The sequence below is a fragment of the Lissotriton vulgaris genome, chromosome 11 (assembly GCF_964263255.1).
Source record: "Lissotriton vulgaris chromosome 11, aLisVul1.2, whole genome shotgun sequence".
Classification (NCBI taxonomy): domain Eukaryota; kingdom Metazoa; phylum Chordata; class Amphibia; order Caudata; family Salamandridae; genus Lissotriton; species Lissotriton vulgaris.
The window spans coordinates 396,338,998-396,483,176 of NC_141699.1; the positions used below are offsets into that span (position 1 = coordinate 396,338,998).

General features: G+C 46.7%; 2 protein-coding genes across 2 annotated transcripts; both read right to left on the bottom strand.

Moving 5' to 3' along the window:
• Positions 1-3,035: 3,035 nt before the first annotated feature.
• On the bottom strand, positions 3,036-117,108 carry LOC147679856 (peptidyl-prolyl cis-trans isomerase F, mitochondrial-like). The gene is made up of 5 exons (XM_086944760.1): positions 117,009-117,108; positions 38,315-38,345; positions 21,273-21,361; positions 5,770-5,942; positions 3,036-3,474 (listed from the first exon to the last, which is right to left on the bottom strand). The coding sequence occupies exons 1-5, from the start codon at positions 117,075-117,077 to the stop codon at positions 3,339-3,341; spliced, it is 498 nt and encodes a 165-aa protein (XP_086800886.1). The 5' UTR covers positions 117,078-117,108; the 3' UTR covers positions 3,036-3,338.
• A 6,229-nt stretch (positions 117,109-123,337) lies between these two features.
• On the bottom strand, positions 123,338-127,832 carry LOC147679857 (peptidyl-prolyl cis-trans isomerase-like). The gene is made up of 5 exons (XM_086943417.1): positions 127,467-127,832; positions 125,961-125,991; positions 125,614-125,702; positions 125,172-125,344; positions 123,338-123,670 (listed from the first exon to the last, which is right to left on the bottom strand). Exons 1-5 carry the CDS (start codon positions 127,623-127,625, stop codon positions 123,538-123,540), a joined length of 585 nt encoding a protein of 194 aa, XP_086799543.1. The 5' UTR covers positions 127,626-127,832; the 3' UTR covers positions 123,338-123,537.
• Positions 127,833-144,179: the final 16,347 nt, after the last annotated feature.

A 144,179-nucleotide genomic window follows, 5' to 3' on the forward strand; every position in this document is an offset into this window, starting at 1 on the left:
CAGGGACTGACTAGTGAACTCCAAAGGTGCCCCCTGCTGCCTCATTTAGCATCAGCAAGGACGCCGAATTTCTCTCCACCTAGGGCGTTATCTTGATAAAGGCCGGCCCTGCTCACAGTATAAGGTGCAGAGTGGGGTATTTCCTGAGCATAGCCTGGGCGCCTAGATGTCCTCATACTCCTCGTTCACATCTCCTGCAGTATAATGTGCAGGGGGGAGGGGGGGGGGGGCGCTTGATGGTGCAGAGCGAGGTGTTTCCGAGCACAGTCCGAAAATGCTTCGAAATCCTCCCCCAAACACCCCTTTTTAGCATTTCCTGCAGAATAAGGGGCAGAAAGAGCACATATTTATTATTGTACAGTATAATGGCAGGCCACGCCATACCATACCATAGATCATAAGTACTCTCCAACAAGGGCTACAAACTAAGGTCTGTGGTGCGCCCTAGGGCCGCGTTGATGCTAGCTCGGTGGCAATGAGGCTGTTTGTTGTGCAGTAACTGAGTTGCAATCTCTCTACCGCACCTTGGTGCAAGCCTTTTCTGCCCGCCATCACTATCTTGGGAAAGTCAAGTGAAGTAACTTAATTATTGAATTGGAATTAAATAGAATTGTACAATGTGAAACCATAAAACCCGGGATTAATCATGGCTTCCCCACTTGACTAAATTGCGTGATCCGAGGCAATTGTCTAATTTCACTTTGTCTCCTTTTTCTTCCTTTTGACATATATGAGCTCTTTGAAATACATGTGGTCAAGATACACACTGAGTAAACATTTCTCTTCTGTATGATTTATTAAACTATGATGTTGTCCATCTATAATAACAACCCGCCACCTGGAGGGTTCCTTGTGGTAGCTGACCTGCCTCTTAGTTCAGTATTGGCATTGCTGCCCGGTTGGGAGGAGTCATGACTGTTTCTATGTTCATTTTGAAAACTGTCACTTTTACAAAATCTGAAAGCAGTGATATAATCTGATGTACTAAGGCGGAACACGTGTTCATGAGGTACACGTTTTTTCATTTTTTAATAGGCTTTGTTTTTTACACGTTTTTTGAGAGGTGTCTTACAAATGAATATGATCCTAAAGTTAAATGGTGCAGGACACCTTATTTGCTTCTTTTCTTTCAGTTAGTGTAAATAAACGCTTGCCCGTTTAATGAATATCTTTATGAATGTTAGTGTTCCCAGCAGCCCAGTGCGGCCATTCAGCTGGGGGGCGCATGTGAAGGTCAGGAGGGCAGCATGCGCCCCCCGGGCCGTACTTTGAGTATCACTGCCATAGATTGACATGCCACACCATACCATACCATTACAGGCCATACAACACCTTGCCATACCATACCATACAATATCAGGCCATATTGTACCATATCTGGCAATACTATACAATGACAGACTATACAATGAAAGGTCCTATCCATGCAATACGATACTATACAATGACAAGTCATATCATACCATACTATACAGTGATAGACTATATCATACTATACCATTCACTGAACCATATGGAATAGGCCATACCATACAACACCATAGCACACTCTACCATACCATATAACAAAACAAATTGACAAAACCAATAGATCCAGCGTAGGCGAGACCTATTGCCTTTGACAATGCTTTTTATATCTAAGGTTCTCCGTCCCTTACTTGGTCTTTCACTTTTTTATTTCTTCCCTTCCCCTCTCTCTGTCCCACTGCTTCCGGCACCTCCCCCGATCTCAGAGGGTGGGATTGGAGTTACTTCCTTAGCTTGGATCCAGAGTCGACCTTCAATTTCAACTGAGGATGTACCTCATGTCTGGGATTTCATCATTGCTTGGTTTGAGTTGTTGGCGGACGTAGCTGTAAGATGTTTAACCCAGTAAAAAACAAGTCAAATAATAAATTAGAGTATTACTGTTGAGGTAGAGATGGACCTGGAAATCAGTTGGGTAACTGTTGAGCCACCTGGATCACCCATCGCGCGACATTAATGGAAGCCAGAACCCCAAGGATTGTGACAAGAAGTGCCAGCAGGGCTGTGGGGCTGAATGTGTCTGACCAAAGAGTTGCCAGTAAGATTCCCTATAGATTTAGCTGTTAGAGATCCGTGACTTAGAAATGTCAATCTTAATGTAAACACTTTGGAGTTATGTGGGCCTCAGCTATATGGGATAAGGTAATTGGAAAAATCTTTAGCTCTTCATGCAGAATTGTTAAGAAAAGCATTTTGAAAACCCTTAAAATGCTGTAAGTGTATGATGCTGGTAATATATCTGACCCTAACAGATTCTGCCTTTCTCCATGAGTAGAGATCTTCTCTACAAGTATGTTTTAAAGTGATAGAACTTAGTGGCCAAATTCAGTTTGAGTTGGGACAGTTAGAGAACCCAAATCAGCCACAGACTAATAATCTTTCCCAGAATCCTCTGAATTCTGGCATGCAGAGGGTCTCATTCTTGTGGCATAAACAACTATGTGCACATAGTTCAGTGCTTAAACAGAATGTGTTACACCTATAGCTGAATGATGGAAGGGGAGTGCATAGTAGTCCTTTGACTGACTATGAGAACCATTTTCATATACAGAATTCAGGTTGTACCCCTGTCAACCATCTGTTACAGTATTTAGTACAGGGGCTTAGCTTCCATTTGTGCAGCAGCTGCAGTGCACCGGGGCCCAGAGGCCCGAAGTCCCACTGAACGCTGATTGCTGTATTTTATATTTCAAACAGCAGCCATGAGGGCCCATTTCTTTCTTTGCATTAGGAACCATGACGGGCTAAGCTATTGGTTTAGTAAAGGGTCACAGAACATCTCCAGCTTACCCTACTACTTGGAGGGTATCGCTGCTTTAAAACAACTCTCCGAAATCTAGTTTTACCCCTCCTTCTGGACATCATTTCTGGAACACCAACATTCCCCTGACAAGAACATCTCTTTTTAGACCAGGCATGTCTCTTCCTCAGGGTATTAGTTTTAGAAGCCATTTTATAAATGTCTTTAAATTGGGGAAGCACTAAAATGAAGTCAAAACACAGCTTGGTTCAGTGAAAGCTTTATTCAATGGTATCTCTTCTTTAAAATTGTCTAAGAGGAGCTTTGGGAGCGGATTATACTGAGAGGAAAGTAGTGGGAGGGCAACGGCATGTGACGTAGAGAGGAATACAGGAAGGAAGAGAGATTTCAGAGAAGAGATTGGGGGGTTAAAGTTCGAGTGGAGGGTGTAGATACACAGCAGCAAGTTGGGTGGACGAAGAGGATGAGCTTGTCTTGGAGAGCTCTGCACGCATCGAGGACCCCGCCAGCAGCACATGGAATGGTCGCGTTGGCTAAGACGAAGGCGAGGTCAGTCCAGGAGGCCTGAGTCCGCGATGATGATCTTCTTGCTGGTTTTACCACTGTTGGAGCCGTAAGACTCCATCTTCCTCACCACGTCCATCCCTTCCACCACGTGGCCGAAGACCACGTGCTTCCCATTCAACCTGGTTTAGAGAAGAGAAGATAGATGAACCACATGGTCTAGGGTGGCAGGGTCCAAATAAATCAGTGCCCCACATTCATGAAAAAGGCACCATAAAGAGCAACCAACAGGTAGACGGCCCCTACCAATTACTCAAAACTACCATGTGTGAAGGAAATAGGATTCTGCAACCTCACCAAAGAAAGGTTTTTCTCACAGAAAAAAAATATTTGAGGTATACAACATATTCTTCTGAAAGAGCAGGCTTTCCCCCTTGTATCCTAACCACAGACCTTCTCTCAATGCCCTCATTCAGCAGAACTCACTCGTAGCCTTAATGAGCACGCCAAGGGACCACAGAAGTAGGCTGCCCCTGCGCAAATACTACAACAATCTCTCTTCAGTACTTTTTGCAACTTTACAGGGGCATCCCTCTGCCCTCCCTTTGGTTATGTCACCCCTAATAGGAGGCCTTCTATGAGATGCTCATCTGGGTGTTCCAGGACGAATCTCTCCTTACCTCATCCTAAAGGGCACTCTCAGAGTGGTGGTAACAGTCTGCCACCTAACATATAAGCAAAAGCGCTCCCATGAATGCAATAGTAGGTTGAACCAACTTTTTCCCACAATAATCCATATTTGTAATCCAGATTTGTAAAGCGCAAACGTATCACGCCTTAAGGTTTCAAGGTGCTAGGGGCCAGCGGGGAGATTAAGTGAGCTATTGCCAAAAGTCACATGATGCTGAGCTGAGCTGCCGCCTGCGCCGGGGATCAAACCCCGTGCTCCGGAGTCACATCTCTTCCTATACTGCAATGGTACTGCTCTAGTACTAAGTAAGGGGCCTCAAACATGTGAGGGCCCTTCTTTGATTACCCCATGCTACTGTTAAGTCGGTGCCCACACAATGTAAAGCGAGTGCCCCCCTCCTTAGCATGAGGGCATAGCCTACCTCGATCCATCCTCCAATGAGCTCAGAAAAACAGAAACTTGCTCTGCTGAAGGTGCTGTAGACCCCCGGATCTCAATGTACTCGATTTGCGATTACTGGTGTAGATTATACTGGCTGAAAGTACTACATTAAAAACATACATCCAGTACCACAGTCCAATATGAACCTTACTCACCTCCCAAGAGACTTCATTGCCTTCAACAGACCCTATGCGGACCTGACAATCACAGACCTTCACATGTTCCTCAACAGACTCCTTGAAACTCTCACACAGCCCCTCACAGACTCTTACACAGAGCTAAATAAAATGTCACAGATCATTAAAATAAATGCAGTAGCCATCAAAAAACTTTTCGTAGCCCCCAACAACATGCTAATTGCTCCCAATAGGCCCTCACTCACATAGTCTACCCTCAATATACCTTCACATAGTCCCAACAAACCTTCATAAATGCCCAACAGACTTCTGCTTAAGCCCAGCAAAGCTTCAAATACAACCAACAAAAATTCACATAGCCCCAACAGAATTGCCCACAGCCCCAACATATCCTCAGTAGCTCCGTACTGACCACGTTGTAGCGCCTAAAGCAGCCTCGCGTACCCTCACATGGCTCCCGACATACCTCCACGAGGCAACTACAGAACCCTTGATTTTCCCCTGCAGAAGCCCACATAGCCCCTAACAAACTCTCAGAGAGCGCTTCTACTCTCCTATAAACAACCCAGTAGACCTCCACAATAACCTCTAACAGGCCTCCCAGAGCAACCAAAAGACCCTGAGATAGCCCCAACAGACCTCACCTACCCATCAATAGACCCAAACATACTTTCTGTAAGACCTTCACATACACCCAACACATATATAAAAAACAAGCATAACCTAGCCCTGCTCACTCTCACATAGAAGCAAAAACACTCACCCAGACTCATCAGACCATCCTAAAGCTTTAAACAAATACACACATCACTCATAAACGACTCTACAAGTATTGTCAACTGATTCACCATTAATCCTCAAACTACATTCATATACCCACAAAAGGCCCATCATCATAGCTTGCAATAAAACCTCAGTCTCCAACAGACCCTCACACATACTTCCAACAAATCCTCACATATGCACCAGCAGACCCTGACAAAGCCTCTAGCAGACCACAATAAAGCTCCACGAAAACCTTTATAAGGTGTCCAATAGACATTCAAATAGCTCTCATCTGACTCTACGATCCCTCAAAACATCATGACGTACCAGACCACTCCAGGCTGCTGCAGGTGCTGGAACTCTCTCGTCTGCCCGGCAGGACACTCCAACTAAGATTTTACTGAACTGCCGCCCTGCCCAACAACGTGAATTATCACACTCACCAGTCAGTTTTGTGGGTGCAGATGAAGAACTGGGAGCCGTTGGAGTTGGGGCCGCCGTTGGCCATCGACAATACGCCAGGAGCATTGTGCTTCAGAGTGAAGTTCTCATCTGCAAACCTATTTCCGTAAATGGATCTGCCTCCTGTTCCATTGTGGTTCGTGAAATCGCCACCCTGTAGGGAAGGAATGACAGGCTGTGAGAAGATGACCTTGTATATGCTCTCCACTAATTAAAGTGGACACCTTGCACCAGTCCAAACAACCCTTATGGTGATTTAAGAGGTCAAAGATAAACTTAGAAAGCTATCCAAGTGGTAGATGTGAAGAGCAGCCTTCAGGCTTCGTCTTGAAGGACTGTTAAGCAGCTTGTTTTACCAGAATGTAACCTTATAGTATTGGTTAAATGAAAGGAGAACCACACAGCAGTTATAAAAATATGTATTTATTGATATAACACTTTCTAGTATGACACAGTATCTCTTACACAGAGATAATCACATAGCACACAATATGTAAGCTCAGAAATTACAGTAAATAGCACTAATACACAGTGGTTCCAAGGGGGGAACAAACCATATACTAAGAAAGTAGTATGAGAACCAGGACACGAGTCAAGACAGTGTTGAGAGGACGTAGAATTGCTGGGACCCCAAGGAACCACACAAGGTGAGTAGATAGGGACCCCACAGAGGACAGGTGCAGTATGGTAACACAACCTCGTGCTCCGTACTATTCTATGGGAAAGTTGCAGTTGAAGTTGTAGAGTTTAAGGACCCTTCCCAGTGGACTTTGAAGAAACCCAGTGGAAGATAGGAAGTTGGAGAGCCACCTCACCCGTGGATACTGAGGTACCCAAGTTACCTATCCCAGGGAAGCCGGGTGAATAGGTCTGAAGTGGCATCGGAAACTACTGCCAAACCCTGCGGAGGACTTCAAAGAAGAGCCGCTGCTGGACGATAGAAAAGTGTCCATTGGAATCCAAAGGTGAATTCTTGTTATAGAGTACCCAAAAGCAGAGGGTTTAGAGTCTGGGTCACTCATGGGTAACCAGGGGCTCGGTAGACAAATGCCCACCGATGTCAGGTGCTTCAGGTGTGTTGAAGGAGTTCTTGACTCTGCAGCCACGGGGACCAGGAGACGTTGAGGACAACCAGGAGCCAGATACGAGCTGTCCCATGAAGGATGTTGAATGCTGAGGGGTCAGTGTCCAGCGGGAGCACCAACAAGCCTTGGTAACGGCACCCCATTCAGAAGGTCAAGGATGGTTACGGTTCAAACCACCACGGTCCAGGAGACTCACCACAGCAAGGGGAGTCAGGGCCCGCCTGGAGCAACCAGGGGAGGCCAAGAAAAGCAAAATTGACCCTCAAGAGGACTCACAGGCCTGAGGGACAGGAATTGCGAGAGGACCTCGAGCGATTTCACCAAACAACAGCCCACGGAGCACTCGGTGTGAGGAGGCCAGAGTTCTTGGTAGGAAATGGTGACAGAGGTTGGGACTACTCGGAGCTCAGTGCACTTGTTCGGGAAACGCCAGCAAGCATATGTACTTGCAACTGTACGTGCACAGGGGGTTGGGTATTGCAGCCACCACAAGGGATTCTGAACCTCAAACTTGCTGAGAGGACAGCTCGGACCTCAAGAGACATAGAAACCCACCTCTTGTGTTACTGATGCCTTCGGAGTCCGTAGGAGCTCAGGGTCAGCAGAACAGACAGGAGTTGTTGTGCATGCAAATGCAGGGGACTGGCTCCTTCACTCCAAGGGACATATCGTTGGTTGTCCTTGATGCGCCACAGGTCCTGCACAAAGCCTGTATGGTGCACAGACGATGCTTCAGACTGAGAGGTAGACGAAGTCGGGTCCAAACGAAGTCCAGCGTGTCTAGATAGTCGATGTTCAGTGGTTTCTGGCTCAGAATGTTTCCCACGTCGAATCTAGGTTCCCATAGCTAGATAAGCCCTTTTGTACCCATGGGAGAAGGTTGGACAGATTCAGGGGACCTTCCCAGGGGAGGGTCTGGACAAGGGGGAGGTGACTCCCCTGTCCTTTATCCAGTTTTGTGCCAGAGCAGGAGTCAATGGCTCCCAGGACTGGTTTGAACTGCACTATGCACAGGGTCAGTAAATGTGCCCCTGATGCAGACTTTCAGTCACTTGCAAGCCCACCAACCCTGACCAAATACACTAAATCCTGTCTGGGAGGTGGTCACACCTCTCTGTGACAGGATGCCTATTGTTCTGCCTTCTCCTGCTCGAGCTTGGCTCATCAGCAGGAGGGCAGAAATGTGTCTCTTGTCTGCAGCAACCATTTTGTGCTGTACAGGACTAGAAGGCTGGTACCGGGAACACCGGGGACCCCACGAAGCTTACTTCTGAGGGGTGTAATCAGAGCTCCCACAATGGTTACCAGTGTGGGGTATGATTTCAACATGTTTGACACCAAACACAATAGGGTTTGTGTCAGCCATTTTAGAGTTGGTCATCACGCAGTCACTTAATGCCTCTCTATATGTCGTAAATGGCTGCCTCACTGACAACCCGGGATAATGGACTCCGTAGGCTGCAGGGGTGTCCTGCACATGCAGTGGCACACTCTCACTCAGAACCAAGCACCCTGCCTTCAGGATTGTTAAGGAATGCTATAGGGGGGACTTATAGATTTTAAGTGCAGTGACCATTAGATATAGTAAACCTATATCTCAAGTAAGTGGTGCATGCACCAACTTACACTGGCTGCAATGACTGACCTGTAGTTCCATTTTGCATTGCCTCTCATGGTTGGCATAATACATGCTTCAGCCCATGGGGTGCCTCTTGGGCACCTATGCCCTGGATACATGTGTACCATATACTAGGGACTGACAAGGGAATCCCAGTATCTGGAGTGTACCTAAGTATATAACATAACAGGTTAGGGAGAAAGGAGATATACTGTGGTCCTGATTAGCAGTATCCCAGTCAGACTAGTCAAAAACAGTATTATATTTAGCAAAAAGTGGGGGTAACCATAACAAGCAGATCCTACTTTCCTACATAGGTCAACTCACATTTCACCATGTATTACCCTAATGGGAACTGTTAGAAATGGGATCCCTGGCTGGCCAGGGCTTGCGCCAAAGTCAGTCAGAGACCACCACTCCTAAGTCAGGGCACGGGAGTTACACGCCAAGATAACCCCTGCTCACCCTCTAGGTAACGTGGCGCGAGCAGCAAGGCTAAACTTTGAGGCGATGTGAGTTAAGTATTTGCGCACGCACCCCAGCAACAACACCCAGGGCCCACCACAAAGGAAACTCCACACAAGGTTATATATAAAAATAGCCTTTGTATTATACCAAAACACATTAGATAAAAACACACACTTTACAATGTTCCAACAGGCACGGGCAGAATTTACAGGGGATATGTACAAGACAGGGCCACCAGGACCACTGTCAGGAATCAGCACTTTTAGAACTTAGCACTAGATAGAATTAGCACTTAGAACATAGAATATAAATCACTGTAGCATAAAATAGAACATAAAGCACACAACCAGTAATCACTGGTAACAGGTAAGTACCACCTACGCAATCCTAACCACCTTAGGAACAGGTCACGCAGGGAACCGGGACCTCACTAGCACCACCTGTACTAGCAAGAACAACCACCTAAGTATCACAATACCTGTAGGGGTATAAGCACATTACACATGATGCGTCACAACACATTCAGAGGTGTAGGGAAGGAAAACACATGATGCAGAACCTACATTCAGCGGTGTAAAAACAAGGCACATGACGCATAAAAACACATTCAGAGGTGCAGCAAAAGAACAATTGCGCCAAACTCGCATAAGTCACCACCTGTGACTGTCCATAGGCCACCTGGCCTCGCAAGGGCTGAAATGCCCTTAGTCCCAATGTCAGGCAGGCTAAACGTGGCAGTTGCCCACAAAGTGCTGGGCAACTGGTGCAAACAATGGGGCCACACGTTGGAGCCTCGCAGGCTCTGGCCACAAGGAAATGCCCCCTAGAGCCTCTCTGGGCTCTTAAAACAAATGTGGCGCTGATGAGCCCCTCTCAGGGCTCAAGAACAAAAAAATGCCCTCAAGAGCCTCTCTGGGCTCTTAAACAACCAAAGGTGCGGCGTGAGCCTCTCGGGGCTCTGAACACTGATTGCCCCCACGAGCCTCTCTGGCTCGTCAAACAAGAAATGCCGCTGAAAGCTGGAGTCCCCCCTCCTGGGGAACTCGTGGCACCACAATGCCGCCTGGAGCCTCCGTGGCTAGATAAAGAAAGGAATGCCCCTCTAGAGCCCTTGTGGCTCTACCACTACCAGGCCCTAGGTGCTGATGCTGGTCACTGTTCAGCGGGAAGGGAGAAGGGGGCCCAGGTCACGGGGCGGCACCAAAAGCGTGCCCAACACACCCCCCAACCGCCTCACTCAGAGCCCCACTCACCGCTCTCTGGCGGGTGCTCCCCGGGTCTCCAGGCTCCTTCCCAATCCTCGGCAGCTGCGGGGCTCTCCCCACACCACGGGCGCCCTGCTGCTGGACAGAAGGCTTCTCTCTCTCCTGGGCGAGTGCACCGGGGCACAGAATAGGCTCCTGCCTGCCCTGGTGCTCGTGCAGCCGCGACTTCTTCTGTGGGAGGCGGGGTAGGCTCCCGCCCTCCTACTTCCGGTTTCCGGTTGTCCCGCCCGGCCTGCCTGACTTCCTGGTCGCGGGCGGGCGGCGATGTTCGGTTTGTCCCGGGCTGCGGCGGTGATGCGGGGGGACACACGAGGGGTAGGCTCCCTCCAGAATTTAAATGTAAAGCGAGGTGACACTCGCTACAAAGGGAAATCCGCGACAATTTGGGGCAAATGCCGGGTGGGCACCGGCTCTGAGCACCAAGTGCTCCCAAGGCAAATACAGCGCTCTCAAGCGCTAGGGAGGCGAATCCCGCGGCCAATGCCGGGTGGGCACCGGCCTCCTGCAACAAAGCGCTCCCAAGCGCTATAAAGGCAATAAAGCGCTCCCAGGCGCTAGGGGTAAAAGTAAAGCGCTCCCAGGCACTAGGGGTAAAAGTAAAGCGCTCCCAAGCGCTGGGGGCAAAGACAAAGCTCCAGCCAGGTCTGGAGGTGGGCAGGGGGGCAAGGCTGGGCCCAGAGCCAGCTCACTGGGTCTCCAGGTAGGGAGACAATCCAAGTGGCAGTCCTCCTGGCCCCAGCAACAGCAGCAGCCCACTCAGGCAGGATCCTGGCAGAGAACAACTTGTAAGGGGACACAGCCCCTTCTTATACTACTAAATCCTTTGTCTGTAGGTGCAGGGTGGGGGAGAAACCAGTCGCAGCTGGTTTTGGAACACCCTTGATGGCTCAACCACCCTTTTCATTCACTGGCAGGGCTAGGGTCATCAGTCGCACCACAGGGGGCAGAGCCAGCATTGTGTGGGGAAAGCCCAGCACCATTCAGGAACCAGGTGCAGCCCCTCCCTCACATCAGCATGCTAATCTCACACTCACCACCGGGCAGACCCATCATGACTCATGGAGCCTGGCATCCCAGCCAGCTCCAGCCAATCACACGCCAGACACATTTTACACTAATATGCCAACTCCTAGAGGTGGCACTTCCGCACCAGACACAATCATGCCACATACATCATTGCGAAGCATTCAATCACACAAGTTCGCACATACCAAACTCGAGCATGCAAACCTCACGCATCAGGAACTACCAGGGACACAGACATTCCCCATGCATTCCTATGGGAGGGCAGGCCAACCTTACTCCATGCACTCAGAGTGCGCACACACTTTCCACTGGGACACAGTGAAAGTGCGCAGAAACCAAAAATCACTACCACCAACTCACATTCACAAAGCAAAAAGTTTAGGGGTGAACCTGCCAGAAGGGCCAAGTCCAACAGGAACCACCTGTGAAACCTGGCACACTGTACCTTACAGAAGCCATCTAAAAAACACACACAGCTGCACTAGACCCTTCAGGACCACCTTGAAAGCCTGACCTAAAATGACCTTGAAACACCTGAAACCTACCCCCAAAGTACCGTACAGGAAATGGAACCATGACCCATCTCTGAAATCTAACCAACAATACCCGATTTGAAAAGGAAACCTGGCCCAGCCAAAAACTCAACTTCCTGATACCCTAGAGGAAGCAAAAACGTATCCTAGCTCTAAAAAACAACCTTGGCCCAGAATAACACATATATAGGCTATCCAGTTTTAGGTTAAGACCTATAATAACTGATAAAATCATCTTGTTTTAAGTTTAAACCCATAATAACTGATGAAACCCCACCAAAAGGAAAATAGCCCTCACCAGTGTAAACATATAAACACTGAATAAAAACACCTTCATATCCACAAACTAAATGCCATTCAAAGAAAGGAAAAGGTGGCTGAAAGAGTCATTTATATTTCTTCTTGAAGGGGCCAATACAATGTAACTTTGCTATATAAGGCAGCAGCAACAAAGACTGGGCTAACATTATTCTGCTTGAGTTCTGTTGTTTAGGGATGTCACTACAATATTGTTTCTTCCTTTTGCTTTTTTCAGTTTTGTGGTCTTTGGTCTGACGATGCAGGGTTTAGTTCTGATTTAATTATTTAATAAACTGTAGAGAATCCAGAAATATCATAATCATATTTGATATTTTGGCTACACTTGATTCATTTACTGATAGGTAAAATGACTGGTTTCATAAGAATATTATCAATATGTACCATCACATTTACCCACAGACAAAGAATAGGTGAAACCCTTTGATACAGCAGCCCCCTTTTCTAGCAATTCAGCATTGATTGTAGGTGAATTGCCAAACACCCCAGGCTTTAAACTTACAATGCAAGGTGTGGTGACCGGTATATGTGAAAAGAGTGCTGTCACTAAGCATCTGGGTTGGTGATGAAAACATGACACCCGGCGTTTGGAAAACATTGAACGCCGTGGCACTTGGAATCCTGCTAAAAAAAGTTCTTAACAAGTTTAACAAAGATTGGAGTGATATTGTTTGTATTTGCATTAATTAAGCTACATATATGAAAAAGTTGTGTGAGCTGTCAAAATCGATACTTGAGCTGAAGCGCTTCCCTGTAAGAGATCCTTTCCAATTGCTAAATGGTATGCTGAAAGTATCTTTACAATTGTCAGAGTTCATTTCGAGTGCTATTGACTTTTAGTCCATTCTGGTGCACTGTTTCATTATGCGTGGGAACTAAAACACAAATATTTTTCATTTTGTGCTTTGTGTGGCATCAAAGAAAGAGTCATCCCAACTGTGTCATTCAGCTGGTGGTTCTGAATAGAGGCAGTGAATGCTATATTATTCATGTGGCTACCGTTTACATCATTTTTGCTTAGTGATAAGGCCAAAGGCAAGAAATGTGAGGATCTTTGGTCACATATTAATAGTGATGTGAAAAAGTACACTCTATTGCATTCTTAGATTTTACAGGAAAACATGACTGCTATAGTTGACATAATAAAAAAACTAGGGCCTGAAAACATCCTTGTCTACCAGGTGTTCAGCGTACTTGGTATAGATGTGAAACATCTCCTTGAGAGTAGGCTGGGCGACACCTTTAATGACTTTGGCACTGCAACATGTTTCATGTTAGAATTCTTGCCACTTAGTAAACAAACAAATGATGAGGAGCAATTCTTGAAAATTTATTTTATAGTGCATAAGAAATGACTTGCAATGATGCATCCCTTCACCAACCATGGATTTGAAGTCAATGAAGACTCATTAAGGTACTCTGCACAAGTTCAAGAACCCTTCCATGAAGGGGAATTTTTTCCAGACTTTGAAAAGTACTGCTTCATGTTTGACCACTTCAATAACTGAGGGCATATGCGCCCCGTTCAACGCATATGTTGCAGAACCTGTCCCAGAGAATCAAAATCTTCAGATGCACCAGTATTTGCATGGAAAGCTACGTTAGTGGCCAGAGTTAGAAAATTGTGTACTGGCTGTTTTGCAATTGCCCGTCTCAAGTGCCATGGTTGAGAGGGCCTTTTCACAGATAAACGTTTACAGGGGAAAGAAAGAACGAGCATACATGAAAAAAGACTCACTAAAGGAGTATTGTATGGTGTACTACAATAAGTTTGATTTGTAAAAATGTATTTGGACCTCATATACCCTGTACGCACACTGTCTATACACATGCACTATCAGTGCAGAAAGCAAGCAATAATAAAAGCAAAACATTCCATAAACACCAGAAAAACACTGTTTCTGTTGTATTTAATGGTGTGAAAATATGTAACCACTGATTACCACTTTTTGAAGTTATTGAAAACCCTGAAAAAATCCCACCAGAATTTACCAAAATAGGAACTGAAAACAGGAAAGTCCACAGATACACAAGACCCGACCAAAATATGCCAGAATAACCTGTCACAAACCCTTCAATGCCTCAGAGAAACTATCTGCAAGACCTTCTCTAAAAGTATACCGAAATAAAAAACCTCTAAAATCTGCCCCTCTGTACCGTACCCTCATATTCTAGAAACCTCACCCTCAAATACTGTAGAAACCATCCCGGAAACCTGCAGCAGGTACTTCCTGAAAATGCTTGCGTTGATAGTTTAAAACTTTTAGGTGCTAGCCACAAGTCGCAACTCCCCCTCACTGGTTACAGCTATGGAATGGTCTCGTGTCCCTTTCCCTTTATTCTTTGTATATATTTGATTCTGGTACCTGCCAGCTCTTGGTAGAAGTTCTAAACAGAACCAGAACTTTGACATTACTCATCTGCTGGGTGCTGGGATGGTACTGTGCCATTGAAGATTAAACTCCTGTTTGCTTACTCCTGGACTCATATATCTTATTTTAGAATCTTACACTGGCGACAAGTAACTTCAAGGTACTGGCTACTTATTTTGGCACAAGAGCGGTACCACTACAATTGGGATACTTTCGTGTGGAAATGTTCCTGGATTGGTTGGATATTGTGGAGAACTTACAACATTACAACTATACGAGGATTTGAAAAGGACTTCCACTATTCAAGACAAGGATTTATGTGAGATATTTTTTACTACTTTGTAATAATTAATTTGTTTCCTTAGCACAATATTCAAAAGCCCAACGACAGCTCACGCGGCTTTGTTTATGCGACACCTTATCTCATCATCTCCAAACTCCTGACGTTGCGCAGTCATGTCTAAGGTATGTTTTTCTTCTGAGATTGCATGCTAACACGAGAAGTCCTTTCCACGCATGCACCATCACGCTGATTGACATGGCAACCCTCCGCCATATTCATTGGGAATTCCAATTGCATAATCACGCTGACACATGCTGGTTGCGTGGCAAGGCACCGCCATTTTTGTTTGAGTTTTTGTTTGCAGGAACACACTGATACACGCTTGTTACGAGACAACCTTCAAGCGTTGTTTCGGAACTGAATATACACGTCTCTTCACGCCGATATGCACGCCTGATGAAAAAAAACGAGTTTGTGCACGGCTCGTGACATAATTATCTATGTACTTTTATGCCGACGTGCACAGCAGCCCAACTGCCTTCACGTGAGTTAAATTGTCATGTATCTTCACATCGTTTGTTTACACCACTTGCTATTATTACACTGTTGTGCACTACTGGGAAACTTAAGTGCACCGTTTTTTACACGCAGATGTGCACGGCTGGAAATCAAACTGTATTTGTGTAATTATTTGCTTCTAAGGTGCATTTTACTCTAATTTTTTGACCATCACTTAGGACAGATATTACTTTATATTTTCACTCACTCAGTTTCAATAATTTCCAGTGCGAATATGCAGTCAGAACCTCCTGCAAAATGTTTACAAGCGTAGGGTGATCCTCCCATTCCTTGGTCTAGATGGAAGGAAGAATTTGTAACATATATGAAAGCAATTGATGGGGACAGGATGGGAAATGAAAGGGAAAAAAATAGTTTACTACACTGTTTGGGTTCAGAGGGTCAAGCAGTTTTTAGGACTTTACCAACTGTCCAACAGGATTTAAGTAGTTTTGAAGACGCCCTAGCCCGAATGGAGAATAGATTTACACCTACAGCAAGTATTTTATACTCGTGCACAAAGGGAAAATAAATCCTTTGATGATTTTTGACTGGCCTTAGAGCGCTTGCTATTGCATGCAATTTTGGGTTTATCTGTGATGAGATGATCAGGGAACACATTATTGTGAATGTCAAGAGTAAAAAAAACACAAGAACAACTTTGGGTGTTGGGTAATCCCAATTTGCATAATACTATTGCTAATGCCAAAGCTTTCGAACAATCTAAAAGACGGATGAAGACTGTTGAAGAGGTGGGATCTAAAAGTGAGAAGAGTTTAGACAATGTGTGTGTGGTGAATACTCCTCACAAGTTACCTCAACCAGGGAATAAAACTGGCAAAAATATAATTTGCTATAGGTGTGGTAGTTTCAGCCATGTAGCATCAGTTCCACATTGTCCAGCTATAGGTAAGGAATGCGTTAAGTGAGGCAGGATTGGTCATTTTGCTCGAGTATGCAAGGAGGACAAGAAGAAAGTCCTTAGTGGAGGAAGGGCGTTTCCCATGAAATCTAATGAAGTGTGTGAGATGTGTGTGTGACCAAGACTGTTTATCCACTCAAGAAACTGGTATTGTTGTATCTGTTGATGGGGAAGGTGAAGTTAAGAAATCTACTGGATGTATTGTTACGTTCCTGGAGAAAGATTTGGAACTCATGGCTGACTCGGGGTCACCATGTTCAATTATCACACAAAATTATTTCAATGAGAAATTCAAAGGAATTTTAGCCAAGAGTGATTTGTGCACCTCTGATGTTATAGCACAAAGTTTTGATGGTTCCATAATAGATTTAATGGTTTTGTAGCTTCCGATGTTTCCTTCAAAGGGAAAACTGCATTTATCAAATTGTATGTGGCTAAGAAGGGTGTTAATGTCCTGGGTTGGAGAGACCAATGGAAATTGGGAATAATACTCAATCCTTGCAGTGAAGAACCTGTTTTGGTAGTAGAAGACAACACAAGTGGAAAATAAATTGAGGGTGAATTTACTGAGGTTTTTTTCTGAAAAGGTGGGAAAACTAAAAGGTTTTACGCATTTAATCAAGTTTATACAAGGAGAATTTCCAGTTAAACAAAGCTCAGGAATGTTCCTATTAATGTGAGAGATGAGTTGAGTGGTGTTCTTGAGGAGATGTTGAAAGGAGGTATTATAGAGGAAGTGGAATCGTCAGAGTGGGTTTCTCCGATTGTTTTAGCACGCAAAGCTGACAAATCTCTGAGGTTATGCATTGATCTTAGAGCCTTAAATGCTAATATTTTGGTGGACTGTCACCCCTTACCAAGTATTAATGAGGTGGTGAGCATGCTTGGAGGTGCCACCAAATTTTCTACACTTGATCTTCCTTCTGCATATCATCAAATCGAACTGGCAGAAGAATTGCGTCACATGACTGCTTTCATCACTCCTCAGGGTTTGTATCAAGTTACAAGGATGCCTTTTGGACTCGCATCGGCGGCATCTGTCTTCCAAAGGTCTATGAGGCAAATTTTCAAAGTGATGGAAGCTTTCGTGAAGTGTTTTCAGGATGACATTCTTATATTTTCTTCTGATAAAGCAGTACATTCTAGTCATCTGAAGAGTGTGATGTTTTGAGAGAACATGGTTAGACATGTAAGTAGAATAAATGCAACTTGTACCAAGATTCAGTGGGATAACTGTAACACACATTGTCGAAAGAAGGAGTTGTACCTAAAAAATCTCTTGTTGAAGCAATTCTTAAAGCCCCTGCTCTAGATTCAAGAGATACACTTCTATCTCTTTCAGGTCTCTGCAAGTACTACAGTAAGTTTATAAAGAATTTTGCTTCCAAGATGGAACCCTTGAGAGAATTAATAAGAAAGAACATGGAGTTTGTGTGGGGAGAAAGACAGCAACAAGCCTTTGAAAGCATCAAGGCTGAGATGGTGACAGCTCCCACTTTAAAACCATACTGTATCAATAAGAATTGCATAATTACAGATGATGCAAGTTTATATGGTTTGGGGGGAGTGTCACAACGTGCTGGTAAAGAAGAGTGGACGTAGCATTCGGTTCTCGTACACTTAATGAAACTGAGAGGCGCTATGCAGTTATTGAGAGAGAGTTACCAGCTTGTGTTTGGGCGGACAGACCACAAGCGCTTGTAACCATTTTGTCCTCTGGGGGTGGTCAGAAAGCTACGGAACGCATAGCAAAGTTAATGTCTCGCTTCCAAGAGTACAATTTTCTAGTGGAATACGTGCCAGGAAAAATGAATGTGACAGCAGATTGTCTTTCCAGGTTGCCTTGTAACATAGGTGAGGAGAGGGGCGATGAGGAGATTGTTGCCAGTATTGAGGAAGTGGTGTCAGGGAGGTCTGGTACTATTACGGAACAGAGGTGGAGAGATGCCATAGAGTGTGATAATTTGCTTCTTAAAGTTACGGAGTATGTGAGAGAAGGATGGCCTCCTAAGGGAGAAATCTCTGTAGATTTGTTTCCATTTTAGGAAGTCTCAGGTACACTGGAAATGAAGGGAGATCTTGTTTTCAGGCAAAGTAAATGCATACCACCTGTATCTCTTCAAGATCATATTTTGGCTTTGGCTCACGAGGGTCATCTGGGAATGTCCTCCATAAAGAGATTGGTTAGAACTGTTATCTGGTGGCCAGGGTTGGACAGATTTGTGGAGAGAGTAGTAAGGGAATGCTCTGATGGTGCCAGCAGTGAAAAGATGCTGAAAATTAATCCTGCTTCTTTAGTTCCTGTGGAATGGCCTTTGTTTCCGTGCCAAAAAGTGGGTTTTGACATTTCGGGACCATTACATTTTTTGCCTTGTGATTGCAGATTTGCTTTAGTAATGATCGATTATCATTCAAAGTGCGCTAGCGCAGGTGAGGTTCGCAGAAGGTTCTGTGTCGCTCTACAGAAGTACACTTGAAAGTTGTTGTGAACTTATTTACATGCGGTGCTTGGAGGTGGAGAGATCACCCACTCCCCAGTTGGATGACCAAAATCACCCAGTTTATATAAAATATTGGTTTCCCCAGCACACGTTAATGTCAACATATATTACATAAATAACACATATCAACAATTCTTGTATTTCTTTGTATTTGTTAGGTTTATTCTCATATGTTCTTGTTTAGTTATTTTTTTAGCCTCTTTTTAGCCAACACGTGTTTCGCCGCCCATGGCTGGTGGCCGTGACTTCTTCAGGGCTTAAAGATACAAGCATATGTATTTGCTACTAGAACAGGATCGGTTTCTTTCTAACACTTTGAAGTATAGGTGACATATGTGTCTACATCAATCTTACTTTTCATTCAGGTGACTTTTTGTATGTGGCAACCTATGCACATTGGTTATATCATACAGTAGTGGATATACAGCAAAGAAAGTTATATCCCCGGAAAGAATTTGAATCCAAATTATTGCGAACATTCTTGTTATTTGGCAGATTTTATCTTCGATTATTTTATCTATGTCATATTTATCGAACAGCCGGCTTAGTTTAGACATTTGTATTAACATCTTTGAATTCATTTCTATTCGCTTCATACATTAGTTTTCATTTATCTTTTTATTTTTTGTATTTTACATTTGTCTTGGAAATGTGCTCCTTTGATGAGATCAAGTGTGTGCCTATGTGTTTTGTCTAAGTAATATCAATCAAGCATTTCGTACAACCTAGTATTTGTTGACTTGTGACCCACCCTAAAATCATATAGTATACCTGTTTCGTTGGTATGTTTTTTTGGTAATTCTGAGTGTGGTGGAAACAAATATTTTAATTCGCTCACAACAAATCAATACACTAGGTGATGACATTTCCACGCATTGTTTGTGCGCTGTACACTTTTATCAATAAAACTGCATGTCTGTGCAAATGTAATGGTCATTTCAATTGAATATGTGTTGTCTGTTATTGGAGTGCGCTACCAAACCATACATAGTCAAATTTACCCCACTCCACTCTACTCTGCACCCTTCCATGCCACTACACTCTACTATGTACCACTTCACCCTATGCCACTCCATGCCATTCCACACTGCATTCTACATCACTCAACTCTACTCCATTGCACGCTACGTCACTTTACTGCACACCACTCTAGCCACTGCACTGTACACCAGTGCACTCTACTCCACTCTGCTATACACCATTGCACTCTATGACACTCTAGTCTGTGACACTGCGTACTCTGCCACTAAACTCTACGCCACTCAACTCTACGCCACTGCACTCTGTCACTCTACTCCACTATGTGCTGCTCCACTCTATGCCACTAAAATCTACTCAGTACCACTCTACATCACTGCACTCTACGCCAAAGGACTCTACACAACTTTACTCAAAGCCAATGTGCTCAATGCTAATCTACTCTGCACCACTACACTTTATGCCACTTCACTCTAGTCCACTCTACGGCACTTCCAAACACTCCATTCCACTTTCACGCTCTACTCCATTAAACGCTACTCCACTCTATGACAACCTACTCCACTCTATGCCACTCCATGCTACCACCCTCTACTCTACTCTAAGCCCCTCTACAACACAACTCCACTCTACTATGCTCTACAGAACTCCCTCTCTTCCACGCCATACTACTATGCTCCACTATACTCTACAACACACTACTCCACTCCACTGCTTCACTTTACGCCACTCCACTCTGATAGTCTATTCCACTCCACTCTACCCCACTCAACTCTACAATGCTCTACTTCACTCTTAGCCATTCCACTGTCCTACACTACTCCATTTTATGCGACTCCACTCTACAACAAACTACTGTGCTCTACATCACTCTACTCTACAACACTCTACTCCACTGTATGTGACACCCTCTATAACACTCCACTCTGCTCTACACCATTACTGTCTTTGCCACCCCACTCTTCAACACCCTCCTCCACTCTGACACTCTACATCACTCTGACACTCCATGCCCCTCAACTCTATACCCTTCCACTCTATGGCACTCTACTCCCTCCACGACACTCCACAACACTCTACACCACTCCATGACACTACACTTCACTCCACGCTACCCAAGTCTACTCAACACCACTCTATGCCACTCCAAGCCACTTTACGACCCTCCACTTCACTCCACTCCAGTCTCCTTTATCCCACTAACTTTTATTCATACTAAACACCAGCCACACTGGTGTACAACATGGCTAAAACATATTCGCAAAGTCAATAGGTCTTGCATAGGCGAGACCTATTGGCATTGCCAATGCTTGTTTAGGAAAGGCAAGTCATGGTGCACTAGTTACTTCAAACCTCCTTCCCTACCTTTATAATGAATCGTCTTTTGATGCATATGTTTCTTGTAAATTTGCACTTAAAGAATATACATGCCCCTATATTCTTAGGAAATCATTGCTGATCCCCAAAGGCCCGGATCCAAACCCAAATATTACTGTGTAATACCTTCAAAAGAACAATGGGGGCCTAAGCGGGACTACAAAGCAGTACCATGCTCACCTGGCACATGAAACTCGGGATAATCCGATGAAAGATGGAACCCTTGTACCCAAAACCAAAGTCTCCAGTGCACAGCTTCAGGAAGTTCTCTATTGGAATAAAAAAGAAATCATCAATATTGACTACTCAGGAAGTCGATGGAACCTTCCATTTCATCTGCTGACCTAGGGAAGAAAGGTCAGCAAAGGTTTCCACAGTATTGATTAGGTCATATAAGTACCAGGTTTTGGTGCATACAACTCAAGTTGGGAAATTCCCAACTTCTTAAAAACTCCTTTCATCTCGATAAGACAAATGTTTGGGCACCTAAAATATGTAACACTAGCATATGTATGTATGTGGTATCTCTATAGCTCAAACCTAGGCAAAAGGCAGTAAATTGCTGTACAGAGACAAAGATGAGCATAAGGTCATCCATTGATAAGATAGGTAGATGGTCTGTGAACTGTTAATGCCTTGCATTGGATTGTTCTTTAAATAGGTGTGTCTTCAACTCTTTCGTAAACTGGGACAGATGTAGGCCAGTCCTGATGTAGAAGGGACATACATATGTAAGACATTTCACATGTGGAAATTCAGTGGTAACACTATGCTCACTGCTGCAAAATGCTTCCATGTCAACCCTGACACATCAAGCCAGGCTTAACATTTCAGCCAGAAGCACATTGCATGCTCAGATTTTTGTGCCCATACTTGCAATGCTTAAAGCTAAACTGCAAATCCCAGAATACCTCTCACTGCTGGCAACAAAGCTGAAGATGACTCAGGTCACAGGGGGTTCTATGGCACGTGTGTGTGTTCACTTTGATGCATTTTTCCAAGGACACATGTGAGATGCAGAGTCACTAAAGGGAAAAAATGGGGGCAAATGTATCATGGTTTTGCGTCGCCCTTTGCCAGTAATATTTATGAAGCCACGAAAGGCCATCTTGCATGGCCCAGTATGGCTTGATAAATCTAGAGTAAGGCAATGCAGTTAATTTATTCTGCCCCAGGGAGACGTTCCATGGGTGGAGTATAGGTGTTCCCACGCATACATCCATGGATTTTGGTGTATTACCAGATTTACCACAACTGGTAGACCTAGGAATGCGTCAAAGTGTTATGCCTCCGCAATTGAGGCGTAACGAGGAGAAATATTTTGTATTCCTCCTCGTTTTTCCCTCTCTCTATGTGTGCTGCATTCTACAGCAAAAATAGAAAGAGGAAAATGCCTCTATGGATTGTTTTTGTGCAGGAAGGTGCCTCTTCCTTCACAAAAACAATCATGGCTGCAATGCAGGGACACTTGCACCACAGCACACTGAGGGGCCTGCGTTGACACTAGATAGCACATTGTGCGCCAGCGCAAGAAAGAAATGTAAAAAACAGGCCATTCCTGCCCTTTCACGCAGCACAGCGCAGCAAGGTGGCTTGCTGTGCTGCGTGAAATAATGATAAATCTGCCCTGTGGTGTTTATGTCATGTGGTGAGGTGTGGAGCAGTGGCCAGGGCAGCTACCTTCGAAGCAGAGGGATCGCGGTTCGATCCCTGGCTCTGGCAGCAGCTCAACTCAGCACCATGTGACTCTGGGCAATAGCTCACTTAATTTCCACGACGGCCCCCAGCGCCTTGAGACCCGTAAGGATGAGTAGTTTGCGCTTTACAAAATACAAAAATATGGATGAAACAGTGGAGTAGCGGGAGGGGCATGGATGTGCACTGCTTGGACTGCCTCCCCACTTTAATTGTGCCTTTCATGCATGTGCAATGCTGCACGCTGAAGATGTTTTCTCTCACAAGCATGGGTTTAATGCATGCTTTGCCTCCTCCAACCCCCCACTACACAGACATAAAAGCACACATACATGCATGGCATGCCGGTTAGGACCATGAAAAGAAACAATGTGCAAAATCAAACCGAAAAACATTTTTTTATGGGAGTGCAAAACGAGAGGTCAGCTGTATTCTGAATCACTGACTACAGCTGTATTCTTCTTAATGAAAACACAGTCGTTTTCCTATTCTAATAAATACCATGTGTAACAAGCTGTCTCGTGATCATCCGGAGTTGGAAGGCCCCAGGAAAATCCTGTTCCGAGAACAGCTGTCCTGCATGTAAGCTTTTTAAGGCATTAGAGCTGGGTGTCAGCGTTCGGGTCAGAAGGACTAGATCTATGCCAGATACTTTCGAAACTCAGTTGAACTATTTTGCCTAATCAGAGCATATCCAGGAACTCCGGCATGGATTCAGTACTATGCTGGATGACCCGGTGCAGAACTCTGTACTGGGAAAACAGGAGCCGGATAGGGTTGAAAAGCCCCAGATGATCGGTAAGCAATGGGAGGTGCAGCAGGCCCGATTTCAGGATTTGGGATCTGAGAGGACCATGAAGAAGCATGGGTGGGCCATAGAGATGAATGGGCTGTTCAGAGACTCCTAGGTGTCTGAAAACTGGATCTAGGTATGCTGGATGGTCTGGAACGGGTGTGAGCTCCACAGCCTCTGCCTAGATGTTTAAACCTTTGGGCTTGATCTTTTCTGCTTTCTCCACCTCACCCTTCTTTCTCTGTGTCTCACCTTCCTCTCTCCCGACTTCATCCTCCTTGCTGGCCCACTCACTTTACCCTCGATTTTCTTCCATCTCACTCTGTACATCATCTTACTCTCTCTCTCCACCTTATCCACCTGTTCTCGTGCAGTCTCTTTCTCCACTTCACCCTCATATTTCTCTCACCTCATCCTCCTCTCTTCCTCCTTATCCTACTTTAGCTCTCTCCTGACTTCGCCATGCGCTCACTGTGCGCCAACTTACTCTTGCGCCACTGCATCCTTCTCTCTCCACTTCACGCCTCTCGTTTCCTCCCCCCTTCTCTCTCTTCCTCCCCCTCTTCTCTGTCCCTCACCATTGCTCACCCTCCGGTCTCTCCAACTCACCCTCCATCCCACCGTCCTCCTTTTATGCTCACTATCCTCACTTCTGCCTCAGCCTCCTCCCTACTACCTTTCCATTCCTCTGCTTCACCTTCCCTTCTCTCCACCTCGCCCTTCTCTCTATCAGTAAGAGCTCAAGGGGTAAGAACAGCACTATAATGAGGGCCACTGGAATTATGCAACACGGAAGTACCAAATTATGCTGCAGGGTTGAATACATTTTGCAGCATAATGCGAGGTAGTATTACTTTATTATTTAGTCATTTTCACACATGAACACTATCTGGAAAAAGGTTTTACTTCATTAGTACCAGTTTAAAATCCAAGTACCGCAATAAGCAGCTGAAAAGTGACGAGTAAACCTTTGCAAAGGGCCTTCACTGTGCTGCAACATGTGACCACGCATTTAGTAATTTGTGATCCGTTTAAGATGGCTTTTTGTTAAAGTCTGCAAATTATGAAGCAGATTATGGATTATGTGGCAAATGTGCGAAATCCATAATTATATGTAAAACTGTGCGGCTGCAGAATCGCATTACTATAGTGACCCTCAGCATAATCCATTTCTATCTGTTCATGTGACAAAATGAAAGAATTTGTTGGGAAAGAATAAATGCAAGGCCACCGGTGCCCCAATGTCGGGTGAATGTTATTTAACTTCCTTCTATTCATAATAGAGAGCCCTCAGGAAATTGAGAGTAGGCTGCACAGAGGCAGCACGTGTTGCCAGGGCTGCCATGGAATTGTTGCCAGTGCTTTTCTTTGTATAATTGGCACTTGCACTACTCCGTTTCTTTCTCTATCTGTATTGCATTAGTGAAATTTGACATATTTTCATTTATGAACAGTCAAAACATTGCCATTTTCAGTGTTTTTACATCATATAGTGCCTAAGCAGGGTCACTGCAATTATGCAATTCTTTGGCTGCAGTGTTCCGTATAATTATGGATTTGCAACATTTGTCACATACACCAAAATCTGCTGCATACTTTTCATATTTTAATTAAAAAATTATGTGTTTCTCAAACGGATCAAAAGTTCCTGAAACTGTAGTGACACGTTCGGCTGCGCAGCAGAAGGTCTTTTGCAAAGGTGGGCTAACCACTTTTCAGTTCCTATTTCTGTGTTAAACTGGTAGTAACGAGGTGTAACCTTTGCCAAGACAGTGTTAAAGTATAACAAATTTAAAATAAGAAATAATACTTTCACAAAATGTGCCTCATCATACAGTGTAATTTGCCTTTTCTGAACACATACTTTAGTAAATTCTGCAGCATAATTTGATTTTCCCCGGCCGCATAATTCTAGAGGCCGCAGCATAATTGAGGAATAGCGTAATAGCGGAAATAAAATCAAATAAATTACTACTAAGATATATATCCTGCTTGTGTGCACATTTTCACTTCCATTTCTTAAAATGGAAAAATCCTTCACAGTTTGTGCCATAAAACTGGTTTAATCTCTTTATTTCTGTGTCATAGGAGCATGTGGTCTCAATATAGCGTGGATGTCTCACATACTCTTTCTATTTACACTTGCACAGTAATAGCAATCACCACCTATGACCTCACCCCTCTCCCCAGACACTTATGGTAACCCAAGACATTGGGACTATACATGAAAGCTGCACAATTTGATTTTCATAGCGAAGCCGCAGCCCTGTGTTATTTTTTTCATAAAGTAATAAAGGAAATTGTTGTTTTCTTCTTATAAATGGGTCTTGGCTGGGCCACAGGGCTATTTTGGGAGGGCCTGGCCCACCCTCTAGAACCGGGCCTGAGGTACAGGAGAATTTAAAGGTCCAGGGGGAAACAATGTGGGTGAGGTATAGCGCATGTGCAATTTACATTAGAACAGACATCTTTTGGCTCTAACAGACACCACTGGTCCCATCGGAGGGCACCCACTGAGTTGCAAGAGAAGCAACTCCAAATACGACAAAAAAACGACCCCTACATTATAAAACAAGCACGCACGATTTGCGGGGCCCACGAACCAAGATGCGTTTATCTGCATTGCGTCACTCCTTCAGGTTACACAGGTTGAAAGCTCTGAGAGTGCAGGTTGTGTCTTATGTTTAATGCTTGCCCAGGTCCTACACTCCCAGTCTTCCAGAGAAAAACCAGGGACAGCATCAAACAGGTTTCACCTCCACAACGCCATTGTATACGGAAACGATCTCCCCCCCCCCCCCCCCCCCCCCCCCCATAGAGACGCAGGGGTAGGATTTCTAACCCCCTGGTAAAAGTACTGAGTCAATGCACCAATATAAATTAGAAATCCAATTGGACTGCAACCCATAAATTACCCGCTGAACAATAGTGCGCAAGAAGTGTTTCTTGTAATGATCAATTACACAAGATTGGTTCACTAGCAACAAATACATTCAACTCACATTACACAAATGACTTTAGGATTTACACACCGTGCAATGCCAGTAATGGGAATATTTAGTATTTTTACCTAAACTTCCAAAGTGAAGTCCAAGTACTGCAAGTGACGAATGGCCAGGTGAAGATTGCAGTACCACAGACAGGCAAAGTTCGACAATGTGGTATCCTTTGTGCAGACCTCAGAGTCAGTTGCATGGCAGCGACAGTGGGCACCACTGTCTTGTGCCACAGTCAATCTGGCCTTGCAAAGGGAGACATTGCAATGGGACACACACTCTAGGTATGGAACATAGGCCCCACAACACATAACACCATTCTGGTGGAGGAGATGTGAAAGCCTAGATTTTAATGAGTGACAGCAGTTTTTTCTCCCAGAGATGCAGATGAAAAGATCTGGACAGGACAACCAGATTCAGTGACCTGTCTTGCATTGCCTGGTGAGGTGGGCGTAGCCTCCTTGACTATAGTGGGGTACTCTTTTGCATGTAAGCTCGGTACAAATGTCAATTGACTTATCTGGTGGGAACCAAAAGCAAAACAAATCATAAAGCTATTCAAACAAAGATGTGAGCCACTGGAGAGTGAAAGTATCAGGAAATTCAAGAATCCATGGCAATCTGTGCAAGAAGGAGCAGGTGAATTTAAAAGCAGAGACATTTGTCTTCATTGCCCACTCTTCCCAGATCAGACTGACCAGGGTTTTCCCCAAGGCAGGAGACCCTAGGTTGTTATCTGGGGTAAAGTAGAAAGTCCAACAGAATTCTCATGTGACAGCTCAGCCTTATCCTCCACTGAGAAGTCCAATTTGTGCAAGGAAATTGACTATTTTAAAAGCATGGGATTTTCGCTCTTCATCACCCTGAGCAATCTGAGGGGTTTGTGATCTCTCTGGACTTTGAAGGTGGTAATAAACTACAAGTATGGACAAAAGCACTTCAGCCTTAATGACAGTAAGGTATTTTTCTCAATCGCTGCCTAGTTCAGCTGTTTGGCAGGTGACATTGATGCTCTCCTCCTTTCTCTGTGAGTTGATGCTGGATAGCACCGACATCTTTACATGAGATATTTATAAAGGACTACATTTAGACTTCTGAACAGAGCCTTTCCAACACTAAGAAGTCACCTTCTTTGGCTGCTTCTTAAAGGTCAGGATAGTCAAAGGCAGGATAGTCATGGGGCAGCGCTTGTCTTTTAGTAGTCTATGAAGTGGCTGCAATGCTCAGTGAGATTAAGTTGAACATTGAAATCCCATCTATGTATTTGGCACAGATGCTGTAAAGTCTAGCCAGATCCCTGCTCAGCCGACTTTGCAAGCTGGTAGGGACATCCTATAGCCCAAAGGACATTATGCTGAACTGGTTAATGCCCACTGGATGAGGCACACTGTCTTCTTCCTGGCACCAAATAATGTGTCAGCGCCCTCAGTCAGATCAATTGCACTGAGTATCTTTGTAGCACCCGCTTACAACAGTAGCTTGTCAACTGAGGGAACTCAACCTTGTTCTTCATCACAACAATGTCCCTTGGTGCTCCATGTTGAAATATAGTTCCTTCGACCCTTGCTTTTGAACTAGCATCAAAAGGTTTGCTGATAGACCCTCTGAAGGCTCAAACAGATCCAGCACAGGGGGCACCTCTGCCTTGAAACACTCTGGGGTCTTATACCACATTCTGTATGTCTTGTTTTTGACAAAAAGACGGTTTCCATGATCACATTTTCTATGGAGTGACTGTAAGCAGCTGGCACACTGCCTCAGGGCTGTTTGCCAATGTTCTCATGGCATAGATCAGAAACTCAGATTGGAAACAAGGTTAACTTCTTCTACTATGGAATTCTTCCTAGGTTATCATAACAGTCTAGGAGGGACTCAACGTCCTATTCGTCTTATTCTGGAGCGACAGAGTACTGCACTTGTAGATCTTTGGACAGCTTTAGCATGTTCAAGTGGAACACCCCCCTGGGGTTACCAAGCAGCACCAATATGAACTAAACATTTACCCCACAAATCTTCCTCCACGTGACTAAGCATTAAACTCAGTGATCTTCCTCATTGTGAACTGGGAGCACTGTGAGCATTAACCCTTTCGATCATCCTCAAAGTGAACTAAATCATTAAACTCATTTATCTTCCTCAATATGAAGCATTAAACTCATTGATCTTCCTCAATATGAAGCATTAAACTCATTGATCTTCTTCAATGTGAGTTAATCATTAAACTTATTGATCTGTCGGAACAGGTGGTACAGACATTGCGCTCTGTAACAGCGGTGCGAATAGAAGTCTCTATAAAACAATGCTTGCTGGGTGTACTCCCAACACCAAAGAGAGAGACGCAAATCTGTCTTCAATATACCATGGTGGGACTGGTTCTGGCTAAACGACGTATTGCAATAAACTGGATTCTTCCCGCGCCCCCATCGCTGGATAGATGGTGCAATGATATGAGTGAATGGGGTGTGGCGGAAGAATGTCACCTCGTGGCTGTGAGAACAGATGAGAATGCTGAAATGGACCAGAATGGAGACATGTGCTAACAGAGATATCAATGACAACTGCCCAGAGCAATGACGGAGTTACACTCACACAATCGTCCACTCACCGAGCGCTGGTCCCTGGCATAGAGAATACAAATAGCCAACCTGCATCAATACCAAACTAGTTAAGCCATTATGTCTGCTAGCCCAGATAACGAATGCTACTGCTGCTGGTCGCCGCAGGGGAGAAAGGAGGGGTGGATGGCGGGTATAATTCTTTGGTTAAGTATTACTGTTATACAAAAACTTTAAAGTACATTGTAATATATCGAAATTCACTGGATTAGTATAGCTGATGTTTAATTGACAATGGGAAGAGCCCTTGTTTGAGAATAATGGATCCGATACGACATGTATATGACAAATGTATAAGCTATGATGTGATGCAATGTTACCAATAAAAAACAAGTTACAAAAAATAGTATTGATCTTCATCAATATCAACTGAGTATTAAACTAATTATTATTCCTCAATGTGAACTGATCATTACCCTCATAGATTTCCCTCAATATTAACTAAGCATTAACTCATTGACTTTCCTCAAAGTGCACTAAGCATTAAACTCATTGATCTTCCCCAATATGAATGTAGCATTAGCCTTATTGAGTTTTCTCAATATGAACTGTTAGAACTGGCTATTTCTGGTAGGCTAAGGCTGACGCCAAAGCCAGGCAGAAACCACCATTCTAGTCAGGGCAAGGAAGTCACACGCCAAGATAACCTCTGCTCACCCTCTTGGTAGCTTGGCACAAGCAGTAAGGCTAAACTCGGAGGCAATGTGTAAAGCATTTGCGCCAGCGCACAACAGCAACAACATACTAGGCACACCACGAAGAGACTCCACACAAGGTTATTATAAAAATAACTTTTGTATTGTAAAACACATCAGATAAAAATCACACATGTACATTGTGCCAACTGGCACGGGCAATATTCACAGGGATTATGTACACAAGACAGGGCCACATGGGCGCCTGTCAGAATCAGATATAGAACTTCTAGATAAAGTGTAGAATATAAAATCACTTCTAGAATAAAGAATAAATGTAACATAAAATAATAATCAAAGATAACCACCAGTAACCACTGGTAACAGGAACCAGGACCTTACTAGGACCACCTGTACTAAAGAAAGAAGAACCACCTAAGTATCACACAGCATTTAGGGGTCTAAGAAAGAATACATTACTCATGATGCAATAAACCTACATTCAGAGGAGTAGAAAAGACAACCACCTAAGTATAAACACATTTAGGGGTATCAACCAGAACACCTTACCCATGATGCATGAACACATTCAGAGGAGTAATAAAGAGAAACACATGATGCCATAAACATTCAGAGGTGTTAAGAATAGAGCACAGGATGCAATAAAATACATTCAGGGGTGCAGCGCAAGAAGACACATGATGACTAAACATTCAGAGGTGCAGCGCAGGAAAAGAAAGACACATAATGCTTAAACACATTCAGAGGTGTCAAGAGTAAAACAATAGCGCAAGAATCACATGATGTCTAAAAAAATTCAGAGGTGCAGGAATAACACATGATGCAAGAGATCACATTCAGAGGTGCAATAACCACATACTTGCACAACAACTCACATAAGCCACTACCTGGGGCAGTCCCTAGGCCAATGGCCTTGTTGGGGCTCAGACGCCCTGAGTCTCAATGTCAGGGTGCGCTGCCATGCAGCGCCAGTCCAAAAGTACAAAAAGCCTAAACGTGGCAGGTGCCACAAAGTGCTGGGCACCTGGGCATCGCAATAAAATAAACTGCGACAGGGTCCTCACTGACCCTTGGGCGCAAACTGCGCCGCGCTGGAGCCACACAGGTTCTGGGACACATATAGGCCCCTGGAGCCCTCTGGCTCTTCAACGAAATACCCCCTCTGAGCCTAGCAGGCTCTTAGAACATCTGTGGGGTCATTGGAGCCCCCTCTGGGGCTCGACGTCATGAAAATGGCCCCCGAGCCTCTCTGGGCTCTTAAATCACATAGGGCACCTCGAGCCTCTCTGGGCCCGTAAAACAAATCTGCCCCCTTAGAGCCTCCATGGCTCTGAACACAACGATCGGGGCAAGGAGCCTCTCGGGGCTCTACACGCGTTGGGGCGACCCACTGCCAACCGGGGCCGCCCTTGAAGCCCTCGTGGCTTCATATGCACAAGGAGCGCGAGCTCGCGCTACTGCGGGGGAGGGGCGGACACCGACAATGTGTCCCGGCACCCCTCCCTCTCATCTGCTCACTCACCGGCCGTCTCCACGCAACGGGGAGCCTCGCGGTGGGGGCAGGCACCGACAATGTGCCTCGCGCCCCCTCCGCTTCCATCCTCAGGCCGCTCCTCTCGTGGCAGGGCTCCCTCCGCTCACGGGAGCCCTGTCAGCCGGCCGCCATCACTCTTCTCCTCTCTCCTTCCCCGGGCTCGCGGTCGCCATTCCTCGGCACCCGGGCTGCGGGGGCGGGACTTCCGGCCGGCCGCGCTGGGATTGGCCGGCCGGCCAGGTACTTCCGGGTCGCCGTGGGCAGCGCGGCGGCCCGATTCAGGCAGGCAGGCGGGCAGGCATTAAAGATATCGGCGTGGGCAGCCGAAATAAAAGTACAGATAAGCGAGGTGGGCACTCGCAATGCAAATAAAGCGCTCCCAGCGCTAAATGACGACCCACAGCGCTATAATCCAAATAAAGCGCTCTACAGCGCTAGAAATCAGGCAGAGCGCTCCCAGGCGCTCAGGGGGAAGCACAGCGCTTCCTGCAGGCAAATGCAGCTCCTCCGTGCTGCAACACGGTCCCAGAGATTCCAAGGGGGCAAGCAAAGTCCCCCCAACAACCCAGCAAGGCAGAGGGGTCCCCCAGGAGTCCAGGAATGTCCATCAGAGGTCCAGGAGCTGGGCAGGGCCCAGGGATTCCCCTGAGCCCCAGCAGCAGCATGCCCCTGGCAGATTCAAGTCAGAAACAAGAACATTTTGGAAGGGGACACAGCCCCTTCTTATACATAGAAAAGCCTTTGAAGTCTTTTGAAGTCCTTTGAAGCAGGCAGTGTGAGAACCAGCTAGACTGGTTTAGAGGGAAGTCCTGTCAGTATCAGGGACAGAGGTGTCAGTCGCCTAGCGGGAGGTGGAGCCAGCTTTGTAGTTAGGCAGGCACAGCCCTTCACTATCAGGTGCCATCTCCTCCCACTTCCCTGGCAGCAGATGCTGCCTTTCATCCATGGGCTGACTTCAGACAACCTCCTGGGCTCTCTAGCCCCTGTCATCCTCAAACCAGACAGTCAATCCACAAGCAGGCCCAGGCACTCTGGGCCAGGCTCACCAGCCAATCACACGCTAGCACCAACTTACACAAATATGCCCACTTCTAAAAGTAGTACTTCTAGACTAGACACAGTCATGCCGCATACATCATTTTGCAGCATTCACTCTCACGAGCTCATCCATACCAAACTCGCCCCTGCACTCCCCACACATCAGGAACTACCATGGGCATACATATTCCCCATTCATTCCTATGGGAGGGCAGGTCACTCACCACACATTCACAGAGAGCTCAAGCACTTTACACTGTACCACAGTGAAAAAGTGTGCAGAGGCCTAAAATCACCAACACCAGGTTCCATAAACAGGCTAGGAAAAAGCAAAAAGTCTAGGGGTGAACCTGCCCAACGGGTCGGGTCCAACACAACCCCCTTCCAGCCAAAACGCAGGGTAGACCAATCACTCCACTGATGGGCTTCCTTGCTTTGGGCGACAAAAACACGGACACGGACCCGCACAGCAGGGACACCTTCCGGTTTTACGCCACTCTGAACCCACCTGGTTACCTCCAAACAATACCTCTCTGACACAACTAGGATACCCCACTGGTACTCACTAGTCATCCACAGCCAAGACCAGGCCATAGGCCATCCAAATCACAGGTCCTAACTAATCCACAGAGTGGGGGGTAGTAACCCCTGGCACACAATAGCCAGTCTCCACTCTCTCTCTCAGTGTAGCTACAACTACCACTGATCCAACAACCTAGGGACCATACCCTCAGGCTGACCAGAGGTCACGGGCAAGAATGCCCCACCCTACCTCTATTTCTGGGTTTCCGCACCCTCACAGAAAAGCACTTCACCAGAACACAATTCTCCTACCAGATCAGGACCTCACTCCATCACTGGTCTACCACCTGGAAACTATTCTACTTCTGAGGTACAAAGCACACAGCACAGTCCCTCTTCAAGCAGGTGGGGGGACACAGCACACAGCAAAGTCCCCTTTCCTCTACCTTAGTGAAAACAACAAACTGCAGGTGAGCCCCAGAACACACAGCAAGGGCAGCCCCCTTAGTCTCTTCAGCTGATCCACTTTGGTAGAGATCCCTCTTGACCTAGAAGTTTCCTAATCTCCCAACCTAAGATCTAAACCCTCAGGTTACACCGGGGTCAGAAGTAAGGACACCGTCCCTCTGCACCCCCTTCCAGTATCAGTATGTCTCAGGCTAGACAAAGCACACACCAGCGGCATATCAGCGACACACTCTCCTCCAGTACTCCCTATCACAGGGTGATTCTCAGTATGTCCCAGGCTAGACAGAGCACACGCCAGCGGCGTATCAGTGACACACTTTCCTCCAGTACTCCTCCCAGGTCAGGCCACAACCCCAACCCGGCTTTCCCCCCTCCTCGGGGAACGACCTCCAGAGGCCCCACAAATGGTCAAGCACTCTAGACGGTCAAATGCTCAGCGAGCCAGGACTTCTGCACCCTCCACTAGGAGTGGTGCTGCCCAACACTAGGACCGCCGGAGTTCTGGTTACAGACACTCCCCGTCCTCTAGACACAGGAAGATCCTCCTCAAATGACCTATGTACAGCTTAGGCCCCTGACCTGGCGCTCCCTTAGGGAACCCTCCAGGCCCTGAGATAGGGTTTCAGGCCAACGTGGGACACACCGTCCCACACTCACTCCACCTCCACTGAGACAGGGCGTGAGCCCCTACACCCCTACCATACTACTGGGACCTAGCTGGGTTACACAGTAACCTCTTCCCCTTCACAGGATCATCAGATACACAAGCCACTCCTTTTAGAATCACCTCCTTATGCCTCTGCAAGACATCTAGCACACCGCCAGACATCCACCTTCTTATCCAGTGCCTCTGCAGGACCTCCTGCACACCACCAGAGGTACAACTCTCATTCAAGCTTTTTAACAAAAAGAAAACTCACACCAACTCCTCCAGTTCAGCACATTACTCATTCGCACACTCCCCCACCTCGGACTGGTAAGGCAGTTTCTACCACCCCTGATCACTCAACCTGACCACACGTGACACAGGTACCAAACTCTGGGAGCGGGGAATGGGAATTAACGCACTGGACACATTAAAGCTGCCACCACTGGATCCTACCACACTGGGGAATCCAGACACACACACTACACTCAGGGAACAACCACCCTCCTGAGCTAGTCATTTCTCCTCACACTCCCTCTCTTCCATCTACCCACACAGGGACAGGATTTGGATTGGACACGGGACCCAGCAAGGAATTCCTAATCTATGGGAACCTCCCCCTCTAATGGCGTCCCGCCCTGTCACTTTCTCTCATCTGCCACTAAACATAAAGCGCAGAAACACATTTGAAAATGACACTCTTGAGGGAAAAAAAAATCAAAAACAATAATCCCAAACATGTGACTATCTGAAAAAAAACAATTGCAGAGTTTTGTAATGTAGCCAGTTGTCGCTATGGCACTGCGCAAACACAAGTCCAAATCCGCACCGCTGACCACCAATGTTAGAACTGGCTATTTCTGGTAGGCTAAGGCTGACGCCAAAGCCAGGCAGAAACCACCATTCTAGTCAGGGCAAGGAAGTCACACGCCAAGATAACCTCTGCTCACCCCCTTGGTAGCTTGGCACAAGCAGTAAGGCTAAACTCGGAGGCAATGTGTAAAGCATTTGCGCCAGCGCACAACAGCAACAACATACTAGGCACACCACGAAGAGACTCCACACAAGGTTATTATAAAAATAACTTTTGTATTGTAAAACACATCAGATAAAAATCACACATGTACATTGTGCCAACTGGCACGGGCAATATTCACAGGGATTATGTACACAAGACAGGGCCACATGGGCGCCTGTCAGAATCATATATAGAACTTCTAGATAAAGTATAGAATATAAAATCACTTCTAGAATAAAGAATAAATGTAACATAAAATAATAATCAAAGATAACCACCAGTAACCACTGGTAACAGGAACCAGGACCTTACTAGGACCACCTGTACTAAAGAAAGAAGAACCACCTAAGTATCACACAGCATTTAGGGGTCTAAGAAAGAATACATTCCTCATGATGCAATAAACCTACATTCAGAGGAGTAGAAAAGACAACCACCTAAATAGCTGAACTGGGCTGAAAATCTCCCCACTCTGTGGCACCTCCTGATATTCTGGCATTATGGCAACATGCTTCAAACGCCCATTGATGTGGTGGTGGTAGGAGGTGGGAAATGTGCAAATGACTGTGCATTCATTCCATACGATTTTCAGGTCGATGGATGTGAAGTTTGTTAAATGGTCAGAAATCACCTTTGTGACAATAGAAAAATCTAACTGTAGAAAAATCACCAATAGGACCTCTGGCTGTCGAAGTTGCAGGCGGGTAAAAGGAATCACTTGTATACTCACCCTCTCAGCAGCATTTCAGCCTCTGGCCAGGGCACCATGAGTTCTGATCTGATCTCCTGACTTACCACTAACACCCTCATTGAGTTATTGAAGGTAACCATTAGTATCAATGAATGGTATTTATTTTCTGCCAAGAACTTACCATCTCCAAAAACAGAGTAATCATCTAGAAGCTGCTGCTAAACACAGGGGTTATATCAGCATCCGTAATAACATCAGATGGAGCGACTCTACTGGAAACAGTTAACATGTTCTCAGCAAAGTTCTTACTTTATTGCAGACATAATTTTATGCATAAATTTGTTGCCCAGAAATTCTGCAAGAAAATCAGATTCAAAGTCTTCTCTGTAGGGCGATACAGTGGAAAACTTGTCACTAGAATCAAAGACTCTCTGTCTTCCTCTTGAAAGGCGTGAAGCCAAGAGAACACACCTTAGCCTCCAGCATGTCTTGTTACGAGACAGAAGAGTGGTTCGCAATGGGAGAAATGGTGAAAAGCCTCAGAAGCCCTTTAAATTCTGCTAAAACTGCAGAATTCCACAATGTGAGGGTAGCCTTTGTGGAGACCAATGGGCGTGGAAAGGATAACTCCCTTGCCTTCAAAGGACCCTCTGACACTTTTCCTAAACACTCCTCTGTCCAACACACTTCACTGTTGTCTGGAACGTCTGAGAAGAGTCCAGGAATTCACAGCGGCTGTCTAGGCTCTCCTCAATCCTGCACCTAATGCATCACTTGCACTTTGCAGCACATATATAACAAAGGCAACAACAAACAAACACTGGCAAATGCAATCGATCTGCCTCAGGTGTCGCAGGCAGGACTGATTGTCTTTAACAGTGCCTTTCCCCATTTTGCTTTCACCCATAACATAACTTACATAATGGGGCAATAGTCCAACGACTTCAACAGCTGGTCCTTTATTGTAATATAAGTGAAGGCAATTAGCGTCATCACACGTGTAAATCCACTGGAAACAAAATGTACTTTATTGCTAGGGATGGTAGGCCAATATTATATTTTTGGGGGTTTTTTTCTGTCCACTCTATACCCAAATTATTTTTTTGTCCTTTTCTCTTTATACTATGCCTTTATGTTATAGTAATTAATAGCCTTTAGTACCATTTCATAGTACCAACTAAAATCATGTTTCCATGCAGTATCTATAAAACCTTAAAAGGATTTCTGTTCTGGGTACACGTTTGTGGCAGGAAACACCCATCCAGCTATATTAAAATATAGTTTGTATTGCAAGCATATGGATGCCATTTTTAGGTGGCAACGTGTTTTATTGTTTTTATTTTATAGGCACATGCCTATAATTTAAAAAAAATTATAATAATAAAATGCTAACCAACGCACCAACTTGCCAGACATGCTGGCTTTTGCCAATGCTTGTGTCAACAGAGAGGTGATGATAGCTTGAGCCCAAGGTAGCTTTAATGATAGAAGTGATACATGGTGCAAACAAAAAAAAAGCCCTGGGAAAGACGCCACAAGCCAGCCAGTGCTACTTGAAGACGTTATGTTATGTTGATTCAAGAGCGCACATATCACCCATAAGGGTATCCAGGCGCTTGAGCAGGTGTGTAGGCGTGTGGCCCCTGCAGACTATATTTGAACAGCCAGGTCTTCGGCTTCTTGCAGACCTCCATAAGAAAGGGGAGGCTCTGATGTGTTGTTGGGGGTCATTCCATGGTTTGGGTGGGATGTAAGAGAGCGAGCTGCCTCCTGCGCTGGTTTGGTGGATGCAGGTGTGTGTGCGAGTGACAGCGAGGCTGAGTGTAGGTGTCTAGCAGTATGGGGAAGTGTATGCGGCTGTTCAAGTATGCTGGTCCAGTCAGGAAGACAAAAGGCTTCTTGTCCAGGAACAGAATGGAAAACATTTAATCGTAGGGGGGGGGGGAGGGGGGGGCAATTAGAAGCTAAAAGGTGAAAGAAGCAGAGCATGTCTTAGTTGAAATACGAATCAAGATGGCGTTGGCTACTCTCACAACAAAATGTAGCAAGCTTATTGCAAGAATATTCGCAGACTTTGAAGGATTGCTTCATCGCAGTGCGATGCATTAATCCTACGAAATGAACTAGAACTTTCTCTAGATGAGTAGAATGACGAGAAACAATTACTCGTTCGAGTTTATCAAGAACAATACAGAGAAGGGGAGTTAAAAACGAACATGGCCACGCTCTTTCTTTTTTTATTAATATGATGTTTTTCATATGTTAGTCTGAGCCGCGCCCTGGCCTCACCCAAAGTTTAGTCACGCAGCATTCCTTTAGCAAACGTAATTCACACCAGGCTCAATAGATTAGAAGGAAAGAGCTCAAGTTGTCCCAGTCAGCTGTGTGGATTTTAACCGCTCGCGTTTCTTTCTTTGAATATTAGCTGCTTGCAGTTTTGCCACAAGTTTCAGAATGCAAATCAAAAACCAGGAGTTGAATGATGTGCTCAGTCTGACACGGAACAGCATGAGACCCCTGAGAAGGAGCTAAACACCCACACACACCCACCTGCGGTCTTCGGCACCACGTCAAACCTCAGCTGTGTGGAGAGAGAAGAGAGCTGTGTTAAAAGGCGCTGGAAAACAACCATACGTTGAAGACATTCAAATGACTGACAGCTAGTTGCTCCAGGGCTCTGAGCTAGTCATGGCGTTTTAACCAAAAGTAGCCAAGAGTACTTTGCAATCTGGGCCTTGCAGTTCCATGTTATTAACGGGAACGGTAACAGTGCAAGGCCTTTATTATCAGAGACCCAAATGTGGTCGAGTCAAGTCAGATCACCCCTTCCCAGGTGTTACTAATATGGATTTAGTGGTATCTTCAGGGTGAGCGGGGTAAGATAATGAGCACTCTTTTCAGCAGAGGGGCAAACAGTTCAGACATGAAAACAAGTCGTCAAAGGTTTCAAACTTGTATGGTCTGGAAGAGAACCACAAATACTGTTTCTCTCCTATTCGTAAACCCAGGTAACTATTCCAGATTGCCTTATTAACAGTTATCGACACAAAGAACTCTTTCAATGTACCGGAATTCAGCAGCACCCCTTTAATGCAAGGACTGTCACCCACCACCAGGGCACAAGTCCTATAAAAAGAAGTGGGGGGACTGACCAAGTAAGACAATATGCAAATTACCTCATTACTTCACAACGTAGCGCTATAAAAGAAATAAAATAGTGCTACTTACATTGTTTGCGCAAATACTGGGACAGACTAACCCATCTGACAGTCTTACAGTGTCTGCATTTATATACAGGGACAGAACAAAGACAAAAGCATGCCTCTCTTAAGTACCTGTGAAGAGAAGGCAAGCTGTGTGCCTTTGTTTCCCTCTGTGGCATTTAGATTTAAATGGTAGGTTTCAGGCGGCCCCCAGTCAGCATATACAAACAAAAGGAGGCCGGATGGCCCCTTAACTTCAGGCCAGCTGGAGGTTGAAAAAGGCCTCCTCGCTGCCTGCACATTGCTGCGGGGAATGGAAAGCAGGCAACGTGCAGGTGCTGCTGAACGTGTCCCGGCATTTGAAAATTACACTGGGACAAATTCAGCATATTTCTGTGGGTCTCAGCTTCTTGGCAGGGGGGACGCTGTCCACCCTGTTAAAGGAATGGAGGGACGCTGTGTACCTGCGTGTACCCCGGACTCGAGCCCTGCCCACCCCTAGCTCCCCCAATGCACCTTAGTCATAAGCTGTTAGCGCGCCACAACTCTGCCTTGTAGACGTCACTGCGATCCTGATCTAACCACCCCCTCCTGCTCCAGTACTGTGGCCTGGGTCCCCTGTCATTGCAACTTAGTCCGACTGTTCGTCTTGCTATTCCAGTACTGGGTCACACACAGATTTTTCAATAACTCTCAGTCTTTGAGCTCTCTTCTTATTCCAGTTGCTGTCCACAAGCACAAAAGAGGAAAAGCATGCACAGTTCAGGGCTGTATATCCTGCCCTAAACCATACGCTACATTAAAACATAGACATACAGGTACTATGTTGAGACTGGCAGCTAAACTTCACTTCCACCTCCACAGTGCTACATAAGACTTCTAGAGTCCTGACCATCAGCAGAGCAGAGTAATAAACCAATCATATTGTACCAGACGAGAAGAAAATTACTTAGGTCAGTCATATTTTTGCATGCTTCGAGCCTGCAAAGAAATCTTTGAAAATTACTTCTAATCCTCTTTCTCTGGTGTTCTTGGTCGAGGGTTCGGGTGAGGGGTGGGACAGCTGCATGGGTGATTCCAGACACATAATCACTGAGCCCGGTTTCAGTATACAATAGGAAATCCAGCTCCAAGTTAGAAATCAGGTCATGGATGTTTCAGCAGTATTTGTTGATTGATCGTGTGCTGTTGAGAAGACAGTCCAGCTGGGGAGAAGAAAGAGGTGGAGGTGCTAAGGGATGTGGAATAGTTGGGGTTGAGGAGTATGAGGAAGGCGAGAAAGAGAAATATCAGTTGAGGTAGAGGTAGAAGTCTCACTGCTTGGCTCCAGGAAGAGGAGACGGACCTTGATCGGATTATGAGTATTGTACTTAATATAACTACATATTTCTACAGAAGTAGTTACCATCCTACTCTCGCCTCTGGCCTAATATTGTCCACTTCTGTGAGCTGCTTCAACTAATTCACCGGTGGACTCTTCAGAGCATATGCTATGACTGGTTGTATAATGCCCACTACTATGGGTCAGTCGAGGCCTTTCATTATGGGCCCCAGTGCTCTGCCTCCATCCCTTTTCCAAAGCACGGTGTCTGTCAGGTTGACCAAAGGCCAGCCTGATTAACACTCATCTGTCAGAGTCAGGCAGTCAGGGGCATTAAAAGTGCCTGGCAGTCTGAGCCAAGGTTGCTGAGGGCAGTGACCTCATCAGCCCGACAAAGCGCAGTGCATTCCACCCCCTCATGACGAGGGATAGCTTCACCAACTGAGTCATTCCTGGATGTGTCAGGTTTAAGTCCTGACGTGACCAAGGCTGACGATCTATCAATGAAGCTTTACAAACACAACCTTTTCCCAACTTGACACAGGGAGGGGTGGGATCAGTGAGTCTCACTGTTCCAACCCCACTGTGTGACGAGTTAGGTTAGGTCCTCTTCTCACTGGCTGACCTACAACAAGGTTACCCAATGAGAGGAGGCGGTGAAATCTCCAGTTATTTACTTTTCCTCTATGAAACATACAGTTCTTTCCTGAACCTTCATTTTTTTTATTTTTTATTTGCATATCTATATAGCGCGAACTCGACCCGAGCGCTTTACATGAGCACCGGTTACTTACACATTCAGGCACGGGGAGATTAAGTGATTTGCCCAGAATCACAGGATGGGGACGCGTCCCCGGGCCTCGAACCCTGGTTTCTAGCACCAAAGTCGGCAATCTAGCCGATGGACCACAATTTATCCACTTCCTCTCCACTTCATTCTTCGCCCTCCCATCACCTGCTGGTCCTGCATTCCCTGCCATGAACCGGTAAGTGCTTTTGATTGTATGGGTGTGAGTGGGTGTGCTTGTGATGGGTGGATGTATTTATGTGTGCTTGTGAATGGACAACTGTGAGCATGCTTGTGGATGGGTGGGTGGGTGTGAGTATGTTTGTGTGCTTGTGGGTGGATGGGTGGAAGTGAGCGTGTGCACCTGTGTGTCTGCCCCACTATTCCTTCGAATTACAAGCCAAAATGCTGCTGCTTTGGTCTAGTGTCTTCTGCTCCTAGGTGGACTCCTCAAACCTACTATATGCCTGGATTGTTAGGTTATTGGCCCTGGTTGAACGCCTCGAGCATTCACTATGACTGGTTGCAAGTATCTTTCAGTTGGTTACATAATAATCATTTCACCATTGGTTGCATAATAATACCTCTTACTAAGTGTTATTCCCTTACCGTTCTTGATTGGATCTTTCCAAGCATATCCTAGAGCAGACTGTGTAATATGTGCATAGTGCATTAGAGCATATTATGGCTGGTTATAGACTGCCCATTCCTTGTGTTGCTCTTTGCTGCTCCATGGGGGCTGCTCAAACCATGTTACTTGGATGATTGCATAATTCGCATTTGTACATCTTACTTCTCTGCCATTTCTGTGTAAGCTTCAAATCATAAAATATAGTGACTGGATATTGCTTCTCCCTAAAGTGGCACGCTTAACCCCCAGGCACTTCCTGTGCCCCCTGGTCAATGTGGTAAAATCTGTAGGATACAAACCACTCTAGTGATTTTAAGTAGCCTCATGCTTTTCGACTGCACCCATGCTTATGAGGAGCTACAAGCTCACTGTGACACAGTTTGAGCAGTCTCTGCCATACATGTACAGCATCATAACACCTCACACAAAGGCAACATTGGATTCACACACGTTCTATCCATCCCTGCTTTAGCTCGTATTTATCACTCCTTTTAACTTCAATCCATGCCAAGGCGCAGCAGCAAAACACAAGAGGACAACTGTGTTCATCTCACACATCAAACCCCTACCCATACCGGCCACATACCATTCAATACCCACCACTCCGAAGGAGCAGTGCGCTTTGTCGCATCATCACAAGGCTGGAGCACTATATAAAAGTAACTACAATACAATAGCTCGTACAGGCCGGCACACCTCTCTCTGTCAATGCACCTCAGTTCTGCAGCCTTCACTATACCAATTTTGCTCGCACTCAGTCACACACCAATACAACACGCAACACACAGACACACCCTTCCCCAGTGCATTTAAATCCTGACCAGCAAACAACACTCCCTATTCCAACAATGCTGGGACTCACTCAGCTCTGTCTAAGCACCTCTTTCTTGGCCTGGCGCACAACCCGTGGTACTGTGATACTGATAGGGCACTACCAAGCCCACACAAACCCCTGCCAAATGTACCTAAGTTCTGACGTACAGCAGCGGTATTTTTCGGTAGCACCTACGTCACCCTGGCTGTTGGCAGGTGTCCTTATTCTAATATGGCGCGGAAGGCCTGGGTGCTAACCCGACGTTCCCACAATAGCAGCTTATTCCCTCGCCTAGACATGAAAGCGCTGGCCGCAGGTTTAAGGGAGAGAGGGCAGCTGGCTGCGGAACAATGTTGCGCGTGCGGCACGTGGGACCGCAAGCCCCTCCCCCTTTAAAACCGTCAAGCTCGCGCCACGTTGCCCGGGCGTCATTCCTGAGAGGCTCCGTCTGTAGGTCACCGTCGGCACGCGGCCCGGGGGGCTTTGACGAGGTTGGTATGCGCCCGCACATAGATGAGCGCGAATCTGAGGATTAGGACATTAAAAGGGCGGCCTGGCAGCCGACGCACGTGGATGAATTGTTGTTTCAACTGTATGAGGAAATCGCTGAAATGGGGGCTGACGTCGGCTATAGTTATCCGGGTGGTAATCCGCCAGAGCGTCGGGAAAGACGGTGGGGTCTTTTCCAGGCGCTACGCCGCGCATGTGCAGGCCCAGGAGCGGCAGGCTCTAAAGGGATCTGTCAAGGGCTTGCACACGCCGCCTGTTAGCAGCCTTTGGGATCTGTTAATCCGTGTCATATCTGGGGGCCTGCGCCAAGAATCACAGCCGAATTCTGAGCGTCAGCCCAGGTTGTTGTGACAAGCAGGGGCCAGTGCGCGAGTCTGTCTCTGGGTCCAGACAGCGGGAGCCACAGAAAGGCCAACCTAATAAGAAAACTGGCACGTAGTAAATATGGCAGCTAATAATAGCATATATGGCACCTAAGAGAAAACTGTAGGTATCACTGGGCCGTGCACATACTGGAACCAGACCATCGTGCTCAACTGAGTAGCCTTACACACACTGGAAACATGGAGGACCCGTTTTCCAGATCCATCGCACACATACTGAGAACCATGGGGTTTTATTCTCACAGACCGGCAGCACATATATCTAACACAAGAAAGTTTCATCCTCACGAATTGCCAGCATACATACTTGATAAAGAGCACACATACTAGCAACCGGGCAGTCTCATTTTCGTAGACCAGCCCCAAATGTGCTGGAAGCCACCGATTCTCATACTGACTGACCAGCAGCCCACATAAAGAGGACTAGAGGATCTCAGTCCCACAGACTGATCACACTAACTCAGACCCAGAGGTTTCCTTCTCAAAGATCACCCCTCACACATACTGGCAACCATAGGCCCCATACTCTGAGCCAACACTCACATGTACTGGGAAAGGAAGGGTGACATTCTCACATACCACCTAAGCATAAGGTGGGAACACAAGTGCAGGGTCGTAGCTTCAGGGGGCTGCTTGGGGTGTTTCACCCCCCCCCCCCCCATATAAATATATTTTCGGATAAACAGTTGGGTGCAAGTGCTTTCAGTCGGGTATAGTGGGGTGTGTATCAGATTTCACCAGAGATTTGTACATACACACTGGCAAAAACACACACACTCCGCCACCCCCCTCATTTTGAGATTCTTCAAAAATCATTGTTATTTTGACAAAATCTTGTGTTTTTTCTTAGTAACACTGCAAATCTGCATCCCCTCTCCCTTTCAACTGCCCCTTAAGCCCCTTGCATGCAGCTTAACCTACATTTTCAGAGTGAATGTTGGAAAATCTGAAGCCCGTCCCCATCTCACTGACCAAGCTACACCCCTGCACGAGTGTAACGTTCTCACAGGAAAGTCACATGCTTACTTAGAGCCCAGGGGTTTCATTCTCACAGATCACCACTCACACACACTGGCAGCCAGAGGTCTCATTCTCATAGAGCAGCCACACACATATTAGAACACTGTACACCTAAGTTAAGCACTTTATTTTCCTGTGCATGTCTCAGAAACATACACTTCCTTCTCACCTAGATGCAGATTTTTCAGGTTCAACTTGCCTTTGTAATCTAATACAATCACAACACCCACCCATACCCCAGAGCGGGATATAAAACACAGAAGCAAACCTGCAAGGTGTGTGTGAATGTCCCTCTTGGATGCAAGGTCACCTATAGAGGTACAGAGCCCTATGCTTGTGGGGCACTGTTAGAGTCTAGCTAACGAGGGACTATGTCATGCCACCTTCTTGAGCAGACGCTGATAAAGAGGTCTTCACACTGATATGGATATGCCCACTCACCTCAGCCAGGACCATGCCTCCCCCACCCCTGACCTCGCAGTATCAGCTAAAATCATTCAAAGAACAAATGCACAGGGTTTGGGACAATTTGAGACTGCACTTATCGCTAAAGTAAGGTTATGTGTTACATTTGCTCCTTTGGTGCATAGGACCTGCGGCTCAATACCTTTAAACCTCCTAGGGTTAAAAAAAACCTACAAATATCAAAACAACAATTCAGTCCAGCACTCTGTATTACAGTTTTTCACGTTATATCACATGGTTATACAAAAACATTGATTCAGCAGGTATTATTCCAATTTTTCTTTATTAGTGAATTCTTCACAACAAGATAAAACCGTAGCCAACGCGGTTAGTCCTCTCGGACTTCTTCAGGGCAAGGAAAGTATGTTGGCCTTCTATTGTAGATACTGTCTAACATATAGTCCGTTCTTCTCTAACCAATGCTGAAAGAACCTTGGCAAGGTAGAATCTCTTCCTAGGTAAGTTGCTATCTTTCTATCAACCCTTCTTCTGTTTGGTTGATATTGTTAGCCAAGGTCTGGCATAAGGTGATGAGTGTTATCCCATTCTAACTTTTCATGGTGGTGGCGTGAAACTCGCATTGTATTCGCAGAACGTCTCACCTGTGCTGCTGTGTAAAAAAAAAAGCCTTTTACACCCTTGACCAAAGAATGTGCAGATACCTTGATCATTCCCCTTACTTAGGCTATCCTGTTTTAGGCTTAAACTTATAACTGATAAATCCCACCGAAAAGGAAATTGCCCTCACCAGTGTAAACATATGAACACTGAAAAAGCGCCTGCACAACCGCAAACTAAATGCCATTCAAAAAAAGGAAAAGGGGCTAATACAATGTAACTTTGTTATACAAGGTTGAAGCTAGAAAGACTAGGCTAACATTATTCTGCTTGAGTTTTGTTGTTTACGGATGTCACTAAAATAGTTTTTCTTCCTTTTGCTTTTTTCAGTTTTGTGGTCTTTATTCTAAAGATGCAGGGTTTAGAAACATGTTTTAGGTCTTGTTTAATTATTTTATAAACTGTAGAGAATCAGGAAATATCAAAATCATATTTGATATTTTCACTACGTTTGATTCTTTCTCCGATAGGTAAAATGGCTAGTTTCAGAAGGATGTTTTCCAATATGTACCATCACATTTACCCACAGAGAATGGGTAAAACACCTTGATACATCAGCCGCCTTTACTAGTGAGTCAGTATTGATAGGTGAACTGCCAAACACTCCAGGCTTTAAACATTCACTGCAAGGGGTAGTGACAGGTATATGTAAAAAGAGTGCTTTCACCAAGCATCTGGGATAGTGATGAAAACATGATACCAAACTCTTAGAAAACATGGAATGCAGTGTCACTTGGAATGCTGTTGCAAAAAGTTCTTACCATTTTCAACAAAGATTGGAGTGATATTGTTTGTATTTGCAGTGATTCAGCTATGTATATGAAAAAGGTGTGTGAGGACCTGTCAAAATCAATACTTGAGCTGAAGTGCTTCCATGTAAAAGATTCTTTCTACTTGCTAGATCGTATGCTGAAAGCATCTTTACAATCTTCAGAGTTAATGAAGAATGCTATTGACTTTTTAGTCTATTCTGGTGCACTGTTTTGTTATGCGCTAGAACTAAAACACATATATTTCTCATTTTGTGCTTTCTGTGCCATCAAATTGTGTAATTTCGTTGATGGTTCTAAGTCGTAGAGGCCGTGAATGCTATCCTATCCATGTGGCAACCGTTTACAGAATTTGTGCTGAGTGATGATGCCAAAAGGCAAATAATGTGAGGATCTTCGATCACATATTGATAGTGATGTGAAAAACAGTACACTCTACTACATTCCTACATTTTTACAGGAAAACATGGCTGCTGTAGTGAACATAAAGAAATTGGAGTCTGGAAGCACCCTTGTCTACCAAGTGTTAAAGCATAATTGATGTAGATGTGAAACATCTCTGTAGGAAAGTAGGATCTGCTTTAATGGTTACCCCCACTTTTTGCTGGTGTCAATATGTTTTTCTGACTAGCCTGACTGGAATCCTGCTAATCACGACCCCAGTCTCTGTGCTTCTTCCCTAAATTGGATCATTGTGAGTATTTAGGTACACCTCAGATTGGCTACTTGGGTATCCTTGTAAGTGCCTAGTATATGGTACTAAGGTACCCAGGGCATAGGAACACCAGGGGTCCCCCATGAGCTGAAGCATATAATATTCCACCAAAATTGTGACTACAGGCCTGCCATTGCAGCCTGTGAAAGCTGGTGCTAGTACCACTTACGACTGATATAAGTTTTCTTATATCGGAGGTCACTGCATGTAAAACCTATAAGTCACCCCTAAGGCAGGCCTTTCAATCCCGAAGGCAGGGTACTTGGTTACAAGTGTGAGGTTGCCCCTGCATGAGCAGGACACCCCTACAATCCACAGAGTCCATTCTGCTGAGTTGTAAGTGCATCAGCCATTACAATACATAGTGGCCATGCGTCATTACGCGCTGGCTAACTCTAAACTGGCTGTAACGAAGCCTGGGGTGTTTGGTATCAACCATGTTGGAATCATACCCCAACACCGTGAAGGGTGTTGGGGTATGATTTCATGCACCATGGGGCTTCTCTGGAAGCTCTCAGTGCTCCTGGTAAGTCTTCCAGATCCAGACCGCAAACTATGGTTGCTGCCGACCAGAGACACAATTCAGCCCTCCTGCTGCTGAGCCACGCTGGAGCAGGGGAAGGCAGGACAATAGATTTCCTGTCACAGGGAGGTGTGATAACCTCCCAGACAGGACTTAGTGTATTGGGCAGGGTGGGGGCGCTTTCCAGCACCACTAGACTGCTTTTAAGGGCACATTTGGTGCCCTTCTTGCATACTCCAGTTGGAACCAGTTCAGGGAGCCGTTGGCTCCAGCTCTGGCATGAAACTAGACAAAGGACATGGGAGTACCCTCCCTATTGTCCAGCCCCTCCTGTGAGAGGGACCCCTGAATCGTCCCAACCCTTTCTTTAGGGTGCCTAAGGGCTTACCTGAGGGTGGTTCCTCAGATTCGTCGTGGGACAAGATTCAGATCCGAAACCTCTTTATCTTCAACTGACTCAGCACTTTAGACTTCGCTGGACTTCACTTTAGGAACCAAGACTGCAACTGGGAAGACTCCTGCTGCTCCTGGTCTTGTTGTCCTGCCAGACTTCTGCGTCATCTGTGCCTGTGTACCATACAAGTTCTTCTACAGTCTAGTGGACATCCAAGACACATGAAGGAATCTCCCTTGACGAGCAGGAGTCACTTCCCTGAATCTGCAGGCAACAAACAAAGCTGACTGGACTGCTGTCCCTGAGCTCCTACAGAATCCGAAAGGTTCAGCAATACAGGTGATGGTTCTGCAACTCCCTTGAGGCCTGCACTGTTGAGGTTCCGTGAGAATCGTAATGACGTTTTGGGCTTGATCGGATATGGATGAGTTTGGTATCTACGAACCGCAAATGACGAGTTTAGTAGGTGTACGTGTTTTCGCTACACTACTTAGAAGGGTTCGTCTTATTTACGGGTTTCTTCATCTGAACCCTCGGGTTCCATTTTAGATACGGCATCCATTTTGTTTCTTGCCCTCACGTAGCCGGCGAACCGACAATGTCCGCCTGATGACCCTGGGATGCCTAAGCTTTTGCGGAAGATGTAAAATCCTTTGAGTGTGTCTTTATGACTAGGGGAATGACGCGGCAGAAGCAGATGGCTCCGCTCGAGGCTTATCTTGCCGTGCCGGTCTATTGTTTCAGCCTTGCATGCGCTAGGCTCGAATCCTTTGATCCTGTGATCACGCTTCCGATATTGCCCCCACACTCTTTCAATCTGTTGTCTGTTTTTGTTTTCCTTGCACCTGTTCCTGTCCCTTCTCTTAGCTCGTTTACAACTAGAATGGAATGTGCCTAATGGTGGGATAGAGTGCTTTTACAGTTGGGAACCGGCAATGTTACTGTAATTATGTTCCGGGCTTCTGAAAACATGAATGCGACCCTTTTGAAGTTTACTGTGGGAACTGAGTTGTAACCTTTTGTTTGTATGTTGTGCAATGACGAAAATGTGTATAAAAGGAGCGATCCACTTTTGCAATTCGAAGCAGACTCTCTGAACATACACTCTGTTGTACTTCTAGCGATTTCTGTGTCCCTGCAGTAAATAAACGCTGATCTTTGACGCCGAAGGAAGTGTCCCGTGTCTCTGTAATTTGTACGCCGGAACAGGTATCCCCACGAAGGTTTCAGGTGTTATGCCCTGGCACCGCTGGGCCTTAATTTAGCCCAGTCCTTGAGTTGGCGCCCAACGTGGGGCGACATCATGCGGTACCGGTCCAAAGCCTGACGATCGTGAGGAACTTCGTGTGAAATCTCAGAGGGAAGGTGCACCCCGCTTCATCGATCCTGTTGTCGAAATAAGTGGTCCGAAGATTTTTCCCACGAAGATTCCCGCTTCCAGACGGCTGCGACGGACTGATGCCCTGACTGTCGACCTGTTTTGGCGCCTGGCGTAGTCCTTTGTACGGCAAGACGATAGACGGGCCTTCCTGGTGACGCCATTGTTCTTTCAGTTAAGTATTTGTGGGTCGCTCCCAGTCCTTAGGTTAATTCTTTGGTTCCTCTTTTGGGACATTTGCTTCGTACTTTGAAACTTGGTTGTTGTTGTTGAAACTTGGTTGGTTGCATGGTTCCATTGCATTTGTGGTTCTTAGTTGTTGGTTCTCTCTTTTGGGGTTTTCTTTGACAATTGCAATTGCCAAAAACCGAGGGTCTCGTATTTTTTTTGCGAGGATATCGTAATTCGATAACCCTTGAAGTTTGAAGCTCAGTTAGCGTGCACGATGCCTGGCCGTAGTATTTTGTTTGGTTTCTTTAAGTGTTGCAGCACGGATTCCCGGTTGGAGGACTCGTGTCCAATACCTCCAGTTGGAACTCCGATTTATGAGCTCTATAGTCTACATGGAGTGGGCCCCATTGTATATAATGAATTCTGGATCCGTTATACAAGAAAGGATGGTGTCCTTAGTTGGCCACCCCATGGTAGCTTTGAAACTGAGATTTTAGATAATCTCGAAGCCAAATTGTTTAAAAAGAAAGCTAGGCTAGCAATGTTTGATTCCTTTCGGTTATGGCGCAAAGAGGCCAGACAGAAAGAAATCAAGCAGATTAAGAAAAATAAGAAAGAAGGTATTATTTCGATGATGCAAGGTGCAGAACAGCATCAGCGAGACAAGGCAGAGAAGGAAAAGGAAGTTTCTATTAGACAGCATAGCATGGCGGTGGATAAATGTTATCCGGTTTTACCGTCGAGTTCTGAAAAGAAGGAAGAAGCATCGAAAGAGGATCCTTTGTTATCTTATTTACTAAAGTCACCACCTCCTTATGTACAGGGTACTATAGCCCCTATAGTTCCTCCTGTTCTTCCGCCTGCTGTTCTGGCGGCTGCTGGTCAGCCCGTAGTTGGTCCTGTTCTTCCGAATCCCCTTGTTCCTCAAGTGGGCCCTGCTCCTTTACCACCTCTTCTTCCTACTGCTCCTACGTTTACTCCTAATCTTGTTGCTCCTGTTCTTCTTTCTTCTTCTCCTTCTGTTCATAACCGTATACCTCATTCTGTTGCTACTCTCTATTCTCCACTTCTCGGATCGTTATTTGAATCCGATGTCTCTGAAACTCCCCAGAGACGAAGTCAAATCCCTGGTGGAAGGGAGAGTGCGACGCTAGTAACTATGGCGCATAGGTGGATTAGACACCCTGCTAAATACACTTCACGCATAGTTTTCTATACATTCTCTCAGTTTAATGAGCCCACACAGAGATTCGTGTTCGAAGAGATGTGCAAATCATTACGAGAAGAGTGGGATAATGATGAGTTAGATATCGTACCGCCCGATTTGACTGAGCTTCAGAGTCAGTTTTCGAACGGTATGATCGTAGGTGGAGATGTACGGCGTGCATTGAGCGTTTGTTAGCTTTTAGGTCCAAAGTGCCTTCTCGAGTGTCGTTTGATGACGACTCCGATGACCCGAATGCGAAATCTGGTCAGTATCCTATGCGAGAGGTTCCCCCAGTGTGGATGCCAGGTGATGCTGCTGCTAATCCTGCAATTTTGCCACACTTCCAGAGAGTTTGGATACACCTCCCATGGAAGCGATCAGAAGTCTTGCAGGTGAAGCAATCTTTGCCTGATCCACAAAAGAATCCAGCAGGTTATTACAAGGAGTTATCCCAACTCGTGGATGCTTCTATTATGAACCTTGCTGATATTGACATGTTATTTGGTAATGTCGTACCGCAACCAGTTTGGGCGAAAATTCGTCAAGAGAATCATGCAGCCGAGTTAGGTGGTGATTGGGCTGCACTTGTAGCGGCTGATGGACGGCAAGTTGGTGGGGCTAAGCCTGAACAGTTAATTACGGATCTGCCCCAAAGAATTATTACGCTCATGAAAACACTTATACCAGCGATGAGGGTAAACTGGGATAAATTGTCTGCTTGCAAACAAAAGAAAGACGAGAGTGTCTCCGATTTCTTTACTAGGTTTGAGGAGGCATTTATCGATCATAGTGGTCAGGATATGAGCACTGAGGGAGGTCAGTGATTGTTTGTTGATAAGTTTGTGTTAAATCTGTTGCCTGAGTTATGCAACAAATTGAAAAATTCTGAAAGTGCTTGGGCTGTCTCAACAACGGCTCAAATATTAGCAACGGCTCAATATTATGAGAATAGAGAAAAAGAGGAGAATGATCGTGCAGATAAGAAAACGAAGGAGCTAAAAACTAAGGTATTGTTGCAGCAAGCGTATCCTCCACGCTCGAATCAGAATGACTCGCAACAGCAGCATGTGCAGTATCGACCGCAAGTGCAGTCTTCTAGGATGCAGTCGCGCTCTGACTCCTCTGCATCCAGATCTATGCTTGGGTATAATCAGTGTGCATATTGTAGGGGTGAGGGCCATTTGAAGTTTAATTGCCCTGTTTTACGTGACCGAACGAATGGTGTTTCGGTTCGAGGAGGTCGTGGTGGTCATCAGCAAGCATCTCGAGGTAGAGGTCGTGACACCTCTCACATTCAAAATGAGTGTTCTGCTCCTTCATCGGATGCGAACAATTGTTTTGATCAGCGAAATACATCATCTGGTAGATCTGCGCAGTATCATGTGGATGACTATTATGTTGAGCATGAGATTGGTGCGGACAACAATTACTAGGACAGCCATAGACAAAGAGAGGGAGTAGTATCAGTTCCGGTTGATCAGAGAGGGCCTTACGTCGCAGTTGCCACATCGGGCGTAGGTGAGCCTTTTCTGTTGGACACTGGTGCAGCAAAAAGTTCCATCATGCATTCGAAACTCCCTGGCGCACCTTTGTCTGGCTTAACGAACGTTTCTGTTGGATTCTCTGGCGCCCCGGTTAGCAATCCAGTTTCTAGCCCTTTGTCCCTTACGATCGGGCCACGTGAGCTAGAGGCTCCTTTGATTTTAACTACTGGTTGTGGTGAGAATCTCTTGGGTCTGGATTTGTTAAAGCGGTTATATGCGACTTTGTATTGCTCTCCTACGGGAGTGGAGCTTACATTAGGTCAGAGAGTGATCTCTCCTATGTACTTGTCAACTGATAAGTTCCCGCCGGAATTGAGTTCCCTTCCTGAGTCTTTATGGGCAACAGGTCCCAATGATGTGGGCCTATTAGACATACCACCTTATGTAGTTCAATTGAAATCACATGTGAGATTACCACGTATCCCCCAGTATCGTATCTCTCTTGATGGCGAGCGAGCGCTATTAGCGATCATTTATGATTTGATCGAAAAGGATGTTATTGAAGAAACTCGGGGAAATGTGTGTAATAGTCCTGTGTTACCTATTTTGAAACAAACTGACCCATCCAAGCCTCCTGTGTACCGTTTTGTAATTGATTTGAGAGAAGTGAATAAAATTGTGATTCCACAGTTTCAAGTGGTGCCTGACATTACAGCTTTGCTGACCCTGATTCCAGCCTCTGCCTCCTGGTTTTCGGTGATCGACCTAAAGAATGCTTTCTTTAGCATTCCGATTGCTGAAGAAAGCAGAGATCTATTCGGCTTCTCATTAGGTGGTCACAGTTTTCGGTTTAAATGCGCACCACAGGGCTACTGTGAGAGTCCATCGATCTACAGTCAGGCCCTCAAGAGTCAACTTGATTCATTTGTGTTACCTGTTGGTGCGGCCTTGATTCAATACGTTGATGATCTGTTAGTGGCTGCCGACACTGAGCAAATTTGCAGAACTGCTACAGTATTGTTGTTGAAGCACTTATGTGACTTACATCACAAGGTGTCACCTTCTAAGCTACAGTATTGTTGTCAAGAAGTAACCTATTTAGGTCACTTATTGTCGAAGGAGGGAAGAAGGTTGACCCCAGAAAGAATTGCAGCGATTGCTCGAATGACTGTGCCAACAACTCAGAGAGATGTACGTGCCTTTCTAGGTATCACATCATACTGCAGACAATGGATTCCAAATTTTTCATTGTTAGCGAAGCCATTGTTAGCTCTTACGTGCAAGGATGTTCCGACTCCTTTGCCATGGACTGAAGATTGTCAGAAAAGTTTTTCTGAATTGCGTGATGCGTTGTGTTCGGCTCCTGTGTTAGGTACTCCTGATTACAGTAAGCCGTTTACACTATACGTTCGCGAGAGAGAAGGTTGTGCGTTAAGTGTTTTGACGCAACAATTTGGCGGTAAACAGCGTCCATGTGCATATTTTTCTTCGACCTTAGACCCAATAGCTAGAGCGTTGCCGAGTTGTCTAAGAGCGACAGCGGCAGCTGCGGTGTCCATTCGACAGTCCGCAGGTCTGGTCATGAATATTATGCTTACAGTGATGGTTCCGCATGCAGTTGATACTCTCTTGAATCGAACAAAGACTCAACATCTGACGAGCGCAAGGTTGTCCGGTTATGAGTTGACACTTTTGGCCAGTCATATACAGATAAAACGTTGTAATGTGTTGAACCCAGCGACATTGTTGCCGATCAATATGGAATTAGGTGATGTAGCACCACATGATTGTTACTTAAGAACTGAAGAAGAGACGAAGGGTCGTATTGACCTGAAAAACACTCCATTGGTAGATCCCGATGGTACTTTGTACGTTGATGGTTCATGCTTCAAGTTGCCGAATGGTGATGTGACGACTGCGTATGCTGTAGTGACGTTGAGTACGGTTGTGGAAACTGCGAGATTGAGTCAGAATTCGGCGCAAGCGGCAGAGTTGATTGCTTTAACGAGAGCGTGTGTTTTGTCTAAAGGAAAGCGAGTGAATGTGTTTACCGATAGTCAGTATGCATTTGGCGTAGCGCATAGTTTTGGTCGATTGTGGAGAGAAAGAGGATTCATGACGTCGCATGGTACGAAGATCCAACACGGACAGCTCGTGAACGATCTTTTGGATGCACTTACATTGCCTAAGCAAGTGGCAATCATTAAATGCAGCGCGCATCGAAAGGTTACAGATGATGTTGGTTGTGGTAACGCGTTTGCAGACGAGATTGCTAAGGAAACGGCCAAGAATTTGACGAATCGAATGTATGTTACGAGTTCAGTGAGATGGCCGACGGAGACTGGTATGTGTGAGGACACAGTTGAGAGTGTGAAAGCGATTCAGGATGAGGCCACCGAAACTGAAAAGGCTAAGTGGAAAGAAAGCACAGGGAAGTTAGACACGAATGGATGTTGGGTTGATTTGTCAGAATATCAGAGATGGATGTTACCGGATGCGTATGTGCTTGCTGTTGTTACTATGGCCCACGGCATGTCACATATTAGCGCGAAAGGTATATGTAAATTGTTGTCCCCTGTATGGAAGAATGATGGAATTGCTAAGTGTGCTGAGAGAGTGGTCAAGAACTGTATGTTTGATGCATAATCCTGGCAAGGGCACTCCCACTCCACCTGGTCATTTTGCTCCTCCTACATGCCCCTTTGAAGTTATCCAGTTGGACTTCATCCATATGGAGAGATGCAATAATTTAAAATTTGTATTGGTTGTGGTTTGCGCATTCTCCAGATGGATTGAGGCCTACCCTCTTAAGGATAATACTGCCCTGTCCACAGCAAAAGTTCTACTCAAGGAATATTTCCCGAGGTATGGAATGCCACGGATCGTATGGTCGGATAATGGTAGTGAGTTTGTGGGAAGTGTGATGAAGAGTGTGTGTGCGGGTGTGGGTATTCGCCAAAAATTTCATAGCGCTAACCATCCTCAGTCGGCGGGTTTGGTGGAAGGGTACAATGGTACTCTGAAACTGAAACTTGCCAAAATCCAAGCAACGACTGGTTTGGCATGGCCTGATGCATTGCCTCTAGCTCTCTTATCGACCAGGGCGACTGTGCACTCTCGAGTAGGGCTTAGCCCATATGAGATTGTGTTCGGCCGTCCTGCGAACATTTGGGGAGTTCCGAGGCCTAGAGAGTTTAGTAGACTGGAATATCCAATGTTGATTGACTATCTTTACAATCTGACTGCTAAATTGAGTTTGATTCATCAACAGGTTTTTGAAGCTCTACCGGCACGAACAGAAGGACCAGGACATCGGCTCCAACCTGGCGAATGGGTCCTTGTCCGAAATTTTGGGAGAAAACGGAATCTTGAGCCAAGGTTCGTGGGACCCTACCAAGTTCTGTTGGCAACGAGGACTGCAGTTCGGCTGGACGGCAGAAAGCACTGGGTGCATGCCACCCATACAAAGAGAGTCCCGCTCCCATTGCCAGCAGATAATTGGTTACGGAAAGGATTTGCCCCGACTGAGACAGATGTCATTTCAAACTATGTGCCATTTAGTGATGCTCAACCTGTAGAGAACGATCTAGCTCAGTCAGATACACCTGTTGAATCATCTGGAACTGTACCTTTGTCTTCAGCATTGGAGAATTCAAGTACTGAACTGTCACCTGAACAATCAAACACTGGTTTGCCATCTGAACCGTTGTTTGAAGAGCAAACTCGACCTGGAAAATGTCGATATTTTCTTCGATCGCGTGATATGGACAAATAAAATTCCCCTTTGTTTTTTTGAACGTACATTACCGCCTCACTGTTGCTATGAATATTGTGGACATTTGCATTTTTTCCTGATTTTGAGTTCTTCAATTTTGTTTTACATATCACGTGTGTTCCTCTTTTGTGCAGCTAGGAGACTTATATTAAAATTGAATGCTTAATTGACTAAACCTACCATCTGGGTTGACCGTAGGGCCGTGCGGGTACCTACTTCTGTTTAGCAGGTTTCTGACACTAGGTCGGTTACTTTTGTCGGTTTCTGGGAACTCCTGGGAATTGACAATCGCTACTCAGAACCAGGTGCGTCAAGAACGTTACGGGCGGTCTTTAGAGGATGGAGTTCTCTAAGCTGTCAGAAATAGAGAGGATGTCGGCGCAAAGATCTAAATTGCATAAGATTTTACGAACAAAATGTTTTTTGTTTCAGATTTTCATGTTGTTCCTGACTGTGTCTATGTTATTGGTGGGTGGAGTGTATTTTGGGATTCAGTCGCTATTGCCTTCCACTTCACCTACCTCCCCCTCTCACGATCTGAATTCTGTTCTCGTTCCCACTATTTCTCCACATTCCTTTCATCTTCTGCCCCAACATGAACAGGTTAGACGTGCGGAATTCATGAACAATTCCTTTGTCCAACTTCTGCATCAGCATCAGTTGGTGATGAACACTACCAACTGTTGGGTGTGTGGGTTAATGCCACATACCATGGATAAGGGTATTCCGTATTTGGTTCTTCCCTATAGCTCCCAGGGATCAGCTCGAGCATTCCAAACCATGTTCCGTAGTGCACTAGATTCCTACCCTCGTCGAGAGCCACGCTCTACAGACCTTGGTCCTGGCCCGTACCACAAATCGTTAGCGATAGCGATTGCCGATCTGGATAGAGATATTTTTGATACATCGCTTATTCCAGAGGAAGAGGTCCGAGCCTACAAGGATCTGAGTGAGGCCGAATATAGTATGTCAGTGGGTGATAGACAGCTTAAAATCTCGTCTCCGATCTGGATCGTACCCCACCTAGGTCATTTTTCTCTGCAAGGTCTTGGTCGAAATCCGAGAGCTCAGCTTGGGAAGAGTGCTTGTACTGGGACATACGTTTTACCGATGCTCTCTTCCCCTGTATTTTTGACTGCCAAGGGTACTTATTTTGTCTGTTATGATCGCGCTTATACGTGGTTGCCCCGTGATTTCTCGGGCACATGTTATATCGCGAATCTTTTGCCACCGACTTTTACAGTCGCCTCAGATTATCACAAGACTAGAGTTGTGAGAGGCGTTATTAGCAAAGAGGACACTGCCGGTCAAGAAGCAGGAGACTTTTTTAAGGGTTTCCTACCGTTTTGGGGACCTATGGTTAATAGTAGGAACCTGAGACAGTTGACTCGTGTGGTAGAATCAACTGCTAATATAACTGCAAGTGCTCTTGGTAACCTGACAGCAGAGCTTCAAGCGGATAGACTTATGACGTTACAGAACCGTATGGTTCTAGATGTTGTTCTCGCAGACAGAGGTGGTGTGTGCAAGGTGATCCATTCGAGCTGCTGTATTTTCATACCTGATAATGCTCCAACTGTTTATCAAGCCATCTCGAAGTTGCATAAAATCTCCAAGTCCATACACGTGGACGAAGGTGATTGGACGCTTCTAGGATGGTTTTGGGGTCTGATGTCGACTTGGGGTTGGAAGATTCTGATGATTGTAGGGGTTGTTGTGACATTTCTGTTCACGTGTTGTCTTTGTGTGCAGTGTGGTCCAGCCTTATGTGGCCTTTGTGCTACAACGTGTATAAGAAGGCCATCTGTTACCAGAGAGACATTGATGGATAGAATAATGTTCCAGCAACATCTAAACGATCTGATGAATATCGATATTGATTCTGATATCGACTAGTGCTTGCCTACATGAGGGCAAAAGGAGCGTCTGAGGTTCCGTGAGAATCGTAATGACGTTTTGGGCTTGATCGGATATGGATGAGTTTGGTATCTACGAACCGCAAATGACGAGTTTAGTAGGTGTACGTGTTTTCGCTACACTACTTAGAAGGGTTCGTCTTATTTACGGGTTTCTTCATCTGAACCCTCGGGTTCCATTTTAGATACGGCATCCATTTTGTTTCTTGCCCTCACGTAGCCGGCGAACGGACAATGTCCGCCTGATGACCCTGGGATGCCTAAGCTTTTGCGGAAGATGTAAAATCCTTTGAGTGTGTCTTTATGACTAGGGGAATGACGCGGCAGAAGCAGATGGCTCCGCTCGAGGCTTATCTTGCCGTGCCGGTCTGTTGTTTCAGCCTTGCATGCGCTAGGCTCGAATCCTTTGATCCTGTGATCACGCTTCCGATATTGCCCCCACACTCTTTCAATCGGTTGTCTGTTTTTGTTTTCCTTGCACCTGTTCCTTCTCTTAGCTCGTTTACAACTAGAATGGAATGTGCCTAATGGTGGGATAGCGTGCTTTTACAGTTGGGAACCGGCAATGTTACTGTAATTATGTTCCGGGCTTCTGAAAACATGAATGCGACCCTTTTGAAGTTTGCTGTGGAAACTGAGTTGTAACCTTTTGTTCGTATGTTGTGCAATGACGAAAATGTGTATAAAAGGAGCGATCCACTTTTGCAATTCGAAGCAGACTCTCTGAACATACACTCTGTTGTACTTCTAGCGATTTCTGTGTCCCTGCAGTAAATAAACGCTGATCTTTGACGCCGAAGGAAGTGTCCCGTGTCTCTGTAATTTGTACGCCGGAACAGGTATCCCCACGAAGGTTTCAGGTGTTATGCCCCGGCACCGCTGGGCCTTAATTTAGCCCAGTCCTTCACTGTCCTCACAGCAAGTTTGAAGCCAGTATCCCTCGTCGGAACTGCTGGAGCAGTACCATTGTGCACCACGTCAACTTGCCGATGCCAAGACTTGTTGACTCTCTTCACCAGAGATCTTCGAGCTACAAGAAGCTCCAGCCTCAAGCATCCCCTGCTACCAAGATCTTTGCCCTTACCGCATCCTCTGCACCGTGGGCATTCATCATTGATGAGCTGCTGGAGGTCCTCTTACGACTCCTGTGCCTTTGCCCCGTGGGTCCTCTTGAGGGTCTTCTTTGGCTCCAGTGGGCTCCCCTGCTTGCTTTGGGCCTGCTCTGGCTTACCTGCTTGTGGTGAGTCACTTCGACCGTGCTAGTCTTGACACTGCATCTTTTTTTCTACTACGTTTGTTGCCGTTGCCAAGGCTTGGAGCTCCCGACAGACACCGACCCCCTGGCTCTTGACATCTGATGTGGGACAACTTGTGAACGGCTCCTCGTCTTCCACAGCATTGCCTGGTCCACGCAGCTGCAGCGCCAAGGTCACCATCAACTCTCCTGCATCTCCGACATCGGTGGGCATTCATCTTCTGTGCTTCCTGGTCACTCCTGAGTGGCATAGACTCTGTCCCCTTTGCTTGCAGATACCTCTCATCTTGAATCCACCTTAGGGTTTCAACGGAGTCTTTCACCTTCTTCGCCAGCGGCATCTTTATTGTTGTCTACAGTGGTTTTCGAAGTCACTTCGCACCTATGCACCTGATTTCCCTGTTGTAGGTGTCCTGGTCCTGGGGTATCCACGGGTAGGGTGACTCTCCAACCTTCCAGCTTCCACTGGGTTTCGTCAGGGTCCTCTGGGAAGATTCCTCCTTCTTAAAAACTGCAACTGCGACCTTCCCATTGACTTGTATTAAGCACAAGGCTGTGTTCTCACTCTGGACACATCCTCCGTTCGGTTCCTGGGTACTTACCTTGGGTGCTTCCTTGGGTCACCGGCTCTTCTACTTCTTCTGGGTCCAGTCTCGACTTATGTCCTGATTCGCATTCCACTTTCTTAGTATACGGTTTGGTCTCCACCTGGAGGCCACTGTGTATTTGTGCAACTTACGTGGTCTATTACCAAAGTATTGTGAGTATATCTTTGGGTAGGAAATATTGCAATGTGTTAGTGAGTGTTTATAATAAACACATATTTTTATAACTACACTGTGTGGTCCTTTTTCACTTAACCTACACTATATGATTAGTACTGTTAAAAACAAGTTGCTTTACACTCCTCCTGGACTAAGCCTGAAGGTTGCTCTCCATAGCTACTACTTCGAAAGCCTTCTAAGGTTGTCTAAGACCAGTAAAATCACCATAAGAGTTTTCTGGATTAGTGCAGGGTGCTACACTTACTTAAATGAGCACCATATACTAAGCAAGCCTCCTGCAATCTCCTTGAGAGTAGGCTGGGTGACACTTTTAGTGACTTTGGCACTGCAACATGTTCCCTGTTAAAGTGCTTGCCACTTGGTAAGAAAAGAAATGTTGAGTAATTCAGGAAATGCTATTTTACAATGTATGAAAAAGGGCTTTCAATGATGCATATAAATGTCACTTCGCCAACCATGGCATTTGAAGTCAATGAAGCCGCACTGTGGTACTCTGCACAAGTTCTAGAGCCTGTCTGTAAAGGGGAATTTTCTACAGACTTTTAAAAGTGCTGCTTCATTTTTGACCGCTTTAATAACTCTGAGAGCTCATGCTCCCAGTTCAACACGTTTGTTACAGAACCTGTCCCAGCGAAATACAATCTTCAGGTGCACCAGTATTGGCATGGACAGCTACGTCAGTGGCCAGAGTTAGCAAATTGTGTATTGGCTATTTTGGCATTGCCCGCCTCAAGGGCCGATATTGAGAGGGCCTTTTCATAGATAACATTTTACATTGTAAGGAGAGCGAGAGTGCATGACCAAAGACTCACTAAAAAAGTATTGTATGGTGTACTACAATAAGTTTGATTTGTAAAAATTTATTTGGACCTCATACAGTGTACGTACACTGTCTATATACCATTCCATATCAGTGCAGAAAGCAACCAATAATAAAAGCAAAATGTTCCATAAACATTGGAAAAACACAGTTTCTGTTTTTTTTAATGGTGCAAAAATGTGTAACCACTGATAACCACTGTTTGTTTAGGCAACCCCGGCTGTCCACGAAACTTCACAATCCTGTCAGGATTCAGACCACATTCTTCACTTCTGTCACTCACGGTCTCCACTCTCACCAAAGGACTGAGGTGGCTCTGCTTGCAGTCTTGGATGACATTGTTGCAATGGCCACCAAGGCCTCATTATCATTACCTACAGGCCTACTGAGTCAGTTCAGGCTGATGTCTTAGTTGACTAAAATCATTACTCTCCAGTAGGAAACAAAGCATAGGAGTTGGTCACTTCTCTCTGATATTGTCAGCAATTCGCATGAGGTCTGGCAGTGACCCCCTCCAGTCCAAAGCCTGACCCTTATGAGGCAATAGGTAGACAATAGTGTGCTTAAACTAAAGGCTTCTCAATGGGGCCCACGCCCCTAAACACACTTTGCAGACACTAAACATCATTCTAAGTTTAGAAAAAAGACCATCGGTTATTTGAATATGGAATTAAGTTTACATTCCCCGTCCAGCTGAATGGCCGAGAGTGGATTCTTCCTGCTCAAACAAATCACTTCATCCACCCCACAAATTTGCACCAAATCAGAGTTTTCTCCCTGGTCTACAAAGAGCCTGGTACTACCAGTGCTCTCGTGATTTGCCTACATATATGCAAATGTATTGCATCCAAAAGTCCAAATGCCACAGGATGTGGACTTCAAAAAGAAGCTCTCTCTTCTAATTTTAAAAGCCTCAGACATCCTGGTCATGGCAGGGTAAGGTTAAAATATATTTTGTCTGGGCTTTAATTGCCTGACCAGCCTGGCACTCCTCGATTGATGCAAAATAGTCCCTCCCATCCCTCAACGCTGCTACTCTCTTTCCACTACCACCTCTTTGTAAGTAAAGATGACCATTCTTTAACAGAGCCCGCCACTAACTGTGAAATCAGCTCCTACGCAAATCCTTACTACGCTAGCCCTCCCTCCCCAACATTTTGAAAAGTTTCATTTCGTGCTGTGGGAATAGTCAGCTTTTTACCAATCCATACACCATCGTTGGTGTGCTTGCAGGCAATTTGCTTTGTGGTGTGACTGTTAAAATTTGCTTTACTAAATGAAATAAGTCAACTGAAATATTCATATAAAGTGTGAATAGCTCCCTGAGTTTGCAGATCTTACTTTTTGCCAAGTCGGGCATGAATACATGACGTGCAGGGCCATTACGTGTGAGTAGTTTAGCAAAACTGGACACATTTTGCTATCTGACGTCAGCTGCGAGCAGCTCGCACTGCCTAAAGATTTTAAAACATCTATTGTGAAGTGCGAACAACTCACCAATCTTGCAGTGCTCATGCCTTCCATGTTTGGTTGTGAGTACCTCACCCAGTCCACAGAGGCTCAATCCGTCCCATGTCAGGTGTGAGTACTTCTCCCAGTCTATGGAGCTCACACCATCCAATGTAAAGTGTAAGTACCTACCGAGCTAACACCATCTAATGTCAGGCGTAAGTACCTCACCCAGTCCACAGAGCTCACTCCATCCCATCCATGTCAGGTGGGAGTACCTCACCCAGTACACAGAGCTCACACTGTCCCATGTCAGGTGTGAGTACCTCATACATGCCAACATTTTAGAAGAGTGAAGTGGGAGATTTAAAAATAATAGGGAGAATGTATTTCTCCCATTGACTTGTGTTGAGGCCAGAATTAGGTATTTCGGCATGTATGGGACTTTCAAGTGTGGTGTTGCAGGATTTGATATGAGAAATGCAAATATAAGTTTTTCCTCACCTATCAGGAAGGAACACGAAGAAAACGCTAAGGCAGGCAGAGAGATTGTGACAAATGTGCACTCTAGGAGCAGGTTGCTGGCAGTACATACTCAGTCGCACAAAACCAATCCTTGTCAGCTGTAGACTGCCAAGGACTCAGGTTTTGCTATGCAGGAATCGGGCTGCTGGAGACTAACCTTGAAATAGGTCGTCTTCTGCCTGAATCAGGAGGGTTGGCATGCAGAGGTGGCTGCTACTTAACAGCGGGGTGGCGGGGGTGGCTAACAAAAACAAAACATTTACCTGCAGGCTTGCCGCAGCCTCTTGGTCCTCTTCGGTCATCGACTAAGTCCTAGAAGCAGGAAGCACACAGGCTCCCCATGCCAATCATGGCGCTGCTTTCACCAGCATGACAGCAGCATTGCGGTTGGTCTCAGCACTGTGGTTCGGAATTCAGACAGGTTGTGGGAGCCTGTGCATGTTCTACACCCAGGCTGTGTAATACTGACAAATGGAGAACATACTAAGTGCCCATGACTGTTTGGCCAGCCCAAGATGGCCAGCAAAACCGTCATCCGAATTAGAGAGTGCCCACCACTCCTCCTGCTCTGGCCAGCCAAGGCCCACCCGCACCTAAGCCAGTACGAAAAAAAATATAATAACATTGCGTTATAATTGTATTTTTCCTTTTCGAACTGCTCACAGAGTAGTGGGGCAACGCTCATCCACCTTAGCGGAGGAGCCGCCGTGGTTCACATGCATGGTATCTCACCCAGTCCACAGAGCTCGCAGTCCCATGTCAGGTACGAGTACCTCATCCAGTCCACAGAGCTACCTCCGTCTCATGTCAGGTGGGAGTACCTCACGCAGTCGCCAGAGATCACACAGTCCCATGTATAGTTTGAGTACCTGATGCAGTCCACAGAGCTCACTCCGCCCAATGTCAGGTGTGGGTACCTCATCCAGTCCCCAGAGCTCACACGGTCCCATGTAAAGTGGGAATACTTCACCGAGTCCACAGAGCTCACTCCGTCTCATGTCAGGTGTGAGTACCTCCTAAAGTCCACAGAACTTCACGGTCCCATGTAAAGTGTGAGTACCTGACGCAGTCCACAGAGCTCACTCTGTTCCATGTCAGGTGTGAGTACCTCAGGCAGTCCGTAGACCTCACACGATCCCATGTAAAGTGGGAGTAACTCACCCAGTCCCCAGAGCTCACACGGTCCCATGTAAAGTGGGAGTGCCTCACCCAGTTCACACAACTCAGACAGTCCCATGTAAAGTGTGCCTACCTCACCCAGTCCACAGAGCTCACGCGGTCCCCTGTAAAGTGGGAGTACCTCAACTAGCCCACAGAGCTCACTCTGTCCCATGTCAGGGGAGGGTTCCTCAGGCAATCCACAGAACTCACATGATCCCATGTGAAGTGGGAGTACCTCACCCAGTCCAGAGCTCGCACGGTCCCATGCCAGGTTTGAGTACCTCAGGCAGTCCACAGAGCTCACTCCATCTCATGTCAAGTGTGAGTACCTCATCCAGTTCACAGAGCTCGCACGGTCCCATGCCAGGTTTGAGTACCTCAGGCAGTCCACAGAGCTCACTCCATTTCATGTCAAGTGTGAGTACCTCATCCAGTTCACAGAGCTCACACGGTCCCATGCCAGGTGTGAAGAAGTGTGGCTCAATGATTAGAGCGGCAGACCCTGATGCAGAAGTCTAGCCCGGGACCAGGTTCAATTCCCCGGCTCGGCAGGTCTTGGGCTCAAAAAATTCCACGGACCTGATCATTCTCACTTCGGTGCCTATTCCAATCATGGAGTCCCACTCTGCAACTCTGGGCAATAGCTTGCTTAATCTCCACAACGGCCCCCACAACGCTAAGGATGCCTGGCCTCCACCTTGGGGGTGCCCAGGAGTCGACGCCTCACAGGGAAAGCCAGGATGGGTTCCACAGCGGTATTCGTACAAGCGCCTTGAGACCCTTGCGGGTGAGTAGTGCGCTATACAAGTATCAATTTACAATACCTCACACAGTCCACAGAGCTCACTTCATCTCATGTCAGGTGTGAGTATCTCACCCAGTTCAGAGCTCGCACCATCCATTGTCAGGTGAGAGCACCTCACGCAGTCCAGGGAGCTCACACTGTCCCATGTCAGGTGTTAGTGGCCTACCTAACCACAGATCTTACATTGAACCACTTCAGCTGTGTCTTACACAGTCCAGAGGTCTAAAGTTATCCCAAGTTAGGTAAGCTTAAGTCACTCAAACAGCTCTCACATTTCAAGTTGTCCAATATCAACTGTGGATAAAAAGTAGATATAAAAAAACAGCAAATATAGGACTAGTCAAATCTAATATGTGGCACTTGAGATTAGAACTGGGCAAGCTACTAAAACCTGACATCAGATGCGTAGCTTCAGGGGGGATGTTACACCTCTCCCAATAAATGTATTTTCTGATAAATATTTGGGTACAGGTGCTTTCAGTTGGGTATGGTGAGGTGTCTGTCGGATTTCACCTGGGATTTCTGCATACATACACACACACTCTCATCTCTGTTGTGAAAGCCCTAAAAATTATTTTGCAAAATATTGTTTCTCTCATGTAGTACTCCCTATTAATTCATATTCCTCTCCCTGCTACTTAAATTTCTCTCATGCGCCCTTCTTGTCATATAATGTATTTTAACATTGTATGCCAGCGTGATGGTCGGGTAATCCGATGCTCGCACACCCCAACCTTACTGACTATGTAACGCCCCTGCCTGCCATCTGACTGGTTTACACCTCTGTACGGAGCTGATTTTGACACATGCTGCGCCTGACCAGGGATTGCTTGATAGTCAGTGCTGCGCCAGCTGTTCCCGCCTAACATGCGACAGATGGAGCTCTTTGGAGTATGACGAGATGCTCGCGCCTGACGAGTGAAAGCTTGAGCTCTCGTGAATGGATAAGCTCATCACGTTTGACCACGGACAGTTTGCGATCCGTGTGGAAGTCTGCAGTATGCGCAGTACTCTTTTTCCCATTCCCGAGCCCCTGTGCTTTGTTTGCAAAGGTTTGGTCTGGCCCAGAAACAACGAGGTGTCTGATATCGGCAAGATGTCTGCATTTGTTTGGAAGGAAGAGGTGGAAACCGGCCAACGCCCTAGAATGAACGCTACACCAGCGTCCTGAAGGGAAAGGCAACATAAAGAGCTCTCGTACACAAGTGTGCAGAACATAAAATAGTGCACTGAAGCGCGGGGGCACATGTTGTCCAGTGAAATGGCGGTTTCAATGCGCCCTTCCACATACCTTTAACACCATCTCTGCTGATGATATCCTTCTCCTGTGCTGGGCCATAATAAAAACGGGTGTGGTCATGACGAGCTCAGCGCGTCATAGGCACACAAGAGGTATACCTCATGACGAGCTCAGCTCGTCATGAGCATCAAAGGGGTTAAGAGTCAAAAGTCTGAAGTGGGAGTGCAATTGTTTAATCTTGAGGCTGTATATGCTGTTGAAACTAAACGCTGTATTATTTACACATGCCTTTTATTGTGTCTTTTTCTCTAATAAAAGCAATAAGGAGTGTTCTAATTTTTTTTTTTTGTTATTCAGTCGCTTTGGCTGTTGTTAGGGCGCATGAGCCCTAAATCCACATACTCTGCTGCTACTGTATTTTGAGGAGTTTGCTGGCTTTCCTGCACTTCTGTATATTTGCTCTGTTTTCTGTATGAATGTTTATGCTATATTTAAATACCCAAAATATTACTGGGCGGCCGCACAGAAGCCTCTGTAGGGCGTATTCAGATATCTTTGAGTGCGATGTGGTGGCTTAATTTAAAAAATAACAAACTGCACGTTAATACGACGAGCAGTGCTGTCGAATAGCGGGACAGATTGGGGGTCAATATATGCACTTACTAGTGGGGACAGCAGAACTGATTCCTACGGCTTGAATGGTGAAAAGCTGAAATCCTGCTTGTGTACCCCGTCACCCCTACCTCCATTCCATCTATCTTGGCCAGAGGAAGTGGGCACGCTCCAAACCCAGTGGATCATGTTTACAACCCAAGATTGCTCTCTTACAAGGATCTGTCACAGACCAGTTATAAATGTGTTCTCCAACACAGGGTTGGACTGACTGGCCAATCTTGCATTTCTCTTGTAGATTGAAGGGCTGCTTTCAGAGTGGGATGGGATACCAATACCATGATCCAACCACAACTGGTGGCCCCATTCCTGTTGCCACAGGTTGCCGCATTGTGGAGCTGGTTGGAATATTTTTTGTCAGGACTGATTTTGGCTTTCGGCTCGGCCCTGCTTAAAAGCAGCATTCCATCATCATTAAGCGCTCAAAACACTGACCCACTTTTTGCTGTGGTGCGGTCCTAACCTGGCTTAATTTAACAGCCTCTACTTTGCTCCAAACAAACAGGTCTCTGATCTCTTAGGGCCAGATTTACCACTTACTCAAACAGCACAGTGTAGCAGACGCAAATGCTGCACTGTTTGAGGAGAGCAGGAGAGTGCCAAATTTACTGAAATATGGCACTCTCTTTCCCTAGATCCGGTGCTTGAAATCAGCAGCTGTTTCCCCACAGTCACCTTTGTGCCATAGTGCAAGGGTGTCTGTGAGTCTAGCCTAGGCTTCCAGTACAAAATACTATGCATAGACTGACTTTAACCCTTTTCCCTCTTTGTAGGTGTGCTATACAGTACAGTACACATACAATTGCAGCACTCGTACAAAGTCATAAAAGGAAGGAGAAATGAAAGCATTTCTGCTCTTTGCACCTACTTCAAAAGGGCGCAGTTTTCTGATGCTAAATCCTGTCTATTCTATTTAGTAAATTGGGTTTAGCATCAGGAACCTTGGGTGGTGGCATGAGAACACTATGCTCCACCCATGGTATGCCCCCTTGGCACTAAGTAAGGCAAAAGCGCTAAACAAATTTAGCGCTGAAAATCAAATCGGAAATAAAGGTTTTGCGCTGAATTGCGTAATTTTTGTTACACAAACGCGGCATAAAACCTTAGTAAATCTCCCCCCAAGAGTTAAGAACTATGCAGTTCACATGTTTTTGGCTCGAAACAAAATGTTCATATCACACCAGCACTGAAATACCTCTGCTTGCTGCAAGTAAAGGAAAGATCCAACTTTTAAACTTTCTTAGTGCCTGATTTAAGTCTTGGCTGATAAGAACTCCATCACAAATGTGACAGATATCCCATTCACCTTATTACATGGTACTCACAAACATTTGCCCAGGGGCCACAAAGTCCGGTCTGTGGTGTGATAGAGGGCCTCACTGATTCCAGCAGGGTGGCGGTAGTGGGTCTGGGTGGGGCAGGGATTGCGTAAGGAGGTCTAAAAAACTGTTAAATAAATGGGTAAGCATTTATTTGCAGGTTAACACATGCTTTCCTGTTTATTTACCATGTCTTTCTGAATATTAGTGCTCGACAACTAGACAGCAGCTGATGCTGCTGTTCACCTGGGGGGCCGCAAGAGGCCCCCGGGATGTACTTTGAGTATCACTCCCTTATTATAAGTGCCATAGTATATATTGCACTTTTATAAGGCGGGCGACATATCCATCGCTTTTGTTTTTTTTTTTTGGGTCGTAAGACTTTTATTATCATTTGCCAATTATACACAGCATTATGCCTACAACCCTGAGGCCGGCTGCCATACACATCGATAATTCGAAACAATAAATACACAACTATTCAGCCGACAACCTTCAGTCCGGCAGCAGTTAGTGACATTCCGGCAGAAAATATGACAATAATTAAAAATCAGAGTCCGTCTTACTTTTATGTTTTATAACCATAACTCAACTTGTGACTCAACAGGTTTGGGGTGCAACGTACATTTTAGCAATCATTTATCTAGTCTCTCACATCGGTAGGTCAGCCCAAGCGCTCGCCGTATCCCTCCCAATCGCTGGGGCTCCCTAAAGTAAGTGGCTGATCAACCTGTCAACCCCCGATTCACCTCATTGCCAGTATTGTTATGCATTGACTGGGCTATTCAGTCTACGTCTTCCTCGTCCTCTGAACTGTCAATGTCTTCCTCTAGTAGAGGTTTGCACAGGTCTCCCCGGTAGCTATTCCAGGGCAGCCAGATCTTGTTCCACTTGCGAGGGTTAGCTCTCATTTTATACACTGCTCGCTCAGTCACCAGAAGCATATCCATGTTCCTGCACCACTGCGCCAAAGTCGGTGCATCTGCCGCCCCCCATCTCTGCGCTATATCTCGTTTAGCGACCATGATACCCACAATGGCCCACTGCTGTCCCTGGCGTGTCAGGTCCTTCGGTCCCCATACATTCAGCAGGCACACACGCGGGTCAGGTGTAAGGGACACCTCTAGAGTCTGGGAAATTGTGCTTAATACTTGCCGCCAGTAGTCAGCAATGGTCGGGCACTCCCAGAGTGTATGCAACAATGTACCCTCCTCCCCACAGCCCCTAAGACAATACGGGTGTTCAGCCCTGTGCAATTTGTGTAAGGTGGTCCTCGTGAAGTAAACCCGGTGTAGCATCTTAAACTGCACCAGCCGGAATCGTGCCGAGATGCCCGCTTCCTTCGGGGATGCCATTGCGGCATTCCAGTCCGTCTCATCCATATCGCCTAACTCACCCTCCCACTTCTCTCTCAGCTTATGTAAGGGATCTGGCAGGTTATTCAGTAGTTTTCGGTATGTGAGGGAAGTGGCGCTAATCTGCATGTAGTCAGTGAGCAGGCGATCCTCCAGCGGAGAGGACTCCAGGACCTCTGTACCTGCCTCAATTGCCGTCATCAGTGCATGCCGTATTTGGATATAACGGTAGGTTTCGTTAGGTCCTAGGTTGTACTGTTGTTGTAGGTGTGAGAAAGGGACCATCCCGTCTTTTGTCCACATGTCTCCTACCGTGGAGATTCCTATGTTGTCCCACAGAGTGAATCCCTTGCTGTGTCTCAAGTGACCCAATGCCTTAGTGTCCCACAGAGGTGTACGTTTTGTTATGACACCCCCCACCTGAGCCTCGCCTGTGCTTTGTGCCACAGTGCCACTGTGTGTTTAGTCGGGCCCTTTAGTCTCGCTGCAAGTCCCTTGTGATACAGTGGGGCCAGCAGACTGTGCGTACCCAACTGCGCTCTGTCCGCGAGATAGGCCGGGTCGTCTTGTGGGGCGTGTAGCCATTGGTTAAGAACTTTAAGGTGCGCTGCCCAGTAGTACAACTGTACATTTGGCAGGGCTATCCCACCGTCGTACCAGCCTCGATTGAGCTTCAGATGTGCTATACGAGCTGGGCGGTCTCCCCTTAGCAAGCCAGTTACCACAGCTGTCACTTTTTGGAAGTAAGATGGTGGCACCAGAGTCTGTGTATTTTCCAATACATAAAGAAAACGTGGCAGCGCCATCATTTTAAAAAGCGCTGCCCGCCCCAGCAGTGTCAGAGGAAGGGCTTCCAGTGTCTCACGTCAGTCTTCAATCGAGTGAGCGGTGGTAGCAGATTCAGCTCATAAAAGGTTGTGTCGTCGCGGGTGATGTGAATCCCTAGGTATTTGAAGGAGGTGTTTGCCACCGCCAACGGGCAGTCGCTGGGAAGATTCGGAGCAGGACCCCTCAGTTCGTAGATAACCGATTTCGTCCAGTTAATCGTATATCCGGAGGTCTGTCCGTGAGTATCACATAGTGCCAGGAGCACCGGAATACCCCTCTCTGGGTCCGATAAATAGATTAGCATGTCATCAGCATAAAGGGAGATTCTGTCCTCCCAATTGTCTCCCCAGCGTATTCCTCTCAATAATGGGGAAGTTCTAATAACAGTGGCCAGTGGTTCCAGGACTAAGACGAATAGTAGAGGTGAGAGCGGGCATCCCTGCCTCGTCCCCCTAGCCAATGGTATCTCACGGGAGATGTGGCCGTTCGCCGCCACGTGCGCCACCGGACTTGCGTATAGGAGCTGTATCCAGGAAATAAATTTGCGGCCGAAGACCATGTAGGCCAGCACCGCAAAGAGATACTGCCATTCCACTATGTCGAACGCCATCCTGGCATCCAACGACAGGATGGCGGCCGGTTCCGTCAACAATGGGGCTCGCGCCACCACTCCGTGTACTCTTCGGAGGTTTAACGCCATGCTCCTGTGCGGGATAAAGCCTGATTGATCCGGGTGGATCAGGTGTGCGAGGTGAGGCATCAGTCTGGTAACCAGTAATTTCGCTAGAATTTTGGCCTCGGCATTGAGGAGAGATATCGGGCGATATGACGCACACTCAGTGGGCGGCTTGCCCCGTTTCGGGATCGCCACAATGGTCGCCATACGTTGATCGAGAGGCAGGATCTCCCGCTCAAGGCTTTCCATGTACATGGCTAGTAAGGGTTTGCTTAGCGTTTCTGACATTTCCTTGTACCATTCAATAGGAATCCCGTTATGGCCCAGCGCTTTGCCGGAATGGATTGCGTTGATGGCCAACTGTATCTCCTCCGGCGTTAATTCAGCTTCTAGCTCATTTACTGCTTCTTGTGATAGGGTCGGAGTTGGTACATCGTGGAGAGCCGCCATCGCCGCCCCGCTGTTATTTCGACTTCCGGGGCGTATACCTTCTGAAAGTGGTCGGCCAAGGCTTCAATAATCAACGATGGGCGGTGTGTAACATCCCGTCGGGATCCCGTAGCTGCAGTATGTTTCTACTACCTCCCTTCTTTTTGTCCAACCAGGCCAGGAGTTTACTCGCCTTATCCCCAATGTTGTAGACTATACGCGAGGTCGCCGCAATGTTTTCAACTGTTCGTCGCCTAAGGTGGTCGTCATGGAGCTGCTGGCAGAGTTGAAGCGAGTGCAGTGTGTCCGCCGTCGGGTCCGCCATGTGGGCTGTATTCGCTGTGTTAACTTCTAATTCTAGTTCTAGTAGTTCCCTTTTCTGTGTGCTCTTGTGCCCCGCTATGGTCGTGATGGCCTGCCCTCTCAGAACCGTTTTATAGGCTTCCCATAAGATCGTGGGGGACTTTACTGAGGCCGCGTTTTCTGCAAAATAATACCGGGTCACCTTTTTCAGTTCCTTACGTATGAACGGTATCTTAAGATATCCCGGAAAAATCTGGTATATTCTTTTGCGGGCCCTCTCTGGGCATGACAAAGTCAGTGTTAGCGGAGAGTGGTCTGATATGCCCCTAGGTCTAATCTGTATGTCATCTATGGTGAGGAGGCCGTTGCCCAGGGTGAGAAAATAGTCGATACGGGACAGACTATTATAAGCAGTGGAGTAGTAGGTGTACTGCTGGTCCTCAGGGTGCATATGCCGCCAGATGTCCACCAGCCCTTGCGCTTCCAGGAATTCACTGAATCGGGAGGGACCAGGGGTCTGCGTCCGGACCGGGAATCTATCCTGCGTGTTGTGTGCTACTGCATTGAAGTCTCCACCTATAATAAGGTCGCCCTCCGGGAGTTCCAGGAGGAATTTCCCTAGGTCAGGAAGGGCGATTGCGTGAAGTGCTGGTGGAATGTAGACGGACACTATAGTTAGTGGTTTGCCTTCCCATTGTCCATGCGCCGCCGCGAAGCGGCCTTGGTCCTCCGTTTTAGTGGTCTGTAGTATAAACGGAGATGACTTTCGCATCAGTATGCCCGTCCCGCGTGATCCTGAGATGAAGTCTGAATGCACTATCATGTAATATCCCCGTCTGTCTAGCGCCTGACTAGCCGTACCCACTAAGTGTGTCTCCGGAGGAAGAACTAAAGCAGGACTCAATCTTCTAATACCCTGCAGAACCAGCCCCCGCTTAATCTTGTCCCCCAGCTCCAGTAACTGCAGTGGTGCCACCGGCCCTGTGCGAAGTCCCCCATCTAGGGTATCAGCCTGCGTGTTGTGTGCCATTTCTTTCTTGGAGTGGAAGACATGTTTGCGTTACGGACTGGAACCTTCGTGTCTGTCGTGTGCTTACCAATGTGCCATTGCCATTGTGCCATACCAAACCACTACGAGTCAAACAATTAGAAAAACTGAAAACAACCCCTCCCTGAACTCCCCCCCCCCCTCCCTGCCCCCCTGATATACGGACATGGAACCGCCCGCCCCCCCCAACTTAGCAGAGTGCTTAACCCATCCCCCACACAGAATACTTGCACGTTGGGGTGAAGGACTCTCCGGAGTCAGCGGCCTCTTACCCTCCTCGGATGCCCTCAGCCCAGTGTCCAGCGCCAGTTCGTTAGGCAGATAACATAGTTGTTTTAATGTCTTGCATTCACCGGGTGCCTACAGCTCCGTTTCAACATCGTCGTCCACATTTTCTCTCACTGGTGAGCATTCCTCCATCACATGCACTGAAGCTTGAGAGTTCAGATGATTGTCTGTTTCCTGATCCCTGTGTGTCCTATTCGAACGGCGAGGCTGAGTGGCCGGTCTCCATCCTTCCAGCCAGTCCTGGGCTATCTCAGGAGTGTCAAAGAACCAGGTCCTGTTGTCAGCCACTATTCGTAATCTGGCCGGGAACAGCATCGAGTACGGAATCTCCCTTGCCCTCAGTTCCTTCTTCACATCTAAGAACGTCCTTCTGCGGCGAGCGACCTCTGCCGTATAGTCAGGAAAAAAGGCCAGTGTGGAGTTTTGGACCTTAACAGGGGGCGGCACCTGAGCCGCCTGCAGAATTGCGTCTCTGTCCCGAAAATTGAACAGTCGGGCCAGGATAGGTCGTGGGGCTGTGCCCGGTTTCGGCCGGCCCCCCGGGACCCAGTGTGCTCTCTCAACCGAAAAGAAGGTGGAAAGGCCCTTAGGCTGGAGCCCCGTTTTGATCAGCTCTTCTACGTAAAGGTCCGTTGCTCTAGTGCAGGGGTCTCCATCCATGCCACATTTTTTGGATATCCCCATTGAGATACATGTAGTAATTTTAAAAATCTGGCATGGATCCGGCCCTCCAGGACCGGTTTGGAGACCCCTCTCTAGTGCCTTCAGACTCCGGAACCCCAAGGATCCTGATGTTGTTTCTCCTGGAGCGCCCTTTCTGATCATCCAGGCTCTCCCGCAGCGTCTTGTTCTCCGCCGACATCCGCTCCATTGCCGTCTGCAGCTCCGACACGTCCTCCACCAGCGACTTTGTAACCACCTCCATGGAGCTTACTATCTCGGACATTTTGTGGAAGTCCGCTCTAATCAGAGTGATTTCAGTAGAAATCGAGCCCACTGTTGCTTGCACTTGTCTCAAAGCCCGCATGACGTCATCCAGTGTCGCCTTTTTCCCACCTGCTTGTCCGTGGATTTACCGGCGGGTGTTCTCCCTTCCGTTGGGGAAGATGTGCCTTTGTCACAGGCATATTTATTAACGCAGGTCTGCGTAGTGCCACCTTTTGAGCCCTTGCCCGCCATGCTGGCCGCCTCAGTGTCTTATTCTTCTCGTCTTCGTGTTTGGCCCACTGTGCAGCAATGTGGAAGAGGGTATGGGAAGAACCACAATCAATCTTTTGCGTTATCAGGGATGTAGCCTACCACTCCACTATGCCACTTGCAATCAAATCGTACACACTGCGCACTCAGCTGTCGTCAGGCAGGCGATGTAGTGTCTCACTCAGGGCCCTGTGGTGCTTCTATGCCTTATCTCCGGGGAGTCCCTCTGGTGCGGTCTCCGGCGCAAGGGCAATCTGCAACTGGCAGTCTATACCCCCAGATCCGTATGCTCTGCCACCTTACTCGCTGACGTCCCTCTCCGTACCACTCTTAATAGAGGCTTCTCGGTGCGCCTTGTACCTCTGCTGGCCCCAAAGGAGTGAGGCCGGTGTATGTTACTGTCCACTGGATCTGCTGCTGCGCAGGCGCCCGCACAGCACCTCCTTGTTTACCAGGCCAGTACCACTCATTCAAGCCGGTCGCTGCAGGCAGTCCCCTGTCGATTTACGTAGGGGACAGACTGGAACCCAGCATGCAGGTAGCTTTCCAGTTTGTACCAGTCCCAGGGGTAACTCATGGAGGCATAGCCGCTTGCACTTCTGGTATGGCTATGTGTGTCCCTGAGGCGGCCGTTACTCCTCCGCGCCTTCTCCGGGGCTGTGCGTCGGGCCGACGCGCTGCAACGCCAGCGGATCCCGATGGGCGTTAGGTCTCTGGAGCGCCTCGGTACCACCCCTTGTTCGCCGGCACCGTTCTCCGCCGCTCACCAGCGCTGCCAAGTATCCACGATGCCCGGATGGGCCAGAGCAGTTCAATACACATAGCAACCCGCCGTCGCCCCTCTTGGCACTCGTTGGTCACGGTGCCGGAGAATTTACGGGACATTTATGGGACGCGGTCTCGCGGCCAGAGCCGGCTCCGGGGTACTTTTTAAGCCGGTGGCATCCTTCTCGGCCACATCGCCCACTGTCCGCTCTTATCTCGCCACCATCCACTACTATTGCGAGGTGCTGCTCGTCCTCTGAGTCGGCCGCGTTGCACTAAGATGGCGGCTTGTTCTTCCCCGTAGCTGCACCCCCCGTGCACTGCAGCCCGGCTGTTCTTTATTGCGGCGGCACCTTCGCTTCCCCTTTACAATAGGCTCCGCTCCTCCAAACTGCTCCGGTCTACTTTCTCAGCCGTCCTTAGGGTCGCCGCAGTCTCACTCAGTAATTGCCGAGCGCTTCCGGTGAGTCTCGCCCAGGTCAATGCCACTTCCGGTCGGGCTCTTCGGAGAGGGCAGACCCCGGATCTCTGTCGCTACGCAGGCCACAGGGGCGTTCAGCAATAATTTCCCCACCCGGTGTCAGATTTTCTCCGGGATTGCTGCCGTCGTTTCTGCCCGGTCCTGGGCGTCGGGCCCCTCCGCTAGAGATCTTGGGTTGCTCGGATTAATGAACGGATTTGTGGAGAGGCCGCTCTAAGTACAGAGCTCGTCCTCTATGCTGCCGCCATGATCGGCTGCTAGCCACGCCCCCCATCCATTGCTTTTGTGATGGAGTAATCAGTTTGCCAAACTCTAAATCAGGCTCCTAGACTCTAGCAACAGGTACCTCCTAACTACATCCCAGAAGGAACTTACCTGTTATGAATGGAAGTGAAAGGTGCCAGTCCCTACTGTATGCCGTTGTCTGTCATTTTGTGGGTTACCCAGCTAATGACTTTTGAGGGGATTGGGTGTATGTGGAGTAGGTTGCTTAGTAGCTGCTTATCTCCTTTAATATTGTTATTGTTTGTTGAATGCTTAAATCTTGTGTTTTTAAGCGATAGTTTTGGCTATTATGGATTTGTCTGCTTCTTTCTGACATTGCTATTGTTTGACAGATAATGTACTGTTCCAACATTCCGTATCTAGCATCAGTGTGAGCAGACACGTTTCACCAAAACGCCATCTTCATGGCTCTAACGTGTACAAGTGCTATAAAAACAAAGGCTTAACTTGGAATACAATACCTGTCTGGCGACCAATGACTGCAACTTTAGAACACAATGGGTAAGCAATATCCGATACCAATTCATTCATGTATCTTCAAAACATACTTTATATAGATATATAAATAAATATGTAAATGTTTTATGTGGGAACGTGATGTTTTTGCCCCCTATTTATTAAGGGACTATGAAATAGAGATATAATCCCTATTGGGAATACAAGCTATGACACCATGAACTGGAGAATTAATATTTACGAACGCACTGCAACGAGGAAATGATGTTCATGCTGTATGTTCAATCCTTTTTTTTGAAGATGCATAAATGAATTGGCCTCAGATATATAATATGCATTTATTTATTTACAGGGGGTTTCAGCCAGCCTTCTTCCACCTTTGTTCTGTTTTTCACATTTATCTTCTGCCCATTACAGCATATAGTATGGAACAATAGGTCAGCCCTCTTCAGCCACTGACCAACTTTTATATTGTGGACGACATTCTGTTCTTTCATAAGGAGCATATAAAGTAGTCCCCCTAATGCCATAGAGGCTACTATGGCAATGTGTGCTTTTTGAGACAGATCATATTTTTGCTTTCAGGCATTTTTTTTTACATTGACAACAGCCTGGCAGTTCCCAGAGCAATAACGTTTTACAAAAGCAATGAAGAAATAAAACAAGCAATTATGGCCAAAAGAGGGCAGCTAGATCTCAATGCCCATGGAGAATCTTCCTGACAGGTTTGAGTGGCATTTGTTAACATTTTCCTATAACTGTTAAGGTCCCTTTCTATGGCATGCTCAGCCTGTGAAGGAGAGGGTTTTCAATGTGACCCATACGTCTATTAGTAGACACTGCAGGGTGTGGAAGATGTGTTCCCTTGGATACATGTGTAAGGGGAATCTGGCTGTCATGTTTTTTCACCTGCTATATTCCTAAGCTGTGCTGATTTGGATGCATTCAGAGTTAATGCATGAGTGAGTGATGTGTTCCAGGAAACACTGTCCACTGGGCTACTGAGTTCTATGTGGAACTAGAACAAGTGGGGGAAAGTTCTCAGGGTGCTGAAAATGAGGGGTTCTTAGCAGAAACTCAGTGTCTGGATTGTAGGTCTATCCAGATATGGGTTGACTGTTGTTACCCATATTAGTTTAGAGCACTATCAAGGTCTACGGCGTTCAGGGAGATTTAAAAATTACTCGATGGGAACTGTTTGGACCTGGTCCATTGAGGGGTCTAGAGATGTGTGTGTTGTAGTGGGTTGGTGATTGGTGTGTTGGTTGCTGAATGGGGCTCTAGAGAATGCAAACAGGCGGGCAGGAGTTGGTGTAAGGAGAGTGCATGTTGGAGCGAGAATCTGAGCAAAGGCTGAGATGAGAGGGAGGAAGTGGGGAGGTGATTTTGACAAGATGCTGATTTCAGTAAGGGGATGGGGCTTGATGGTGGGGAATGGAAACGGAAGAATGTCAAGCACTTGGGTACAGTGATGGAGAGGGGAGACTTATAAGAGTTGGAGGTGAACTCAATCAAGAGAGAAAATGTTGAAGAAAAGAAAGGGACTGAGGGAAGAAAAAAGTATGAGAAAAATTATGGGGAGGAGGCAGAGGAGAAAATCAGCAGCGCTGGGGTGAGCGTGAAGGCACAGTGTAAGAAATTGGAGTATTATTTGGGGTGGGAGATTGACTACTTTAAGGAATAAGCACAACCATTGTCAGAATGAACCCTCAAAGATACTGAATTAATCTGAGTCAACCCCCTAGTAAATAAGGAACAGAGCAGACAGGTGTAACTTAGGATAATGTTTAAAGTATTTATATAGTACCAAACAGTAATAAAGCTGAAATGCAGCATAATAAAAATCCAAACATGAATTAGAATAATAGAATCAAATTTAATGAACAGCATGACAAAAATCTTATTAGTGGAATAAGAGATATGGATTTTTAACATTTTTGTGGCAATAGTGCCAAAAAGCATAAAGGGACATGGATAGTCAATGGCCAGAATAGACTAGGACCTAGGAGCAATTTGACTTTGACTTCAAAGGGGAGAACAGGTAGTATACACCAACTAAGTTCATCCTGGTCAAACATTTTACCTTTTGTCCCATCAAAATGAGTATACTTCTAATGCCCTGCAAGATCTCAGAGAGGGCACTTAGAGACTCACAGGGTGTCAGGCAGAGGCCAAACAGGAGGGCCACTTCTGAATATAGTTTCCACTGCTCGGCTGGCAGTTGCAGGCCTCTTGTAACTTGTTGTATCTCTGTAGGTTTAACAGGAGTCAGCCATATGATCCTTGGAGTCTACTTTGTCAGGCTACAAGAGGGAGTGCAGGTCAAGTCCGTTAGGGCTATTCTCATGTGTCAGACAGTAGGTTCAGTCCTCTCCTGAGCTTCCACAGGTCCAGGAGTGTTCTGAAGTGTATGACTGGAGGTGCCACATTTATGCTTGGCACAAGCTCATGTGTGGGAGTGACTTATGGGCACCCCCTAACCAATGGGGAAAACGTTGCTGGGGCCTATCCTACCTACTTTGGGAATTTTCAAGTTGGCAGAAGTTTTCAGCCACAATAAATTTGGGCTCTGAGGGCTGGCGGGTGTACTATGGTAATTTTAAAGCACTTCCACGTCTAATACTAAAATCCAGTTTCAGGCAGTCCCTGTCCCTATAATAACTCCAGAGACAGAAGTCTGGTAGAACAAAAAGAAGGTGTTTCAGCAACCAGACAGTGATACACAATTTTTTTTAGCATCCTGTCTTCACCCGTTGCAGTGCATCCCCAGTTTTGTATGTACAATACAAGTAGACTGGTCAACAAGAATTTGACATGCAAGCATGATTTCACACAATAATGTTAAAATGAGGTCCACTGTGATTGGAGCCTGCCTATCTGGGAGATGAAAGGAAGGTCCCCGTCCAAGTGTTAGCTAACATCTGCCTGTGACAGGAGAGGTATGTTTGTAGTAAGCCCCAGTGATATATGCAAAACCTAGCATTCCCGTTAGGCTGGATTTGATATTCAAGCAGGATTTGACACATGTCAAAAGATGTTCAGAGCCCCATACTACATATTCTGTCAGCTTCAAAAGTGCCATCTCTGCCCTTTCAGGTCAGCCATTCTTTGCTTCTGGGAAGGCATTTCACACCCATTCAAACTTATTTGAATGCTAATTACTGGCCGGCAGAAGTGGGAGACCAAATGCAAATGTGCCTCCAGAGGTTTTAAGCAGGAAAAAGGTAACATTCTAAAAGTTGTTTTTCTTAATATTTATCAACATTCCGATTTAATCATTGAACTGGATTTTACTAACTGTTAAAACTGTTGTTTAATTATTTTTCAAGCTGTTTCCTAACCCAAATTAGCATTTTAAAAGGTTATATCCTATGGGACAGCAAACCTAGCTCTACTGAAAAAAGCTTTAGGGGCCTTTTCATTGCAAGGACATATTTAACATTAAATTCCCGCATTTGCTACTTTGAAATACCAGGCACCCTCCTGTCTTATTGGTAATAAGGCCTACACAGTGATGAATATTTCAAAGACAGGTTTTTTTTTTAAAGGGGTTATTTTGAAAGGAGGTCACATTTGCAGTTTAAAACTGCAACCGCCAGCTACAAATGGTCGAACTGTAATCATGTTTGTGCTGTTACTGTGGTGGATGGCTTAATGGGTGCTGCAGTCCACTATCTGTAAGTCACATACATGTGACTTACAGATAATTTAAATAAGCTCATCCAATGTATACCAATTTAATTACGTTTAAAAGGGGAACACTGGAACTTTACTACTGGTTAGCAGGGTAAAGTGCACAGAGTTCTACAGCTATCAAAAACAGTCACAACAAGACTCTGAGGGTACACCACGCAAATTATGGGCAACTCCTATACTAAGGGAAATGCAGTAATGAAAGAGAGGGCGGGGTGATGGAGGAATCCACATAAAAAAGGAAGGCTGAGGAGTAAGCAGTGGCTGAAAAAAGTAGGCCAAGAATTCGGGGATGATGTCTCTGTACTTTGCTTTTTTGAGCAACTTTATCATTTTATTCTGGATAGTAGGTTGAACTTGTAAGATGCTGTATAGACCCCACCACCTAGCGGTAGAAGTATAAAGAGTTCCAATGGTGCAATAGCAGAAGCCAAATGTTAATTATACTTTATAGGATATCCATTTTATAGTTAGATTTGCAAAATAATCGTTTTCAATTTGCAAACAAAATTTTGAACAGGCTACACATGTTTCACTCTGCCAAACAATATACCCCAGAGATTCATCAAGGCAGGATAAAAATGAACTGAATTCTTCATAAACAGATCCCTTGTCTTGAAACCCTGTAAAGTACATGATTATAACGAGGCTCTCAGAATTTACATTCCACAGTGTTACAACTGTTACTTGAAATTTCTGAGATTACATTATGCCATGTCATGTTTATTTATTTAAGAAGTTTTATATAGCGCTAGCCTGACCGGAGGGTATCGGAGCGCTTCACATCAGTTACAGAGCAGAGCAAGAGAGAGCAGAACATAGTACAATAAAGCGAGACATTCCTGATAAGAGTAATAGTAATGACAATGATGAAGAGTTCCATTTCAGGGTCTTGTTAATACTGCATCCGAGAGAGGTGTAGTGTCAATTTCAGCCCTCCGACTGCTCCTATCTGTTTGCTAGGGATCGATCGAGGAAAAGGATTTTGAGCTGACTTTTGAATTTAGCAAAGGAGGGAATAGTTCTGATGTGGGAGTAGAGTTCCAGATTTTGGGCGCATTTCCGGCGAAGGACCTGGCCGCGGTTTTTTGTTTTCGTGATTTTAGCGGGATGAGAAGTAGGGTGTTAGAGCTTCTGAGGTTCCTGTTCTGACCTGCTTTTTTGAGTTTGGCTGCCAGATATTCGGGTTTGCCTGCGTGAAGGGTTTTGTGGGTGAGGCAGGCTGTTCGGAAGTTCACCTGCATTTCTATTGGTAGCCACTTGAGTTCTTTGAGTGCAGGAGAGATGTGATCAAATTTCTTCATTTCAGTGACCATTCTGGCAGCCTCGTTAAGAGTTGTTTTCAGAGGAGCAAGATGTGTTTTAGCTATTCCCGAGAGGACTGCGTTTCCATAGTCCAGTCTTGACAGCACCAATGCTTGGGTGGCTTGTTTGAGATCTTTGGGTGGAATGAAAGGTTTTATTTTGTTTAGTAACTTCAGGTTGAGGAAGGCGATCTTAGCCGAGATCTTAATGTGTTTCGTCATGTCCAGTTTTGAGTCTAGCCTGATGCCTAATGTTAGAAATGGGGGTCTCTAGTTGGCTGTGTCTGGCCACAGTCCAAGTAAGGACCCTTCTTCCTAAATCAGGGTAAGGGGGCTACACCCTTTGATAACCCCCGCTCAACCCTGTGTTAACGTAGCTCGAGCAGCTAGGCTTATCTCAGAGGCAGTGTGTAAAGCATTTATGATCATACACAGTAGCACAGTGATGAACACTGCAAAGGGACACCACACAAGTAGTTATAAAAAATAAGTATCTTTAGATATAGACTTTACACAAGACCAATAACGGTAAAAAGCCACAATACTGAACAAGCATTTACAATGCAATAGGTCTCCAGCATTAAAGTTTGAGTTACTGGCATTGTAAATGACAATGCTTTGCATGAATTTCTTTTTTTATTTGCAATTCGTATATAAACATTGTTTGTGAATGGTTTGCTGTGAGGTTAGAGGTGGTTGGCAATGAAACACAACGCCTGTCACTACTTCCTGGATTGGGAGGAGGGAGTACAGAAGCCCATTTGGTAGTGAGATGGAGTGTCATAAAGCTAGGGAGAATATTTTCTCTTTCCAAAGGCCATGACAATTGATTGTGCCAATGTTTGTTTTTAACAAGCCTGTGTGACTACAAAAGTTATCCAAACGTATGCAAATGCGCCAACCCCACTACACTGAGGCATGTTTCCTGTGCATTACACGCAAAAAAAAGCCCGACCGATTCCTCGCCCTGCTTATTTCTTATTCATTTTATTTTGTCCATTCTTATATAGTGCAAACTCAATCCGAAGGTATTTATTGGAGCACTTTACGAGAGCACCAGATGAATTGCACAAGGACACATTCCTTTTTTGGTATGCACGGGGAGATTAAGTGGTTTGCCCAGAATCACAGGATGTTGAGCGGACGCCAGCCTCGAACCTTGTTTCCCAACTCCAAAGTCGGCAGTTCCGGCCGTTATGCCACATTGTTGAGAGAGAGCGAGAGTGAGCCCTGCTGAAAGGGACAAGGCGCTGCATGTACAAAGTGTCATTATGTAGATTGTAGGCACACACTTCTCAGGGACCGGGTGAGCTACGCCACAGTGCCACCCTGCGCTCTTCCACCCCCTGCACGGGCATCACCGATGCCACCTCACAGCCGGCCTCGGGGCCCCCACCGCTGCCCTTTGATGTTCCCCACTGAGCTGGAAATGTAAAGCATCTGCAGCGCACTTTGATGGTGTGTAATTATAGCACCAATGTGTAACCTGCGGGTCAGAGGTCAGCGCGCTCGCACGCTGGCCTGCTTTGTGCTAGAGAGAGCGCGGATTGTAAACGGGAAGAAAAGCCCTGCAGGGCCGGGCTGTAAAACAAGCAACAGAGGATGTGTGACTCGTAAACCTCACTGCGTGCTCCAAGGGTGAGGGCGGGCATCGTCCAGGCATGAAGCTGCAGTCAAAGTTAAACCCCACGCTGTAGCTGTGCGTATAGCCCACTGTCCCTTTTCCAACTACCCATGGCACAGTTTGGTATGATGTAGCCATATTATCACAGCAGGGTAGTGTGTCTAACAAAAACAATGTTTGTGTGGCGGAAAATGCCCCCGGAATCCCGCCGCGGCCGCACCAGAAGTCAGGCAAAGTTGCCTGTGACGGGGGCAGGGCCGCGTCCGGACCAGAAGAGGAGGCAGGCGGAGTAAATGCGTCTCGCGGCCCGGGGCTCCTGTGAGCGGTGGAGAGCACTGGGGCCGCCAGCAGGAGGTTGCGCAAGTGTTGCGGGGCTCCCTTGACCAAGAGGGAGCCCCGGGAAAGGAGCTGGCAAGAGCCGCAGCGTCAACTCTGCGGAGGGGGCATGAGGCGCCTGCCCCTGCCGCGTGCTGAGAGCGGAGTCCCCCGAGATTGGCCCAGTAAGTTCAAAAGGGGTGGGGGGGTGTCTCGGTGCACTCGTGTTTGTGTGCTCGTGTGTGTATGTATGTGTGCGACGGCGGGAGGGGGGCTCGGTGCACTTGTGTCTGTGTGCGCGCGTGTGTGTATGTGTGGGGGGGTGTGCTCGTGTGTGTGCGTATGCGTTAGCAGGGGGAGGTGTGGCTGTGTGCCTCTGCTTCCCAGGAGAGGAGACAGGAGCTGGCCACAGCTTGCGCGTTCGCGTGCGCGTGGCCCGCTCCATTCCCCAGCGAGCGGCCAGCTCCTGTCCCCTCTCCTGGGAAGCAGAGTCGCTCACAATAGGTCTCTGGCGAGACCGCGCTTTCGCGCGGTTAACTCCGGAGACCTAAAAAGGGGGTACTCTTGAAAAGCTGGGAAAAAAAGAGTTCAAAGTGTTCAAATAGGGGTTCAGTTCAAAGCAGGGGTCTCTGCTACCCTTTTACTTACAAAGTACCCGGATTTCATAGCAAAACAAGCTAAATATCGCAAACGAGTTGTAGCGATGATTTTCTCCACGCTAGGCCGGTGATGCATTCAATCCTTGCCGCAAGGGAGGATGATGTGCCGGTCTGCGGGTGCGTGCGGGAGAAGGCGGCAGACTTCTTCACTCTAGGTCAGCGATGCGTAGAATCCATGCCACAAGGGAGGATGATGCGCTGATCCTGTTGCGTGTGCGATCTTGAAGCGATGAAAGAAAATGGCGCCCGTGAGGGAGCGATGATCCGGGTGCGATGCGGGGAAAATGACGGACGCACGGCGCCTGCTCTGCGATGGCGTGATGCGATGATCCGAGGTTAGCGAGCCTTCGAAAAGCCTGCAAACGTGCGATGCGATGATCTCTGGGGTTAGCGAGCACTTTGTGGCCCTCAAGTGTGCGATGCGATGATCTTTGGTTTGCGAGTCCTCGGTGGCAGCAGTGCGGTGATTTTTCTTATGCTCTTCAGCTGCGGCGGCTCGCAAACGGGCGTTAGCGATGATTTCAGCACTCTGTTCTCTGTAGTAGAACTAGAGGCCCTGGAACTCACAGGGGCCTCACCTGCAGATAGAAAGGAGGCTGGTGGGGGAGTCAGATGTGCCTGTGACTCAAGCAGGTGGCTAGCTCTCTTCTAGCCCATGGGTGATTGCTTAGCAAAATAAAAGTCTCTCAAAAGTCCTTGTCCCTCTTCTTCCAAGTTCAAGGGGAACTACTGCAGGCCAGGCAAGAAATAGCGCACAAGGACAGTCCTCTCTTGCAAATTCCTTCAGTAACACGGACAGAGGTTCTTCTTGACATCCAGGAGCAATACAAATTGTAGGGGTTTGGGCACAGATATTTATACCCCAAAAGTCTTTGTTCTCAAAAGTCACTAGTCACTGAACCCAGCCAAAACCAGTTCTGCTCTGGCCTGGAGCACTTTGTTTACCAGGCTGCATCCTTCGTTTCAGAAAGAGGGGGAGCCAGCATTCACCTTGCCAGGCACAGCCCTAATCGGGTCAAGGAGCTTACCCTTCCCAGTACTCAATGCTAATATCTTTATTCAACCCAGGTCTGACTCAGCCTGCCTTGCCCCTCTAAACCCAGACTGTCATTACACATAACAGCAGAGCACACTGGAAGGCTTAGACAAGAAAATATCTACTTTCTAAAAGTGGTATTTTCAAACACAGACTATTAAAACCAACTTTTCTAAAAGATGTATTTTATCATTCTGAGTTCAGGCATACTAAATTCGAATTTCTACCATGTTCCCTGAGTCAGATAGGACTATAAGATGTAATAGCCATTCTGCCCATTCTAGCCTATGGAGAACAGGTAGCCTTGCAGCAGTGGAAAACAAAATGGAGGGTGATTCACTACCAGGACATGCTACACATATCAAGCCATGTCCTACCTTACACACATATTGCACCCACCATAGGGGTGACTGACATGATTCTAAACGAAGGTTCAGGGGATGGGAAGTGTGGGCACTTCACAGCCAAGATGGCAGTTCTGGATTGCACGCAGACACTGCAGTGGCAGGTCTGAGGAACACTTTACAAGCTGCTTCTGTGGGTGGTGCAAACCAGCGCTGCAGGCCCACCAGCAGCATTTGGGTTACCAGCCCTGGGCACACACATGCCACACTACTAGGGACTAACAGGTAAACCAAATACGCCAATCAGGGATATACCAATTCACAGTCATATTTACACAGGGAGCATTTGCGCTGTAGCACTGAATGGCAGTGGCACAGCGCCCAGAGCATCTAATACCAGTAAAAACAGAGGAGACAACAGCGAAAAATGGAAAGGAGACCCATGCCAATGGTGCCAGGTCTAACACGTGTCCCCCCCAGATGAAATGTGGGGAGAACTACCCATCTCCTTTGGGATTCTCTTCACTAAGGTGGAAAAATCTGGACAGACCATCAGCATTGGAGTGTTCTGTACCAGGGCGGTGTTCCACCGTGAAATCCATATCCTGTAGGGAAATGGACCTCCTCAACAACTTGGGATTCTATTACAGGACCGGAGGCTTCGGATTATGCTTCTCTTTCTTATATTTGCTACTCACAGCAGCCAATGAAAAACGTTTTGTATGCAAATAGAACTACATTTCCCATGATGCTTGTACATACATCACATCCTGTATAGCCCCATAAGAGCTGCTGTATCCTGTGTCTCCTCCTCTTTCTTTGCTGCTCACGCAGACAGTTAAGTGCTCACAACATTATGCTATGGTTAAGGTCTTAGTTGACTGTTGGATTGCCTTTGATGTTATTGCCTGTATGTTTGCGCTCATATCGCGCTATATTGAATGCTTTGCGCTTATATCGCGCTATGTGAAAATGCGCTGCGCTTTATCGCGCTGTGTTTACTGCTCGTGACACAAAGGTGTTTGATACTAAACGTGTAGGACTTAAAACAGAATTGCCATACTTTGTCTTGAACCAGCGTTGTTTTATGCTTAAGGCGGAGCGGCTCCCGCTGGGAGCGACGTACTCCGGGGAAGCTTTTGCTTTATTGACTGTTCGGCCTCTCCGGCCGAGTTTTCCGCCCCCCGATGGCCTGCGGACATGGCCGTGTTTATTGAGGGGGCGGCGTAGGGGTGTTGAGCCTCTTCCCGCAGCGAGTCTGTGATTCCCTCTGTTGGCCCGTTCGGGCGCGGCTTCTGTCCCTGTTGACCGCTGAACATCATAGCTTCATGGCTCTCTCTAAATAAAAGGCAGGCGCGCGTCGCCTCGTTGTCTCATCCTGGGACTGTGAGTAATGCGGTATAGCCGCTACGCGGGTGGCCTTCTCAGGCGTTCTGTACTCCCGCTGATTCTCGAATGCCGCGCTTCCCTGCCGGGGTCTTAAGGCCTCATCAGCTTCGCCATGATTGGTTTACACGTGGCCTCGGGGCAAGGCTGTTGCCTCTTATCTCCATGGTGCAGGGTTCGATCCCAGGTGCCCCGAGTCATGTTTTCTGATTATCAAAGGATGTTAAATGTTTATAATTTCTATTTTCGTATTTTTATTGCAATTTATGTTTAATATTCTCCTGGTGCATGTTTTCATTATTGATATTGGTAGCGTTTTTTGTTTCACCCACCATTGCAATTTTCAGATCGCTCCTGCTGGAGTGGTGAGGTCGCTTTGCTCTTGCCGGCGACATTAAGCCTCATGGGTGGCCTGGACTCGGCCGCAATCTAAAGCAAAGCTCCCTCGGGAGCTAAAATGCGGCGCTAGCGCTCCGCCCTGATGAATTGGGTAACTATGGTTTGTGTCTAGACTTTTTGATCCTAGTTACGTTCCAACGATGCTGTTTCCACATTGCAAAAGATCACTTCCACAGGGTTGTTTGTATTATTGCACGGTTTCACGCTTTCTCCGCCAAAGGCTTTCCCTAGTAGCCGAGTGCGGTTATGGAGTCATAACGCTCCGGTGTGCATAACCCACTTGGGCACAATTTTGGGCTTAATTTTGGGCACTTTGGCCTACGCACGTCACATGCGCCCCCTGTTTCTTTTGTTTCGAGGTCTCAGTGCCTCCTGCTTTACCTGAGCAGACTTCCTGGTAGCCTCCAGACTTAACAATAGGCTGGCCCTCGGAGTGCGCACACGCTCCTTGTATTTTACATTGACTCCGACGCCCTTTGGGCTGCTATAATGACTACAGCTTTGCTGAGGAGCCTATACATTATTCATTTCTCTGTTTCAGTGTGCACAGGGTTGGCTCCCCCTCTACTCCTCCATTGCATTGTGCTTTGCACTACTATACATATTGAATACGGATATCCCTTGAGGGTGATGGTGGTATATATATATTGGAGGATGACAACTACCGATAGGAGCGCAAGAGCCTCCTGAACTAATTATGTTGACACCCAGGTTCTTCCCGTTCTTGTGTGGTCAACTGGGCCTCGAGTATGACGTTACCTAACTCAGGGAGACAGGGCTTGATTGACGCCCCTTTTTTCCTTCTGCTACCACGAATCCTTGAGCATGATTTTTTATCTTATCTTTATTTTTATTTTTATTTTTATTTATTTCTATCTCTTATTTTTATTTCGTATTTCCTTTTCGCCAACACGTAAGGCAGCCGACGCGTGTGACGGCATTTAGCCTAGGGCGTTGCGACCCCCTTTTTGGGTGTAGCTGAGGAATTACCCGACGGTGTCGCCAATTTTTCTTTTTTCCAGTCGTCTCGGAAAGGGATTCCCAGATTTGACAGGCTGCAAATCAATGTCGTAGTCAGCCACGATCGGCGGTAGGCGTCTGTATGACACCATTTGCGCCAGATCGTCCGAGAGGCGCAAAGCCTTTCATACGGTTGGGCACCAGGACATCAGATCCAGGTAGGCCTTTTTGCGACAGGCCCCTATGGACAGATTCATTATCGTTGAGTGTATAAAGGGTTGATGTTTTTGCTTGTGGTCACATTCAGGCTAGTTGGTCGGTTCATTTTTCCATCATTTTTCCGCAGCTTCTGGCATATAACGTTCAGGAGAGTGTCTGGTGATCTTCTCCTTCCCTACGATGGCAGTTGTTCCGGTAGCGGTTCTAATGGTTGATGCGAGGTGTAGGTTATGCCAAGCTCTCAGCTCTCTAGTACCCTCCGAGTACCGAGTTATTTTACCTTTCGAGTTAACTGGATACATGTATGTATGGATAGGTCTATCTTAACAGGCCTTGGCCTCACATTTCCAGACATCGGATTGATGTGCTGGAATAGCCCGGTTTTAACCTTCATACATTTGTGGCTCTTAGTTTAGGTTTCCAGGTTTATCTCAATCCTACACGACTCAGTGGTTGTACGACCCAATCTACAGTGCAAGGTTGGCTTTCCGATGCTATCAGTGCATGCGTTTCCCTTCATGTGAGTGCCACTGTAGCGGTGTGTTGGGCACTGTCATTCAAACAGTTTTCCGATCCTTCAGTTATTCAAGCTTTTTGTCGTGCACGCCTCTGGAGGCTTACTGATCAACATGCGCAATATCTCGACTGCGAGAACGATCAGCAGATATGGGCATATAGGTCATCTTTTAGTCGGCTTGTTCCAGGGCTCAGGCCATTCTGCCGAAACCTTCATATTTAGGTTGTTGAAACGGTATACCTCCTTAACCTACATGACAGTAAAGGATTGTTCCTTCCGGCTCCTTTGTATTTCCGATGACTGGGTCGTAACTTTCGGGCAGGGTGGACTCCATTTGATATTCCAATGCCCCTTGGGTCCGCGGAGGCCAGCTCGGTTTCCTGCCTTACCTTACAATTTTCCCCTTTTCTCATGAAGTAGCACTCATGTAGATCAAGGCAGATGCCTTATGGTTCACCAGGGACCTCCGGCCCGCAGATTCATCGTTGCCGTTTAGTAAGCACGGGTCTGGGTTTGACACGTGGCGATGTGGTAAATACAGTTTTCCCTAGGTAGTAGGTATTTAGACTTTGCTTTATTTACGATCAAGTTTCTGGTATCTACAATACCTTCCTTGTTTTTCGAACGTGCTGAGGGCGTTCATTTCGGATTTCTGGGTCCTTCCATTCACGACATACGTTTCGGCCATAGCGGGTCGCTTTGTGGATATGTGCGCCTTTGGCAGCTTTGTGAGGGCTGATTTCTCTACTTGTAAGTTATTTACCAAATATTGTACGGGGACATCGGTAACGTTCACCTTATAGCGTCCATTTTGGCCGGTTTTCTGCGGCTCATTCTCGGTTCAGGGCAAGTTGCTGAACTTGGGTCGGGGTTTTTTCTTCCGAACTCTTTTGGTGGCGTAAATATTCCAAACCGGACTAATTCTCGTGATTTCCTTTTTATTACCAGACATATAATAGTATGTCCACTGGACATTAAATATTGTCAGGCTGTGTTACGAAGCATTCCACCTTCAGGTGTTCCTATGGCGAGGCGAGCCCGCGTTTTACAGGTACAGTATATACTCTAGGAAGTTGCTCTTATGGGGCTATACAGGATGTGATGTATGTACAAGCATCATGGGAAATGTAGTTTTATTTGCATACAAAACGTTTTTCATTGGCTGCTGTGAGTAGCAAATATAAGAAAGAGAAGCATAATCCTCGCCTCCGTGTCCTTAATAGAATTGAAAATTCTTGGCGCGAATGCTAGCTAATTTTTGATTCTCACCCCTCATCTGCATCAGCCATCTGAGGGGCCTGTGGTCTGTCTGAACCCGGAAGTGAGTCCCAAACAGGTATGGTCTCAGCTTCTTCAGTGCCCAGACCACAGCAAATGCCTCATGCTCAATTGCACTCCACCTCTGTTCCCGGGGAAGTAACCTCCTACTGATGCAGGCTACAGGTTGGTCTAGTCCCTCCTCATTGATCTGTGACAGAACAGCCCCCACCCCATGCTCTGAGGTGTCTGTCTGGACAAGAAATTCCTTAGCAAAGTTGGGCGCCTGGAAAACGGGTGCTGTACACATGGCAGTCTTGAGGGCATCAAAAGCTTTCTGACAGGTGTCAGTCCAATTCACAATCTTTGGCTGCTTCTTGGAAGTCAGCTCGTCAAGGGGGCAGCAATGTTGCAATACCCCTTGACAAACCTCCTGTAATAACCCGCGAGACCTAGGAAGGCTCTCACCTGGGTCTGTGTCCTAGGGGGCTCCCATGCCAGGATGGTTTCAGTCTTAGGCTATAGGGGTGCCACCTGGCCATTCCCAACCTGGTGTCCCAAATACACCACAGAATCCTGCCCAATCTGGCACTTACTGGCCTTGATTGCGAGGCCTGCTCTACGCAGTGCCATCAACACTTCCCGGAGGTGGCGCAAGTGGTCCTCCAGGAGGAACTAAACACTGCAATGTCATCCATGTAGGCGGCACTGAAATCCTCCAGCCCAGCCAACACCTGGTTGACCAACCTCTAAAAGGTGGCAGGGGCATTCTTTATTCCAAAGGGCATCACACGGAACTGGTAGAGCATTGGCGCTGTGGCAATGAATGGTAGTGGCACAGCGCCTAGAGCATCTAATACCAGCAAAAACAGAGGAGACAACAGCGAAAAATGGAAGGGAGACCCATGCCAATGGTGTCAGGTCTAACACCTAATTATTTAACAGAGTCGGCCAGGGTGAGGTTCCCATTGAGCGCATCGATAGCTTTTAACCACTCGACCATTTGTGGGTTCTCTTCTTTGTTCGAGATGAGGAGTAGTTCAGTTTTAAGTGGTTGCTTGACAGCCAAAGTTGCACTTCCCTTAGTGTTTCATTGAGTCTTTGAATGTCTTTAGCGGAGATTTCCAAAGAAATTTGAATATTATCAGCATATAGGTGGAAGGGGATGTTAGCTTTTCTGAGTAGGGTGGTGTGGGGTTCCATGTAAATATTGAAGAGTTGAGGGGAGAGCACTGATCCTTGGGGGACTCCCCTCTTGACTGGGTGAAGATCGGACTCAAAGCTTTTGATTTTGATTCTCTGGGAGCGGTTGTGCAGGAATGAGAACCATTTGAGGACCACCTCGTCTAGACCGGCCCTTTCTTCAAGAGCCTTGAGGAGAAGTTTGTGATCTACTGTGTCGAATGCTGCCAATAGGTCTAGGACAGTGTTTCCCAAACTGTGGTCCGCGGACCCCCAGGGGTCCGTGACACATTCCCAGGGGGTCCGTAGTCAACAGTTTTAAAAGCACAGAAACAGTTCTTGTATAATTAGCAGCTTTACAGCAACAATAAAAGTGTCAAGAGAATGCCAGTAATTAATGTACCTGCTGGAGAGCAGGAGAGTTTTGTTCAGTGGCAGCTTTGATTTAACTAATGTAGCACAGAGGGTTAATGTGCCTACTGCAAAGAACGTGTAACATGCATCTTAAAAAGCTGTATTTTATGTGCCTAGGTTCGTGGTTACTGCTTTTGTCACAGAAATTCTTTTGTTACTGTGCACTTTATAAGTGACAATCGTAATCTAGCAGAGGGATCTATAAACTGTCATCAAAGAGCTGCTTGCAAACTACATGAAAAATTATTTTTTAAGGTCAGGCAGTGGTCCCAGGGACCGCTGCCTGCCCTTAGAAAATGAAACGAAAACGTTTCATTTTCTTTTTTTTTTTAAATGCATGGAAAACAGGCTGCACTTTTTTTTTTAAACTGCTTTATTTAAAAGCAGTCCGAGACATGGTGGCCTGCAGAGCCCAGCAGGCAACCATCGCTGGGAGGGCTGGCATTCCCAATGGGCTCGCAAATTGCGAGAGGCTCATTAATATTAATGAACATCGCAATCTGCGACCTCATTGGGAATCCCAAACAGTGTTAACCCCTTCCACGCTGATGACGAGCTGGGCTCGTCATGGCGTAGCCTCCTCGCACGCTTATGACGAGCCCAGCTCGTCACGTAACATGCGCTTTTAAAAATCTCAGCGTACGAGCGGAATTCCGCTAGCACGCATGAGGTTAAACACACTGTTGTACATTTCATTTAGCGACTCGCAATTTGCCACTCGCAATGTGTCGCCAATTGCGAGGTGCTAAATGAAATGGTCGTACATCTGGCCCCAAAATCCTTCGTACTTTGAGTATTTGTTTTGTGTGCACACGTGTGTAATTTTTTTTAAATTACTGTTTTAATGTTTGAAATTTAACTCATACAATAAATTGCTTGTGGGTCCCCGGCTTCCAGTAGTGACTCAATGGGGGTCCTCAGGAGTCAAAAGTTTGGGAACCACTGGTCTAGGAGAATGAGGAGGCAACATTGGTCTAAGTCAAGTGATTTGTGGATATCATCAATTATGTTGAGGATTGCGGATTCTGTGCTGCAACCTTTCCTGAATCCCGACTGATGGGAGTAGAGGAGGTTGGTATTGTTCAAGTGTTGAGTTAATTGTTGGAGTACACGTCTTTCTAGGAATTTTGGAAAGAAGAGGAAGGTTGGAGACGGGTCTGAAATTGTTTAAGTCATTTATGTCCAGGCCTGGTTTTTTCAGCAGTATGGTGACTTGTCCCACTTTCAGACAATGTGGGACGATTCCGGTTTTTAGGGAGCTGTTTATAATCCTGCACCAGAATGGGGCTAAGGAGAGTTTCAGTTTTTTGGTTAGTTGAGCAGATAGAGGGTCTAGGGCTTGAGATGAAGGTTTGGAGGTGGAGATAAGTTCTCTTCTTCTGGAATGGGCTGGAAGAGTGACCAGGGTTTGGTGATGGGAAAGGGAGCGTACCAAACACCCCAACCGGGCTGCTATGGGGGAGGGAGGCGCAATTGATTTAAGAATTAGACTATGTTCGGGTAAAAATCATATTGTACAAACGGAATCAGCTGTTGTTCGCTCCATACTTGAGTTTGCACTTTTTTTGGCACAAAATTAATCTTTGCTTCAAAGATGGACATTAGGACACATATTGAGCTAAAAAAAATAGTACCAAAAACGTCAAAGCCAGCATTTCTCATCACTTCTAGAAATGCAGTCCTAGTTCATATAGACTGATCATACGGCATGGTTTACTGATTGTGTCTCTTTGTAAATCCTTTCAGGAAGGCCAAGAGATGGGCAGAGTTTGAGTAGAGTAAGAGTCTTAAAAAGAAAGTGGGGAGGCTAAGGGTGAGCAGCTCAGTGCGTAGTTTCGCAGATGGTGGGGATTGGTGTAAGGAACTGTGATTCTTTGGAGTGGGGCAATGCTGCTTTGTGTGGTTCTCAGGCTCTTTTGGGGCGAACTACTTAGGCTAGCAGTGTTGTGTGAAGAGGTTGCTAAGGTAAGGTTTTGGAGTATAGAGTGGACACATGAGGTTGCAGAGGTATCCAAGACCCTGAAAAGATGTTGTGCGACTGTGTGAGTGTGGACAGTGTATGAGGGAATTGTGCATGAGGGAATGGACAGAGCTTCTGCCCGAGTCCTGATGCCCCATCAAGAGCTGACTGAAGTTCTGCTCTGTTTAATTTTCACAGATCTTTTTTTCTGCATGTGACCGAGCGGGGTGACCCCCTTTTATTACTCACCACAACCAACAGAAGCATTTAATAAACTGCACATTGGATACTTTCACTGACCAGTCACAATGACAATAGATCACTGTGGGTCCTATCACCCAGAGTCTAGCACCTATTGGAATTTTCCAAAATGCCCAAAGTGCTAAGGTGCCATTCAGATGGAGGAAACGTACTACCGTATTTTCCAGCTTATAAGACGACTTTTGTACCACATTAAAATGTTCTTGAAAGTCGGGGGGTCGTCTTATAGGCCGGGTGCCAAATCAAACCACCTCAGTGCCAACTTTGACATTGGAGCTGAAATCCTTCACCCTCAGCAAGCATCAGAGCCTGCGCTTCAACAGGAGTTACCGTACCGTAGATTCTAACATCCTAATACACTAAGTCTGTGGTTTATGCATCCTATTCCTTAATTCAGTTGTAGCCTGCTTTTCTAATTGATTAATTTATTTCCCAGTGAAGCAGCAGGGGAGTTTAAGCTCACTGGGTGCAGCACAACACCGTCGATCATGAATGATGGTAAGGGGGAAATTCGTCCATCAGCAAAAGCCAATAGGTGCTGTACAGAAAACAAAGGCAAGTATTTAGTAGAACAAATTAATAGCTTATGTAGATTCAGTGTGGGAAAATACATACCGGTAGGCTGATATTTTCCACTTTATGGCTGAACTTAAGATAATATTCTGGCAATGAAGCAGGCCGGAGTATGAGTAGCTTGGTGAAATGCTATACTCAAATTCAAATTCAAATTCAAAACAACTTTATTCGGTTTTCAGTATGAAAGCCACAAAAGTACAAATTTATACAGTAAAAAACCATTAAAAACGTTAAAAATTCATGGTATGTTAAAATTAAAGTCTCTAATACTAGACGATGCGTTTACTCGAGTCCATATTAAGGCAGATTCTGTGTTTCTCATAAGTTCATACGATGTTTAAGGCACATTCTAAGGTAGTGTGCCACGGATTTTGACACTAGGGTGTTCTCCAAAAACTGCAATACCAAGTATGCTGGGCGGCATCTTCTGACCTTCATTACTTTTAGGATTGGTAAAATCCACCTCTTACGGAATGGCGTATAAAAAGTGCAAAAGAAAAGGACATGAATTGTGGACTGAGGGGATTTGAAGTCGCAAGGGCACGCTGTTGTATTATGTGTCCAGTTGTTCTGAGTAGGAAATGAAACCATGATATGGAAAAGATTAAACCTGAAACGGGTAAGAAGTAGTTTTTCAAAATGGGTCAGGTCTTGCTGCAGATATGGTTGTATAGATGGAACAGTTTGTATCATGAGGCAGTGTTGTACTGATGGTTTGCCTATTTCTGTCATCATCCGTAATTGGGTTAAGTGAGACAGGCATGTCTTTTTTAGTTCTTTTTTTGCTATGTCCGTTACTGACTGCGGATCATCAAAGAACCTCAAGAGACCAATATCTGCAAGGAAAGATTTTACGTAGTTTAGCCACTTTATCTTTTCCATATGCTCTAGGTTCATGCAGTCCTCAATAATTGCTCTTGTAAGTTTGCATTCGTCCGTAGCCCATATTCTGCGCCATAACATTATGGGTTGGATCTTAATGAGATCTGAGATGTGGTCCACTCCAAGTTCTAAGTGGCATCCAAAGGTAGTCGTGCTCTTTGGGACAGCTAATAAGAATTTGAGGAAAGAATTTTCAATTTTTTGGATTTGTTCTACGTTTGCTATTCCCCAAACTCCTGCTCCGAAGATGGCCGTGCTAATGCATTTTGCATTATAGATCTTTATCATCTCTACCAGGGGTTTTTTTCCTAGGCGAAGAGAGAAAGCTTTTAGGGCGCCCACTGTTCTTATGAGCGATAGCTTACGGGAGGTGATTACTTCTTTCCATTTGAACTCCTCATCGATGGTGATGCCGAGATATGGATACGTTTTTGTTCTTTCAAGGGGTAGATTGTCCACAAGGATTGTCTTCACCTTTTTCCCCTTGATGCCGGTGTGCATCACAAAGGTTTTTTTTATGTTGACTTTCAAGTTGAGATTAGTCATAAAGGTACAGTAGTTGTTTAAGGCTCTCTGTAGCTGAATCGGAGTTCGGGCGAGGATCACCGCATCGTCGGCGTATAACAATGCTGGAATTGGTCGCCGGCCTGCTGTTGGAAAATCTTTTGTTCCCTGTAGCATTGCTGCCTCAAGTCCATTAGTGTAGAGCGTGAATAGGAAGGGGGCCAGCACGCACCCCTGCCTGACCCCCTTCTGTATTGGGAAGCTGTCTGTGAGTTGTCCTTCCAGACCGTATCTTACCTTGCCCGTGGCGCCAGAGTATAACTCACGCAGAAAATCCACTATTGCGGGATCAATCCCCATTTCCAACATTATTAGCCAAAGTTTTGAGTGTTCTACACAGTCAAACGCTGCTGTAAGGTCAACGTAGACCATGTGTAGACTAGCTTTTTTTACAGTTGTGTATTTTGCGGCCAGTAAGGTTAAGTTCAGAACTTGGTCCTCGGTACTCAGGCCCGCCCTGAACCCGTATTGAAGATCTGAGAGGACCCCGTGTTCTTTAGACCACTCCTGGAGACGATCAAGAAGTATCCTCCCTGCCATCTTTCCCACTGAGTCCAAAAGCGAGATGGGTCGATAGCAGGAAGGACTGTCTCTGTTGCCTTTTTTGAAAATAGGGACCAAGATTGATGTTGACCAGGAGTTAGGAAGGTTGATTTCCTTGGCTGCATTCAATACCTTTGTTAAAAGAGGGGACCAGAGATCGGGAAGAAATTTATAGAGGTCCATTGGAACGGAGTCTGGACCTGGCGCTTTGCCATTTTTTGCTGACTTAATGGCTTTCTGTGTCTCGTTGATGGTAAAGTGTATTTCTAGGGGGTATTTCACCAGTGGAAGGACAGGTAGAGGGGCTGAGTCTCCAGTTTTTTCCTCTCCAAAGACCCCTGAAAAATGGTGCACCCAGTCCTCCGCGTTTATTGCAATGTCTAAGGAAGGACCCTCATTGTTCCCAGCTAAAAATGGGGTCTTGACTATTCTCCAGAAGGCTAGACTATCTTTTTGAGTAGTGCTGTCTAGAAGCTGGGTCCAGAGGTTGCATTGTATCTCTTTTTTCCTTTGCTTAAGTGCATGCGCGTATGATTTCCTTAGTTGCACTATCTCTTCTCTGTTTCGGTCTTTCTTTGCTAGGGCTTTCTTTAGGTTAGAATAGGCTTTTGTACACTGGGTATTGAACCATCCTTTTCTTAGTGTGTTATTTTGTTTTCTAGGTTTAGTTAGTTCATTTCCTATGGTTTTCACTATTGCGTCATAACCGTTCAGAATTTCAGCAGCAGTAGCAGTAGGGTTTAGGCAATTATCAATATGGGTCCTGCATTTTTCAATTATTCTTTTGCTGGTCAATTCTTGGTCTAGAATACCCCACTTTAGGGTGAAGCCGTTCAATCTGTCTAGCATAAGTTTTTCTTGATGCAGTAGAGCAGAATGATCCTTTACTGGATTCTTGTAGTGATCAGGCTCAAGATATGTTAGTTTGAGTGGATAGTGGTCACTGAGTGCGTTGTTGTTCACTTCAAAGTGCTTTATACGTTCTGCGTTAATGGTGGAAACCAAGATGTAATCGATTAATGTTTGGGCGCCTCTTCCGTGAAAGGTTGACATAAATTGGGTTGTCGGTGTTATCATATTCGCAAACCCTAAATCTAGCTCGAACATGACAGCTTGTATTTTAGTTCCTTCCTCCGTGTGTGAAAAATGAGTTAGAGGATTATCCTGTTCATCGGTAATCCCACAAGTGGGGGCGTTACTTTTGCTACATATGTGGAGATTGAAATCGCCACCCCAGATTATTGAATGCGAAACTTTGGCATATTTGGTTTTTTGCACGTTTGTTACTTCACTGATTTTGCTTAGAGCTTTGAGTAAGTCCATCGGGCTCATATTATTATAAAAGTTTATTATTGTATAGATGACTTGATTTGTTACTTTGATATTGATCACTTGATAATTCTGATGGAGTACTATAGACGTTATTTCCTGACAGGGCCAAAGGTTCGAAATGTATGTTATTAGACCCCCTTTGTTTCTCCCTGAATGTGATTTTGTTGCGTGTGAGAAGTATGTTCTATATCCCACCAAGTGGACTGGATCATTCAGCCATGTCTCCTGAAGACATATTAAATCATTTGTATGGGCCAAGTCCAGAAAAGCTTTCTCCAGATGCTTGGTTGCGAGACCCGCCACATTCCAGAATAACAGGTTCCTCTCGACATTAGTTGTATTGTCAGTAGGTTGAGTCATAAGGGGGAGGGATAGTTCATGTACCGTTGAGTTTGGTTGATCTGCATTCAAGGCTGCTTCGGGCAGTCGGTTGTTTAAGGGAGATAGTGGCATTTTCTGTAGACCTGAGGCCAATTTGGCATGGTAAGGCCCGGCTTTGATCTGACTGACTCCGTTTTGAATTGCGTGTTTTGGGGTGGCGTCTTGTGTTCTCAGTTGTGATGGGCTTTGAACCTTTCCAAGCGTCTTCGATTTAGAAATACTAGCTGATGAAGGTAAATACATGCTAGTTTTAAGCAGATGACTTGGGGTGTGAGACTGTGATGGTGGTCAGTCGACTATATCTAGGCAGCTATAATGATTAAAAGTCGGAATTCCAGTCCATGGTTCGTTGTACGGTTGTTGATATGGTCTCCTGCCGAAATTATTCCAGTCGCCTCGTTCTCTGTGTTCATATCCCCAATCTCCCTGAGGGTGGAACCTTTGTATGTTTCCCTGTCCCCTGTTACCCTGGTGCCAGTTTCTTGGTCCTTGCTCAGGTTGACTCCAGGACCAATTTGATGGCCAGCTAGGGTCCTCGAAACAATGATTTTGTCGAGGGTAGAAAAAGGATAAGCGTTTAACATTTATTCCTTCATTATTTTCTGGAGTGTCCCAAGAACAAATGTAGTCGACTGCCCGTGGATTTTCGAAATTTACTATTATGCAGTCTCCAAGGATTGTTTTTGGCTGGTGGCCTATCCAGGAAACCCTTCTTACCGTGGTGATTCTGGTGATGTTATTGGGGTGGTTGGGCCTGTTGATATTTAGCCAGTATCGCGCTTTGTTTAGTAGTGACCAGGTGGGTTCATCTGTGTCTCTGCTTAGTTCGGGGACACCCGTTAGTATGGCTACAAAAGGGGCTGCTTCCGGGGGGAGATTTACTACTTTCGGCCATCTTTTATTAGGTCGTTCTGGTTTACTGGTATGGCTCTGTGTTTGTTCGAGTCTGGGGGTGTTTGAAGTAGGTAGAATGGAAGGAGTTTTTTCCTGGTTGGCTTTAGCAGAACTGGGGTTTATAGTCGGTTGGTTTTGAGAACCGGAAGTGGGTTTTACATTATTTTGGACAGGCTTTGTTTTCGCGGGATTAGTCTGATTAGTTGATTTGTTTTCCAATTCTCTCGCATTTTTCGTTATGGTATTAGTAGTGTTAGTGGTAGTCGGTTTATTGACTGATTGTTTTGATGAATTAGTAGCGTTCGTTTTTCCAGGATTGGTGGCAGTGCCTAGAGAGACAGTAAGATCGTTTTTCCTTGGGTTTGTGGTTGTTTTGGCAGAGGCGATTAATATAGCCATTTGTTTTTCTATTATTTCGAGACTTTTTTGTAGGGGTTGTAGTTGATGTTTTATCATTTCGGAAATTTCGTTTAACAGAGATGTATCTACCTTGGAGTGACTTGTGTTTTTTGCCGTGCGAGGAGCCGACTTTTCTTGTCGATTCTGTTTGGTACTAGGTCTGTTCCCATGATCTTCAACTATGAGGACGTCGGAAACAATGTTCTTAGAAGATTCTGTAGTGTCAATGTTCTGATGAGTTTGATGACTAGGGAGCAAATCGGAATCTGGATTGGTAACAGTTATGTGTGTTGGACTATTAGGTCGTGGTTGTGTATGAGACTGCTTTTTAGGGATTGCTCCTTCCCTTATGCCTCTGGATTCTGACTGTTAGGTCATTATTTGTTGGTTGTATGCTTACAAAAATATTGGGGGTCAGTTCAAGATCCTGGGAGGATTGTGAGTTAGATAATTGTGAAGTTACTGATAGGTCGACAGTATTTGGTAGTGCATGTATTTCAACATTTGATTCCATAGTCGACTTATTTAGAGGTACCGCATTTGGGGTTTGGGCCTGTGCCAACATACCCATAGATGAGCGCCGTGCTTGGTCTAGCTCATATGAGACGCGGCGATCGATCATCAATACTGTTTGATCTATGGTTTCATTTACTTTGTGTAGAAATTGTTCAATAGGTCCAACAGTTGTAGTTATGTTTTTTTTCATAGTTTTGCTTCTGGAACCTCTTGTAGTCATTGTATATTGAATAGCCGGATAAGGTAAAATGTATAGATCTTGAGTTAGTAATGTGTCGTTAGAAGGAGTGCAACACTCTTTTACTTCGTGGCGAACTTTTACTCAGAATTTTACCTTGGCTTAGGTGTTAGAGGGGTGCGCCCGGCCCGGTCTCCTCCGGTCTGTGACGGGCTAGGACGGGCCCACCCTTGGCCCAGGCTTCGCCCAGCGTCCCGCTCGCGTCCCGCGAGGGGGAACAGTGACGCCCTTTATGCGCCTCCTGATGCGGCGTGCGGCTGGAGACCACGAGGGCTGCCGGGATTTGTAGGCAGCCCCTCGCCTCGCTCCACTCGGCGGTCCCGCTGCAGGTGTTGGATTCAGCAGGACGGCGGGAGGGAGGCGGTGGGGGGTCTCAACAGCCTGCGGAAGGTTTTGTAGAGGGGAGCCTTCCCCTGTCAGCTCAGAGAAGTTCACAATGGCAAGATGCAGGTATGGGCGAAATACAGCGTTACAGCGTGTCACTGCTCGTTGCAGCAGTGACGCCCTTTATGCGCCTCCTGACGCGGCGTGCTGGGGGTGTGGCTGGAGACCACGAGGGCTGCCGGGATTTGTAGGCAGCCCCTCGCCTCGCTCCACTCGGCGGTCCCGCTGCAGGTGTTGGATTCAGCAGGACGGCGGGAGGGAGGCGGTGGGGAGTCTCAACAGCCTGCGGAAGGTTTTGTAGAGGGGAGCCTTCCCCTGTCAGCTCAGAGAAGTTCACAATGGCAAGATGCAGGTATGGGCGAAATACAGCGTTACAGCGTGTCACTGCTCGTTGCAGCAGTGACGCCCTTTATGCGCCTCCTGACGCGGCGTGCTGGGGGTGTGGCTGGAGACCACGAGGGCTGCCGGGATTTGTAGGCAGCCCCTCGCCTCGCTCCACTCGGCGGTCCCGCTGCAGGTGTTGGATTCAGCAGGACGGCGGGAGGGAGGCGGTGGGGGGTCTCAACAGCCTGCGGAAGGTTTTGTAGAGGGGAGCCTTCCCCTGTCAGCTCAGAGAAGTTCACAATGGAAAGATGCAGGTATGGGCGAAATACAGCGTTACAGCGTGTCAAATTGACTGTACCCACCCGTCTTTTGCTGAAGGTTATATTTTCTGCATGGGCGGTCTGCCTAATTAACTGGATGTATGTGCTTGGAGTCTGTCCTTTTAACAGTGCGATCCATGTGAGACATTCTCTGATTTGAGCTGATATGTTGGGCAAGAATCACTAATAAGCCCAAAATAAATTATCAAAATGGCTATGCAGGGCTGCGTTGGAAGAGGGGTAGTCTTATACGGCGAGTATAGCACGAAACCTACATTTTATCATGAAAAGTAAGGGGGTTGTCTTGTACGCCCAGTCGTCTTATACGCCGGAAAATACGGTATATAATTAATGCTGACATATTATTGAAATTGTCTCTGATCAGTTATCTTGCATCGTTTCATTTACCCTCAATGCACACTAACTTGCATGCCAACAGAACAGATTAATGCGGGAGAGACACGATTTTAGAATCTTAAATGGCTTTATTTATGCCGTCTCCCGCCTAAAATCACCTCTGGTCAAAGGCTAAAATAAATTCTCCCGATTTATATTTCAAATTCTCCCACTTTTATGTTTTAAAATGTTAGCATGTATGCACTAACAGCATACAGAAGATCCCTAAACGAAGATGTCTTATTTTGATTGCTGAACAGCTTTGAGGGCTATCTAGAACCAAACATTGTGGAAATAAATCCGCATGATACACGGTCTGAGCCCTGATCCTGGTTTGCAATCCCTTGGGCTGCGTGGTGCCGTGCGCGCCTGAGCACGAGTAATGTCTTACCCAGAGCTACGAAGAAGAAAACGGGGCGAGGGAATGTAGGTTATCAGACACTCATTACAGACCGCGGGTGCCAGCTGCTGTCCCTTTACTCCCACCCACGCACACACTGGCAGAGAAAGTTCAGCCAACGCCCGCCAAGCAGCAAAGGGAGAGCGCATGCGCATGTGAGGCACTAGAAGGACGTGATTTTTTTCATACAAAGAATCTTTACATCTAAGTGAGAACAGCATCCGTGCCTTTCTGGGAGTTGTAGTCGTGATTCATTTTAGTTTGACTAACACCTGAAAATATCTATTTGTAACGGCTAGAGCGGCTGACTTTGAAGCTGTGAAACCAGGTTCGAGTCTGGTGGGAGTCTCAAACAGCTTGTGATCCTGGACAAATCAATGAATCTCCCGGTGCCTAGAAATGAATGTGTCCGTCTGTAATGCAACTAGTGCTCATGGAAAGCACTCTGACACCTTCGTTTCGAGTTGGCGATATATAAAACCTGCAATAACAAAAAATGATGACCTTGAGGCCATGAGTCACTGGCCACTTTATCTGCAACAAGGGTTATCTCTTTAGCCATCTTAATTTGGTTGTAATCAGCGAATTGCTTTTCATGGTATATCTCAGCAACAGACAACTACCTGGGCTATCTTAGTGGATCTGGAAGGTGCAGTGGCAGCTGACACGCACGCATCTGCGGAGCAGGTGCATTAACCCACTGGGCTGGTTTCCTGTTGTTGTTGATAGTTCCTGGGATTTGAACCTGGAACTCCCAGGCTGCAGCAGACACAACGACCCCCTGATACATTGCTAGAATGTTCTCCTTATACGCGGAGTCCTAGCTCCTGGCTTACTCGCGAGGGATATATCCACATCTTCTGTTTTAGACACGTGACTCCTTTGTTCAGTCGGTCAGCTGCTTTTGGATTACCCGACTCTTGCATTTCTGCAGAAAAATGTTGCAGCCGTGCTGGACGAGGGCGAATGAATGCCAAGCAGACACCTCCCACGTTCTGCGCAGCGGTTTTCACTGCAGTAAGGAAATCGAAAAAAATAAATAATGACAGCTAGGGGCGGGCGCGACGACGTCTGCCTCAGCGGACGACACCAGGCGAGGCTGGGAGGAAAACTGCGTAGGAAAAACCCCAGCCTCCACCTCCTTCCGGAGAGGGAAGCATCGTACAGCAAAAAAAAGAGCATAAAATGTTAGAGAACCATGTAGGGATATCAAGCTGCGGGGGATATGCAGAGAGATTGTGCAGGCCCGGGGAGGGTGGAGGGGGCACACCGGTTCCAAGAACAACAGAGCGCGTGCCCGCCATGAAGGATTATAACCTCAAAGTTTCAAACTAAACGCCGACAAAAATGAGGGGGAAGGTGTACAACCTGCCCGACCTGTGGTAGGTTTGACATTGTGGACAAGGGCACACAAAAAATAGGGCTGATGCAGTTAGCGCCGCAAACTGTCATGGCTCACAGCCAACAGTACACACCCAGCGGAATGTTCAAACCTCACTGCACACGTGCACCAGTCCCAGCAACGCCCACGCCCTGTGACTTTCCACATCGTATAACATCATTCCAGTGCAAAGTAATCTTGCACTCGGCTATTCCAATCAGCACACCGTGGGGTGCAACAGTACAGAGTGAAGGCTCAATAACAGCCCCAGGGTGGACTGTCACAGCCCCAACACGTCCATTAGCACGCACATGTGGGTCAGCCACAGCAACATATAGGAGGGTTCCAAGGCTGGCAACGCCAGACTTCATGAAGCTTTGGAGCTAGGATAAGTAGCGGGTAAAGGTGTCCTTTTGGTAAAGGTGGACATTGAGTCAGTCTGTAGACCACTGTTGGTTCACCCTGCCAGCCCCTACCTACTGGGCTTCCATTTTCATGGGGCATTTTACTATGACATGTGCATGCCTATTGGTTGCTCGATATCCTGTGCTATATTTGAAAAAGTCAGCTTCTTCTTGGAGTAGCCTATGGATCAAGCCAGCCAGAGAGAAAAGTCCACCAGTTGGCTGATTTTGGTTTCATTGGCAAAAATAGTACCACTGCTCTTGCCCCTTTCTCTGCCTTAACAGCAACACTGTGGGTCCATCTGACACAAAGTCCCACATCCAATTAACGTTCCTAGGAATAGAACTAGACACCAAAGAATTCCTGTCCCACCTACCATATGACAAAGTGGAGACCTTCTCGGAGGCTATTTGGGTGGAGCTTTCAAAAGAGAAGGCCACCCTGAATGCAATTTAGTAATTGAAAGGGAATGTCAACTTTGTGGCCTGCATCATCCCAGTAGATAGAGTATTTGCAAACACTTCTCATGTTTAACTGTGGGCACAATGCAAAAGCACCACTTCACCAGGCTAGGGCAGGCCTAAAAAAGGACTAGCATATGTGACTGACATTCTTAAAAATAATTCTGTGGGCCATGTTTGTAGAGGTACAGTCACCATTTGCAGCTGTTCACGCATCTGGCAGCCAAGGCTTTGAAACCTGCTGGGAACTACTTGCTGCACTTAGTTGCCCTGTAAATTTGCCTGGATAAATTGTCCAACTGAAGGCACATCCCTTGATCAAACAACATGAAGGCAGTACAGCAATAACCTTACAATATGCATCTTGTCACATTGTCCTTGGCTTGCTGAGGCAGCTAACACACACGCTTGAACCTATCTTCACCTCCAGCAAGCACATCTCCTTCGATTACACCACAGCTCTCCATTGGACGGACCAGAGCTGCGTTCACTTCAACTACATAAAGTCCACGACCCACAACCCACCACAACCCATTCCCCGAAGAAATTGGAACAAAATCTCCACCGACCAGCTCTTCACATCACTTCTCCAAAATCCCCCTACCAATTCATCGGACCCTAACCAAGCAGCCTCCAACCTCACACAGTGGATCACCCATAGCGCCGACGAGCTAGCACCCTTGAAAATCCATCTATTCAAGCAAGGAAGCAAAAAAGCCCCCTGGTTCAACGATGACCTAAAAATATCCAAGAAGCTCTGTCGTACTCTCGAGAAAACCTGGAGAAAAAACCCGACCACTGACAACCTAGCCACCTTCAAGAACGCCACCCGCAAACACCATCAACTGATCCGATCCACCAAGAAATCAGCATTCAAGGATCGACTCGACAACAATGCCCAGAACAGCAAGGAACTTTTCAACATCGTCAAAGAATTCACTAACCCCTCCGCTGGCACTAACGACATCACTCCCTCCCAAGACCTCTGCGACTCTGTAGCCTCGTTCTTCCACAACAAAATCGCAGAAATTCATAACAGCTTTGAAAACCAGTCTGAAGACCAGTCCACTCCACCCACCTCTGAGCCTAAACCGCACTCTAACATCCTTTGCGCCTGGAACCCACTCTCCACCGAAGACACCATCCGCCTGATGAACTCCATCCACTCAGGATCACCAACCGACCCATGCCCCCACCACATTTTCAACAAAGCAGACTCCATCATCGCACCCCATCTCCGCGATGTCATTAACTGTTCCCTCAACTCCGCTACCTTCCCGGAAAACTGGAAACATGCCGAACTCCGCGCCCTTCTGAAGAAACCCACGGCAGACCCAACCGAACTTAGGAACTACCGCCCCATCTCGCTCCTCCCATTCCCTGCCAAAGTCATCAAGAAAGCCGTCAACACTCAACTCGCCGCCTTCCTCGAATCCAACAAATCCCTCGACCCCTCACAGTCCGGCTTCCGAGCCAAACACAGCACCGAACCTGCCCTCATCACCGCAACTGACGACATCCGAACACTACTGGATAACGGAGAAACAGTCGCATTCATCTTACTTGACCTCTCCGCAGCCTTTGACACAGTCTGTCATAGCACCCTCATACAACGTCTCAGCAACATCGGAATACAAGGAAAAGCATTGGACTGGATCATCTCGTTCCTCACCGGAAGAACACAGAGAGTCCGCCTTCCCCCTTTTAGATCAGAGGCAACTGATGTCATCTGGGGCGTACCCCAAGGATCTTCACTCAGTCCTACCCTCTTCAACGTATACACGAGTCCCCTCGCTTCCATCGCACGCCAACACAACCTCAACATCATCTCCTACGCAGACGACACCCAGCTGATCCTCTCCCTCACCAAAGACCCAAACACCGCCAAAACCAACCTACACGAAGGAATGAAAGAAGTAGCCGAATGGATGAAGAACAGCCGTCTAAAACTAAACTCGGAAAAAACAGAAGTCCTCATCCTAGGGCCATCCCCCTCTGCCTGGGACGACTCATGGTGGCCTCCGGCCCACGGAACCGCACCCATACCTACGGACCACGCACGTAACCTGGGCTTCATCCTGGACTCCTCCCTCTCGATGACCAGACAAGTCAACGCCGTCTCATCTTCTTGCTTCAACATCCTACAAATGCTCAAAAAAAATCTTCCGCTGGATCCCCGACGTAACAAGAAAGACGGTCACCCACGCACTGGTCACAAGCCGACTGGATTACGGAAACACCCTCTATGCCGGAACCACAGCCAAACTACAGAAAAAACTCCAACGCATCCAAAATGCCTCAGCCAGACTCATTTTAGACATCCCTCGGCAAGACCACATCTCCGGCCACCTGAAAGAACTCCATTGGCTCCCTATCAACAAGAGAATAACGTTCCGTCTCCTCACCCACGCACACAAAGCCCTCTACGACCTAGGACCCGAATGCCTCAACACGCGTCTTTCCTTCTACACCCCCCCTCGACTACTACGATCATCCAATCAAGCCCTCGCCGCAGTTCCGCGCATCCACAGATCCACCATGGGAGGAGGATCCTTCTCCTACTTAGCGGCCAAAACCTGGAATTCTCTCCCCACCCACCTCCGACTTACACAGAACCACCTCTCCTTCAGAAAGCAGCTAAAAACTTGGATATTTGATAAATAAATACTCCCCCCTCCCTCAAGCGCCTTGAGACCCTCTGGGTGAGTAGTGCGCTATACAAATTTCTGAAGCGCATGCCAATTATATTTTATCATCTCACCTGCAGGAAGCGAATATACTGGATAATTCCCAGAACGGATTCCGTGCGGGTCATAGCACCGAGACTGCTCTTTTGGCTGTGGTGGAGCACATCAGGAAGCTGTTGGACCAGGGTCAGACGGCGGCACTGATCCTATTGGATCTCAGTGCCGCCTTCGATACGGTGTCCCACCAGATTCTTTTACATCGTCTGGTGGAGGCAGGAGTTGGAGAGGTGGCACTTGAGTGGTTTCGTTCCTTTCTTAAGGATCGAGGCTTCAAAGTATCTACACCTCCTTTTGTCTCTGCTTCTCGCCCTATACTTCAGGGCGTTCCCCAAGGATCGGCCCTTAGCCCTACCTTATTTAATTTATATGTTCAGCCATTGGCGGAGGCTGCCCATAGTTTTGGTCTCTCCTTGGTGTCATACGCCGATGACACGCAGCTGGCGGTGGCACTTAATGGCGATTCCAACATGGATGCCCCCACCTTTCAGTCAGCTCTAAAAGCTGTGGCCGGCTGGATGGCGAACAATCGACTCCAACTTAATGCCTCTAAGACCGAGGTCATTATTTTTGGTAGGGAAAGTGGGTTATGGGGAGATCAATGGTGGCCTTCTGAACTAGGCCCTGTTCCCACCCCCGTGACTGAAGTCAGAAACCTCGGGGTGTGGTTTGATGACAAGCTCTCTTTTACTTCCCATACTAAACGTGTGGCTGGCACATGCTTAGGTACTCTGCAGTGTCTTCGACCCATTTTTAAGTTTTTTGATGCGGAGACCAGACAGATTATAGTCCAAGCCCTGGTTCTTACCAGATTGGACTACGCCAGCTCTCTGTTTCTGGGTCTAAATCAGGCCGAGCTATCCCGCCTCCAGAGGGCCCAAAATGCGGCGGCCAGGATGCTAGTCGGCCTCCCGAAGTTTGTCTCGGCTCGTCGAACTATCCAAGATCTCCATTGGCTACCGGTAGGGCAAAGAATTACGTTTAAAGCTCTCTGCTTAACTTTTAAAATTCTTAAATTAGCCTCCCCTCCTATTCTCTCACAGACTATTCTTCATTATGTCCCTGCCAGAGCCCTCCGCTCTGCTGGATTAAATCTTGCCATTGTGCCACGTTTTAAAAAAACTAGAATGGGTGGACGCTCTTTCTCAGTGCTGGCTGCAGCCCTTTGGAACTCCCTGCCAGCCCCTCTCCGTTCCATCCCTGACTTGCTTCCTTTTAGGAAGGCATTAAAAACCTTCCCCTCTACAGTTTAGGCCCTTTTTCTTTGACCTTCTCTGATGTGTTGTGTTACTCAAATCTCCAAAGCGCCGGGACGCCACTTGGCTGCGGCATCCGCGCGCTATATAAAATAAAATAACATAACATAACATAAATTGAACTTGAAGGGGTTAAAAATGGGGCAGCTGACACTCTCTTGCGTTCTCACCTGGACAGGGTTGGTAATGAGAAACCTGTAGGAGACATTCAAATTACCCCTTTCGACTCAGAGTTGTGGACGTTGGTGCACTGGAAAAGAGACTCAAGGATATTACTTAGGTGGGTTTGACCCCAAACTATACAGCTCTATTGAGACCACAGCAAAGTTCTTCACCTTTGGGTTTTTGTAAAATCCTGGTCTTTGGTCACTATAACACTTGGCCACTATTGTTCAACTGCGAAAGGCTCCATGGGTTGGTGAATACCACCAATAGCACCTACTGCATCGGGCAGTGAAAGCCTGAGTCAGAGAAGAGCCTACGGTTTGTGACAACAGAACCCCATAGACTTCACCACACTTCAACACAGCTTATACCAGAAAACGGTGATGTGCAACTCCCATTACGAACTAATCCTTCTCAGTGATGCGTTTTCTTTGTTGTACCATCATGCCTTTCCGGCCATAAGAGTTGGTGGCTTGCTCGAAGGAGGATACAAGCTATAGAACATTATATACCAATGATGTGTGAATAGAGAAGCTTTGTGACAACCTGCGATTAAACATGTCAAAAACTATCAACAGAGGAAAGGCAAGGTTCTGATGGAAAATAGTTTAGGATCTGTTGACTTTAATTGCCCTGTGACATTGTTAACTTCCTACTTGGAGGCACAAGGACAAGAGATGCCTACTTATGCTCAAGGATGGCTCCCTGTTATGGAAGTAACAGTTCAAGAGATTCTTAACTATTTTCAATGGCAAAGGCAGGGCTTCCTGGGAGGTGTTTCACAACCTACTCCTTCTGGATCTTGGAAGCAACAATCATCTTGAGAGAAGTGTTATGAGGAAAAATGTAAAAATATTGGGAGAGACGGATTCAAATTTTATCAGTGGCAGCTTCTCCGCTAAGGCAGAGGAGCGTAGCCCCACTGCTTTTAAAGGATAAATAAAATAACAACACACTGTTATTTTATTTTTCCCTGCTGAGGCAGTTTGGTGGGGTGGGGCTTGGCTGCTCATCTCAAAAAGGGGAGGAGTGGTGAGCACTTAAGTGCGCATGAAGGTTTGTCTGCCGTTTTGGGCCGGCCAAACAGCCATGCGCACTTTGCATGTTCTCCACCCAGACTGTGTTACAGTCTGGGTAGAGAACATGCACAGGCTCATAGTCCCCACGGCGCTCAGACCCATAACAAAGCTGCTATTAGCAGCCTTGTGATAGGCTACGGGAAGCCTGTGTGCCTACTTCTTCGGTTCCAGGCTCGTCGGAAGGAAAGCGGAGGAGACAGTTGGATGGTACATTTTAGATTGGCACATTTTGGATTCTTTCATTTGTCTCAATTAGTCCCATATGTACTGGTCTTTTATATCACCCACCAGCCCTGGCCCTACAATAGGTCAAGACATTATGACCATGGGGAGAACTCCAAAATGATTGGTGGAAAAATCAACTTTGGCGATGAACTTTCAGTTGTAAGAGCAAGTACTGATAGGGAGTGGTATGCCATATGGGAGGCCTAGTTGAAGTGAAGGTGAGTGAAGCCCGCCCACTGGAAGTCTACCCTGAGTGTCTCGTTGATGGGAGGCATGGCTACCAAAAATTAATGGATACCAGCATGCATGACAGTAAATTAAATATGGCTGCCATGTTATGTTGTGTTATAGATTTTTATAGTTCAAAAAAGAAAAATGGGAACCCTTACAGTCAGAAGGGACCAAGGGTAGTAGTAATTATTAAGAAACAGCGGTCCCGTAAACATTGAATCAATATAAATAGCCACAATATTACAATCAAGATTGGGTCTATTCATGTCTGAATGGATGGTCTAAGAAAAGTTTTAACACACAATTAGGTCATCCATCGCTACCGTACTACTGGCATCCTGTGGCCCTAAGCTTTTGTGCTAGTACTTAGGACCGACTCTTCCGGATTGCCTCAGAGCAACTTCCCAGGCATTTGCTTTATTGCTTAGTCCCGATGATGATGATCCCATAACCTTGTTGGGGATCGAAACGTCGTCGACACCTACATCTTAAACTCAAGTGCAAATTAAGAATGATGTGGAGTACAAGATGTTTTTGTGATTGTGACTACTGTTAATTTGTATTCTCACTTAAAGAGTCACTTTTAAGTCACCTGCCAGCGGTAAGGAAATCGGCTGATTTCCCAATGCCCTGTCACGTCCTGCTCACTATTTGTTTATGTATTGTCTTGATCTAATTGTGTGTTAATACATTTCTAAGACTGTCCATTCAGACACGAATAGACCCAATCTTGATTGTAATATTGTGGCTATTTATATTGATTCACCGTTTAAGGGACCACTGTCTCTTAATAAATAGATTGTTATAGAGCGCTCATTTACCAGGGAGGTTAGGTTCCTTGGCACTGGGCAACAGGAGGCAGCATTTAGCTGAATATAGTTTAATCATATGCTTGTCAGAAGAGCCAAGTCTTCAGAAGTTTACATAAATGTGTGTAATTCTAAATTGATCTGATCTCTAAAAGAACAGAATTCCAGGCTTGGGGGCCCAACACAGCAAATCTAATCCCACCTAATCTCTTCTGCTTGAATGGAGGAAGTCTAAGGAAGTTCTTGTGCCTAGATTGCAATTGGGGACATATGTTTTTAACTCAAGAGTATAAAAATGAGCCAGGAGTACAATCGCTGGGACACAGGCACTGGAAGTGTAGGGTTACCCTGTGGACATGCCTGAGGAATGGCTACCCAAGTGGCCGAACCCCCAGCATACCTGACTGACTGAAGGAAATGAAATAGGCAGTTTATAAACTGTAACCTTTACTCTATCTGACAAAATCATGTGGTCTCGGAACTCAGATAGGCATAGGGCGGCTAATGGCTTGTGGTAGGCATCACATTGAGAACAAGAACATACCAAGGATTTGCACTGCAATATGTCTCGCATTTGCGAGAATTGAAGCTGTTGGCATTGTAAATGACAATACCTTTTATTTATCAGTTTTGATAATTAAAACATAAACAAAAGGCATTGTCATTTACAATGCCAATAGCTCAAACTCTTGTAAATGCAAGACCTATTTCATTAAAAGAAGCAGCTGCCATTGTCCCAGACTGCTTAGAAAGTGAAAGCAAGCAAGACATGCTGAATGTTGCAGGAAAGAATGTCCTGCCTGCAGTAGGAGAAACTCATTAAAGAAAATAGTGCTTACAGACATGGCTGGCTCATGTAATTAGCTTGTAAGAGCCCAACTCCAGCTTGAAATCAGCCTAGACACCTTTATTCACCACAGTGACGTGCTCGAGGCTGCAGCACTTGTGCCATAGCCAGACGTCTGATCACTGTGTTTGCACTTAAAGGGCCCTCGAACCGAATTTCGTCCTCCGAATTTGTATTTTGCCCCACGCAGCTGACTTGCATTTAGACCTGGCCATTTGGGGGTCTCCGGAGGCGATTCTAAATCCACCAAATGAACGACTCACCTCCCAGTGTGCACTCCTTTGTTCACTGTGACTAACTGATGAACTACACACTGGTCAGCTAGTTCGTCCCTGTGGCACCAGACGACCTTGACCCTGGGAAGAGGATGTGGCGTTAGAGCCAGAGCTGCTAAATTTGGAATTTGGGAACCAGGTTCGAGTCTCATCGTCCGCTCAACATCATGTGATTCTGGGCAGATTACTTAATCCCCCTGTGCCTAAAAAAGAATGTGACCTTGTGTAATCTAACTGGTTCTAGCATAAAGCACACCAGTATCATAGGGTTGAGTCTGCACTGTATAAAACTTGAAAATAAATAAATAAAAAGAAACTGGAACAAACACTCTAAGGCTCCAATGCACCCCCATCCAGACTAGCACCAATCACTCATATGATAGTTCCTGGGCAAAACCCGAACTCTAAATACACCAGACCATGAACTACAGAAAACCTGCTCTAACTGTCTTTCATCATTGAGACACACATACAGCTCTTCCAATGCACAGCAATGCTGACCTGAAGCACCACTTGTTCTTCGAGCGGAGAAACTAAGATCTGTCAATGCACCCCAGTCTCGACCTGAACAGCCCTATACTATTGCAGTTAGAAGGTCCCCACGTAACACAGGCATTGCACTTCAGTCCTGAAACATGTCACCCCAGAGAGATACCTATGAACTGGGAAACACACACAGCTCCGGCACTGCATCTCAATCCTGAAATGAATCAACCATGTTAGATACCGGAGCACTGGGAAGAATGCAGCTCCGGCACTGCATCTCAATCCTGAAATGAACCACCCAGGAAACATATGTACTGTGAAACACACACAATTCCTGTACTGCATCTCAATCCTGAAATGAATCACTGCATACCTATGCACTAGGAAAGACACAGCTCCAGCACTGCATCTCAATCCTGAAATGAACCACCCCGGATACCTGTGCACTGAGAAACACACAGCTCCTGCAATGCATCTCAATCCTAAAATGATTCACCCCGGAAACCTGTGCCCTGTGAAACACACACAATTCGTGTACTGCGTCTCAATCATGAAATGAATCACACACCATGGATACCTATGCACTGGGAAACACACACAGCTCCAGCACTGCATCTCAGTCCTGAAATAAATCACCCAAAATAGATACTGACGCATTGGAGAAAACACACACAGCTCCAGCAGTGCATCTCAATCATACTGAAATGAATCACCCAAGCTAAATACCTATGCACTGGAAATCATGCAGCTGCAGCACTGCATCTCAATCTTGAAATGAATCACCCCGGATACCTGTGCACTGGGAAACACGCACAGCTTCGGCACTGCATCTCGATCCTGAAATGAATCACCCCAGATAGATAACCTATGCACCGGAAAACATGCAGCTCCGCCACTGAATCTCAATCTTGAAAGGAATCACTCCAGAAACATATTTACTGGGAAACACACACAGCTCTGGCACTGCATAGGAAACACACACAGCTAAAATGCATCTCAATTCTGAAATGAATCACTCCAGATACTGGGAAGCGGACACAGCTCCGGCACTGCATCTCAATACTGAAATGAATCACTCTGGATACCTGTGCACTGGGAAACACACACAGCTTCGGCACCTCAGCTCAGTCCTGAAATGATTCACCTCAGGCGGGCAAGTTGAGCCAAATTTCGGGGGAATCACCTAGATACCTTTGCCCAGGGAAACACACAAGGCTCCACCACTGCACCCCGGTCCTGACCCGAATCATCCCCAAAAACTGTAATGTTGATACACATGCGGCTCTGACACTGCACCACCCCCAGAAACTGTAAGGCTGAGACACGCATCACTGCACCTCAGTCCTTACCTGACTCACTCCTAGACACTCTAATGCTGGGAAACACACAGCTCTATCTTTGTACCTCAACCATGGACTGAATCCCCCCTAGAAACTCTAATGCTGGAAGTCACATACAGCTGTACCTCAGAGGCAGTGCCACCTGCTACCTCTGTACTGATGCACACCAACCCGCCCTACCCCACCCTCGACTTCAGTACTGGGTTCTATACAGCTCTGTGCCCCCCGCCCTGCAAAATGTGTTGAGGGCCCCCTGGGTCTCCCATACCTTACAGGCTTTCAATGCCTTTGGGGTTATAGAGGGTATGAACCAGCTTGACGGGTGTCAGGTATATAATACACAAATGTGGCGTAGCAACTGTGATATGCGCCTTAATGTAAGTAATGGCATCGGGTCAAATATCCCCTGATTTGGTGGAAACACGAACTGGCGAAAAGTTGGCACCAAATAGTCCTGGGTCCCTGTGCCACTGCACCGGATGCACTATTGACAGCTATGCCTCTGACGTCCTGCCCGGGTATCCTGACACGTAGGCAAAAGATTGTTTTAAGACGTTGGCTGTTACTCTGAACGCTACATAGCCTGACGCTCATTAAAGGGGAGAGTAAATCACATTTTGAGGCAATATGAGCAAGCTGTCAAGCTTCAGATTAAACTCAACAAAGACTTTAGCAGGAACAGTCATAATGTTGACAGTGTGTGCGTAAAACTGGATATTCAAAATGTCCTCTAGGATATCGAAGTGCACCTATAACAGTGAGAAAGTATCAAAGCCACAAAAAAATCATTTTAGCTCATGGTAGGCGAACGTGTGCGCCAATCACCATGAAAGCCGACGCCTGTAGTTCAAAATTCAATTTAAAAACACCAACGAGCAAAAATGGAGCTAAAGAGCACACTGTAAATTGAAAATTTGCCTTCAAAGGTCTTTTTAAGTTCTCAATTTGCAATGTCCTTTGACACAACTGAGAAGGCCTGCGCTATGATGTGTGGTTCTTAATTTCGCTGCATCATGCTTTTCTGTGATAGGATGTCACATAATTATGTATTTTTTTTATAACACTTCTGGGCTGATCGTAGCTAGAAATAACGAGAGGCACTACCACACAATAGGTGGTACTCGGATATTTTAATCAGAAACATACGCAGGTGCTCAACCTACTATACTACATCAGTGGGAGCTGAAACCTCGATTTGCAACCTATGCACACACCTCACAGGTTCATTATCACATCGACCTGTGACCTACAATGTGTCACTTGACATTTACATAGCACGCTGCTGGCTCTTTCGAGGACTCATAGCGCTCAAGCGTGTGTTGCCGCAAGACCTGAAAACACGACTTTAACAGCTGGCGCAGCCTGGCCTGGGGGACACTTTAGTGCCATGGATGAGTTTCTGGGCAGTGACGCGAAACGCGTCCTGTTAAGATGCGCTTAACTGTCTGTGCGTGTGACTATTTGCTTTGGGGAAGTGCACGGGATAAAGCAGTGCATTCCTCTGTACCTTTATCCCAATACAATGCACCAGCTGGCCCGAGGTAACTTAAATGTCAGTTTCCAATCCAATACTCGCTCAGAGGGTTAAAGCACCAGCTGCAATTAGATCTCACTGGGATTTAAATCATACCCACAAAGCTCCCTTACAGAGCTGGTCAGCTTTAACTTTAAGTTTAAGGGGATCTCTGCAGCTGGTGCATTAACTCACTGATGGAAATAGAAACCTGGCATAAAGGTGCGGCATACAACCTCTACTGGGTTACAGAAGAAGGAAAACATTTGGAGGCTATGAAATTACAAATAGAGTGCCACAAGTCTAGATCTTTTTCAGGAGGGGACTGGGCTAATGTGTCTGAACCTGAAGCGTATGTATGCCTTTTTCCAAACCTTTAAAGTTTGGACAAATCAGAACCTCTCAAAGCAGATAGGAAGAGATGCAACTTTTGGGACTGGGTTCAAAAGTGAGCACAACTCATTCGGCGCACAAAAGATGCTGCCACATAGGAAACTCAGTCTGATTGGGAAGAGCTGGAATAAATAAAAAAAAAAAGGGGTCCACAAGAGGGGAAAGTTCTAGGACAAATAAAGGTTCAAGTCTTCCATAAGGATAGGTTGGTATTCTTATAAAGTGCGTCGGTGCCAGTATCACTGGGGTCTGCTTCTGTGAGTGAGTTGAAGGCTGCAACTCTGAGCTAAACTGCTTTTATAACAGAAAGAATGACCGCCAAACGTTGAATACAAAAATTAATGCCCTACAAATATTCACAAATCCTTCGAAAACATTACCAGTTAAGCAAATACCCAATTCTCCAAACATTTAACAAAACCAAACTGCTCTCATATATACAATCTTGAATGACCTTGCCTGTCCGTTCATAAATGCATCATTTCAACAGCTTTATGCATGGGTGGAAGCTTTGTCTGTACAGACAGCTTAGCTCTGGCTGACCCTACAGCAGGAACAAGGATGACCACAAAAGATTAAGCTCCTGCCTGAAACGTGTCAGATGTAGGCTACAATATGTCCAGGTATGTATACACAAACTAAAGTACTGTCTCTCGTTCCCTTTCGAGATTCACACAAAGGCTAGTACAAGTCACTATGATGTGCTTGGAGCGTACCATTACCTTCATGCAGGCAGCAAGGTTACCATTCTCGAAGAAACAGTAAGAACCATGTATAGCAAACTCAGTAGCTACTACCCCACTATTTAAAGTTTCGCAAATGTGTGTGGCTAGCTCCTTCATTCCAGTTTTTTCCTTTGTTTCTGGGACTTGTAGTCTTGTGTTATCCATCATAAAACCAGGACAAGCAGCCCTCAAATCTTAAGAAAAATACTGGGCAGATAGACATGTATGGATCTGGGAAAGCTACTGAAAACCAGAGGGCGCTTTGAGGCTTCCTTAGGGGTAGAAACGTCCTACACTCGTGCACTTGCCATAAAGCAATTTCCCATCATCGCCCTGCCTCCGTGGCTCCTCAGTCTACACTGTCACATATCTAGGCACGCTCTCGGGTCCACTAAACAAACTCTGCCGATGTTCTGTTTTAGAAAAGGTCGTTTATCATGAATGGTCCTAAAACTTGACATGACCTCCATGCCCATCTCCGTACTAAATCCAACTTACATATTTTCCATAATTATCTGAAAACTGGGTCTTCCAGCCTCAGTTAGTGGTACCCTTGTAGCTTCTTTTGATTTTGTGTTCAGAAGCCCATATTTGCCACAGAGCTAGATATATGTTCATTCACAAACTGCAAAATCCACCACTACACCCAACAATAAATGCTTCAATAGCCATCCCGGTATGGATCATTACAAGTAGCTCCCTGTATCCCACTCATGCCAAACATTAAAACTCACCATTACCCATGTACTGAACAGCACAGCCTCCATACCTTAAGATACCCACTGCTCGTTCTCAGATGGCTCTGGTGGATGATGGGAGACGCCCCTATCATTGTAAAATGAGCAAACGCATAACCTTCCTCCAACAAATAACAAAAAAACAAAATATAACCATTGCCTCTCCTAATCTTAAAATGATGAACACCCCCACACAATTCCAGTGGAATAACTTAAAATTGAAAGTGATACAAAACGCTGCAACATCCCATTCTTCTGCCAAGTACCTCCATCACGATCCGGCCAAGGGGGATGCCATCGGCGCTGATGTCAAAGAACACGCGTGGGTTGACCATTCTGACAGCTGTGGGTACCACTGCTCCAGGACTGTACTAGGACAACCAGAGACACCCATTATATAGGCCACCCCATGGCCAAACCCACCCACGAGGAAGGCGTGGCTAGGGCTCAGGGCCAATGAGAGTAGAGGCCTAGATTAAGGGCGACAGGGAACACCCAGGAATGGAAGATCCCTGATGTGTGCTCCAGTTTCAATGTTTGGGGCCCTGAGCCATAGCTTATCATTGACCATTACATCACCATGGGATGCCTGCTCCCTTTTCCTCGCCGCCTAGCCATGAAAGGGGCAGGAATGAAAATATCCCAGAGCATTCGGGGTGAACAACCTACGGCTCTGAAGTGTGGAATCCGATATCAGCAAGAGCCCACTCTCCAACTGCACTAAGACCCTGACCTGCTGAAACAGACTGGCGGTGCTGGAACCCACACAGCTTTCCAAAGCACAAACCTGGACCTGCGCTTCCTCTCCCACTCCTGGCCTGACAACAGCCCGCTCAGATGTACTGAAGATAGCAGAGTGCATACACTGGTAAGCAGAATGGACAGCACTTTGTACTGCAACATTTACATAGCACTTACACAGCGTGGTGCACTGAATCGCTTGCCTACATGGCTAGCACCCTGCACTATGCATGGTGTTTGGATGGTAGCTTTGTTCCTAGGTGGGAAGTGCTTCCTTATGCAGGAGGGCCTCCAAGGAGCAGTTAGGGGACACAGCACTTAGTGTGAGAAACAGTCATAGTTTACGGTTTTGAGTAAGCTGCCAGCTCTGAAGGTCCCCTTTTCTTATGTTCATAGTCCACCTAGCTGGTTACTGCACTGGGTTGGCCATTCTGAGATGCGGTGTTTAAGCTTATGGACCTGAGCAGACATGGTTAGAGAAGCGGTGAGGTGGATCTGCCAGGAAGGACTTGAATATCCCAAATCAGACGGGCATATGCCAAGACGTTACAGAAGTATGTTACCGTTCAGGAGCTGCAGTGTTTCACTATACTCGTGCCATCCTTTTTTCAGTGCTCTGTGGCGGAGTTACCCTGTGCCTATTCAATTGGTGATGGGTAGCTAATTACGAAGGGTAGTAACTGGATGAGGTTATGCACCCCTTAGTTTTGTATTGTGCATCAAGCAGTAAAAGGGATATTAAGCAGCCTGTATGAACTAAGCGTTATTAATTTGTTTTAATGTGGTTACATACTGCATTGTAATTGCATTATAATTAGGGCTCGGTTTTCTGAAAACTATATATTTTCCTGTTTGTTTTTATTTTTAAATACAGACCAATAATTTATTATTTTCTATTGTCAATCAAGAGTACCAGGTCAGTAGGTGCACAGATTGAAAGAGACGAAAAAATACTAGATTTCATAATTAAGCTCGAGTGCAGATCTACAGTTATTTATGCTGTTCTACAATGCAAGTGTTTTCAGATAACGATATTGCACTGCAACCTTTTGGACACTTAAAATGAGTATACATTTATCAATTAAATAAATGTGGAAATATAGTAATTTATACAGAAATGAAAATAAAAATGGATACAGAAAAATGAGCAAAAATAAGGATTACAGATGAATGTCAGAAAAAAAATACCATAAAACCGGGAGAAGCACGTACTGCCCCGGATAAGACAGTTGTGCTTTTAGGCTGGGCTGCAGGATATTCAAGATCCCAGGGCCAGTTTTTTTTAGCTAGTTATTGGGGGTTAGTCTTGTGCACTACAGAAGCCATTCGGTCTTCACTCCAGTTTCTATGTGGCAGATTACATTAGTATGAACTGGGTGATCGCTAGTGGGTGTGTGAACTCAAGCTCTTGATGCCAGTATTAACGAAGAGCTGCAGATTAGATATGGTTAGGGTGCAGTGTATGACTTAAAGGCAGGGACTGGTTAAAGAACTCTCGGGCCACTCCCCTCTGGTCTAAAAGTCATCATTTCCCCTGTATTTAAAATTAAATATCCGTGCAGGACTGCCTGGTTTGAAGTCCGATGTGAGCCAGGCGCTTGCAGGCCAATTCTGCACATGCAATGTTGACACCATTATGCATGGCTTACACTTTTACAGCCCTCGATTCCCAGGCAGTGGTGTATGGCGTTGATGTACTGAAGCCTGTCCGGGCGCTGCTGGCTTCCGCTCTGCTTCATGCTCCACTCTTTATATTCAACAGAATCCCCATTCCAAAGTCTGATTTTAATGTTTACTAGAACATTTGCTATCGTGCAGGCCATTGGTAATGCTTTGCCTGAATATCAGCCGCACAATCAGAGGAAGCAAATTGTCCTGGGGTGCAACTTTGTTAGTAAATATTTTTCCAGCTGTTCCAGAGGCCTATTGATTGGCTGCACAAACACCGGTGCCATACCAGGTACAGCTTTGAGTTTTGGCAGATCACTAAAGCAGCATAACTTCTGACAATCCACGAGTTAACGTTACTAACGCATTTACTACTAACATATGTTGTGGTTTGCGGGGCAGAAGCTGAAATCCCTGCAAGGACAAAGCAACCTTCCGTCCCAGTGCGGTTTAATTTGAAATCCATAACCTGTAGTACTAAGGCAAAGCCGTTTGAAGTGCTATAGAAAAGCATACCACATATGAAGATATGGAATATTTTGTGCCTCTATTGTTATATTGCTTCTACATACCATTTTTTTAAATTGCTGCTGGGAGTATTTACTATTGCAAATACAGAATACTTCAGTGGCAAACTCAGAAGAATTTAAATATTTCAGAGACGAATGCACCTTTCAGAATTGCCTTTTAAAACTATAAATCATGCAATTTATTTGGGAATAGCGTGGTCTAAAGCAACACAATGCTTCTAGTTTTAAGAGATTCTAGATCCTGCCCAACCCACTTCAGGAGTGCTGGCCTCGCCCACTCAATTAAATACCCACCAGTTATTAGCCGCTACTGCTTAAAGAAGCCGACTTAAATAAGGTGTGGGCAATTTGCAGAGATACAATAGTAACGATTAAGGCGACATGGCAAGTGATGTAGAGAAGGATGTACTCCGAGTGGGGGATGCAGAGGGTGGGAAGGAGCCATTTGAAAGAAAAATAATCCGGATTTTGAAGCCAAAAATCAGTTTAAGGGTTTTATGGTCTTGCTTGCCAGTGCAGCTGTCAGACTTTTAAGTATCACTAGAGGAGCTTTGGCTCCACCAAATTGCTGAAAGTCAGCAGTGCACGTTTTGATTGGACCGAATTTGTGCTGCTGCAAAAAAGTGCTTTCCCTACTTGCAAAATCATTTTGTTCCTTTATCCAGCTACTTAAGCTTGGATTTTCAGGGACAAGTTTGGAATGCTATTTAAGCATTAGACAACAAGAGAATTTATTTTGCGTTTCTCCAGCTGCACAGATTGAAGGGCAGACATTAACCTACATGGATTTTTAGGCCTTGCTGGACAGTGCAAAACACCAAACCTTTAACCTACACCAACATTCCACAGTCCTTTGCTTCCGCACAAACCAGATCTATTGCCATGCTATTTATGTGTAACACTTCACATTAGCATAAAACAGCCAGTTAAAACTAGTTATTTTGGTGCTGCCAATGCTTGTAAATATTAGAGAATGAGACTGCATGCAATTCCGTAGAAAGAAATATCTGCATGTGTAGCGATATACTTCTACCCCACGAGCACTACTGTAGTCATGACTAATTAAAATATAGTTTCATTTTCCAAGAAATTGATGGAACAAGCGGATTGAATTTTAAATGTGCTACAAACATACCGCCCCTTCCATCTGATGGAGAACAGCGTTCTGTGGATTTGTGCACAGAAATGCTTTTCAGGGCAGATATCACCGGGGCTCAGTCTAATATTTGGGATCCGGATTTCAGGTATACATTTGAACATGGCAAAGCCATTCTTTGGCACCCTGTTAGTAGCTCTCCTGATGTCCCAATCCAGACAAGGTACAACGTTACTCCCTTGAGGGCACCTGTAAAGAGTCATGGATTCTTCTGAAAGGTGTAGGAGCTGGAAACAGAAAATACTCAAAGCCAGGCAGCGCACAGAAACTACTCAAAGCCAGGCCAGCGCACTAAGTCATGCTTCTATAAATATTAAACTCTAGAAATACACCAAGAAAAGGGTGATCGAACTTTGGGCAGGTGAGCACCCCTCCCCAAAAAGGCACTTGGAGGTGAGGAAGGGCAGCTGAAAATACACAGCAGGGGGGTCAAAGTGTGGCTAGGTTGAGTAAATTATATGGCAAGAAAAGGCAAATTATGCAGCTTTATGCCGCACATTTCAGGGTCTAATTATGTCAGTCATTTTTACACATAACCCGGTCTGAGAATTGGTTGCACCCAATCTGTTCCAGATAAGTAAAATATAGGCAACAAAAGGGTCAGGCAATTTTTGCAAAGGGGCCTCTGTACAACACGTCTTGCCGCACTTTCAGTAACCTTTGAACTAGAAATTGTTAAAATCTGCCGAATATGAAACAGATAGTGGATCCCAAGACGCTTAGGTTTACTCCAACGTTGGCAAACGGATCACTTTATGGGGCAGAGGTGACCAGACCATACAGCAGAACCCACTGAGCTACAAAATGGCCAACTCCGGGTTCAGGATACGACAATCCAGTTCGCTGAAGTTAGAGCTAATTCCCAGTAGACACCTGCACTCCACTGTCAAGCAGTGACTACAGTAGTCAATGGTGGAGTTTGAGCTCAGAGACCGTATCTAGTTCAGTACAAGCCTGGCAGGGCAGTTTTTAAAGAACCAGACGCACAGCAATCTAGTTTCAATAGGAAGAAAAATCCTCAGCACACGTAAGCATTTAAAGCAATGGTTAAGAATGCACGATGTGAGCACACATTAAACACAAGTCAGTGTCTCTGGGTCTTCAGACACCGACACGAGTTTCGTCGCATACAGGGTGATACTCCAGTGACTAGTCTCGTGTCCTGTACTCGGACATGCGGAGCGACCTCAGGAGTGGTCAATGCACATATCGATACTGACATTTGGATCAGGTGGATCTAGGCACTGCAGATTGTTAAGTCGCAAGCTACTGAAACCCATTTTGTGGGTTGGAAATATCACCATGAAATAAAGTTAACAGAAACGACAGCCTTGATAAAGTTGCGGGAGTATCACCATGTATGCGACGAAACATGTGTCGCCTGTCGAAAGACCGAGAAGAAAAAGTTTTTTTTACTAACTTGTGTTTAATGTGCTCACATCGTGCAGTTTTACCCATTGCATTACTGCTTACCCGTGTGCTGAGGATATTTATTTCTGAATGCATAATTGGCACAGGCCGATAGTTAGGCGAGTGGTGCTCCTCACCTTGCAACAACCACAAACCTAGAAAGTTTCACATGTGAATGGTTCTCTCGAGTGGCGCCATTAATCCTATATCATACCAATGCCCACTATTTGTCTAGTTTCAATAGGTGAAGATGCAGCAGTGGTCAAACCTATAACATCTCAAAAAGGTCTGAAAAGATTTATGCGTGGCAAGAACAACCACTGGACAAGGCTTCACCAGCTCGTTAGAAATCTGACTTATGCGTTAGCAGCACTAAATCGGTCCTGAAAGATGGTTCGAACTGTTACTGAAGAAAAATGGCGTCTCCAGCCAAAATGCCACGATGGTCATTTGAAGCCCCTAAATTCTCTGGCAAATTGCACCCCTTGTAATGACAGTGCAGCCCACGACACTGCTAGGCCCTCGCCCTGCTTCCAGAATGGGTGGCCTGCGGGGCTCCTCCACGCCCCCTTCTCCCGAACAACGCCCTGGCCTGCCCCATACACACCGGGCACTGCACACTTAACTGCAGTTCAAAATCCAATTTACCCTTTACAATGTTCTTCGGTTTCCTCCCATTCAGCCACCCCATCGTCAGCGCCTAGAAGGTAACACTAAACCTCCCCAGCATTCAAGTTTTTACCTTTTGGTCACATTGCCCAATGGGTGATCACGCAGATAGTTCACCAACTTATGGCAAGACCAGTACAATCAAATTGTGCATACTCAATTCTCCAATATGGACTGCAGCAAAAAGTTTAAGTAAACTGCCTACATCACTCGAAGTGCCACGTGAAGGGGCAGTTGGTATCACTACAAAGGTTAAACTACCATTTAGTAATAGGTCAAGTTTTGCACTAAGACAGCTTGCTAAAGGGACAAAGCTGAAACTGCTAGATCCGCCTCGTCAGACTTGCTTCTCTTTACAATTTGCCTCAAAGTGGTATATGAAATAAGGTTACTGGCATGCAAAAACACCAGCTCGAAGACAAACTGTTTAATCTCTTTATTTTCATGTAATTCTGCAGGCTACATTGACGTTCGGAAAGGGTATGAGGGGGGAAAGCCAGAGAAATCCAACAGATGCAGTTCATTGGAGCGCACAAGTAAGACTGAAAACTAAACCAAGTGGCATGGGTGGTCTTTTCACCAGCTACACAAGGAATGATCGGAGGTAAGCCAGGAAATAAACTACAGCATCCCGCAGTCAGCAATCACTATCTTTTTCGACGTCTTCCCGGAGCTTGAGCCAAACTTCTCCATTGTGCATACAACATCCATTCCTTTTACGACAGAGCCAAATACGACGTGCTTGCCGTCCAACCTGCAAAGAAAAAAGTGCATTAACCATCATGTCAAAAACAGGTAAACCTTCTGATCAGCTACTAGCCACAAATAGCCGATCTGAACTGACACCCCTACTTAGAGCCGCAGCAAGTAATGGAAAGCACTAGTGGGTACAGTACATTCTATGCATGTTAGCGCATGGAACTTAAAGCCGTGAGGGGCGGCCTCTAGCGCTCTTTACTGTCCCTATCAGTTAACTGTATACCCTTTGCCTTCTACTGAGACCTCTAATGAACATTACTACACACGGGCCAATGTCCCCACTTGTCATTAACAAACGGTTCAAGTTTACTGCCAATTCGGGGTGGGATGTCGATCTTGGACGCTTCCTTTGAGCCTAGAACAGATTTTTGGTGGGAACACAAGTCCAGGCAACAAAGAATACTAAATGTATTTATCCATCACATTTGCTATGCTTTATGGACCGATGTCAAGTGTCAGGCTACAAAAGTCAAACAAATTGCAGATTAAATATGGGGTTTGTTTTTAAACGCTTCCGTTTGTAGTCCGAGAAAATGGGAGGGAAATATTCGAAAATGTTGCTAGTATACACGTGTCAAATTAAAGGCTGTAGGATAGATCTTCGAATTACCACAAAGTGTAAATACATGCAAGTGAACAGTACACCTTCAGCAGTCAGAAAAGCAAACAATTAAGCACTGTAGTAAATCTGACCGGTTCAAAAAACACGACTTTGATGCACAAATTATGAATATTTACAGGATTCACACTTCCCATGTGTGAGCAATATGGTTCAGTAAGCTAGGCCTGTTTAAATGTATTTGCAACATTATGGAAAATATGCAGTCTAAACAATACGCTACTATAGTAGGAGCCAACTACATTGAACTAAAGGCTGCAGCGCTTTTAACTCAGGTGAGTCGTGAAAACGAATTCGTAAAACTGGATCGTGGTTCGAAAAAGTTTAAGCAGCATCAGTACAGGTCACCAGGAACAGAGGTTATTTAGATGCGTTGCCAGAGGCGAGGATCAAGTTGTGGCAGCACATGACAAAATAACTACACGGTGAAGTAAGGCGGGGACCAGTGATGGCTAGCTAATGAGAACAGTGGAACGTAATGGGAGTGTCCTCCCCTTGCGGGTCACACAAAGCTCCACATTACAAGGCTTAAGGCCAGGCAACTCTTGCAAAAGCTTCGCAACACCAGCTTGTTTGAGGTCCTCAACAAGCGCACGCTGCAACGTTTGTCTGGTCAGTACACAACTGTGGCAAAATAAAGTATGGGTGGGCTCATCGGAGGCGAGTGATCAAAAGCATCGTTTCCTGGGGCAACATAAGGTCAGTCACTTCAAATGTCACCAAAACGTGAGCCATAGCAGTGATATGCACAGGGAAACTCGGCTCCAATACTAAAGAACCATGCAAGGAGGAAAGAACATCGTGGGGCAGGCCAGTTAAAATAAAAATGTGACAATTCTTGATGTTTACTGACAATTGAAGTGCTAGTCCTACTCACCACGTGGTCTTGGCAGTGCATATGAAGAACTGAGAACCGTTCGTGTTGGGCCCAGCATTAGCCATGGACAGAATTCCAGAGCCAGTATGTTTGAGTGTGAAGTTCTCGTCGGCAAACTTGGCACCATAGATTGATTTTCCACCGGTTCCATTGTGGTTCGTGAAGTCACCACCCTAAGTAAGATAGAATAGTTAGGATTCAGTACTCTTTGACACGTTATTTGCCACCGTACTATAGTTGTAGAAACGCAGCAGCAAGCTTTAGGAAACGCAAATGTTGAACAGAAATCTACAATCCATGATTATGAGAAAACTCGTTCGCAGCCACACCTCAGGGTCGGCAAAGGAGGTGGGGCGCACTTGCGACAATTGCTCAGGACACGCAAGTGCAAAACATTAGCAAAAAGTTACTTGTGTACATTAGTAGATGGAGCCCAATTTACCTGACACATGAACTCGGGAATGATTCTGTGGAAGCAAGATCCCTTGAAACCAAACCCTTTTTCCATTGTGCACAGGGCTCTGAAGTTCTCTGTCAGAAAATTAAATGGAAATAAAGGTTGAGTGGATTACAAGCATACAGGTGGTTGTATTTGATTTATGACAGAACCCACCCCACAATCTGAGTTTTTCATAAAAACCCACGGACCTAAATAGTACAACCGGAGCAGAAAACAACAGACTAACTCAATCTTTGAAGCATGGCAATATACCAATAAGAGTGTGACAGTATAGATCTAAAGGGAAACAAGGTAGACATTACGTGCTTGGAAAAGGAAAAAACACTAACCGGCTGTCTTTGGCACGATATCACCCCGGAGCTGCAGGTGTAAAAATAATAACTATTTTATTTCACAGTATAAAACATTGTCGTTGCATTAACAAACGAATTAAGTCGTTTATTTAATCACTTTGGAATACAAGTAAAGCAAAAGAACGCACATTGAATGGCTTAAGCGGTAAAAAAAACTGCTGCAATCAAACTAGTAGATGCGTTACAAGGGATACTTTAATAGCACAATAACTCGGGAGGAATGTACACAACAAGATCGCGTATAGGTGGATCATAGCAGTATATGCCAGCTGCTAATTCAGCATTCACACATTAGCTTTACTGGGCACACCGACAATTAAACATGCAGAGATAATTGAAGGGGCAAAAGAACAAAAAAAAAAGGATGTACTTTACAGGATAACGCGGGCTAATGATAAAAGGCCTGGTGCATTATTTATTGTAGACAGTCATCGACAAGGCGCATCAGTTACCACGCTTGTGGTTAATGGATAGTCGGGAAGGCCTACCATGGCTACCGCATACAACAAAACGTTGCTGGGTTGGATGCAGGTTAATTAATACTACTTGGCGCTAATGCAATTAGTTCAGATTGCCGGTATCATGGGTGTTTAGTCAACTACCACAGAAACTCGCAATCCAAACAGGAGACTTAAAAAAACACCTTTATACAAAAAAGCCACAAAGGCTAAAAAAATGTTTCGGAAAGTGGCATTTCAAATGCAGTACAATAGAAAACGCATTGCTATCGGGGAGCCTACCACGGCTTGAGTGTAACCACTGGAGAGGTTAACGGGCTACAATACAACCTGAAAATCATTTTCTTAGGTATAAAAAAAAAAAACTGGGCGGCACATTTTACCAGGGCTGTCACTTCTTGTCAGGGCCTGCTGAACGCCCCAACCTTAGGTTGGACACCACTCCCACAGTACGACAGGTCACCGCCCTGTTAACGTTTCCACGAGGCCCTCTCCGTTGCACATGTAGTCCAACCAAGCCCAACATAAGATGCCTAACAAAAAGGGCAGGGAACTAGACCATACCCAGCGGTTGTGAGATCCAGCAACACATGGGAAATGGCTCACACTGCGATGGGTGTTTGAAATGAGCCTAAAATGGCGCCCATGAGGGTATACACAAAAGCAAACGCCTAGTCCAACGATCGAAACACATCTCTAAAGGAGGCTTAAGAATACGTGCGTTAAGCTATACACTTTAATAATAAATACCACTGGAGTGGGAGCAGCAAGGACAGCCCACCAACACTGCATGAAAAAAACGAGTACTTATTAGGCGCACGTTACACTTATTGGGCAATTTATCGATAACATCGGACCGGTAAAAATGAATTTTATAGCAATTATTTCAGTCAACTCTCCACGCTGCCGCCCACCAAAGAACCCATGCGCCCACATTCACACGAACAGGAAGTACAACTAACCACATTTAGGAGCCCACCATCCCAGTACCGAGGGACTTCGTAGGTACTGGCTTCACGCTCACCTCCATTTCGATGCGTCCCAAGGGGGAGCCATCAGCCGTGACATCAAAGAATACCCTGCTAACCATGGTGGCGATTATATGGGTTGAACAGTGTCGGCGGTGACTGCTCGTCTGCTTCGATGCTCCTGCCTGGTTGAGAGCGCGAAGAGAAAGAACCATAGAGCGGAAGTGCTACCCCTCTAATAACGCGCGCGGTGGCACGACTCCGCCTAGTTTTAATCGAAAACCTGCTAGACGCTTTACAGAAGCTGTAGGACATTACAGATTGACGACTCCTATTGGCCAATTGGCGTAGAAGAAAGCAATGTCGGGGCGGTGCGCATGACTGTGGGCTGATATCCGCTGTAGGTCTAGTCTGCATATAGGGGAGGGTGTTAAGTGCTAGTCCCACCTTCTGCCTGATTCTAACATGGCCGTCACTGTTTCTCGCAAACTCGGATAATCTTTCATTAACGTTTCAAATTCAATCAGGGTTAACAGTGCGCGCCAGTATTTCCTACGGCGCTACCCCCTAAGAACGGCGCCTAATTGCTGATCGCATTCTTGAGGGGTGTAGTTGGTCTATTGACTGACAGACATGGCCGCCATTTTAGATACTAAAAAGAAGCTATAGTGTGTCATGAAGAAAATGGACTTTGTTCAGGCTTTGTTGGTGTGCCAACCCAGGGGCGTATTATAGTATATAAGTGATAGAGAAATGGATTTCCGGACGCTTTATCACGTGGGTTTTGAACAAGTTTCCAACAACTCAAATCCTCTTTCTAAATCTAAACCAACTGGGGTCACTGGGGAGGTGGGGGTGGGGGGGAGCAGGGCTAGCCCAGGCCGCAGGATTGGGCCTTTATAATCAAATAAACTGAGACACACACTTAATACAGTAAACTGGGCCAAAGACCACGAGTGGTCTTTCTCCCTATCGACGCTGTCCCTCAACTCCGAAGCTGAGTTGTCATGTGTTCCTGGCAACCCAGGGGCAGGTAGTCTGTCCTCATTTCCTCCTTTGACTCTGTCCGGTTATGAGATCTTGAGCTCTAAAATTAGATCTGGCTCCCTGGCGGATCCTCTGCCACCTGCCCTTCATCGCCAACTATATACCTCCATCTCTCCGATATGTCTTGAGTTGATCAATCTATCCTTGACTACAGTGTTGTAAACAAAAGATTAATCCAACAGACGCCTTAAAGCTGCTTTGTAGAGATTTATTGCAGTACAGAATGAAACGTGCACCTCTTCATCTGGCCAAGCTCCAACTGACCCATCTGGAATGCCAGGGAAGCCAGGATGCACAAAGAACACACAGTATATTCCAAATGTGACATAGTACAACAAGCATTTACAATGCAATGGTCTCGGCATTATTAAAGGTAGAGCTATTGGCATTGCTCATTAATTTTTTTTAAAATTTTAAATCATAAATAAATGGAATTGTTATTTACATTGCCAATAGCTTAATCGTTAAATAAATGGCATTGTCATTTACAATGCCAATAGCTTAATCGCTCGCAAATGCATGACCTATTGCATTTTCACCCACACAGATCCACACATACACAGCCACCCACACAGAGCCACCCACACAGAGTCATTCACATAGAGCCACCCACACAGAGCCACCCTCACACAGACAGAGCAGAGTCCTCGACCTAAAAACTGAGGCAACAGGCGAGTGGTGAGGTCTCGACTTGCAACAAACTGCCAAGAAACTTCCACAATGTTCCTTGCCACAGAAAACCAGATCTTATCTCCAACACTGCTACCAATAGCATCACGGCAGCCCCCCTGTGCCCTATGAAAGGACCAGCCTTACCCCCCCCTTCTCTCTGCGGGCACCCCACCCTCTTCCACGGATGCTCCTGTGCCAGGCTCAGATTGGCTAAACAATCCTTAAAGAAATGCCAGCTCTTGCTGTATCTACAAGGGTTGTGTCGTTGCTACTGTAAGTACGTTATGTACAACATTGTTGTTCTATCTCTATGTCTAATTGTCGTTCCCTTGCTTCTCCTGGGCCAGTCAATGCACACTCGACACCTACACCCTGCCTACCAGCGTTTTGAAGAGCCTAGAAGCATTTGAATTGTGGATTGTACGCTACACAAATACACATAAACATGGACGGGATACACCCGTCTCCCCTCAGTACACTCAAAGCAAACTCAGAGTTACTGGGGCCTGATTCACAAGCTGGACACCTGACTATCTAGATCTGATTCACCAAGAATTTCCTGCGACTAGACGTGTCTTACTCCAGCCTTAAGAGTGACTTACTCCTGTATCTGCAGGAGTAAAAGATGCCCCGATTCACAAGGCTTTTTTTTTAGTGAGAAAGCATGTTAGCCCCCTGAAAACACACTTTTTCTTACACCTACGCTTGGAGTAGGACATAACTAACTACTCAGCGAAAATTCTTTGCATAATGGAACTTGGATGTTTCCTCTGAGGAGCTTACTCTTTCCGCGGTCCGTAAATGAGAGATAGCCCTGCTGCCTAAAGCGCCAACCTGTCCTACCAGTACAGGCCCCTGCTGCTCTGGTTTGGACCTACACAGAGTCTCAACCACCTCAAATAGCAAAGCACAGGGCAGGCGCTCGTCCAGTGCAATAAATACTGATTTTCGAATCTCGGGACCTGAATCCTAATCCCGGCATCTCCACTTCACAATAATGGTGTGAGATCCTGGGCATATCACTCTATTTCCCTATAAAACGGCTGTTTTCTTATCTGGCCATCCCGAAGCGCTTAGAAACAGGCCACCCCACAATAATAATTGTCCCCTGAACATAGGCCCTCTCCAGCGAGCCTCGGACGCTCTCTCCGGCTCTGGCCCGCTAACACTGCTCATCCTTCCAATTAAACGAGCGTGCTTTGCTTCCAGGGGGCCCACGTGCTCCCTGGCGTGGAAGGAGCGGCTGCTTCTTTCCCGCTCATACAATATAGAACCTGTCCTACCAGTACAGGCCCCTGCTGCTCTGGTTTGGACCTACACAGAGTCTCAACCACCTCAAATAGCCAAGCACAGGGCAGGCGCTCGTCCAGTGCAATAAATACTTATTTTCGAATCTCGGGACCTGAATCCTAATCCCGGCATCTCCACTTCACAATAATGGTGTGAGATCCTGGGCATATCAGAAAAAAATCCAAATTGAATATTGTTCTTATAATTGTGTTCCATTTCTTAATCTGAAGTAAACAGCTATCGGTGCACTGCCCAATTTAATGAAAATAGTTTAAGTCCAGTTGGTGCTCAGCCTTGCCAGGTGTAGATTAATTGAATCAACTCATAGAGGAACACCATTTTATAAAGCTAGGTAGCTAAACAAAAGTTGTTCATCGGACTATTTTTCTATTGAGTGGCGGACAAATAATTCTGCATGGACAGTACTAACTGAAACAATTATGAGACCTATTAAACTAGGCTGGGAAAGAAGTCGTTAACAGTGAGTAAAACGCAAACGGAAACTAATGCAGAGGCCCAGTATGGGTTACACAGACAAAAATTGTTATCATCTTTAAACTTCATTTACACCCAGAAACTAAACAGAGATGTAAAACCACAATGTTCAACACTCCGTCCATCATCTCCTTAGGTTTACTTTTATAGCTAGTTCCAGCGCCTCATCAAATAACTTATCTACTTACTGCACAAAAATCAATGATTCATTAAAATGAATGTCTCTGAATGACTTCAAAATGTTGTATTCATTATGGTAACAATTACAAAACCTAGATCTTTGTTGGGAGTATTTTGCTTTATTACTGGAAGCTTTATGGTCGTTTGTAAACACTGGGAATTTGTGATAATTTGTGTAGCTGGCAAGATGTCTGTCACTTAAACGGTCCCTGCTGACATCTGGTGTGAGCTGAAGGTTACACACTGGGAAGGACTGTGCAGCATTCCATTCTTCTGAGGTTTATTACTGAATTGCTATTAAATCACTTAACATTGTTATAGCTCTGAAATGGTAAAAATCGGTGGCTTCCTTTAAAAGTATTTAATGAAACTCAAATTCAGAAGTTTATAATGTTTCTACTGTATGTTTAAAATGAGGCATTGCCTTGATGAAAGGCGGAGGCGTCGCTTGTCTGAGGTTCAGCACAAACAGGGGCCGTGTTTGAGTCTCTGTCTGTCACTGGAAGTGAGTGCTGTTCTCGTGTTAATCACCAGAGGGGGGGCGGGGTAGCAGTTGATAGGGCTGTTGTCGAGTTCGCACCTCGATGTGTCGTGGATGAGTGAAAACACACCGTGTTTGACGCTGACCTCCTGAGCATGGCCACGGAGCAGCTACTTGGGGGGAAAGAGGAAAGGCCTCCTTAGAGGCACCCTGATAGATGGAGGCGCTATACCTATGTGAATAGCACAAGGCGCCCCGGCTCCTCAACTCATGGGACGATCTGCTAGGCGCTATACCGACGAGACCTCGCTATACCATGTGAATGACACAAGGGTCAGTTTCAGCACATCTGATGATATGCTAGGCGCTATACAGACGAGACCTCGCTATACCATGTGAATGACACAAGGCTCCGTCTCATCACACCTGATGATCTACTAGGCGCTATACCATGTGAAGGATACACGGCGGTTCTTCTCAGTATACACCGGGTGATCTGCTAGGCACTATGCAGACGAGGAGGCATTGTACCGATGTGAATATGATACACGCCATGCTGTGGTGCGGCAGTGCCACGCCAGGAGAGAGGCCCGAGGGCTGGGCCGGGCCTGGCTCTCTGCCACCGAAGCCGGCCCCGGTACCCGCCCCTCTCCCGCGGTGCCCTGTTTCCTTGCACGCTCCTGTGCTCACCCCATGCATAGAGGGCTGCCGTGCTGCGTGCCAGTCTCTGCTCCCTGGTTTAGGGGCCCTGGACCTGCTGTGCGCTCTGTAAGCAGGTGGTGAGGGCGAGTTCATCATCTCTGCCCCTTCTCCCGTCGCATCTCTTGGGGCCTCAAGCGGTTGTGCACAGTGAGCTGCGCCTTTCTAGATTGAAGGAGCGCCAACTACGTGCGAGCACAAGAACACCAGGAAAGAGCAGTAAGCCCCAATGCCGCTAAAGATCAGGTTACATTCACGCAAGTTCGATAACTCCCGAATCACTGCCTCTTCAAAACCTCGCTCTCTGTTTTCACAGCTAAAATCACTCCCATCCATTCCTGAAGTGCTTAGTAAATGAGAGCAGGTTCCTGCCCCTTGGCACACACCGTTTTGGACTTTGCTCACTTGATTGGTCTCATGTATCAGCCCTGTCCCTATTGTGAAGCGCTCTGACACCTTCGGGTAAAGTTCGCGCTACGCACTTTTACAAAGACATGCCATATATTACCCCTGCTCCGGAAACTGCACTGAGCCCGCGTGACAGCAAGGATCCCCGAAAAACAGCCCGTGCTGAAATAACGAGTGACTGGAGGGAGGGAGGGGGAGCACGACGACCATGTTTCTCCGAGGCAAGGCAGAAATGCCTCGGAGAAACCAGGGACATTTTTCGGATTTGGAGGCGTGTTCGGTGGGCGTGGCTAAAAAGTGGAAAGAAGAACACCGAACACACCTCCAAATCCGAAAAGGATGGAGCCTGTTTGGAGTGATGGCTCTCTCCTCCAATGGCTGGCCTCTATTTAGGAAGCCAGCCAATGGGAGAGAGCCAAAATTAGAGGCGGGATGAAGAGCCCCTCTAAGAGACATAAGATCTCGCTACATCCGGTTCTGACGAACCGGATAGTACCGAGACCTAATAAAGTTAAAGGATGGATTAAAACATGCAACAAGATGAAATGATATTTACAACATACAGCTTCTGTCCCCCGGGCATGGAAACACGCCAAAGTGGTCCCATTATTAAAAAAGCCTTCTCTGGACCCGAGCGACCCTGGGAACTATCGACCAATCTCCCAGCTTCCATTCCTGACTAAGCTGATGGAATCCCATGTGAATTCCATCTTGGCAGGATTCCTTGAGCAGAATGCCATCCTTGATGTAAGGCAGCATGGCTTTCGGCCACGGCACAGCACTGAGTCTGCCCTACTCACCGTGTCAGAGAGCATCAGAGGAGTCAGGACATCGGGGACTCTGCGGCACTGGTCCTCCTGGACCTCAGTGCCGCATTTGATACGATCTCTCGCGACATCCTTTTGAAGCGTCTCAAGGAAGTGGGATTGGGAGACTTGGCACTGGCCTGGCTGCGGTCTTTTCTTGAGGACAGGTCTTTCCAGGTTCTGGTCCCTACAAATCACTCTCGAGAGGCGGCTCTACATCGGGGAGTCCCGCAGGGCTCTGTTTTGAGTCCCTTGCTGTTCAACTTGTATGTTGGACCCTTGGCAGAGGTGGCAAAGAGCAGAGGACTATCCCTGGTGTCCTACGCCGACGACACCCAAATGGTGCTGGCTTTCTCGAAGAAGTGCGATAGTACACTGGTCAAGTTTAAGGACGATCTCCTGGCAATCTCAGACTGGATGGTGGCTAACTGTTTACAGTTGAACGCCAGCAAGTCTGAGATTCTCCTCTTTGGCAGGGATCGCGAGTTGTGGTCCGACCAATGCTGTCCGGATCGCCTTAAGCCCGCTCCTTGTCCCAGGGAGGCAGTGAAGAACCTGGGCGTATGGTTCGACAGCAACTTGTCCTTTGAAAAACAATCTAAGGCTGTTGCAGGGACTTGCTTCGGACTTTTACGTGGCCTTAGACCAAGGTGCGTCAGATCATCATCCAGGCGTCCATTATGTCCAGACTGGACTATACTAACTGTCTCTATCTGGACGCTAACAAAGCAAGCATCAAACGCCTACAGAGGGCCCAGAACGCGGCGGCTCAGCCTCCAGTTGCTCTGCCAAGATCACATTCGGTTGCTCATGTGATTCTGAAGCTGCATTGGCTGCCAGTCGATCGTCGCATCGAGTTTAAAGCATTGTGTTACTCTCATAAGATTCTGGCACGACAGGCCCCGATGGGGCTACTCCATCTACTGGAGAACTATGCGCCGAGCCGTCCACTGCGTTCTGCCGATCTTGCCTTGGTCTGTGTCCCACGCATCTGGAGAGCGAGGGCCGGTGTTCGTTCCTTTGGCTACCTGGCCGCAAAACTCTGGAACTCACTCCCTTTTCCCATGAGAGTTCCATCGAATCATCTGGCTTTTCGCAAAACCCTAAAAACCTGGCTTTTTCCCAGTAAGTAGCTTATCTGCGGGTTTTCACTACTGGCTCTTGTCCTTGGGGTTTCTGATAGCGCTGGGACGCCTCGTCACTGGGGCAGCTATGCGCTTTATAAAACCAAAAATAAATAAATAAATATTTATACCCTCGGGCGAGCCTGCCCTCGGGGTGCGTGCGTGTATGGCGTGAGTGGACGGGCCGGGTGGCTCCGTCATTACATTCCTCCAATCTTTCGGATATACGGACTCCTCTCCGGGGAGGACTCAGATCTTGCGCACACACCACACAAAGTCTTTCAGTCTCTGGCTAGGGGTCGGATTTGGCCGGAGGCCATACTTCTGGCTCCGGGGGTATCTTGCTTGCTTCCGACCCCTCAGGATCCTCTACGGGGACAGTATCACATTCCACAGGACCTTCCTGGTTGCTGTCGTTTCTGGTTCTCTCTGAGGTTTCTCTCTGAGGTTGCGATTGTGTTTCCTCCTGTCGGTTCTGTGAGGTCTCTGCAGAGACCCTCCTTTCTCCACACTCCAGCTCTTCGGTCGGTAGATCAACAGCTCCCCAGTCACTGGGGACTCTCTTAAACCAGGAAACATTTTGTGTGACCACCCGAGTGCCTCGCGTAGCGGACACCATGGTTCCTTGGCTGTTGACCACTTCCCACACTTCAGGCTCATATGCAGTGCGATATTTCCAGTTTGGGTACCGGTCTTTCATTATCACTCTATCCCCAACTACAATGTTCAACGGTTGGGCTCTTCGAGCCTGACTCACTTTGTCGTTAGACAACTTCCTTCTCCCTTGTGCGGCGTTCTGGTCCCGTTCCGGGGGACTCCAGGACGGGTCAGCCGGTACGCAGTCTCTGGGTTACCTTTCGGAACAGCAGGTGTGCTGGGGCACACCGGGTGGTGCAGTGTGGAGTTTTGCGATGGGAACTGAGGAATTGTGAGAGGCATTGTTCGGCATTGTCACCCTTCTCTACTCCAATCCGGAGGGCCCGGTTCAAGGTTCGCATAAACCGCTCCACTTCCCCATTTGCCTGGGGCCACTGTGGGGTGATCTTCCTGTGCCTGATGCCACAGGAGGCCAGATAAGCCTGGAAATCTCTGCTCTGGAAGGGTGGTCCGTTATCTGCCCGGATTTCTTCGGGTAGACCCATCTTGGCGAAGGTGCGATCCAGTACCGCTTTGACATGGGAGAACGCTGTCAAGGGTACCACTTCCACCACGGGAAATCGTGAATGTGAGTCGATGAGCACCAGGGTGTTTCGTCCATCCGGAAACAATCCGAAATCAATGCTCAGCTTGGACCAGGGATCCGGACACGGGTCTTCGGTGATTACCGGGTGTGGCACCGGGTCTCCGCTCGTGATGTTGCACGAGTGACAGTTGCGCACCATTTCTTCAACCATAACATCCATCCCTGGGAACACTTTGCTTTTGAGCCTGGCCTTGGTTTTGGATGCCCCTTGGTGGCCTTGGTGCGCCAGACCGATCACTTCTTTCTGCAGACTTGTTCACAAGGGATGTTCCTCGGAGTTCCACCCCGTGAGGGCCTTCGCTTAGCTCGCTTTGAGCTCTCCATACTTGCTGTCGAAAGCATTGTTCCTCTGTCGTGAGGGAGCTGACACCATCCAGAACGTGTCGCCAGTTTCGATTGGTCAGCGTGTTCTTCACTCTCGCGAGGCATTCATTGGACTCTGTGGCTTTCCCCACGTCTTCCAGCGTGAGTGCGACAGGACAGGCCTCCTGTGAGACCATCTGAACAAATTCTTCGACATCATCGACATCCTCCTGCATGAAAGACGGTACGGGCGCACCAGGATGGCGCGACAGGAGGTCAACCGGATTGTCGCCCCCTGGTCGGAAATACACTTCAAACCGGTAAGCCTGCAGCTGCACAGCCCACCTCTCGATCCGTGGCGGTGCAAGTCTGGAGGTTCCGGCGAAAAGCGGGACAAGGGGCTTGTGGTCCGTGATCACCCGAAACTCATGTCCGTAGAGGTATAGATGGAAATGCTGGCACGCCCACTTTATAGCCAGCACCTCTCGTTCTATTTGAGCATACCGCATCTCTGTGGCAGTCAGCGCCCGACTGGAATATGCAGTGGGTACCCAGTCTCTTGACTTCATTTCCTGCATAAGGACTGCTCCTAGGTCGACGGGGCTAGCATCTACCACAACCTCTGTGCGTCGGTTTGGGTTGAAGTACGCCATTACTCGATCGTCGATGAGGGCATCTTTGACCGCCTGAAACGCCACATCTTCCTTGGCCGACCAGGTCCATGGCTGTCCTGCTTTCGTTAGGACCCGAATTGGTTCGAGATGGATGCGAGGTTGGAGATGAATCGGCCACAATATGTGGCCATCCCCAAAAAGCTGCGGACTTCAGTGGCTGTCGTAGGTCTCAGTGCTGACCTGATGGCCTCCGCTTTCCTTGGGTCGACACGCAACCCATCCTTAGAGAAGATGTAGCTGACGAAGTCTACTGACTCCTGAAAAAAGCAACACTTTGCCCGGTGCAGGGTGAGTCCGTTCTCCGCCAGGCGTTGCAGGGTGGCACTGAGAAGTGTATGGTGGTCTTCAAGGGTCCTGGAGAATACAAGTATGTCGTCGCTTGAGTTAATGACTCCAGACAGCCCGAAGAGAGTCGCCCTTATGGCGTTTTGGAACATCTCCGCTGCCGACGAGACGTCGAAACTTAGCCTTTTGTGGCCGCGTAGACCAACGTGCGTGGAAAACGTGGTAATGTTTCGGCTGTCCGGGTGGAGCTCTAGTTGGTGATACCCCGCATTGAGGTCCAGCTTGGTGAACCATCTGGCGCCATTTAAGTCAGCAACGATGTCAGCCATCGTAGGTGTGAGATGATGCTTCCTTTTCACAGCTTCGTTCGGTAAGCGCAAATCGACACATAGTCGAATGGCTCCTGGTTGTTTCGGCTTTGGGGCAACGACGAGGGGTGAGACCCACGGGGTTGGGCCCCACACCTTTTCAATCACCCCCAGTTCCTCGAGCGTCCGAAGTTCTTCCTGGAACGGCACCCTCCAGTGCCTCAGCGCCATGGGCCTGACTGTGTGGTCCACGTGCAGCTTGAAGGTCTTTCCCTTGAGGCAGCCTTTGAACAGCATGGGGAAGTCTTTGAGCATTTCACGTGCATGCAGCTTGTGTAGTTGGTTGGCAAAGAATACCAGTCTAAGTCCTCCACCATGTGGCAACTGACGAGGGTTCCTCTCTTCCCCTCCGTGACATGGAATCTCGTGTTCAGACTCCGGCTACCACTGGCGACCTCAACTTCCATGACCCTCAGCAGAGGGAGTGGCTCATCGCTGTCATACGTGTATATCTTCGCTCTGGACGGCAGGAGGGGAGGGCGAGGCACCAGCTTCTTGTATTGGATGCTGTCCATCACATTCACTGACGCCACCGTGCCTATCAGGCGTGCACTGGGGAACCTGCTACAGTGATATCACACATGGGCGGTGGTTGTCTTCTGGATCCCTCTGCCAATGAACGACACGAAGAACACATCCTCGTCATCCCCTTCAAGGTCGAAATTCGATCGTGAGTTGTCACTACAGGGGCCTGGATCCTCCAAAGTCAATTGTCGCACCCCCTGTGCAGGTCCGCGCGGGCCTGGAGCGTTGCGCCGCCTGCTACCACTCCGGCAAACTTTGGCGAAATGGTTGACCTTTCCGCACTGTGAGCACGTTTTCCCGCTCGCAAGACATTTGCCTCCTGGGAGATGATCCATGACGCAGTTGCCGCACATGGAGGTCTGCGGAGTCCTCGCACCTCCTCTGGACTGTTGAGGCCGTCTGTGGATCACATCCACTTTCTCCTTGATTATGGGCGTCCGTTGCGCCGCCGACGGACGATTCAGTGCCGCCTCCATCTCGTCTGCCCGGGCGTTGGATAGCTCGTGAGACCTGGCGAGGACCAGTATTTCATCGAGGGAAATGCGTGGCTGCCGGAGGATGAGACTCCTCAGCTGGACTGAATGACAGCCTTGAATGAGCTGCGCGTGGATTTCTAGACTCTGATCAGGCAGTTCATATGAGGTGGCAAGTTTCCGCAAGCGGGCATAGTAGACGTCCACGGTTTCGGCCTCACCCTGCCACGCTTGCCGCAGTTTAAATCATTCGTAGTCCGGGTTGATCTGGGGATCAAAGTGGCGGTTCAGGGCCGCGACCGCCCCTGCGTAGTCGTCGTCACCTCTGTCTGGCAAGGTCTCAAATAGGTGTTACAGCTCCGCTCCGCCGTTGCACATGAGGAGCGACCTCTTCACCCTTCCATCCGTCTCTCTTACGCCCACGAAGTAGTGGCCGAGACGACCAATCCAGGAACGCCATCTCGCTGCAGCGGTGGACGGGTCAGTTAGCTCACTAAATGGCGGCAGTGGGGCGGCTATTCCGTGGCCGGGGGGTGCAGGAACGTGCTGGGCGGCCTGACCCAGCGCAGGAACCTGGTGGGCGGCATTCTGAGGCGCGGGGCCCTGCGGTGCAGCCTGCTGAGCTGGAGCCGTCAAGGAGGATTGCTCATTGCCACCTGGTGTGGCTACGCTTGGTGCTGTCTGTCCTGTGCCGAATGGCCTCCTGTGCGCGGGCGGCCCCGGCGTAGGCGCAGGCCTGCGCGCCTCCTTCTACTACTGGCACCTCTGGCTCGGCAGGGGATCCTTGTGCGGTCTGTGAGGTGCAGGGGGATGCCTAAAGAACGGACACCTGGGACAGACACTGCTGCAGGCCGAGGATAACTGCCCTCCGGAGCACCTTCTTCAGGTGGGCGTGTCTTCCTGGGCTGCTTGGGCCCACGTTCAGATGAAAGTGCCAGCGCCCGTGGGAGCAGGGCAGGAGCTCCTTGTTCCCCTCTTGAATGAGATGGGGGAGACACCAGGTGGGGCGTGCCCTCTCAGACTCGCTGGGCCGACATAGGAGCAAGACTGCAGATGCCCGTAGTGATAGGGCAGGAGTCCCCTCTCCCCTAGTGACAGGGATGGTGGAGGCACGTGTGGGCAGCGGTGGCGGCGGCTCGCGGGGGCCGATCCCTCCCCAGTGCGAGCTTGCGGGCCGCTCCTCCCCAACTCGCTGAAGTGAGCGCGGGTTTTCCCCATCCGGCTCCGCCGCGTGAGAGCAGGGGCGCAGCCTGGCAGCAGAATGGTGTGAGGCCCTGCAGGCGGAGGCGGCGCGGCGCAGGAAAGGCCGATGCACGCACGCCTCCGCTTGGGGCAGGCCTCACTTCAGCACCGCTCCGTGCGTGATGGCAGCAGCTTTCTTCACGGTGCACCCGGCGGGGCACAGGCGGCAGCACCTGGCGGGCCGGTGACTCCGACCAGGCCGAGGCGCCAGCGCGAGCGCCTCGAACACGGGGCACAGACGCCGGCAAGTATTTGCGGGGTGGAGGCGTGGTCCAGACCCGCCTCGTCGCCAATGTGGTGACTGGGGTCACTGGGGGGCAGGGCAGGGCTGGCCTAGGCCGCATGATTGGGCTTTGATAATCAAATAAACTGAGACACACACTTAATACAGTAAACTGGGCCGAAGACCATGAGCGGTCTTTCGCACTTTTATTTATACCCTCGGGCGAGCCAGCCCTCGTGGTGCATGCGTGTGTGGCGTGAGTGGATGGGCCGGGTGGCTCCGTCATTACACCAACTATCTCCCTAATCCTACCAGAAGGACATCCATTTCCAACCTAGGCACCGACCTATAGAAATACCACTCCCATCATTACTAAATGTCCTGACACCCCATACACCGACACAGTCTTTTCAGAGCTGCATTTTATGCTTCACAACTGCATATCTGCAACAAAACACAAGTTGGAAATCTCAGATACCATCACATTGTTCAATCTTTGGTTCTCTCCAGACTGGACTACTGTAATTCTCTCTTTGCAGGCCTCCCCAAGATCCACCTTTCTCCTTTAAAAGCCATACTCCATTTGGCAATTGTGCTTTGTCCAGGTTGACAAAAGAAACAACCATATCACACCCATGATGATAACTCTTCGCTGGCTTCCCCATTGAAGCTAGGTCAAAATGTAAGACTGCCTGTATCACCCATAAAGCCATCTATTCTTCTACCCCTTGCTATCTAGCTAACAAACTCAAAATTTCAGGTGGTTCCAGACCTTCATGTAATACTGAAAACCTACTGCTCGAACCTCCGACTTTCACAAGGGAAAGATTTATGACACAATCTTTCTCAGGTAATGCGACCAGAATTTGGAACTTGCTTCCTCCAGATCTTCGCACCACCACCTCTTTCTGCATCTTCAAAACCATAAAACTCTTCTCTTCTAAAGACACTTTTATCATTAATTCTCTTCACCATCTCACCACAAGGAGCATGCCCTCACATCCCCTGGTGTGACTCTTGTTTCATTTTATTTCCAGGAGAGTTAGTTCGACCTCCGGCCTCAACTATGTAAATATGTAAAAATGCACTTATGCAACCACAATAGTTCCATCTTTAGTATGCAATTTGTCATTATTTTTTTATGTGTGAACATGTAAACTGTAAATGTGTAACCCTCACCATGAGTAACTGTAGTAGTCATACTTTTTATCACCTCTACCATGTTACTTGGAGTTTCCTATGTAATGTACTTTGAACTTTTGTAAAGTGCTCTGACACCTCTAGGTAAAGTACCCACTATATAAATATGCATAAATAAATAAAAAGCTAACGTTTCCAACACCCAGTGGTCATAGCTGCCAAGTTTTCAGATTATTTATGTGTGACATTTCCAAGAATTCATTGTGCATATGAGTGTCATTCCATTGCCAAATGTGGACAGTACGAGTAAAACGTTAACGCAAGAAAAACAAACTATGAAGTCTATGTAAAAAGTGAAATATCACAAACTCAGAGCTGCCATGTTTTCACTGTGACAGTTTGTAGAATTTAGAGGTTCCCATTGTGTCTGCAATGCCTTTTGTGTGACTCTTTCATACATGCCAACCCTCTCGAATCAGGTGGGAGTCTACAGATTTAAAGGCTAGTTTCCTGCCTCCCGATTCCTGCATACAGATACCCGATTCGGAGTTTTGTAAAACTGCCAAAAATAAAATGTTCATACCTGTCACACGCGCTCCAATCTCCCAGTCCAATCATTTCCTCTGACATCAAAGGTTATCGCTTTGTCCTTAATTCTTAGAGGAGGAGTTTAGAGCACGTGACAGGTCTTGACATTTTATTTTTGGCAGTTTTACATAGTGAAAATGTTTTGTTTACGCTATGTTATTAAATTGCCAACAAGGAAATGCTGATTGTCTGTCACCATACATATCTACATACCAACAGACCAGATTCAGGCAGATTGCCTCTGCTTCAATATAAGTTAGTGGGGACAATACGTTCTCTGACAAATGTTGGCATGTATGCACTTTGAGTGCCACTTTATCATGAGTCAAACAAGCCAAATACATTACCCAGAAATTACTCTCTCTCCTGAAAAACAATGTGTAGAAAGAGCCTTAAAATAACTGCCACTTTCCTGAAGTGCTGAAACAAATTACAGAATAGGCATGGAAGAGGTGGAACACACGTCTCTTCAATGCAGCTCACAGTCTTAAGTCACAAGTTAGTTGTAAAGACTTTGATACTTTGGGTCTCAGTCAGTGTGGGAATGAATGAGTGTCCCACATACACTCTCTCTCAAGCCCACTCTCCTCCCTTCTCTCTCCCTCTTTCCCAATCCTAAACTATACCTCAGCTCCATTCCCCTAACTCTTTCATCCTTCCTCTCCCTCTTGTCTTTACTCCCATTTGCTTTCATTGCTCCCTCATCTCTCTACATCTACTGTCTTTTCCTCCTTCCTCTGTTATCTGTCCTTTTTCTCCCTCTCCACCAATGTCATCCTCTTCTTTTGTATATCTCCTCCTCTTTCACATTCACCTTTGTCTCAGTATCCTCCCATCTCACCATACTACATTTGTCACTCCCTGCTCTCTAACTTTTTCCCTCCTTCTTGTGCCCTTAGGGCAGTCCACTCCCTTGTCAATTCATTTCTGCCTCTCTTTTCCACTCAGCCCTCTTTGAGGCTCTCCTCCCTACACACCCCTTTTCTCCTTCCTTTGTTTTCTCTATCTGTTTTACCGTGTCCTGTGATAGCTGTTGTATTTATAGCATGAAATGGTCTCTGTTGGTTCAAGTGACAAGAGGACTTGGCGTATGATCATTGCTGCCGATTTTGCATCTGGGAAACCAGGGTTGAGCCATGCGACGACTCAATATCCTATGAATCTGGTGAAATCGCCCAATCTCTCCATCCCTAAAAGGAAAGAAAATATTAACCTTCCCTTGTGTAAAGTGACTGGAAAAAAATGCCTGCAGAGAGCATTTTGATAGCTAAATTTAAGTAAGGTTACAAAAGTAGTATTTGCACAGTGTGAGCAAATAAATGTACTTCAAACACAGAATGCTGTGTAATAAAGGCCTCATAAACAGGTACTGGTAAAAACTCATGGAGCATGTAAGGCAGCTAAATAATGGGAAAATACACATATTATAACTGGTATTGCCAACTGACCACGAGCGATGACTCAACCTTTATTTATGCCCTCAACCCAAGCTGGCTTTCGGGCTGCATGGTTGCTTCAAAGTATCGTGGAGGCTTGGCAACATGCTACATCTCTCACATCGTTTACTTGCACATAACAATAACAAGATTAATCATGGACCAGGGATGAAGCACACATAGTCTCTCAGTCTCTGGCTGGATACCTCTGACTGCGGCCACTGGATCCTGTCCTGTGGTTGGACCATTGCTTAAACCCCTTGGTTCGACAGGTGGTAGGGTTCTAGCTTCACTGGGGGCTGTTCCATCTCGCCCATCCCACCTGGGGTTGTGTCTTGGCAGGGGCTGAGCATAGGTGCCTCTGGTCCAAGCGTTTCATGGACGGGTTGTTGGCGGTTATCTTGTTCTGGCTTAGCTGACGTGGTCTTCTTGAACTAGGATACGTTCCTGGACACTGTGGATGCTCCTCTTTGAATGTTAATTATAGTTCTGTGGACTCTTGTGATTTCCCACACTTCTTGCTCTAACGGGGTGTAGAACTTCCACCCAAGGTGTCGATCTTTCATAACCTCATTTCTGACGACGATGTCCGACGTTACTGCTCTGCAGTCTTTGCTAGCCCGGTCTTTTGTGGTTTGGTGCTTTTCCTGCATAGCCTCCAACTAAGGCCAGACAGAAGGATGTCTCAAGCGCACCTCCCCATTAAAGTCACTTGGGGAGCATCCGGTGGTGCTGTGTGGTGCCTGCTGGTAGGCCCTCAGAAACCTGGGCAGACAACACCCGGAATCTTCTCCTCTCTACACTCCGATCCTCATGGCTCTGTTCAGAGTTCGGATGAAGCGCTCAACCTCACCAATGGCCTGGGGCCACTGCGGAGTCACTTTGCAATGTTTTGTGCTGAGGGTGTCAAGATGCTATTGGAATTACTGCCCCTGGAATGGGGCCTCTTTGCCAGTCTTGATTTTGCTCAGAATCCCCAGCAGCTCGAAGATCTTTTCCAGCACAGGCTTGACATATCTGAATGCAGTGGACCTCACTAGTTCGACAATGGATTACTGAGTGTGGCT

Coding starts and splice junctions, on each gene's coding strand:
- LOC147679856 (XM_086944760.1), bottom strand. CDS start 117,077: ATGGTCAACCCACGCGTGTTCTTTGACATCAGCGCCGATGGCATCCCC. Junction 21,362..38,314: donor CGTGGTGCCGAAGACCGCAG/GTGGGTGTGTGT, acceptor TTATTCCAATAG/AGAACTTCCTGAAGCTGTGC. Junction 5,943..21,272: donor TCCCGAGTTTCATGTGCCAG/GTGAGCATGGTA, acceptor CCTTCCCTACAG/GGTGGCGATTTCACGAACCA.
- LOC147679857 (XM_086943417.1), bottom strand. CDS start 127,625: ATGGTTCTTTCTCTTCGCGCTCTCAACCAGGCAGGAGCATCGAAGCAG. Junction 125,992..127,466: donor TGGGACGCATCGAAATGGAG/GTGAGCGTGAAG, acceptor TTACACCTGCAG/CTCCGGGGTGATATCGTGCC. Junction 123,671..125,171: donor TGCACTGCCAAGACCACGTG/GTGAGTAGGACT, acceptor TTTTCTTTGCAG/GTTGGACGGCAAGCACGTCG.